Here is a 144,179-nt window from a genome sequence, read left to right as displayed (position 1 = left end):
CAGCTAATGTTTTGTATTTGGAGCTAGATTTTAAGAAATTTGTGTTGTTTGAATGCTACTTGTTTTAAACTTATGTTATTTGTGTTGCTCGTTTTTTACCGTGTGCCTGTTTCTGCATGTTGTTAATGCCTTGGTTTCCTCTCTGTTAAGGACTTAAGGTCTTGATTTTATTCTGGACTAATTTGGGCCGGCTTCTTCTTTGGCCGGTGGCCGGTCTTGATATCTTGACTGTGTCTTAGGTCTTCTAGCTATTTTGGCGATTGCGGCTTTCTTCTTCTTGTGAAATTTCTTCTGGCCACGTATTGGTTGCGACGCTGTAGTCTTTAACTTTCTTCTTGGTGTCTTCTTGTTGTTGATCATGAATCATTTAGTAACGGGTGACTATTGCTTAACCAATGCCAAAAAACCAAATTAGAAAACCGAAACCGAACCGAACCAAACTTCAAAACACCGTACCGAACCGAACTAATTCGGTACGGTGTTCGATTTTCACTTTAAAAAAACTGAAACCGAAATACCGAACCGAACTTTGAAAAAATCGAACCGAACAACCGAACCCTAGTCCCAGCTGTTCGATGACTCTCCATCGGATGATATTAGCCGAGCTACCTGGATCAATCAGCACACGTTTAATTCTAAAATTATTGACAAGGACAGATATTACCAGTGCGTCATTATGCGGCTGGGCGATGCCTTCCATGTCCTCGTCATTGAACGTGATGGGGCCATCGGGGTCATCGTTTCGGATACGCTTTTCCCTGGTTATGAAAATTTTCGTGCGCTTCATAATCGGTCCCATGGGAACTTCAGTTCCTCCCATGATCATGTGTATCACCTGATGGGGCTCTTCCGGCCTATCCTGCTTATTGGAATTCAGGTTTTTAAAATGGGTTTTGGCTCGTTCAATTAGGAATTCTCGAAGATGCCCCAAATTGAACAAACGGGGGACCTCCTCCCTCAGCTGTCGACAATCCTCGATTCGATGGCCGTGAGTATGATGATACTTACAAATAAGACTTTTGTCCCGCTTCTCCGGGTCAGATTGGATTGGCCTCGGATGCCTTGTTTCTTTATTTCGGATAACAGCTGCCGCTAAAGTTGCTACATCGACGCAAAAGTTGTACTCGGATAACCTTGGAGTTTCTCTGTTTCCCGGAGCTCTATCGAAAACATTTCGGTTTACCAAACCACGGTTATTTGGACCTCGATCATTCCTTCGATCGTTTCTCCTATCATTCTTGCCCGATTCGCTGTTACGCCCATTCCCCCTTCGATTGAGCGGGTACGGCTGGTATCTATCATATGACGATCTGGAATCTCAATCCATCACTCTCCTTGAGCGATCACCTCATTTACCGGAATGCCATGACACTAAAACGGCCCTCAGAATCTTATCGTCTTCGACACGATTTTTGGTGATATACGTTATGCACATCGCCGGCGATTGCCGAGTATTCTATCAAGTTTTGTTTTAGTTCCATAAATGTGATCGAGCTCCTCGAGTTGAGCCCCTGGGTGAAAGCCTGAACGGGCCAATCGTCAGTACCTGGAGGTAAGTCCATGTGCTCCATTTGAAATCAAGCCACAAACTCGTGGAAGGTCTCGCCATCTCGTTGCTTGACGTTGAATAAATTCGACTTTTGGGTTTCAACCTTGATAGCCCCGGCATGGGCCTTAACAAAAGCATCAGCGAGCATGGCAAATGAATCAATCGAGTGCTCGGGCAAGTTATGATACCAAATCATAGCTCCCTTCGACAGAGTTTCCCCAAATTTCTTAAGCATCACTAATTCCCTTTCGTCATCGGCGAGGTCGTTGCCCTTGATAGCGCATGTATATGTAGTCACATGCTCATTTGGGTCCGTTGTCCCATTGTACTTCGGGATATCGGGCGTGCGAAATCTCTTGGGGATTTTCATCGGTGCCGCACTTGGCGGAAACGGCATTTGAACAAACTTTTTCGAATCCGGTCCGCTTCCGACATCGGCGGAGCCCGATTTGATCGACCCTCGAGTTGTAGTTTTCCACCTTCTTATCGTTCGCCTCTATCTTCTTTTCACCGGATTCGACCCGTTTGGTCAATTCTTCGAGCATTCTTTTCAATTCGGTACTTTGTCCGGGGTGTCCCTCATTACCCCCGTGAGGGCATGTCTTTCCTCCGTATCACGGTGCCGTTCCGATGGGGCAACATCGGGTGTCTGACCCTGATTTTGCAATTGCACTATCTCTTGCTAGGCTTGCCGGGGGGCCGTAGCCTTGTCCCTAGCTTGGTTTTGGAGTTGTTGCGGCAAAGACGCTCGTTATTCTCGCCGACGGCAGACGTAGCCCACCGACGACTCGACTTGATCAGGATTAACCGGGGGTGCGTTGTTGTTTGGTACGTCCCCGTTGTCATGCTCATGATGGCTTGGTTCCACTTAGAAGTTGACAGAATGGGAATCCGACATTTCCGGTATACCTAAAATCAAACCCTAAAGAACAAGTGTAAAATATCGAGTGTGACGAGAATGTTGTATTGAACCGCCACTACTATCTAAGGCCCCGCGGTGGGCGCCAATTAAACTTAAAACGTAGAACAGTTAAATTTATACGAGATACCAAAGATATGTGGCTAAATTCAATTAAAGATTAAATAGCGAGATATGTCAAGAAAGTGGACAAAGAATCAGATCTAACCAAATGCTAGATACGTATGGCCTCGGGTATAAGCGAGGTCGATACCACTTTGTTACAAGCTCTCACGAGGTACAAATAAAATGAAACTCGAAGCAGAGATGGGAGCGATTTGATAAGATTCTTGTGATTGTTTATGTAAACTATTTCTCTCCTTGCTATCGCCAACCTGTTGAATGATGACCTCCTCTTTATATAGTAGAGGAGTTTCAACCTAGTACAATTCTAAATAAAGCAAGTAAATTTGGTGGCTAACATATTCTTAGATCAACGCCAAAATATCCGGGTGAGGACGGATATTTCGATCTCTGATGTGGCGTCAATCGCCCTCCTTTGTCGCCTTATCCGGCCCGAGCTCGAGACCCGTTCCGGTGAGACGGTCGTATTGTGATCGAGCATAACCATGACGACGGGAAACCGAGCGTGCCTGTGTCTTCGGTTTTACCCGTATACAGATGTTCCAAAAAAATAATATGCCTAGGCGGATACTAGATACCAAATTCTTCTGAACCCGATACTTAACATAGAAGCAATTTTATGTGGAAAAATTAACTAAAATTATAACAAATAGTAATAAATATGAATCCATAATTTTAAATAAATAATGAATTCAATATGAAGAACTTTAAAAATTAAACTCATCAAACTTAAATCCTAAATTCGCCTCCACAATATATATTAATATAAGAGTTGGAGGTTGATGTGGTTAGGAAAAAATACAGGCTTGTGAATTAGGTGGATATTAAAGTTGACTTGGATTTGAAGAAGTAAAGGAAAGGGACCATTTGACACTTATATAGCTTGTTATCACATTGAAGATGTGGTTACATATCCATGTAGACTTGAACCAATATACTAATTCACGGACGACTTTTGTTGGCTATTCATGCATGAATTTCGTGCGTAAAAGGCCAAACTTCTATTTTTGCAGTTTGGTCCTTTCACGCACTAAATTAGTGCGTGAAACCTACTTATGTTTTTTTTTTTTTTTTTTTTTTTTTTTTTTTTTTTTTTTGTGTTAGTTTGGTTCAACTTTTTTTTTTTTGTCCTACAAAAGTCGCAAATTCATATTTTGCAATGTATTTAAAATTTAGCCGCTTTAACTACTGCCTTCTTCAGCTGTACTGCTTCGTTCAAACTTCTACATAGTTAAAAAAGTTTAAAAAACACTATGTATTCACTAACAACACCAACTTATTTCCACAGACAGGTGAAATGCTAGCCAACAATTCTACTTTGTATTTGTATTATGATTTTAAAACTATCTTGGTTCCCCTTGAGGGTGCTTGGATTGACATTTTTAACTTTTTGGAGTGTTTGGCAAGATAGAGAAATGCTTCAAATAAGTTAAAATTGCTTAAAATAAGCCAAAAGCAAAAAGTTGAGGAATCCCAATTTATTGCTTTTCAGCTTAAAAGTACTTAACTTTGACCAAATATATTACCTTTTTATCCCTTATATTTCTTATAACTTCTAATATATCTGCTGGTAGTTCAAAAAATCTTACCCCACCTTCCTTTCTTCTTCTTCTGCTTTTACTTCTCCATCGATTAATACTGAAGCATTCTTCGTTTTGTGTTTTAGTCATTGAAACTACTTGATTGCCTCATTTAACTGGAGAAAACAATCAGCAAGCAGTTACCCTCAACCTTCGGTATTAATAATCCAAAGGGTCAATTTCACTGAAGTCACTGAACTTTTAATATATTACACCGAAATTACAAATAAATTAATTATAATTTGTTATTTCAGCTAATTATTTTTGTTTAGTTAAAAATAACTATAACCCATTTTAAAATTTAAATTGAATTGAGATGTAAATTAAAAAATTTGTATTAATCAATTTAGTTTTTGTGTTAACAGCTTTAAAATCATTTCGGTCGTTAACGAAAAAAGTCTTTATCAAAACAACACTTAAAACATGAAATCATCTTATTTATAAAATTAACTCAAGAACTTAAAGTGTGCTTTTCAATCCTTGGTGCTTAAAAGCTACTTTTTTCAACCAATCCAAATGGGCTCCTTGTCATGCCACTTGAATCTTGTAAAGAAGAAACTAAATTTTATAGTGTAGGAAAATATTCTGAATAGTTGTGGTTTCAAACCGATTGATGGTAACTAAGAATAAAGCAATTCATCAACAATTCACTAGTTCGAATTTTTATTGTATCATGAAGTTCGAACCACAAATTCAAATTCAGGCATGTGTCCTGAAATTTGAAAAGTTGCACTATTATTTATGTACATATACATACCCATTTTGAATACTTACTTGTACTTGTAGATGAGTCTACGTTAGATAGAGTGTTAGTCCAGTTGTATTTCTGATAATGACTAGTAGTACTCATTTTTCAATCCATATTGAATCTTTATTTAAATTTCAGGAAGAGATGTCCAATATCATAAATAAATTTTCTTGTGCTTTAGAAATGCATTTCATTTTCCTATTGCATAAGATTACGATACAATTAACTAGTAGACCATGATGAATGGAAACAAATGATCCTTTGTGCTCTAAACTCGTATTAGTTAGCTGCTGTCAAGAATTCAGATTGCGTTCTTCGACTACTACTGCAATTGGGAGAAGAAGAACAAGAAATTGGAGTACAACCGTGAAGATGAAAAATCGGCATCTAATATAGTGTTTGCTAAACTTTAAATACTTTACAAATGTTGGATGTGTTTTGAGTAACTACTCTAAAAGTGGTTACCAGTACACTCAATCTGATAGATGGAGTGTACTTGGATAAAGTCACATATATGGGCTAAGCCCAATCCATACATACATACCAAAATATTAGGAATATTGGGCCTCTATCTAGTGGGTTACTTAGGAAGGCATTATTACTTGTATTATTTAGAGTGGATAGCCACTTTTGTATCAGAATTTTTTTTTAAAGTTTGGTCACATTTACAAAATTAGATCAAGTTCTAAAATATAAATATTAATTTTGAGTTTGAAACTTTAGAGCAAGCGACCCCCATTTTTTTTTTTTTTTTTTTTAGGGAAAAGGAAGTAGTGAGAACCGAGCTCACACTTATTGCGTGAAAAAATGGCTTCTACTGTGACCACTAGACTATAAGCTTTAGTATCAAATGGTTACTTTTAAACTTCAAACCACACATCTAATTTTAGAAAAAAGGTCTAACTTCTAAATACAAAAAAGGTCTAACTTCTAAATACAAGACCACAAAGTGGCTATTAGAACCTTCATGAACTGGAAAACAAATCCCACCTAATATGCTCTTAAAGGTCTTATTCTTTTTTTTTTTTTTCTTCCTTCTTTTGGTTGAAAGGGAAATTATATTAATAATAACTAGAACATTACATCCATATTATTAAGGTCTTATCATCAAGCTTCTATTTCTGTATACGCGTTTTTGTCTAATAGAATGAAAAAAGAAATTTCTATTCGAAGCATCAAATGAAGAACAGAACAGGACTTCAAAAGCATGCACTTCCACTTTTGGCCACAATTATTATTATCTCTGAGTGAAGATTTGCTTTTATATAGGAATTCTCACCTAAACACAACAAAAAAAAAAAGTAAAAAAGTAAATTATATTGGGATTTTAAAACAAGTTCTCCTATAAACCAAACAGAATACAAGTTGAGCATTTCAAAGCAGTGAAAAAACATGAGTTCCAAAAAGCAGGAGAATAAGAAAGAAGATGAAAATGTTAAAGTTGTTCTAATGATAGACATGCATTGTGTATGCAAGAATTGTTTCAAAAGAATTGCCAAATGCACTCAAAATATGGAAGGTATCAACACATACAATCTTTGAATTTCTTCATCATATAATTTTTTCTTAGTCATCTAATATTTCTACTAGTTGCTTGGTTTATGTAAGACCTGTTTGGACATGAATTAAATTCAAAACAACGTTTGGTTTTATATTGGACTGATTTTCTTTAGACATAATTTTTAAGTTTGAAAAAGTTGGTTTTGATCATTTTTCCAAGTGAATTTATTTTCACTCACAAAACTTCAACTTTTTCTCAACTTAAATTCATGTTCAAACACTACTTCAATTTTCAATACCCTTTTTTATTTTTTATGACCAAAACCTGCTTAATCTTTTTTTTTTTTTTGGTTTGTTTCATTATGAAAAGGTGTAAAGTCAATGAACATAGAGGATTCTGGAACGAAATACAAAGTAACAATGACTGGCAAATTGGATCCAATGAAACTTCAACAAAAGTTCGAGAAGAAATTGGAAAAGAAAGTGGAACTCATTTCTCCAAAACCAAAAGAGAAAAAAGAGAAAGAGATTCCCAAAAAAACAACGCTGGAAATGAATTTGGGATGTGATAAATGCGTCAAGAAAATGCAAAAGATAGTGACCGAAACAAAAGGTAACATTTTTCTTCTTTTACAATTTACAAAGAGCTAAAGGCCCGTTGCATGTGAATTTTTTGTTCAAAATAGTGTTTGGTCAAAAACAAATTCAAAATAGTGTTTAGTTATATCATTGGACAGTTGTTCGGGAAAAAAAAAAATTGAAGATGAACTTCAAGTTTTAAAAGTGATTTTGACCGGTTATTTGAGTGAAATTTGTTTTCCACTCACAAAACTTATAGTACTAACTTTTATCAAGTTAAATACATTTTCAAACACAACTTCAATTTTCAAATACAATTGTTTTAAAGATATCATTTTTATGTCCAAATGCTTATTCTATTTAAAATTTCCCCCTTCCATTTAATCTATTTGATGGGGTTTTCCTAATAGACTTAATTTTTTTTTTCTTATGATATGATAAGGGTTTGAAGGAATATTCATAGACAAGCCAAAGAACTTGGTGATAGTGAGTGGGGTAATTGACACTGAATATTTGGTGGAAAATTTGAAAAAGGAGCTGAAAAAATCTGTCAAGATTATTAAGCAAGAGAAATATGAAGATGATGTGAAGATAATTTGGTGTCCAAATTATTATTATTATTATGGGCCAGAATGTGATCGATTTGTTCGTGAAGAAGCTGAGTATTGCAGAATTATGTGAGATAATTGATGAGTTTAAGAAGGAGAAAAAGAAGAAAAGAACACTGATTAGGTACTTAATTACTATTTTTAATATGCTTTTGTTTATAGAATACTAAAACTTCCATATTCCTTTACTCTCTGTGGAATTTATTACAATTATGTCATAGAAGAATTTGATTATATAACAAGAAATGTAGATTTGGATTTGATTTCTTTTTCAGATCAATGTCTTAGGAGCAGTAATTAATTATCTAACGTTTTCTAGAATAATTTGATTTATGTATTTAATTGTATCTGCTGGTTTTTCCTTCTGATGAAACTATCTTCTATTTCGTGCGGCTAAACAAAATGTTATTTATTTTTATTTGTCTACATGTATCGAAGAAATAATCTGAGACGCATTATTATTGTATTATATTTGAATTAATATACCGGTCTCAATTTAGGTTTTGATCCTTTTAATTTCTTTGTGGAACAAAGATTAATTAAGGGTAAGTCATGATGACGAATATGATTATTGGAATCCAATTGCCTAACGTTCACTTTCACTTAGTAAACTTCACAAGTAAGGGTGTCACTAAGGTTTTTAACCGATATGACTACAGTAGGCAGGAACTTAGGTTCGGGTTAGCACCATATTTTAGTCTTCAAGTTCTAATTGAAAATTAAAAAAAAAAAAAAAAAGGAAAAGAAGCGTTGGGCGTTAATGGACCGTTAGCGGTCCATTTTTAGTAACCAAACATTTTGTTAATTTTTGCCCCCAATTTTTTTTTTTTAACAAGCCCCCACCCCTATATAAACCCTTCTTCATTTTCATTTTAATTCACAATTCAATTCTTCATCTTTCTCTCAAATCTCAATCTCTCAATTATAATTATTTTGCAATAACTAGCCACAAAGTCTTATTATAGTTTCAACTTTCAATTATTAATTTTGCAATTATAATATTGTTGGTGGAGTTGGTGATTTTGCAACAATCAGTAGCTTTGGTGGATTTAATTCTAGCCGCCTTGACTTTGTTGGAAATTAATCGGCAATTTGGTACCTTCGTTCCATCTATCTTTATTTTTCGCAATTTAATTCTAGCAATTTAATTTACGCAATTTAATTTGTTGTAATTTATTTGATTGTGATTTAAATTAATTCTATTTAATAATGTCAAAGAGATTAAGACGTGGTGCCGGTAGTAGTAGTCGTATTGTTAGGGGTGCGCTTAATGAGGAAACATTTGTGGAAGAAACACCTAATGTAGGTATTGATGTTGGTGGAAATAATCCACTTTTAGGTCATGAGGCGATCTCATTTTACCGACACTTTTAATGAAGACTTAAATGATGATGATGAAACACAACCCCTGAAAATCCCATAGGAGATACATGTCCTGCACCACATACACAAGACAAACCGCCTAGAACTCGTAAGCATACAGCTAAAATTTGGAAATTTATGACTAAGAATAGGGAAAGCCAATCGGCTACATGTAACATATGTGGACAAGTATTTAGTTTTAAGCAAGGAGGCTGGTAAGGATGGTGGAACGGGTACACTAAATTCTCATATGAGAACCAAACATATGGATGCTTGGGGAGAGCAAACGGGTTCAAATGTGGGGGGATTCAAATGACGATAGACCCACGAACCGGTAGAAATTTTAAGTATGACAAGAAAAAAGAACGCGTAGAAATAGCTAAAATGGTAGCTTATGATTGTTTGCCATTTTCCTTTCCCTCGGGTTTGGGGTTTGTTACTTACGTTCAACGTTGTTATAATCCGTTATTTGAGGTATTCCTAGAAGTACTTGTAGATATGTTATAGATTTGTTTAAAAATATAGATTTTATTTGCGCCACGTATTTAATTCTTTAAATTGTAATGTTTGTCTTACAAGTATTAACCATTTATTTTTTTGCTATTACATGTCATTGGGTTGATGACAAGCTTTTATGCAAAAAAGAATTATAGCTTTTTTATATGACGAAGGAAAAGGTCGTCACGATGGAAATTTTTTAGCCGATTCAATGTCTACTATTATGAGATTTTTTAACATTTATAGAAAAACACTTTGTATTGCTTTAGATAATGCTTCTAATAATACAAAGGCGGTTGGTCTTTAAAAAAAGAAATAAACCCTCCTCTAAAAATATTTTTCATGTAAGATGTAGTTGTCACATTTTTAAATTTAATTGTTAAAGATGGTCTTGAGCATTTTGATGATTATTCAAAAAGTTAGAAATCTGTTGCGTTTCTTTTTTGTAATGCTAATAGGGGAAGAATTAGAGATTTTAAGAATGCTTGTGTGGAAAATAACCTTAGACCTAGGAAAATTCAAATAGAAGTTGAGACTAGGTGGAACTACACTTACGTTATGCTACAACAAGCATGAGTATAGGATTCAAAAAAAACACAAAAAATATAATACCGTAGTCGGGATTGGTTAAATTTTTATGCATTAGGAAGATGTTAAAGAATGTATTGAACTCTTAGAAAATTTTTATAATGCAACTCTTGCTTTTTCTAGACAATTTTATCCCGGTACGTGCTTAGGAATTTTAGCCTACTTAGCGGAAATAGCTAGAGTTTTACAAGTATAAACATAAACCCGGTTATCAAGCGGCTATTTTTGAAATGACAATCAAATTTAAGAAGTATTTTTTTTCCCATTTTTTATATTGGGTTCCCTTTTAAATCCTTGTTTAAAACTATACTAAAAATTTGGTTAGTCAAATTTATACATTTTTAAAAATTGAAGCGGGAACTCGACCATCTTTCAAGCGACCTCGCTATTGATGATGAGTTTAGAAAAGTTTTTCATTATTCTAGTTTGGAAGAACGTCAAGAACTTCTCAAAGTAGCAAAGGGCTTGTCGGGTTTAAAAGTTTTACATTCACATGCCAACTTCTTCTACGCAAACTTTGATGAATATAACTTTTATTTGATGCACCCACATGTAGATATCAACCAGCTTGGATGAGGTGGACGTCTTAGCATGGTGGAAGAAGTACAAGGCAAGCTATCCGGTACTTTCAAGAATGGCTCGAGATATCCTTACGGTTCAAGTATCAACCGTGGCTTCGGAGAGCGCATTTGCTTGAGAAGACGACAAATTGGAGACCATAGACATTCATTATCCGGCTTTAGCTTGCAAGTACTAGTGTGCATTCGAGATTGGATTAGATCGGAGCGACGCAGCAAAACTCGAAGCGGAGGAAGGCGAAGAGGAAGAAATTGAAGATTTGATAGCTAGTGGACCGGACCAAATGGAAGACTTTGAAGATATTTCCATGACCGAATATGATGTGGGGAAATTAACGAAATGGTTCAAAATTGGTGATTTTATTATTCTACTATTTTTGTACAACTCATGTATTATTTGCAAGTTAAAAAAAAAAATACAACTTGCAAATAAATGTTATCCAAGAATGAATAAAAATATGGCTCATTGAGCTTACTTCTATTTACTTGTGTTCATATTTTTACTTTTATTAAGTTAGGAATATACCTAAAATATACTAAGAATATACTTATAAGTATATTAAGTTATATAGTATACTTAAACATATATAAGTATATATAGTATATACTATATATAAGTATATATAGTATATAAGTAAGTATATATAGTATATATATTAAGTTATACATATATATTTAGTATATATATTAAGTATATATAGTATATATGTATATATAGTATATATATTAAGTTATACCTATATATAAGTATATATAGTATATAGTACATATATATACATATATATAGTATATATATTAAGTTATACACATATTTAGTATATATATTAAGTATATATATAGTATATATGTATATATATTAAGTTATACATATATTTAGTATATATATTAAGTTATACATATATATAGTATATATATTAAGTTATACATATATATAAGTATATGTAAGTTATACATATATATGTATAACTTAATATATATATATAGTATATATATTAAGTTATACATATATTTAGTATATATATTAAGTATATATAGTAAAACACATATTTAGTATATATATTAAGTATATATAGTATATATAGGTATATATATTAAGTTATACATATATTTAGTATATATATTAAGTTATACATATATATAGTATATATATTAAGTTATACATATATATAGTATATATATTAAGTTATACATATATATAAGTATATATAGTATATAAGTATATATATATTAAGTTATACATATATATAAGTATATGTAAGTTATACATATATATGTATAACTTAATATATATATAGTATATATATTAAGTTATACATATATTTAGTATATATATTAAGTATATATAGTATATATAGTATATATGTATATATATTAAGTTATACCTATATATAATTATATATAGTATATAGTATATATATTAAGTTATACATATATATAAGTATATATAGTATATAAGTATATATATATTAAGTTATACATATATATAAGTATATGTAAGTTATACATATATATGTATAACTTAATATATATATAGTATATATATTAAGTTATACATATATTTAGTATATATATTAAGTATATATAGTATATATAGTATATATGTATATATAGTATATATATTAAGTTATACCTATATATAAGTATATATAGTATATAGTACATATATATACATATATATAGTATATATATTAAGTTATACACATATTTAGTATATATATTAAGTATATATATATAGTATATATAGTATATATGTATATATATTAAGTTATACATATATTTAGTATATATATTAAGTTATACATATATATAGTATATATATTAAGTTATACATATATATAAGTATATATAGTATATAAGTATATATACTATATATATTAAGTTATACATATATATAAGTATATGTAAGTTATACATATATATGTATACGAAAAACACTATTACGTAATTTTACTTGGTTCTTTGTAAATTTTAAACTTTAATTATAAAGTTGTATAACATATGTAAATATACCTACAATATACAAATAAATACTATAATATATATATATAATACAAAAAACAAAAAAAATAATATATTTTAAACACTCCAAACCGGACCCGGTTCCGGTTTTGAGTATACCGGTTAAACCGGAACCGGTTAAGCGGTTCCGGTTTTTAAAATCATACACCTTTATTCACAAGTCTTCCACGAATTTTCGCAAATACATGGAGTAACCAACATTTTGAAGTGGAGATTGAACAAGTGAAAATAATATCTATACTTTGAAATAGCATTCGCAATTTATTTGAAATAGTGTATTCAGAGATTTAGATATCATTAAAATAGAAAGCTTAAGGGGCAAGTGCGGATAGCCAATTTTGGAACACCATTTAAGACATGGGGACAGTATCTCAAAATTTATAAGTTTAGCCAATTCGGAACCAATATCAAGCATACACGATTTAAGTTGCAAAAATTTGTGTTTGAAATTTGACAGCAAATTTATGATATTTTAACCTAAGTTTTGGCTCGCCAAGATTAAAGTTTCGACTTTCTTGCCTGAAGTTTAGCGTGCCAAGATGAAATTTTCGATTTTGTTTACCTGAAGTTCGACTTGCCAATTAGGTAAAAGACATAAATTGACCCACTGCATTATTTCGATATCACACTTTAGTAAAATATAAAAAAGTGATATTAATTCCTGCCAATTATGTCTTTTGCCTGCCAATTATTCCAAACTTCAAACATATGTCTGAAGTTTCAAACATATATATTCAACGCCGAATTTTTGAAGTTGACCTACCACTCTTTATCTCTGTAATGTTTTCAAGCTTTTCACGACGCCACTTGATTTAAATTCAATTTTTGTATTTAAAATTCAAAATCACTTATTCAAGCTTGCAAGAATGGTAATATTAATGCTAAACTCCTTAAATGGCTATGGATGCAAAAAAAAAAAAAAAGTAGCTACGCCTTAAATGGAACTGCGCAAATAGGCTACAAGCTGAGAAATTTTGTGGAAGTTGTATAAAATTTATAATCAAATTATGCTTAATAACTATTAAAAATAACAGAAATTACACATTTTTTTAACTTTTCACACAGTGTGTGATACCGCTTTGAAACTTGATTTATTCGTATTAGGCAAGCGTAAGCACTCATTATAAGAGGAAAGCGTTCATTCGAATTTTTTTCAGTGATCAAGAATTGAAGGTCTAAAACCCACACCGTCCTAGACCCACACTCACATACACGGCCACAAGGGCAGTTGCCTCTAACTTGGAAGGCAGTTTCGCGGTACCTGGATGCACACGGTTTGAACTTTTTGGAATCTCGTAAATTAACCTGATGCTCACTTTACCATAGTCCATATAGACTATAGTCACGTATAAAAGAGGAACTTAATGAGCTAGCGTATCACCTTCATAAATTATAATCGTACAGCGAAATATACATAATTAACCACTTTCTTCAATTCTAATTTCGTGATGGAAAAAGAAAAAAGCGATCAAAGTGTTACTGCATACTTTGAAATAGACATGCACTGTGCCTGCAAAGGTTGCAATTTAAGAGTTCGGAAATGCATTCGAGATTTGCAGGACAATTATAAGTCATCCGTGGTACTTTCCGTAGAGCAAAAAGAAACAAAGTTCATAGTAAAATCAGTTGGTAAATTGAATCCACTGAAGCTGAAGAAAAAATTAAAAGGCAAATTAAAGAAGAGAGTTGAACTCATTGCACCTGAAGACGAAGACGAAGACGAAGACGAAGATGAAGATGAAATCGACATAATTGGGAGCAACGAGGTCGAACAGAGTAATGAGATGCAGTTTCGGTACTTTGATTCATTGCCAGTTTATACATATGCATTGGTACATGAAGACCATTATTATGAGCCAAATATCATGCCTGAGTCTGCTAGAGAAGAGAACCCACTGATTGTTTTCTTTTACTGCCTCGGAATTTTACTGGTTCTTTGTATTCTTCTTTAATTAATAAAGCATATACTAAGATCTAGTTTATAAATATTGTAGCTTACTTTCCAATTCCAATATACGTTGGATGTGCTAACAAAATCATACATTATTAGTCGAAAAGACAAGAGAATATATATAATATGTAAGGGTACTTTCAGTGATGTAAGGTCTTTTAGGAAATTCTCAGCGGACATTACCGACGGAATCGATCAAAATTACGTCGAAAACGTTACCGACGAGCCAAATGTTGATTGATTTTTTTACTTGGACATTCGTTGAAAATTTCTATTTTTTTTAAGTAGTGGCTGGGGTTTGGTCCAAAATGGACAATATCACATTTTGTTAAAAGTATCTTCTGCTGACTTAGCCAACAATTGGTATCAGAATCCATAATTTGGCAAGATGGGTTTGTAGATGGCTGAGTGTGATGGCATTGAGCTCGTTTACTATCCTTATCATGCCAAAGGTAGCTTGGAGACGATGTGCACAAGGAGAAGCTAGTTCTTGGTGACCATAAATGTTTGATCATGTGGATGACACAGCGTATCTCAAAAATTGTCTTGTGGATCGTGGTAATGGGCCACGTGGAACTTAGTTCGAGGATGGTCTATAATTAACTAGTAGACCATGATGAATATTAGTAACAAATGATGGTCTATAATTAACTAGTAGACCATGATGAATATTAGTGAAGATGAAAAATCGGCATCTAATATAGTGCTTCCTAAACTTTAAATACCTTGCAAATGTTGGATATGTTTTAAGTACCAACTCTAAAAGTGGTTACTAGTGCACTCAATCTGATAGATGGAATGTACTTGGGTTAAGTCACATATATGGGCTAAGCCCAATCCATACATACATATGTACCAAAATAGGGCAACTTACATAAATAACTACCTTTTAGGAGCAATTAATCATTCATAACTATCTTTTTCATATTTACAATTCGTAGCTATATTAGGCATTTTCGTTGTATTTATTTGAATGTATCTCATATGTATTTGAATATATTCGTCTTGTATCTCATAAACATTCGGATACAATGACAAGTATTTGACTCAAATACTTGTATGAGATACATTCGGATACGAGCCAAAGAATAATGTGGTTGGCTAGGTTCGAATAATGTGGTTGGCTAGGTTCGAACCTGGGCGGGCAGGGGCAGAGCCCAAACCCAATAACCACGCCAACCACGGTCGCTTGATGTATTTTGGTATAGCTATGAATGGTAATTTACAAAATCACTGTAGCTACTAAATATAAATAAATTAAAAGGTTGTTATTATCAATAATTACCTATTAGAGGTAGCTATGCCAAGTAATTATTCCACACAAAAATATTGGGTATACTGGGCCTCTATCTAGTGGGCCTGAACTGAGAAAGGCTATTACTTATATTATTTATGCTAGGTAGCCACTTTTGTAGCAAAATTTTTAGAAGTTGGTCACATTTTCAAAAGGCTATAATTTATACCCCACATTATGTTTTTTTTTATTTTTTTCATTATTGAGTAGGAATGCAGAAAAAACTGCAGATACAAATTCACACCGCTCAACACAAAATTGCAATTTATGGTTTTATTTTGTTTTAATTTTTTTTTTATTGATATAATATTTAATTATTTTTTATTTGAATTATACTTATTATGTTTAATAAATTATACACATTCAGACGTTGAAAAACAAATAATCTCAATCATTCTGTGTTCAGATCTAGAGACGACATCGTAATATTCAGATTCAGACGTCTTAATCTTAATGAAAACAAATGCAGCCTTAGTAAACTTCACAAGTCTTCCACGAATTTTCGCCAATACATGGAGTAACCAACATTTTGAAGTGGTGATTAAACAAGTGAAAACAATATCTATATTGTGAAATAGTATTCGCAATTTATTTGAAATAGTGTATTCAGAGATTTAGAGATCACATTAAAATAGGAGCAGCTTTTTGCAAAACGTTAAGGGGGCAAGTGCGCACAGATAGCCAATTTTGGAACACCATTTAAGACACAGGGACAATATCTCAAAATTTATAAGTTTTGCCAATTCGGAACCAATTTCAAGCATACACGATTTAAGTTGCAAAAATTCGTGTTTGAAATTTGACAGCAAAATATTTTTAACCTAAGTTTTGGCTTGCCAAGACGAAATTTTCGATTTTGTTTACCTGAAGATTGACTTGCCAATTATTCCAAACTTCAAATATATATGTCTGAAGTTACAAACATTTATATTCAACGCAGAATTTTTGAAGTTGACCTACCACTCTTTATCTCTGTAATGTTTTCAAGCTTTTCACGACACCACTTGATTTAAATTCAATTTTCGTATTTGAAATTCAAAATCACTTATTCAAGCTTTGCAAGAACGGTAATATTAATGCTAAACTCCTTAAATGGCTATGGATGCAATAAATTTAAAAAGTAGCTGCGCCTTAAATGGAACTGCGCAAATAGGCTACAAGCTGAGAAATTTTGTGGAAGTATAATATCTACGATCAAATTGTGCTTAATAACTACTCCCTCCAGGTCAAAAAAAAATATGCACTTAGCCATTTTTTTTGGGTCAAAAAAAGTGTCCACTTATTAAATAAAAAAACAATTAATCTTATCTTTCCAGATTTTTTCCTATTTAAGTGTTATGTGATCAAATCTCAATGTCTATTTAATTAGGGATAGTTTAGTCAATTTACATATTTTTTTCTTGGAGTGAGTAGTTTCTTAAGGGGTATCTGAAACGGCTAAGTGGACTTTTTTTTTTTTTTTATCCGAGGGAGTATTAAAAAAAATGAAAATTACACTTTTTTTTAACTTTTACACGGTGTCTGATATTCGCTTTGAGACTTCAGCTTATTCGAATTCGTGCAGCATAAGACCCATTAAAGGAGAAGCGCTCCTTGTCGGGATTTTTTTCAATAATCAAGAATTGATGGTCTAAAACCCACACTATCCTAGACCCACACTCACGTACAACCCGAGTTGTGAGAAAAATACACGGCCACAAGGGCAGTTGCCTCTAACTTGGAAGGCAATTTCTCAGAACCTGGATGCACACGGTTTGAACTTTTTGGAATCTCATGAATTAACCTGAAGCTCACTATAAAATATAGTCATGTATAAAAATTGAACATATTGAGCTAGCCTAAGACCTTCACAACTTAACCAATTTATTCATTTTACATTTCTACTGATCTCGTGTTTCTATTCAAGTGATGGAAGACGAACACGATCAAAGCATGACTGCACACTTTGAAATAGACATGCACTGTGCCTGCAAAGGTTGCAATTTAACAGTTCACAAATGCATTCGAGATTTACAGGACAATAAGTACTCATCTGTGGTACTTTCTGTAGAGCAAAAAGAAACAAAGTTCATTGTAAAATCAGTTGGTAAATTGAATCCACTGAAGCTGAAGAAAAAATTAAAAGAAAAATTAAAGAAGAGAGTTGAACTCATTGCAACAGAAGAGGAAGACGAAGATGAAGATGAAGATGAAATTGGCGGAATTGGGAGTAACGAGGCCGAAAACAGTAATGAGCAGTTTCGATACTTCAATTCATTGCCAGTTTATACATACGCATTGGTACATGAAGACCATTATTATGAGCCAAATATCATGCCTGTCTCTGTTAAAGAAGAGAACCCACTGCTTGTTTTCTTTTACTGCCTCGGAATTTTGCTGGTTCTTTGTATTTTTCTTTAATTAATAAAGCTTGTACTATGATCAGGTTTATAAATAAAGATTGTAGTTTGCTTTCCAATTCCAATATACGTTGGATGTGCGAACATATTCATATATTACTAGTTGAAAAGACGAGAGAACTATATATAATATGCAAGGGTACTTTTAGAGATGTGTTGTCTTTTAGGAAATTCTCAACGGACGTTACCGACGGAATCGAACAAAATTACGTCGAAAATTTACCAACAATCCAAATGTCGATTAAACTTTACTTGGACGTTCATTGAAAATTCCCAATTTTCTAGTAGTGGCGGGGGTTTGGTTCAAACCGGACAATATCATATTATGTCAAAAAGTATCTTCTGCCGACTTAGTCCAACAATTGGCATTAGAATCCATAATTTGGCAAGACGACTATGTAGATGGCTGAGTGTGATGACATTGAGCTCGTTTACTATCCTTATCATGCCAAAGGTAGCTTGGAGACGACGTGCACAAGGAGAAGCTAGTTTTTGGTGACCATAAATGTTCGATCATGTGAGTGACACAACGAATCTCGAAAATTGTCTTGTGGATCGTGGTAATGGGCCACGTGAAACTTAGTTCGAGGATGGGACTCATGGATTGTGGTGATTGGCCACGTAATACTCAGTTTGAGAGGGAGATTATTGGGTCTGCGAATTTACACGATGATTTTAAATGATCCTATTTCAGCAAATCACCCTCGTGAATTGGTCTTTGGGCCTTAAAGTATACTATCCAAAAGTATAAAACGTAGCGTAATTTTATTTGGTCGCCTAAAAGCCCAAAAGGAAATCTATAAGTATAGTAAACGAGAATAGAACCAAATCAAATTGTGAAAAGAAAAAAAAAGTTTCACACAAAATGGAAAAAGGCGGGAAAAATGTTACTGCAATTCTCCAAATAGACATGCATTGTTCTTGTGAAGGTTGCACCAAAAGAGTTCTCAAATGCATTCACAATTTGCATGGTAATCACAAATCTGAAAATTTTATAATTGAAGATTTTTTTATTTTATTTTTACTTTTGTTTTGAGTTAGCAGGCGTTTGGCCATGAAAATCAAATGTCTTTCACTTGATTTGGAATTTTGAAGTTTGAGTTGAAGATGAAGTTTTGTTTGATTATAGTTTTTGCAACAAATATTTGGTTATTTGAATGTACAGAAAGCGAAAAAAATGAAAATAAGGTTTCAGGTGTTCTCTAAATTCCAAATACAACTTCATTTTCATGGCAATTTCCAATAAAGTGAAGAAAAAAAAAAATCTGAAAAAAGTGAAATTCTTATAGCCAAACGATTAGACTTGAAGAATTTTTGCTTCTATTTTGATTTAATTTTGGATTTTCCTTTTTGTGAAATTTCTGGTGAGTAGACTTGAATTCGACGATGAAGGTTGAGGAAAATGGAACGATATACAAGGTAACAATGACCGGGAAATTCGATTCGTCGAAACTAAGGCAAAAAATGGAGAAGAAACTGAATAAGAAGGTGATTCTCATTTCACCTAAGCTGGATAAAGATGATACTGAGATCGAACAGAAGTATAAATGCAATGAGGTAATAATACGCTACACACTATATTGAACTGAAATATCTACTCTGTTCCCGCTTCATTTTAGTCATTTATGCGCAATTTTAGCATAAGATCATAATTATTGATGAAATTGTTGATATTTACGCTACACACTGAACTGAAATATCTACTCTGTTTTCCGACGTTGCACCCTGCGCATTTTAGTCAAATGTGGAAAGCATTTTATCTGTTTCTCCCTGTTAATTGACTCGATTTGGAATTGGATTATTCATAGCTTGTTTAGTTCGTATAATGTAATTAGTATTAATATTATCGATAGATACAGAATTTGTTGCTAATATTTTTTACACTACACACTGAATTGAAATCTCTACTCTGTTTTCTGGCGCACCTTGCCCATTTTATCTGCTCGATATTTTATTATCCATAGGATTTTAGTTCGTACTATCATAATTATTGTTAATATTATTGATATGATACAGAATTTGTTGATATTTACGCTACACACTGAATTGAAATATATACTCTGTTTTCCGGCGAAATTTGCACCCAGCGCATTTTAGTCAAATGCAGAAACCAGTTTATGTGTTTCTCCTTGTTAATTGAAACGATTTGGAATTGGATGATCTATAGCTTGTTTAGTTCGTACTATCATAATTATTGTTAATATTATTATCGATAGATAAAGAAATTTGTTACTAATATTTACAGTACTTTGAATTGAAATGTCTACTCCGTTTTCAGGTGTAATTTTGTACCGTGCGCATTTTAGCCAAATGCAGGCCATTTCTCCATGTTAATAATTGAATCATTCGGAATTTGATTTTCCATAGCTTGTTTTATTACCGATCACTTTTACTTACGCTAAAACTGAATATAAATTTTATCTAGTCTTATCATTTTTATCAATATGGAAAATAATTTATTTTTTATCGGCATTTTAATTTTTACTATCGTAATTGTTAATTTTTCCAAATTCAATACAATTATACACCAATGAATATGAGTATTATAATAAAATATGCAGCTTCCATTTATTATTTCTTAAGCTGTGTTTAAACTTCCAGAAAAGTGATGCATGCAACGAGGAGATCATTATTATAATTAATATTATCGATAGATTCACATTATTAACAAAATTTAACTTGCTAAAAAGATGTGCATCATGTTAAAATGAAATTTTTATTTTGGCCGTAGTGATTTAACATAAATCTTTTATTTTTTTTAAAATTTACGTATTCAAATATCTGTAAAAAGTATTATAATTTAATTAATATTTTAAAATATTTAAAAGATGTATGAAAAAACTAGGGTAAAAAAAAATAAGCTACTTCCACTTTCGAAACTTTAAAAGTGTGATTTTTTTGGACGGATGTCATAATACTTACGCTAAAAACTGAATATAAATATCTAGTCGGTTCCCGGCGCATTTTAGTCGAATATGGAAAGCATTCTATCTATTTATCGGCAAATTGAATTTTACTATCGTAATTGTTAATTTTATCGATGGATTCTAGATTTGTTCATAATTTCTCATTTATTTAATTCCCAAACAGCTTCCACTGATTACTGCTGTGTTTAAACTTCCTTTGAACTGCGATGCATGCAATGAGGAGATCTACAAAATTATCACACGAAACGGAGGTGACATTATTAACAAAATTTAACTTGCTAAACGTGTTTATCATGTATAATCCAGAAATTTAGCTAGCGTTTGGCCATAGATTTTGGATCAGATTTTGAAAAACTTATCTTCAAATATCTGTTTGGCATGAAATTTAATCAGATTTTGAAAAATTACTTTAAAATATTTTCAAGTTTCAAAAACTGGTCTAAAAATTTCACTTCCACTCACGAAACTTCAAAAAAAAAAAAAATCAAGTAATAAGCATGTCCAAACACAACTTCAAACACTAAAAATTTCAAGTTTCAAGTTTCAACTTGAAAATCTATGATCAAACGGTTAGATTCAATTAGAGATTTGATGATCAGTGGCTCTAATACAGGGTGCAGGAATATGAAAATGGACTGGGAAAACAATTTAGTGACAGTAACAGGGACAATTGATGTGAAATCCTTAGCTGAATCACTGAGATATCACTTGAGGAAAGACGTTGAAATCTTGACGGTAAACGACGGTGCTTACTCAACTAGATGCAAATCTGTGACTGCAGATTATTTGTATCACGCTACGGAGGTGTTCAGTGATGAAAATCCAAATGCTTGCTCTATTCTGTGAAAAAATTTGGTAAGTATAAGAAACTAATAATTCTAATAGTATAATTGCATATATTCAAATGATTAATTACCTAGATTAGCAAAATTCATGCACTGTAGTTATGGGGGATTTCATTGATTTTGTTCTGTCAGATTAAAGACATACTTGTTAGTTGTTATTATAGGAGGTGTTTAGTGATGAGAATCCAAATGCTTGCTCTATTCAGTGAACAATTTTGGTAAGTATAAGAAACTAATACTTCTAGTAATATAATTGCAACTATTCAACTGATTAGTTGCCTACATTAGCAAACTTATGCACTGTATATGCTGGTAGTAATGAGGGATTTCGTTGATTTTGGCCTACTTGTTACTATAGAATGTTCAAAATTTTGCTTCCAACTGAATATTAGATGTGTGCAGTTTATTTTGCTCATTGTTAAAAGTTAAATGGTGGAGAAATTCCAGTCTACTTTGTTTTTTGGACTGGTTACGAAGGAAAATAGAACGAAATGATAGATTTTAGTTTGGGCTTGTCCGTGTTGAAAGTTCTTTCACTTCATCTAACTTCACGACAAAGTATATGATTGTAGATTTTCTATTACAAATCGGTCGTATCTCCCAACATAAAGACCAGTGATGAGAATCCAAATGCAGGTTAGTGACTGGAGATTATTTCTATCACGCTATGGAGGTGTTACAGTGATGAAAATCCAAATGCTTGCTCTATTCTGTGAACAATTTTGGTAAGTATAAGAAACTAATACTTCTAGTAGTATAATTGCAAATATTCAAATGATTAATTACCTAGATTAGCAAACTTCATTCACTGTATATGCTAGTAGTAATGAGGGATTTCGATGATTTTGTTCTGTTCGATTAAAAGGCATACTTGTTACTGGATAGAAGATTCCAAACTTGGCTTCTACTATAAAGATTGGTGACTAGTATAGTTGCAAATACTCAAATGATTAATTGCCTAGATTAGCAAAATTTTGCACTGTATATGCTAGTAGTAATGAGGGAATTCGATGAGTTTGTTCTGTCTGATTAGAAGGCATGGTTGTTACCGTATAAAAGGTTCAAAACTTTGCTTCCAACTGTATATTAGATGTGTGATCTATTTTGTTCATCGTTAAAAATTAAACGGTGGAGAAATTTCAATCTGATTTTTGTTTAAAGTTAAAATGGAGGATTTAGATGTTGCAATAACAAACACTTTTCAAGTTTGAGACGGCCAATGATTATCATGAAATCTTTTGTTGCCGCGTAAATCTTGCTTTAGTTACGTTGAAATTCCCCTATTAAACTTAAAAGTCCTCTTATGTGGTTGATTGAAAGAAGCGTAGGAGCATGTTAAGCTAGTTGCAAGTTGCAACCTCCTATATATAAGGGTTTAATTCATGTCAGTTAATTTATAAAAAGGAAATCTAGTCCATGGATACATAGGAGAAGGAAAATGGGATTTCAAGAAATTTTCTGTGATCGAGAAAAAAAGGATCTTTTTCTTTTCCTTTTAATGGTTTGTACTAGAAGGACACAAATGGTGTAAAATAAAAAGTTTAGGAGTTTTATACAATATAGCTGCGTTCCAAAGTAATAGCCAACTTTGGCTAATGATGTAATTATATTTTGTCGAGAGGCCAAATGTGTTACAAGTATAAAGTTTCCCAGACGACCCAAAATAAAAACTGATACTATAATGGGCCGATATTTTTTTAGCATTTTTCCGGATGAACAATATTCTTTGAATAGCCCATTCTCTATCATTGCCAAAACAACAATATGAAGCACGTCTTGTAAAGCACCAGAACCACTGATGTTTGTCTAATTCAATTCATTCAACAAAACAACTTACTTAACCTTTTCGTGTTCTTTTTTGGTGCACAAAGTGATAGGGTATATAGTTAGAATATCCACTAACTAATTCAATTCATTCAACAATACAAAAGCACTAGGTTTTGTGCCAGCAGGAAAGTAAGGAAACGGACGATTCTAAATATGAGCCCGAGTTGCGGATTCCTTACAAAGTACAATAGAATTGGAAATATTATTATTCTGAATTTCATTTGCTTCAGAATAAAGACACAAACAACGAGAATATCAAACATCATTTCCCTTTGTACCAAATAATGAGCTGGTCTCTTTCGTATGCTCATTTAGGAATCGTGAAAAATGCAGAAAATGTGAAGTTTGTAATTTTAAAAATAAAAATAAAATAAATTTACAATACTACAAAAATTATTTACATCATCCGTGTAGATATTAAAATATTACAAGACGGGACAAGACCCGCCCACCCTCTCATTTAGGGGTGGGCAAGGTACGGTATTTGAAACTTCGGTACGGTAATTTCGATTTCGGTTTCTAAAAATTCTATACCATTACCGTACCAAATTAACTCGGTATGGTTCGGTATTTTAAAGTTCGGTTTTATTTTACGATGCAGTAAATCGGTACATAGTTTATCCGACTTCGACATACATATACTCATATAGGAGTATTATGATATTTCACCCTTTTGAAAAACGTCTCAATTATTATGTCTAAACACCTTACACATGTTAAAATATTCAAAAGATTACACAAAAAGACATTTAAATCAAGATAGAGTAGTCAAAGTTCCAACGTTTAAACAATTAATTTTCTAATAATACTAATTTATATATTTGTTAGTATTATAATAATAAAGATATATGAATTGTATATATTATATCTTCGTATGATATTTGATATTTTCTTTATGAATAATTTAATACCGAATACCAAACTTTTTAAAAATGATACTAAATACCGTACTAAATATCATAATACCTGAAATAACGGATAAAAAATTTCGATTTCGATATGGTTATCGATATCTACCATACTTGGTATGCCCACCCCTACTCCCATTGCCATGCATAAATGCATTGAGACGGATTTAAGGATTTATTAGGCAATATATTATAAGTAGTTTATAATCGTGTGCTGGGATTACCATAGGTTAATGATTGGTATTTTAATGGCACTACACAAAATACTGTTTGCTACAACTTAATGGGGTAACTTTTTCAACTCGATGGCAAATGATTCATTGCTTAATCACGCTCTATGGAACTCGGAAGTATTTATTTTCAAAAGCTTTTTTTAAAACATAAACTTTAAGTACTCTCTTTTTGTTCTCAATTACTAAAAGTCTTCTTGAAATTCAACTATTATGATGCGGAAACATACATAAGGATTTATGTAGTGTGCATGTACGTAATAAAAATGGTCTTGCTGCAGTCATGTTAAACGATTAAAGTTTTTCCTAGGATTCCAAATGCTTTTCAAAAAAAATGACACGAAACTCACTTTCTTGTTTAATTCACGTTTTTGATTTATTTGTTTTACTTTGTCCTTCTCCGTCTTTGTTTTCTTATCGTTCTTATTCTAATTGTTATTGGGAATAAACCGGTCGTAAAAATAATATTTACGGTATTTACAGTGGAATAATAATATAAAGATTGTGATATGGTTAATGAACAAGAATAAAAAGAGCGATAATGACACTAAGAATTTTATATGGAAACCTAAAAGGGAAAAAATCACTACCGATATTAAGAGGAGCGATATCACTATAATGATTTTGTTTCATAAGCTGTGAGTAAATACTCCAAAGACCACTACACACTCAAAAGAAATAACTCTCTTTTAGATTTTTTTCACATCACTACAATATCACTCACACTCTATTTTTTCCTTTAATTATTTTTTTATATCTGTGAATGTCCCACTCTTCTTTCTCTCTTTGTTTGGTGTGATTCAAAATGAAGAGTAAAAATCTTCATTCATAGAATAGCTGAACTTGGCCTCCAAGAATGCTACAGGAGGAGTTTTAATTTTGCTCCACATATAACAAACTTGGTGCCCAAGGACAATTTCCAACCAAGTAAAGTTGCGCATGTTTATTTGCTTCACATGGGGCTGACCCCATCACTAATTGCCCTTAAACTCTTCTTAGTAAGAGCTCGTTTGGATATAAAAAAAAATCTTTTTAAAAAGGATCAACAAATTATTTAATACTACATTACAGTCAATGTTTCACTCAACTTGAAAATTACTAGTTTTTTGTATTTTTCGTAAGCAATATTAGTATTATTTCAAGTGAAATGTGTGTCTAGTACATTAATTTTCGAATGTCCTTTTTCAATTTAACTTTAAACACTAGTACTTTTTTTCAAATATATTACCAAATTAAATTCTTGTCCAGAAGCCTACTAATTAACGCCAAGGTATCCGACAGACATCTACATATTAGGAGATAGAAAAACTGATTCATAGAACTCCAAATGATTTTGATGAAAATAATAACGAAACTCCCTTTCTTGTTTTATTCACTTATAAAAATAAAAATTTGGCTTGGTGCTTCTCCTTGTTTGTATCGTTGTAATGATGTAGTATTTAATATTATCTTATGTAAAAGTAGTCCGACAGACTCCTTCCTCCACACTTCCTCATATTAGGCTAACGCCGATTAGTAACTGAGCCAATGATTAATTGGATATCCTTTATCGAAAAGAAAGTTATATTGTTTATGCAGATTAAAATTATTTTTATATGTACTCTGTCAGTGTAAGTATTTTATGCACCCTCAGGTCATCTTTACATTTGTAGCAGATAACATATCTCATTTTCAAGATATTAAACTCTACAATTAATTAAGAATACTTACATGTAAATATCCTTTGAATAAACTAATAGTATAAATAATTATTGAAACAATCGATATATAAAACTTAAACTCTAAATTATATCTTAAATACTCTTAGTAATATTCTTGATTTCTTTACTAACGAGGTTACGCCAATGTATAAAAAGAACATTGTTCACTTTATAGCTAGACAAGGCTTTGCAAAAAATCTACCTTATGCGGCGTCAGTTTGTCTTAGATAACTAAAGTCTCATTTACGAAAAATATTTTTACGATAACTAAAAGTACGTATAAAGAAAGTCTCACGGATAAGGTAGACTTTTCGCGAAGTCTTGCCTTGAGAACTTTTTATTTTATTTTATGATTAAACCGAAGTTCGAACTCAGAACCTCGAGGTATTTTAGGCGAAAGACAAAAACTAAATACCAACAATTTGAGGGACAAAAATTAAACACCATCCCCAAGGAAGACAATCGTGCAAATTGCCCGTTTCCTACCAGTTACCGAAAGCCCAATCGTCCTAAAAGCACAGGCACTTTCTTTTTGGTCTAAATTAACTACTTTATACAACTTCATCCATTTTAATTATAAAATATCCCGATGTTTGATTATACATAGAAAAAAGAATTAAAATTAAGGTCTATTATAAATCTGAATATACTTAAAACAGACTAGAAAAACATGACATACAAATTGGGATATAAGGAGTACTAAATTGATTAAGAGAATGCAAAACTTACCAGACTCAAATTACATGCAGGAAGATAAATTCTTGAGAGATCTCTCGAACTTTAGATTATTTAAAATACATCATCTTAAGTATTTCCTACGTTGCTTATTAGTTGTTACGTTTGGTTTTTTCCACGCTTGTTAAGAAATTATAAATAAAAGATATTGTTAAAATTATTACCTTTGTTTCACTTCAATAAATATGCAATGCATTTAAGAACACAGCTAAGCTAATCTTATTAGTATTTGCACAATCATAATAGCAAACAATAATTATTTTTTTTTCGAATCCAATTTTGCATTTGTTTTGCACCTATTCTCTAGTATCTATTAAATAGTTAAGCTAACCGCATAAAATATGTTATCATTTAAAATTTTACACAGCAGCCTTAACTAGAAAACACATGGGGTTATACGGCTTATTGAAGCGAATGCGCATAATTGTACTCATCTACGTAATGGGCATTTGGAACCCACACAAAAAAATTCCAAAATTTTAACTGAAAATATCTAATAGGAACACTTTGTCATGTGTTCAGGTGCTCAATCGAAATACGCTGTAGTTCAACTGTCTAAATGAAATTTGCTGACATGTTTAAAGGACCCTCAATATATTAAGTCAGATTCAATTATATTATAATTATACAAAAAAAAAAAAAAATAGCTATTCAGATTAAAAAAAAAATGTTAAGTAATTAATATGATATCACAAATTAAATTACATTCATACCATGATATGGAGTATTAAAAATCCTTGTGAAAGCCAAATCCCAATATTACCCCCTTTGAATTTCCTTTCTCCTCCATGCATAAAGTAGTGTTCTCATTCCTTATATTTTCTATAGTGTTCTCAAAATATCATCTCAACTACCCACTATATAAATTCACTATCTCTTTCAGTTTTAACCAAATTTCATTCCTTATATTTTCTATAGTGTTCTCAAAATATCATCACAAATGGGCGAGGTAACTACAACAAAAAATTGTTTACTTCTAAAGTGTTTTGTTTTCCAGTGACTTTTAACCATAGATTTTTGAAGTTAGAAAATTGAAAATTTGAGTTTTTGCATTTTACTTGAAAAAAATTGAATTCACTACCACTTTCAGTTTCCACTGTATTCCCAAATTTCATTTCTAATAGTTTCTAGAGTGTTCTCAAAATATCATCACAAATGGGCGAGGTAAACAAAAAAAAAAGTTTATTCTATCTATAGCGTTTTTGTTAGTTATTTCCTAGAGTATTTTATTTTCCAGTGACTTTTTCATAGATTTTGAAAACTTGAAAATTTGAGTTTTTAAAGCTTTGTTCAGTCATGCATTTTACTTGGAAAAAATTTGAAGTTTCCTGATAGAAAGTGAAATATCTCCTATAAACTACTCTAGTCTGAGTTAGTTTTCTTAGAACTTGAAAATATTTCTAAGATAAATTCTCAAAATTTGATAAAATTTCATGGCCAAACAGATAGCTTGAAAATTTGAATTTTTTAAGTTGGTGTTTGGATTATGCATTTTATTTGGAAAAAAATTACTAAAATTTCTTCCAAAAACTGGCTTATTGAAAATAATTTGAAATAAATGTTTAAAATCTGATCAAACTTCATGGCCAAGCATATATTTGAAAATAAATCTTCACAATCTAATCAAATTTCATTTGCCAAACAGATATTTTAAGATAAAATTTTCAGAATCTGCTCCAAAATCTATAGCTAATTTTGTTAACATTTGCGTTTTTTTTTTTTTTTTTGGGTTATTTGTAGAAGAATAATGAAGGAGAAGTAGTCCAGAAGAAGGAAGGAGGAAATGGCAACTTAACTGTTGTTCTGAAATCTGATTTTAATTGTGAAGGCTGTGTTACTAAAGCTGTTAAAGCAGTTCGAAGTTTTGAAGGTATATTATATTGACATATTCCGTTGGATTATCAACAAAAAATTTAAAATACTGTGTACTAATTAAGTATTGTGTTTCCATTGAAAGTTTTGAAGGTATAGTTTTATGTATTGGTTCAGATAAATTCATTTTTTATTTAAAAAAAAAAAATCAAAAATGAAGATTTTCATGACTATAATGGCATATTGGTTAATATAAATCCTTGTGCTTGATTATCACAAAAAAAAAAAAAAAAAAAAAAAAAAAGAATTGTGTTTGTTACTGTCATTGTTCTTCGAAGTTTTACTAAAATTCATAGGGTATTGGTTAATATAAATACTTTTTTTATAAAAAAAGAAATCAAAAACTAAGAATTTCATGACTTTAATGGTGTATTCAGTTGGATTAAAAAAAAAAAAAAACTAAGAATTGTGTTTGTTATTGTCATTGTTCTTCGAAGTTTTGAAGGTATACTAAAAATCATGTATTGGTTTAGATAAATCCATTTTTTATAAATTAAAAAAAAATGAAGAATTTCATGACTTTAATGGCGTATACTGTTGGATTATTGAAAAAATGGTAATTAAGAATTGTTGTTGTTCTTCGAGGTTTTGAAGGTATACTATAATGGCATATTCTGTTGGATTATAAAAATAATTAAAAAATTTGTTTGTTATTGTTGTTGTTCTTTGAAGTTATGAATATATACTTTAATGGCGTATTCTGTTGGATTATCAATAAATTAATTACACGTTGTGTTTGTTATTGTTGTTGCTCTAGTTTTTGTTAGTGCTCTGTTTCAATGTTTCTGTATTTTGCTATAATTGAAAGAAAAATTGACAGTTGTGAGTATTAATTGCTGCTTGTTCTTTAGAGTTTGGACTTTGGAGAGTCAAATAACTACTGCATTTTTGCTTTTTCAATTTCTCAGAATTGATGTTGACTTGTTTTCTCTCACTATATTTTTTTACTTATTTGTGTATTTTGTGTTTTGAAACTCAAAAAAAAGGTGTGGAGAAAGTTATATCCGTTTGTGCTTTTCAATTTCTCAGAATTGATTGTATGTTGTTACTGTGTATGTTTTCATAATTGATACATTGGATACGTTGTTGTTGATTAAATATTTTTACTTATTTGTGTACTGTTTTCTTAAATTTTAAAAGGTATGGAGAAAGTTATGTGCCTTTGTGCTTTTGCTCACAATTGATTGTATGTTATTGTGTATGTTTTCATAATTGTTGTGTTTACCTTTACTTGAGCCGAGGGTCATTGTGTGGGAATACACTGGATATGTTATTGTTGATTGCATATTTTTACTTATTTAAGTACTGTTTTCTTAAATTTTAAAAGGTGTGGAGAAAGTTATGTATGATGCGGATTCGAAGAAGTTGACAGTAATTGGAAAAGTTGATCCAGAGACTTTAAGGGAGAAAGTTGAACAGAAAACAAACAAGCCTGTTGAACTTGTCTTGCCGATACCGAAAAAGGACAGCAAGGGAAAGGACGGCGGCGGTGGTGGAGGAGAGAAGAAGAAACAGAACAACAAGGAAAATGATTCAAAAAAGGAAAACAAAGGGGAAGACAAAAAGACTAAAGAGAAAGAGGTACTGTAAAATTACTGACTAAGAGCCTCTTTGGATTGAGCTTATTTGAGGTGCTTTTAATTTTATTTTTTTAGTGTTTGGTTAAGATTAAAAAAAAAAAAAAAAAAAAGGGAAAAGGGCCTGATTTACCTCTCTACTTTGGGAAAAGGTTCATATTTACCTCTCGTTATACTATCAGTCCACTTATACCCCTATCATTACAATAGTTGAAATATTTGCCCCTATTTTTAACTCTTGTCTAGCGTGGCCAATGGCTTGGGCCAGGTTTGTCCATTGTGTCCCATTAAAATGCCACATAAGAGGTCATGCCAACAATTTAATTAAATGAGTCTTAAAATTTAAAGACTAAAACGATGCCTTCTTATTCAATATCAAAAGCTAGGGTTTTTTTCCTCTCTTCTATTCTTCTCTCCTCTCTTCTACTGTTTGTGTTTTGAAAAATGTCGGAAAATAGCTTCTCGTAGCAGCTGAAGTGCTATTGTGGTTTGATAGCTAGCTATTTAACTTCAAAAACTCCTTCAAACCCTAGAAGGAAGTTCTTTAAGTGACCTAAGCCAAAGGTTAGTTATTGTTATTATTCATATTTTGATTGGTAAAGTGCATTATTTAGGTGTTAATTTAATTTTAATTTTTTGGACAGATTAATTCTTGTGGTTATTGGAAATGGAAAGATGAAGTATTTTCGGATAATTCATTGACTGAAGTCAGAGAGTTAGTGGCTGCATTGGATGCTATTAAGATTGAAATGGACAATTTGAGGAAAGAAGCAACTAAATTAGAGGCTATAAGCCAGTCTCAAGTGATTAAAGTGTCAACTTTGGAAGACAAAGTAACAAAGATGTGGATGATAATTATGGTTTCATTGGCTTTTTTCATGGGTGTCATTATAGTTCCAAGGATGAAGTGATTGCCCTTACGAGATTAGTATTTATGTTATTGGTGCAACTTGAAAAATGTTTTTGGTGTAACTTCAAAATTACTATCATGAAGTGGTTTTAAATGTCTTTGTTTGGATGTATGTAATGTAATGCCTTCATTTGGATAAATTGTTGTTGTAATTTGTCCAATTGTTGTTGAAACAAAAAGTTACCATGTGCACAATTCAATTAAGTTTGGTTACTTTGCTATCCTGGAAGAATCTCAAATGAATCACTATATGCACAATTCAATTAGTTTTTCTAGCTATATGGTGTTTAACTTATAGTAACACAACAAAACTCTAAATATTAGACAATTGGATTTCAAGAATTACTCAGATTATTCATACGCATAATCCGGTAATAATATTATATCACTGAAATCCTTTTTAAGCAGTCACAAAACACCATCAAAAATATTTTTCTAGCAATTATTATTAGCTAACAGAAAAATGAACGAAAGTGAAATACCTGTTGCTTTCTACGTCAGTCTTCAATACCCTATTTAACCATAGTTGCTTCAATAACAACTATAAGAGGAAAAATAGCACTAACAGCAGAATAAGGAGGCAATGGTGTAAAAGCTAATATACTAGTAACAAGAAAGTAGAAAATAGCTACTCTTCTAAACTGCTCAAATAATGACTTTGGCAAGAATGTTGCAGTTGTATATTTTGTTGTACTAACATAATTTCCATCATATTCTCTAATACCATTCCATCATATTCTCTAAACTATCTGGTTCATTGCAATATATAACTCTAGAAAATGCAGTTTTTTTCAAGAACCATCTTCTGAAAATGTCCAGAAACACCAAAGATTAGAACTTTATGATAAATTACTAACTCCCAAGAACCACCTTCTAAAAATTACTTTATGATCCTGAGATTTACTTTCTCTTAGCTACAGCATGATATTGAGCCTTATAAGAGTCCAAAAAATTTAAAGTTCATAAAACAGTTGTACCATAGTTTGGATACACAAAAACTAGAATCCAAACACCCATTGCAGGAGCTAAAAGAGCATAAGTCAAGCAGAAAGTGCCAATCAAATCCAATTCCACCTAGATAAATTATTTGCCAACATTAACTCATGATTATAAACTACCAAACATCATAACTTAACATTAACTTAACATAAAACTGCCAAAAACTGTCAAATTGCAGTTACATTGACAAAGGGGATGCCACATTATAACCCCAAAAACTCGTACCACCAAAGTGAGAACATGACATCCATTCTGCAAGTTTCAACACCAAACAAACACCTAAATAGTTAAAGCACTGTCACATGCGAATTACATCATATTAAACCCAAAAAAGCTCGTCACAAGTTCACAACTTCAAATCGCTACTTACCATTCCCCTTCCTTGTCTTCAACTTAGCCATTTTCTCAAGCTTGTTTCCGATTCTGTGTTTCCTTGCCATGTCAGCCCCCTTGGTGAGAATGGAAGGTTTGTTGGCGTACTAACGCCACTAGCATCACCAACAAAACCAATAAACCTTGTTCCAGTTGCTTCTCCAATATGCATTTGCCTTAGGAATCTGGTCTTGGCCTCTGAAATACTCACTGGCATTAGAGGTGGATTTGCTTCATCATTTGATGGAAAATCAAAGTCTAATTCAACTATAAAAGCATTGTTGATGGGATGCTGTCTTGCCACTGATGGTGTTGGCATAAATCTGTATTGACTTGTACTACTGCTAGCTTGACTTGGAAGTGGTGTTGCACTACTGCTTGCTTGACTTGTTTAAGTAAGTTGGGGTGCTGTCAATTCAAGCTCTTCCTCAAGTGTGAGCCCTATAGTAGGTGGACTTCTGGCCAGACCTTCATCATCTTCATCAATCAAGGATCTGGTCCTCTTCTTTATCTTCCTTCCACCTTTTGATTGCTTTCCTTTAGCTACCTATCAAATTAGTGAAATTGCATGTTAATAGTTAATAATTAATGAAGTGATGAATTAGCATAATAAAGTTAAGTATCTTACCTTTTGACACCCCCTTGCATTGTGGCCAGGCTCTCCACATGTAGAATAAGTCATCACCCTACCCTTTTTAGATTCAGACCACACTCTTTGTCTATTCACACACTCATTCTTTTTCTCTAATTGTCTTAATTCTTGGCCTTCCAGTCAACTTAACTAACTTTGGAGGCTCTATTGCATGGGCTAGTTCTATCTTTCAAAAAATTTCTCCTCTTACTGGTTGTAACTTATGTGAATAAGTTAGGAGGGCAGCTTCTTTGGAGTACCACCAGTGAATCCGAGTCAAAGGGTTGATCTTCCGGTACAATAGGGCCACTTGCCTATCAACATGAGGGCATGGATCCCGCAAGGTCCCGTATCACACTAAATTGCAAGAGTGCGTCTTTTCACATCGCTTCTATGTTCACCCTATGCCTATCAACACTATGAGCCACCTCATATCCATCATCCCCATTGAAGTAAACAGTACACTTTTGTGCAATCTTCAGAAATTGTGAAACTCTTCTTGGTAAGTACACCATGAACACCACCAAAGGTGTTTCTTCAACACCCCAGCACCCTAATTTTTGCACCAATTAGCCTCTATGTGCCTCACACAATATCTGTGGTGTGCTTCTGGAAGAATATTCAATAGTGCCCCAATTAAGACTTGCATATGAGTTTAAAAAAAAAAAAAAGTCAGATTATAGCATAACATATAAAATACAGTAAAAAATTCATCATTTTTTTCAGTGGAATTTCAGTTAAATCTACATCCTTGAACCAGAATCATTTATTTAAAACATCTAAAGGACTTATGCTTTAATAAAAGTCCCCTGTCAGTGGATAATATATTGAACAGAGAATATGGTTTTAAATGAAGGCCAAAGTGCTCCAAAGGAAAGATGACAACTTGAGAAAAGTATGTTCCTAGCTATATTGAAATATAAAGGGCAACAAACAAAAGCGATGTTGTTGCCATTATATAACTTGGAGAAGTTTCAGTAGCACTTTAATATCAAAGACAAGAAAAAAGACGAATCTTTCAAACACACTAAGGCCAGCCAAGTCGAGTGAAAAGATTCAAAGATTATACATTACGCAAATGAATCATAACTGTCCCATTTTGATATATGACATGCTAATATTATCTTTTCTGTCTGATATTCCTAGATTGAAAAATAAAGGGAAAAAAGAGGTTCCTAAGAAATTATTAAACATTTACAAAACCTGCTGCTTGACCATCCTAATGCATTTCAGATCCCTTCTTTAAGTGTAGTTAACTTTTATTAATAGGATCAGGAACAGGAAAAAACAAAAAAGAAAAATTGCAGCTTCCAGGATCATGTAATAGTGGAAAGAAATGAAAACGAACATTAAGGGCGATCATGAAAAGGAATAGTATCATACTTTATCTAGGGCATATGAAGAGCTGAAAAATGCTCTAAATCTCAACTTACAAAATAATGCCAAGTTACAGAATAAACAATAAACCAATTAACATAACAGACAAAAACAATTTAGATTCAGTACTCAACTGCCAGTAGAGAACTACATATCTCAATCTCAACTTCAAATAGAACAACAACAATAAAATTTGAAAAAAAATTATATATGAGCACCAAGAAGCACAATTTATATATGAGCACCAAGAAACTATTTCCAAGAACTTGTCTTATCCCATGATTTGAAAACAAGAAGCACAATTAATTACTTGTATCAAGGAGATCTTACTAACAGCTATATAATTTCCAAGACCAGTGATGAGAATTCAAATGCGGGTTAGTGACCGGAGATTATTTCTATCACGCTGTGGAGGTGTTACAGTGATGAAAATCCAAATGCTTGCTCTATTCTATGAACAATTTTGGTAAGTATAAGAAACTAATACTTCTAGTAGTATAATTGCAAATATTCAAATGATTAATTACCTAGATTAGCAAACTTCATTCACTGTATATGCTAGTAGTAATGAGGGATTTCGATGATTTTGTTCTGTTCGATTAAAAGGCATACTTGTTACTGCATAGAAGATTCCAGACTTGGCTTCTACTATACAGATTGGTGACTAGTATAATTGCAAAATGATTAATTGCCTAGATTAGCAAAATTTTGCACTGTATATGCTAGTAGTAATGAGGGATTTAGTTGATTTTGTTCTCGCTGATTAGAAGGCATGGTTGTTTACTGTATAAAAGGTTCAAAACTTTGCTTCTAACTGTATATTAGATTTGTGATCTATTTTGTTCATTGTTAAACATTAAACAGTGGAGAAATTTCAATCTAATTTTTTTAAAATTAAAATGAAGGATTTAGATGTTGCAATAACAAACACTTTTAAGTTTATGAGACAGCCAATGATCATCATGAAGTCTTTTGTTGCCGTGTAAATCTTACTTTAGTTACGTTGAAATTCCCCTATTAAACTTGAAAGTCCTCTTATGTGGTTTGTTAGGATCGAGAACCCGGATAATGTGGAATTTAGTCAAATAACGTTATAATGACAATAACAAAGACAATAGTAAGTTGATAACAACGGCAAGCAAAGAAAATAAATGAGGCACAAATTTAACATGGTTCGGTCAGTGTGACCTACGACCACAAGCGAAGAGGAGCAATTTCACTATATCAACAAGAGTACAATAGAGAGTACAAAATTAGAGTAAATACTCTAATTACCCCAAAAAGTATCCCAAGAGAATAACCTCACAAGATCACTCCAAAAAAGGATTCACACAAGTGTTTCCCAACACACAACTCTCTTACAATAATACTCTAAAAGAAGAGAAGAAGACAGAGAAAGAGAAGCTCTTCAAATTGTTTATTCTTTTAGGTGTGTCTTCAACTATGGGAAGCTCTTCTATTTATAGCAAGAAGTACTTGGTCTCCAAGTTTGATGCCATGTAATGTTCTGAACAAATGTATCCACCACACATATTAAAACTTGGTGCCCAAGTTCAATCTTCCACTTGGATTCTTGCTAATAGGCTTATGCCTATATCAAAATGAAGGTCATATTACAAATCTCCACCTTGGCCTAATTTTGAGTGATATAGTAATTTTGCTCCACTATCTCCGCTAAAGCCCATATGGGCTAAATCATCCTTCATAAAAGGCAATCAAGTTCAAGCAGAGCTTGAACTTGCCAACTGGAAGAGGCTTTGTAAACATGTCGGCAGGATTGTCTCTAATGTTGACTTTTTGAACAGAGACCTTTCCTTCAACAATAGTTTCCCGGATGAAGTGAAACTTGATATCTATATGCTTCGTCCTCTCATGATACATCTGATCTTTAGTCAAGTGAATGGCACTTTGACTATCACAGAAAAATGGTAATCCTCCTTGGTATAAGTCGAGTTCACCAAATAGACCCTTCAACCGAAGGCTTCTTTGATTACCTCAACATCGCCATATATTCTTTTTGAGTAGTAGATAAAGCTACTACATGTTGTAATGTAGCTTTCCAACTAATAGCGCAACCACCAATGCAAAATACATAGCCTGTTGTCATACCCTATTTTAACCGGGGTCAAAATAGTTTATAACATCCGGGTAATGCCGGGGTTTATTTAAAGTTAAGAGTCGCCACCTAATTATTTATGGTGAATTAGGGCACCTAAAATTATTAAAGTAATTATCTAAAGTTGATTTTATTTTAAAGTCTACGAAACCAAGTGATTAGGCGCGGGTTCAACTAACCTAGAGGGAAGGTATTAAGCATCCTCTAAGTTCCATTAAAAATGGTTAATCCGTCTGGACTCAATTTTAATTAGGCTAAGTGTGAATATTTTTTAAATGATTGGAAAATAGTTTGTAAATGTTGCTAAGGTCTTAAATAGTAATGTTTTCAAAAATAAGATTTGTAAAAAATAAGATAATTTATCTATGAATAATAACCCCTTTAAAGATGATTTTTAACAAATATGATCTTTAAACTAAAAATGATATTATACGAATATGATGATGTAGAAATGCCCAGACTTATATTCTTAAGTATGATGAAAGGTCATAAGTTCCTTTCTATTTTTTATCACTCTTTATTTATTCAATTTCGGTTAAAAATATGTATAGTTGGATAAATTTTAAAATAATGCTTATAAAGTATACTTGGATTAATACTCATATATATTAATGACGTCTTGAAAATCTTTAAGACAAAGATTTCCACAAGCATGGTTCTTTGGTTCAAAATACGTAATCATACTACTTTGAAAATCCATTGTTCTAAAATAGATAAATATTGTGAGTATTGTAAATAACTTAATATATAATTAAAAAAAAGATGAAATTTATGGAATTAACTCTTGGTTACTTTTAAACTAACTACCCATTATACTAATACTAAGCCACTAATTCTATTAAGGTTCATTATAGCTAAGGAACCCAAAACAAAGTAAAATGTTAGTTGCATAATACAAGTTAAACATACTAAATAAATAAAAGAGGGAGGAAAACATAGTTAAATGGGCTCAACCCATTTACAAAAGCTCATGATTCGTGCGTTGGGCTTCGACCCCAGAGCCTTAATATATTTGTGGATCATACGACTGGGGCTTAGCCATTTTTATTTTCTCGTTTTGGTTTCATGCGTAGTTGTCATGGAAGAGGTCATATTGGGCTTTTGGCCCAACGCCGAATGCAGGAGGAAACGAGTCCCCGCGGACTCGTATGCGATGTTCATGCATAAAAAAGAGGAAAAAGGATTAATAAATAATCAAGGAATAAAGGTCAAACAGACAAAGGGTAAGCTCCAAGTAAATCAATAGATTGTGTATATACCATGTATATTTTGTGTATACCAATAGAAAACAAACCAAATAAACAATAAATGCGATTTACAATGAACATGCCCTATCGTCTATATCTCAAGAAAGGAAATCACAAAGACAATTTATTCGGACAAGCAAACTATATTCTAGAATAATGCTTTATTTGTTCCAAACTCAAACAACTTTGAAAGGTTCGCCACGTGTTGTTGGGTTTGTATTCTATTCCTTTTAAAGTTCGAAGAAATAACCGCCTATAACAAAGAAACTCATTAAGTGCAACAACCAAGATAGCAACCAATTGTTTATGAGGAACTTTGTATTATCTAATGAACTAGAATGTTTAGCAAGCTAATATTTCGCACATCGTATCCAAATAAGGAGAAACTAAGCATTTGAACCTTCGAAACTTTTCATACTATACTAATAATCAATCTCAATAAACGGATGTGGTCGGTTCAAGAAAAGGATCTACGGCAAAAAACAGATCTCAAACTAAAATTGACATTTATCCTTACAAAGATCTTCATTTAAACTCAAAACAAAAATCATTTCATGCCCATGTTATCAAAAGAAACCTATTTTCGATAGAGAAACAGTAACTTTAAAACAAATAAATAACTTCGAAATCATTAGCAAAGATTCAGTCCCTTCAGGATTCCAAAGGTTCAAGTTATTTGAAACGAAGAAACTAGGGCTGGAAAACAGTTCAGTCGAAAACTGGAAGGCATGGATATTCTATTAACGAGCGATAAGACGTCGTGATTACAGAAGGAGTCAAACAATGCATAAACGATAGTTTTTTTTCTTTTTCTGATAAGCTATTTTAATACTCTGATTTGTTCTAATTCAGGCAGCCCAGCAGATAAGCATTGAAATTCACTAATCACATAAATTAGCATGGAGACCAACGCAGAATCTAAACGAGGTAGCTAATTACACTTCTTAAAGCTAAGTCTTCCGAGAAAAAGCGAAAAAATGCATTTCAAGCAAAGGAATGAAAGCAACGACCCTTGATATAACATGGTTTCATAAATACAAATCATCAATATGTCATGTCCTACTTCAACAAACTAAAGATCCGAGAAACAAAATCGATATAGAAAACATGAAAGGCAAACTATTCATCCTATATTTGTGCATACTAATATAAGATAAACCAACCAACAAACCAATCTAAACCAAAGAATTACTCATGCTCATCAACTATCGTTTCGGGTAGAATTCAAGAGATAAAGCAAAACTTTAGATTCAAGCTTCGGCCAAACACTTCAAATTCGAAAAATGAAATAAACTCCAACAAATGCGCCTTGTACTTAATATATATGTTCATGTTCACAAAATCACATTAATCGATACAAAGCGACAAGGACTGCACACAATACGTTTCGTACTATATGTGAATTTGTCTTAGCAAAGAACGAACAACAAAATAGAAATAGAGATAAGGATTTTACCTCTTGTGGGTGCAATGAAACTGGGACGGGGTCACGAATCTACTCTCGTAATGGCAGATTCAAATCCCAGATCGAAACGGACCTGAAAGTTATGTGGCAGACAACGTTCAAGACGCAAGTAAAGTAATTTTTCTCAAATCGTGTAAGACCTTGGGGTAAACTAGGATCCGAAAAATCTCCCCACTTTCTGAGTTTAACGAAGTATATATAGGAAAGGTTAGGGTTTCGCTTTTTTTGAACTCACGATTTTTAGGCGGGATTTTGAAGTCAAAATTTCGTTCCAAAATCAGAACGTTGGGCTTGATTCATGTGATTTGATTCGGTATTACCAAAAATGGACCGATTTTTCTGTTCTTTGAGGATTGCATGCGTCTTGAAACCAAAAATAGGAAAATCTCGCCATTTCAACGACGGGACGACAAGTGGAAAGCGATGGGACAAATTTTGCGTGGAAATGATATGGGCAAAGCTGTTCAACAGCTAAAGGGATTCTGTTTTTTTGCTAGAAATGCTGAGGAGGAAGAAGAAGACAAGTGGTGCGTCTGGGGGGTTGTTCACAAATGGGAAAACAGAGGCTCCATTTCGGATCAGGGTTTTGTCGAGTTTCGCAAAAAGGAAATGGGGAGAGGAGATGAAGAAGACGACAGGAGAGGAGTGAGAGTGGATGATGATGCGGCTGGAAGAGAGAGAGACGAAAAAAGGATGAAGAGGAGGCGTTTGATTAGGTTTAGTTGAATAGGAATAGTGGGCCGGATCGGGTAAAAGAAGTGGGCTAGTCCGTTTGGGCTATTAAATTTACATCTGGGTTTCAAATGTTGATCCGAAAATATGGCCCTTTTCTTCCTTCAATTAATTATTCTTGGGCTTTTAACTTAATAAACTAGTACAATATATACTAGGTGAAGACGATTAATAACTAGTATGTAGAAAATAAAGGATTTAATCAAGTAAAATTAATTTACGAGTACAAATCTTAAAAGTGAAGCGATGACGAATCATTTAAAATTTGTGATAAAGTAACGAAAGTAATGTTAATAGAAAAATAGTGAATGAAAGTAATGATATTAATAGCAGTAAAAATAGTAGCGAAAATAAAATATTTAGATTTAATTAATTTAAAAGCCCAAGGAAATAAATTGGAATAAAGGAGGGACAAAATTGAGTGTTTGAACACGTTAGTGATCTTCTTTATCAAGATCACCCGCATAATACGAGTCTACAAAACTAACCAAAGAGTTAGTATTTCTCCCAAACTCTAAAATGTTTAAAGTACCGCAAGTATCGAGAATCCATTTCCCGGCTGCCAATGTGATTTACCCGGCAAGCTATATACCGACTTACCACACTTACTGACTTGTGAAATGTCCGGACGTGTACACACCATTGCATACATAATACCGCCGATTCGCACTAGAATATGGTACTTATGTCATAGACCTCTCTTCTTCCTCTCCGATCGATTGAGCAAAATAAACTTAAAATGAGCAAGAAGAGGATCTCACTAGTTTAGCATCTTTCATGCCAAACTTCTCCAAGACTTTCTCCAAGTACTTCTTCTCGGTCAGGAATAGCCTGTTGGCTCCTCGATCTCTTTTGATCTCCATGCCAAGGATTTTCTTAGCTGCTACCAAATCTTTCATTTCAAATTCACTTTTCAAATACCGACTTTTCAAATTGTGAATTTTTGTCAAATCCTTAGCGAATGAGCATGTCGTCAACATATAACAATAAGTAAACAAATGAACCATCATTTAACTTCCGGAAGTAAACACAACTATCATACATGCTCCTCGAATAACCATGACCCAACATAAAGGAATCAAACCTCTTGTACCATTGTCTTGGACACTGCTTTAATTCTTACAAGGATTTCTTCAACAAGCAAACATGATCTTGTTTTCCTTCAATCTCAAAAACCTTCAGGTTGATGCATGTATATTTGTTCCTCAAGTTCGCCATGTAAGAAAGCAGTCTTAACATCAAGCTGATCTAACTCTAAATCATACATGGCAACTAAGGCAAGCAAAACACAAATGGAGCTATGTTTAACAACAGGTGAGAAAATATCATTAAAATCAACTCCTTGTACCTGACTATAGCCCTTTGCAACTAATCGTGCCTTATACCGTGCATCTTCAACCCCTAGAATGCCATCCTTTTTCTTGAAGACCTATTTGCAACCAACAATTCTCTTTCCTGATGGCGGCTTTATGAGAGACCAAGTACCATTCTTGTGGAGAGATTCAACTTCTTCATTCATTGCAATCAGCCACTTGGCTGAATCAACACCAGAAACTGCTTCTGAATATTTTGATGGTTCTCCAATTTCTTCAGTTTCCTGCGCAACTGAAAACCTTCCTGATTTTTTAATTTGTCTCCTTGGTCTGTGTGTGGCTATGGAATACTCATTTGGTTCAACTTTTGGAGCTTCGGCTTCGTTCAATCGAGTTTCAACTGTATTTTGTTCCACAGTTGATGAGCTTGGCTCAGAAGGAATACCAAGCTCAACCTCCATCTGCTCATGTATACCTTGCTCTTTATTCTTATTACAAGAACTAGTAGACTCTTTTCTTGGATGTAACATAGAGGATTCATCAAAGGTTACATCTCTGCTAATTATAAATTTTGGTGACTTAGGATCAGGATACCAGAGTCTATATCCTTTCACCCCAGATGCATATCGAAGGAAAATACACTTTTTAGCCCTTGGCTCTAATTTTCCTTCATTTACATGCATATAGGTGGGACAACCAAAAAATTTTAAATTTGAATAATTAGCAGGAGTACCTGACCACATTTCCTCCGGAGTCTTAAAGTTCAAAGGTGCAGAAGGAGCACGGTTGACAATATAACAAGCTGTAGAGATAGCTTCTGCCCAAAAGGCGTTTGTCAACCCGAAGATTTGAAATCAAGCAACGAGCTCTTTCAAAAGAGTTCGTTCATCCTTTCGCAACACCATTTTGCACAGGGTCATCCTCACAATGCAATGTCGAGTAATTCCTTCATTTTTGCAAAATTCGTTGAACTCATCATTACAAAATTCCAAGCCATTATCTGTTCTAAGCCGCTTGACCTATTTTACCTGTTTGCTTCTCAATCAAAACTTTCCATTGTTTGAAAGTTAAGAAAACATCACTTTTATTTTTCAGGAAATAAACCCAAACTTTCCTTGAATAATCATCAATGAAAGTTAGCATATACCTAGCACCACCTTTTGACGGGGTACGAGAAGGACCCCAAAGATATGAATGAATGTAATCCAAAGTACCTTTTGTTCGATGAATTGTTGGAGATTTGAAGCTGACTCTTTTCTGCTACCCGGTATTTTCGGTACTTTGTCCACATAGGAGACCTCTTTGCTGATAATAGAAAGACCTTTCTCACTCATATGCCCCAATTGCATATGCCACAATTTGGTGATGTTGGAATCACGTTGATTTGATGTGGAAACTACAAGCAACAGCACCGTAATAAAGTGGATCCCTATAAAGTGTACAACGTACCAGATCTGCGTGCTTTCATTATCACCAGAGCACCTCGAGAGATTTTCAAAACTCCACCTTCACCTGTGTATTTACACCCAAGAGATTCTAGAATGCCCAATGAGATGAGATTTTTCTTTAAGTCAGGAACATATCTAACATCGGTGAGAGTTCTCACCACGCCATCGTGCATTCTGGTTCGGATTGTACCTTTACCAATAACTTCGCATGGAGCATGTTTTCCATCAAGACAACTCCACCTCCAACAGATTCGTATGTGGTAAACAAATCCCTATTGGGACACATATGATAAGAGCAACCGGAATCTAAAATCCACTCATCGTTAGATTTCAAGCTATTGTTAGTAGCTAAAAATATTGTTCCCTCGATCTCATCTGCAGCTACACTTGCTTCAGCGGTGTTAGTATTTTGGTGTTCATTTTTCTTTTCCTTATGCTTTTCTCTGTTTTTCAACTTATAGCATTCGAAAATAATATGACCTTTCTTATGACAATATTTGCACACAACATGTCTGTATCTAGACTTTGACCTTGATTTAGACCTCTCACTACTTGATTCTTTCTTATCAGATCTACCTCTTACAAACAAGCCTTCCCCAAGGGGTGTACTAGTTTCCCCAGTAATATCTCTATCTATCTGTTCTTTTGATTTTAAGATAGATTTGATATCTCTATAAGAGATATTATCCTTTCCATAAAGCATAGTATCTCTTATATGTTTAAATGACTGGGGAAGGGAAATAAGCAATAACACGGCTTGATCCTCATCTTTAACTTCAAGATCAATATTGCTCAAATCCATAAGAATGGAATCAATTGCATCAAGATGTGAGAGTATAGAAGTACCATCAACCATACGAAATGTGTAAAGTTTTTCTTCAGGTAAAGTCTATTTTCCACTGTCCTCTTCATATACAGGGTTTTTAATTTTTCCCATATGCCTTTGGTTGTGGTTTCTGCAGATACTTCACGTAAAACCTCATTTGAGAGATTTAAAATGATACCTAATTTTGCTTTTTTGTCTATGACGGCAAACTCGGGGTCCGTTATACTTTCTGGTTTCTTCTCCTTTCCTTCCAAAGGCCATATCTAAGCCGTCCTGAATTAGGATAGCTTCCATCTTCAATTGCCACATCCCGAAGTTTGCACTTCGGTCAAATTTTTTAACGTAAGTCTTTGTTACAGTCATCTTTGGCTACTAAAATTAACCCGGTTAGATCCGGCTCTGATACCAATTTGTTAGGATCGAGAACCCGGATAATGCGAAATTTAGCCAAATAACGTTATAATGACAATAACAAAGACAATAGTAAGTTGATAACAACAGCAAGCAAAGAAAATAAATGAGGCACAAATTTAACGTGATTCGGTCAGTGTGACCTACGTCCACGAGCGAAGAGGAGCAATTTCACTATATCAACAAGAGTACAATAGAGAGTACAAAATTAGAGTAAATACTGTAATTACCCCAAAAAGTATCCCAAGAGAATAACCTCACAAGATCACTCCAAAGAAGGGTTCACACAAGTGTTTTCCAACACACAACTCTCTTACAATAATACTCTAAAAGAAGAGAAGAAGACAGAGAAAGAGAAGCTCTTCAAATTGTTTTTTTTTTTTTTTTTGTGTGTGTGTCTTCAACTATGGGAAGCTCTTCTATTTATAGCAAGAAGTACTTGGTCTCCAAGTTTGATGCCATGTAATGTCATGAACAAATGTATCCACCACACATATTAAAACTTGGTGCCCAAGTTCAATCTTCCACTTGGATTCTTGCTAATAGGCTTATGCCTATATCAAAATGAAGGCCATATTACATGGTTGATTGAAAGAAGCGTAGGAGCATGTTAAGCTAGTTGCAAGTTGCAACCTCCTATATATAAGGGTTTAATTCATGTCAGTTAATTTATAAAAAGGAAATCTAGTCCATGGATATATAGGAGAAGGAAAATAGGATTTCAAGAAATTTTTCCGTGATCGAGAAAAAATGGATCTTTTTCTTTTCCTTTTAATGGTTTGTACTAGGAGGACACAAATGGTGTAAAATAAAAAGTTTGGGAGTTTTATACAATATAGCTGCGTTCCAAATTAATAGCCAACTTTGGCTAATGATGTAATTACATTTTATCGAGAGGCCAAATGTGTTAAAAGTATAAAGTTTCCCAGATGACCCAAAATAAAAACTGATACTATAATGGGCTTTCGATATTTTTCAGCATTTTTCCGGATGAACAATATTCTTTGAAAAGCCCATTCTCTATCATTGCCAAAAACAACAATATGAACCACGTCTTGTAAAGCACCAGAACCACTCATGTTTGTCTAATTCAATTCATTCAACAAAACAACTTACTTAACCTTTTCGTGTTCTTTTTTGGTGCACAAAGTGATAGGGTATATAGTTTGAATATCCACTAACTAATTCAATTCATTCAACAATACAAAAGCACTAGGTTTTGTGCCAACAGGAAAGCAAGCAAACGGACGATTCTAAATATGAGCCCGAGTTGGGGATTCCTTACAAAGTACGATAGAATTGGAATATTATTATTCTGAATTTCATTTGCTTCAGAATAAAGACACAAAGAACGAGAATAGCAAACATCATTTCCCTTTGCTACCAAATAATGAGCTGGTCTCTTTCGTATGCTCATTTAGGAATCGTGAAAAAATGCAGAAAAAATGAAGTTTGTAATTTTAAAAATAAAATAAATTTACTATACTATAAAAACATCATCTGTGTAGATATTAAAATCTTACAAGACGGGACAAGACCCTCCCATTGCCATGCATAAATGCATTGAGACCGATTTAAGGATATATTAGGCAATATATTATAAGTAGTTTATAATCGTGTGCTGGGATTACAACTTACCATAGGTTAGTGATTGGTATTTTAATTGCACTACACAAAATACTGTTTGCTACAACTTAAAAGGGTAACTTTTTCAACTCGATGGCAAATGATTCATTGCTTGATCATGCTTATATGGAACTCGCAAGTATTTATTTCAAAAGCTTTTTTTGTTAAACATAAACTTTAAGTACTCTTTTGTAGTTCTCAATTACTATAAAAGTCTTACTTGAAATTCAACTATTGTGATGCGGAAACATATATAAGCATTTATGTAGCGTGCATGTACGTAATAAAAACGGTCTTGGTCTTGCTGCAGTCATATTAACCGACCGATTAAAGTTTTTCCTAGGATTCTAAATGCTTTTCAAATAAAGCTACACGAAACTCACTTTCTTGTTTAATTCACTTTTTTGATTTATTTATTTTACTTTGTCCTTCTCCGTCTTTGTTTTCTTATCGTTCTTGTTCTAATTGTTGTTGGGAATAAACCCACCACAGAAATAATATTCACGGTATTTACAGTGAAATAATAATGTAGCACTGTGATATGATTAATCAACAAGAATAAAAAGAGCGATAATGACACCAAGATTTTTACATGAAAACCCAAAAGGAAAAAAAAACCACGGATTGAGAGGAGCAACTGATATCACTATAACAAGAATTTTACACTTTATAGGTCTGAGTCAATACTCTAAAGATCACTACACACTCAAAAGAAATAACTCTCTTTTAAGATTTTCCCACCTCACTATAATATCGCTCACACTCTCTATTTTTCTTCGCAAATTATTTTTTTATCTGTGAATGTCTCACTCTCTTTCTCTCTTTGTTTGGTGTGATTCAAAATGAAGAGAAAACATGTTCATTCGTAGAAGAGCTGAACTTGGCCTCCAAGACTGCCACAGGAGGAGTTTTAATTTTGCTCCACATAACAAACTTGGTGCCCAAGGACAATTTCCAACCAAGTAAAGTTGCGCATGTTTATTTGCTGCACATGGGGCTGACCCCAGCACTAATTCCCCTTAAACTCTTCTTAGTAAGGGCTCGTTTGGATATACAAATTTTTTCTTTTTAAAAAGGATCAAAAAATTATTTAATAATACATTACAGTCAATGTTCTACTCAACTTAAAAATTATAGTTTTTCGTATTTTTCTTAAGAAATATTAGTATTATTTCAAGTGAAATGTGTGTCTAAGTACATTAATGTTCGAATGTCCTTTTTTAATTTAACTTTAAACACTAGTACCTTTTTCAAATATATTACCAAATTAAATTCATGTCCAGAGGCCTACTAATTAATGCCAATGATAGATAAACTGATTCATAGAACTCCAAATGAATACGAAACTCCCTTTCTTGTTTTAGTCACTTATAAAAAAAAATAAAAAAAAATAAAAAAATTGGCTTGGTGCTTCTCCTTGTTTGTATCCTTGTAATGATATATTTAATATTATCTTATGTAAAAGTAGTCCGACAGACTCCTTCCTCCGCCAACGCAGATTAGTAACTGAGCCGATTATTAATTGGATATCCTTTATCGAAAAGAAAGTTATATTGTTTATGCACATTAAAATTATTTTTATATGTACTCTATCAGTGTAAGTATTTCATATACTATCAGGTCATCTTTACATGTGTAGAAGGTAACATATCTCATTTTTAAGATATTAAATTCTACAATTAATTAAGAATACTTACCTATAGATATCTTTTGAATAAACTAATAGTATAAATAATTATTTAAATGACCGATATATAAAACTTCAACTTTAAATTATATCTTAAATACTCTTAGTAAAATTCTTGATTTCTTTACTAACGAGGCTACGCCAGTGTATAAAAAAACATTGTTCACTTTATTGCTGGCATTCTCTTTCTTGTTCTTTCTCTTTTCCCTTTAATTTCCTTTTCTTTATGAACCATTCGTCAACACACTTGCTATAGAACTAAGTCAACGTATTAAGAAAAAGAATTCATCATTCCTTTTGATAGATAAAGAAATTTGATAGATAAAGAAAGAATAAAGAAGCACCCAAAATCAAAAATAAAACAAAGAACAAAGAAACCTCTTCTATTCTACTCTTGAAAATGTAACAAATTTTTAATTAAAATGTTAAATTTTAAAGGTGGATTTAAGAAACGACTTTAGTCGGCCAATGCTTTACAGCTAACATGGACACAAAAGTACAAAAAGTGATAAACCCAAAAAGGCCCAAAAGGCCAGAAAGGACTTCCACTAATCTGACAGGCCCACACAAACAATAACTTGCTTCCCTTATCAGACCGAAGTTTCCTACCAACCACCCAAAGCCCAAACGTCCTAAAAGCATAGGCACTTTGGTTTTGGTCCAAATTAACTACTTTATACAACTTCATCCATTTTATAATTATAAAATATCCCAATGTTTGATTATACATTAAAAAGAATTAAAATTGAGGTCTATTATAAATCTGAATATACTTAAAACAGACTAAAAAACATGACATACGAATTGGGATGTAAGGAGTGCAAAATTGATTAAGAGAATGCAAAACTTACCAGACTCAAATTACATACATGCAGAAAGATAAATTCTTGAGAGACCTCTCGAACTTTAGATTATTACTAATACATCATCTTAAGTATTCCCTGTGATCCTTGTTATATGTTTTTCTTTTGCAAGCCTTTTAAGAAATTATAAATAAATAAATAATTTAAATTTAATTTATCTCTATCTCTCCTCAATAAATATGCATTGCATTTAAGAGCAAGGTTAGGATAATCTAATTAGTATTTGAACAATCATAATATCAACCAAGAATCATTTGTTTTTCTAATCAAATTTTAAAAAACTTTTGCACGTATTCTCAAGCGTTTATTAGATAGCTAAATTAACCACATAAAATGTGTCATCTTATCTAATTATACACATCAGTCTCAATCAGAAAACGCATGAGGTTATAAGGCTTATTGAAGCGAATGTGACATATTTTAGGTGGTTAACTTATCTACGTAATGAGCATTTGAGAACATATAAAAAAAAATCTAAAATTTGAACCGAAAAGCGTCAAATAGTAACACTTAATCGTGTATTCATATGCTTAATTGGAACACGTTATAGTTCGAGTGTCTAAATGAAATCTGCTGACAAGTTTAAGGCGCTGTCAATATATTAAGTCAAATCCAATTATATTATAATTATACAAAAAATTAATAGCTATTCAGATTAAAAAAAAGTAATTAATATGATACGACCAATTAAATTACATTGATACCATGATATGGAGTATTAAAAATGGCTTAATGCATATGTGCCCCCCAAACTTGCACCTTTTTTCCATTTTGGCACCTCAACTAAGTGTTGTTCCTATTGAACTTCTGAATTCGTCTTTAAGTGTGTCTATCAAATACAATTCGAATTACATTATATTCCATCTTCAATGTAGCAACATGCTAATATATATTCTAATTTAATTACGTCATCTTTTAACTAAGATTAGCAGCAATTGAGAGGGAAAAAAGGAGCATCTCTTAATTAAGCTGGCAGTAAAAAAACAGAACCAACAGAAACCGACACATCTATGAACCTAAAGAATAGCTTATCACATATCTAAAATATTGCTTTACCTTTATTTTCTCAATTTAACTTTTGCTTCTGACGAAAATCAAATTTAAAGGGTTTGATAGACATTCAGGAATTCAATAGGAACAATACTTAGTTAAGGTGTCAAAACAAAAAAACTCGTCCATGCAAAAAGTAGTAGAGAAAAGACATCATTTAACCCCTGAACTTGGCACGAAAACTCGGTTTGGAAACTAAACTTAACCTATTTATTTACCCCCCTTAACAACTTACGTTTTAAATATTTTCCCCCCTCTGGCCCGGACACAGGCGCGTGTTTTAATATTAATTAATTTTTGTTAACGTTTTTTTTTTAATAGAAATCGACGGGGTAACGGTTATAATACCGTTCCCCCTTCTAATCCCAACCCGACCCACCACCCTTTAGAACCCTAAGTTGTTCTTCAACTTCATCTTCATTTTCATCTTCATCTTACATTTTTTTTTTCCTCCATTCATGAAATTCCTCTTGCTCACACCATTGCTCCTTCATATATGTATTCTTCCTCCACGAAATTTCTCCATCAAATTTCTCCTCCAAATTTCCCGTCCATAATCACTCTCTTTCTAATTCGAAAATTTTGTGGGTTCATAAATGTCTCAAGGTAGCCAAATTATGGCACCATTGTAAATCACCTCACTTCATCGACTCGTAGTAATCCGGATGGAAATTCTACAAATGTTCGAGGCCTAAGGGCAATTAACTTGTGGATTTTGGGAATGGGAAGATGAATTGTTCCCTGAGATTCGGTGGAATAATGTTCAAAATTTGACGTTCGTTAGATGCGGTCAAGACCGAAAGGACAAATTGCAAGAAGAATTAATTGCCATTGAGGCTAGACATCTAATTGAAGTTAACAAAATGAAGGAGGAATTAATTGGCTTGAAGAGTAAAAAACGACAATTTGACTTGAAAAAGTTCTAAACTTGGAGGAGAAACTTGCAAATACAAGGATGTTGCTTTTGACTTCGTGGGGAATATTTATTGGCTTTTTGGCGGCTTCGTTAATCAACTGAATTTATGTTGTTGTATGTTGTAATCGCGTAGTAGGTAATGTAAGAACTTTATGCTCTCGTTGTAATGTAAATGTCATGGAAGAACTTTATGCTCTTGTTGAAGAATTTTGTTGTTATGGAAAATATTACCTTGAAAATGATAGCAAAAGTCGAGAAATTTTATAAATTACTTTAAATAGAGAATCGGAGACTTAATCTATCAATACTATCTCCGGATCCTCCTTTACACAAAAAATACTATGCGGTTCTCATCTAAACATGCCTTAAAACACAACACATCTCCTATCCCTAATCATCAATGAAGGCTTTCCGGCCTTGAGCGAGGCGCGTGTATACGCCAACCTTGTATTTCATATTTTACTCATGATCGTCGTAATGAACAACAGCGTCCTTGTCCGTGTTTGGAAGAAATTCCAGTATGTCAGTTGGAAGGATCTGCAAAAAAAACATGTTATTACCAAAAGACGTAAAAGAACAATTGAAAATATATAATACGACAACACTTACGAAATCGTCTTTTTCGACGTACGATTTCGTCAATTCTTTGTCAAAACATGCGGCCATTTCCATGTCATCCATCTTAGATGAAGGTCGCCTTTTAATGTCACTATATGTGTTAAGAGTTATTTGAGTTGAGTGAAAGTGAGATGGAAAGAAGGCTATTTATAGTTGAGTTGAGTTGTAGTGTTAGTGTGATCAAGTAGTTAATGATGTCTCGGATTCATTGGTTTTGACCATCACTCCCAAGTACCAACTACCATCATTTACTAACTCGGATTCAATGTGTTTATAAATCTGTATAATGCATTTACTTGCATCCATTCAATGCGTTTGACTTTGCTCAAAAAACATACACGACGTGTAAACACTACTCAATTGTTCTTGCATTTAGTGTTATACATGTATTGCGGTGACAAGCTTTTCTCTGCATTTAATGTCATACACAACTTTGCAAAATATTCGAGAAAATATCTGAAAAATTGCGATCACAAAGCTTAATATTGCAAGAAACGAATGTCAATACGAGGAAAAATTGCGATCGGCTTTCCTTAATATTGCAACAATAGAATGTCACTACGAAGGGCAAAATTACTGATCCATGACTTCAAAATTGATAAAGTCTAAGTGCATATTTGTTTGACAAATGTACATCATCTACCATAATTGTTTCACAAAAACAACATTAAAATCTCTAGATCCATCAATCTTTATGATCGATACCCGAGACATAAAATCTGGATTTTAAAACTAATTCAACTTCATTTTTCCATTTCATTTCTAGGCAGCTGATGAACTCGTTTGACTTAAAGAGTTCAACTCAGCAACTTTGGCCCTTGTTCTCATTCTCTTTTGTCCACTCATTTGTTGAAGACCTTGTTGTGTTATAACTGAACTACTTTTCCATTTTAGTCCTCCTGGTCTTGGTTTGTGTTGTCCAAGACTACCAGTGACTACTGCTGAATTCATAGGCATGGTTGAAGACTGATTTGCCATTCCAGGTTGCATTAACAAAATAGATCTCCATTAGGCTAAATAGATCTCCATTAGGCTAGATTGTTTATAGTAAATGGTTAATGAGGTTGCAAACTTACATTGACAATTTTGAAACCACTTTGGTCTGGAAGCACTCCCATTCCCACAACTCTTGGCCTTTTAAAGGGTGCCCTCTTCCCGATGCGATGCACTTGCATCGAACACATTTAAGGTGTCAAACACTTAGAATTGTAAAATTGATTAAGTGGTAATTTAACAAGCTAAGTAATACTGTGATGTGAGACTAATTACCCTTCCGGATTGAAATCTTGAACATATTTAAGTAGTTAGACTCAATGTAAGATTGTAATATTTAATCAAGTAGTAAATAACAAGGAAAGTTTTTACATTTGGTAGAACCTCTTGTCTTCCCTTCCTCTACTTGGTCGGGAATTACTTGCATCGTAGAAGAACTAACACTTGACCTTGTTGAACTAGTACTTGTCCCTCTCCCCCTTGCCCTTCCTCTGTCTCTCTGATTGTGGATTTATAGGACAACCCTTCTTATTGTGACCACTTTTCATGGCACGAAGCTCAGCAATCTCAACTCAGCCTCTTTTGATGCCTTCCACCGTCTTGTTTTACTCTCTGCTCCTTTCTTCTACACTTCCTTCGGCCTACACAGCGGCGCTTTTTAATCTCAGGTGGGAGGACAGGAGGATTGGTTGACTTTGGCCACATTGCCATATTAGTAATAGGTTGAATGAATGAGTTGTAGGTTTTGAGGTAAGTGTCCTTAGTGTACTAATGTGCAACATAGTCAATAGGTTCCAATTTTCTGAAATGAAATGCAGATATGGCATGACGACGGGGAATACTGTCGGCATCCAAGTTCTACAAGTGCAAGTATTGTTGCTCGGTTACTATGAATTTATTACCCCGAACTTGAGACCTCAAAGCCATATTCACCATTCCATTCAAAACTTTTTACTTTGATGTGTTCTCTTCGCAATACCTTCAAAGCCGTTGGCCGATGTTTGTTATCCAAGTCTCGGAAAACTCTCTTAGTTGTCCTACCCTTCTCATCATTTTGACTCTAATTTCCTCAAGCATTGTGATATTAGTCTTGTGCCTTGGCTCCAAAATCCAGGAATTAAAACTCTCGGCCATGTTATTGTCAACACTATCACAACAGCTAAGGTATTTAAAGTAGAGCTTGAACCACCTATTTATGTTGTAATACAACAAATATCCATTTATTCCATCACCTAACTTCTCCATATAATCCAAATTTTTTTGCAACTCCTGCTCATATGTGGACTTAACACATTTTTTGGAAAAATTGGCAAGCACATGTCTTGCACACATTCTTTGTTACCGCATTTGGCAACGGATCCTTAAGGCTATATCCGGAACAATAACATATAAAAAAATATTAGGTGACGATCCAAGTTAAAGAGAATGAAAAAATTCGAGAAATCAATAACCAAGAATACATTACCTTTTGCATATACGAAAGAGTTGTCAAATCGGTCCCATCTCCAAGCTCAAGATCATGCCTTAGAATGTTGACAAACCATCTCCAAGTAAAAGTATTCTCAATTTCAACCACGCGCCCGAGCCGGTGGTAGCATCTGTTGTTCCCGTCACTTACAAAACGAAAAATTGTACTTTACTAACATCTTTTAAAAAACACCCATCCAACCCAATTGCTCTCCTACTGTCACGACCCAACCCCGTAGGCCGTGACTCGTGCCCGAGTTGGACACTCATACGTACCCTTACCCCACATAAGCGTAATAGCAAAATAAACATATATAATAATTAAAGGTATTATCGGATGGGCGCACGAAGCGAGTATGACGCACGAAGGCCGATCGGGGCTCCTGAAAGTACACATACAATCCCCCAACATACACGAACTTACAAAACATATACGAACCCACTATACATGTCTACGTACCTCTCTACAGACCGAAAACATAAACATATGACGGGACGGGGCCCCGTCGTACCCCGAATCTGAATGTACATACGTATCGAGAAAAAAAGGTACGTTAAGCTCGAACAAAGGAGCGAGCGCGGGCGATAGATGACCTAGGCGGGCGGATCGCAAAGCGCGTGTACGTACTCGTGGGCATGAAACACGGCCCCCGAAGGAAGGGGGTCGATACGGAAAATGTCGAATATGTAAAGCGAGACGGTAATAAACAAAATCAAAATCGGAACGAATGTGCGGAGAATGAACAAAATGCGTATGTGATCAAAATACATGTCGAGAAATCGTAAATAGTGTATGCGAAAAACATATGCAAAGCGGCCCCGTTAGGGACTCGGCGGTCGTGTGGTCGCCCCCGACGCCGGCGCCACAAGCATAACGGATCATAACATAACGGATGGCCATATCGAACATAATCATAACAAAGCGTACATGGCACAACATACACCACAACCCGTACGTATAATACCTGCCCCCTCACACCGGAGCACGGCGAACAATGCGGAAGTACGCTTGAGAACATATCCCGGCCGGGCTCGGTGTGGGAAACATTGAGGCATCCACGAGTGGAGTAGTGAGAAGCGAATGCAATAAAATACCATATAGGTTTCCGAGAGACTCGATGAAGCATAGCGAATAACCAATCAAGCAATGGAACCGGACGGAATCATATTAAGTGGATATCGGATGTCATAATGAATTACGGAGAAATAACCGTTCTATGATCGTTTCCATATCCCAAAAATAGTTTATAAGACTTAAGGAAATATTTAAAATAATTTTCATTTAGTAGTTAAAATAGTAGTTAAAACGTTTTCTTAAAAAAAGCGCTCAAAACCAATCATGAACATAAAGGGGTAAAATCGGAATTTAAGCGGGTCCACCTCGGGACAACCGAGGCGATGGGCTTGAATCATGTATATTAGGCGTATGGAATCATCTATATAGGTCCTAGGGGCGGTTCATAATTTTTTTTAGGCAAGGTGTGAACATATACCTAAACTTTTCATCAAAACATACTTGGAGGATTCAATTCTATTGAACGAAAAAGGGGCATTTTCAAACGCGGATTCCGAAGAGCAGAACACTTTCCAAGGCGCAAATCCGATCCTAGTACACTTAGATCATGCCAAGAAAGAGATAGGAAAGCTTTACATACCTTTTACGCCTTTAACGTTCTCCAAAACTCAATTCTCTTTTAACGAAACCTATAAATGGTCAAGTTCGCCATAAGTTAACCATAAGGCTTTAGGCATTCATTTTAAACTATTCTTGTCTAACAAAATTCCGGCAGCACCTCCCTATAATTATGACGCCCCGAGAATTCAACTCTGTCAACAACAACCATACAAACATCAATCATCAACTAGAATTGCTTATGAACATAAAGAGTCTTTGTTTTACACAAAGCGGCAACTTTCAAACTAACTTCACATTTCCAAGCCAACATCAATATTTTCATCATCATTAACCATCAAGATTATTCTAACATCATTAGGAGGCATTACATATAATTTATCATATTACTTGCAAAATATGCAAACTTTCCACCGAAACCATAACTCGTCCGAAACTTCCATTCTTCGACGAACATATTCATAACACATGATCATCTCTCAAATTCATCAACCACAATCACAACTAGCATTTAAACCATACATTTCCATAATTACATCACAACTATGTTAACACACATACTTTGCCATAATAACGCATATGCAATTCTAATGCAAACTCGCATCTTAAACCTTTATTTACGCTATAAGGAGCACAACAACGCAACTAACATATTAAACAAAATAAATTTACCATTGATTCATCACCTATACCTCTCACGGCCACATGCAATTTTTTCCAACTTCATTCCATTTTTGTTAGACTTTCATTTCCAATACAAATTCATAACCACAACCATAATACAACATAAAATTTAATATAATCTAACTACATGTATTCGGCCATATGCTCCCATACACCAACTTTACTACCTTCCAAATTTCCATATTTTCTACTCCTTTACATGCAACACAACACACACAAACTTTCATAACATGAAAAGAAAGGATGAATTCTTACCTTACACTTCAGCTTCTTCCAACTTCCTTAAGTTGTCCAAGCAACAAAACCAAGGCTTAATCTTCCAAACCAATTACACCAAGTTGTAAAGGAGGCTTAATTTAGTAGGAAAATAGCAAGAGAACAATTTTAGGAGCAAGATTTTTGAGGATAAAATCCCTATGGTTGAGAACTCTCTCTTTTCTCTTTTTTTTTTTGGTCTTGTTTTCTTGTTCAAAGTTTCTTGAATTTTCTTGAACTCTTGCTCTCTTAATATAATTATTTAGTTGTCACATGGTTGTCACATGACTTAACCATGGGTTGGGCCAAGCCATACATGGCCGGCCACCTGGGCTTGATTTCCATTTAATTTTCAACATTGGCGATGGATCATTTTGAAAATTCGCGGGACTAATTTGCAAGATTCCAATTTGCCCTTAACCTTCCTTAATATCTCCGCAAATATTTCCTTAAACATCACATGGTAGAATCCAATGGATACCTTAATTCCCACCATTCTCTCTTTAGAATTTTAGCATACGCGCAAAATGCGAGGTATAACACCTCTGACCGGCCTTGAATGCCTTAACCCGTGGCATCAAAACAAATATATAAAGAGGGCAATTCCACCTGCAAAAGTTTCTTCCTCTGCCCTAACCACACGTATTAGTCCTTAAAGCTCATCTTGTAATCCAAAATTCTTTTGAACTATGATTTGTTGCAAAACAATGCTTCATTTCCTTGCCACGTAATATACAGTTCCTTCTTACCAAATTTTGAAGCTTAAAAATTCTAATGCCGGGTTCGAAATAATTCTATCCTTGTACAAAATACAAAGAATTTACCAACTTGTTCTTTGTTGTGCCATTGCACTTGTGAACAGGATTATAATTCTTCCAACAAAATCATTTGTTCTAGAATCGTAAGCGGCAAACAATAACCATGGACGAAGCTTTTGTTGGTTCATTGACGTATTTATCCAACTACACATTTCTTAAGTACCTAGTAATTTTCCTAAAATTTTAGCACTTTCAAATGCAAGACAGCTCCCAAACTATTTTTTTACACTTAGGATAAAAAATAACCCTATTTCTATTTCTTTTTGGTCTCGCTCGACTTTTTGGTAGGCTTTTCACCACCCTTCGTCATCTTCATCATCGGATCTCTTTTCAAAGCTAACGAGTTCATTTGAGTCATAAAATGGCTCATCCCCACCCAATTTTCCTCCAAATGTACTCTTACTCCTAGATAAATATTCATCAAATATATCTACACCCCTTTGTACACAAATTTATCCTTCGGATCTCTTCAACTCTTTTCTTTCTTCTTTTTGATTTTAGAGCAACCCATCTTTCCTTAGAACATCAAAAATTCTTCTTCTTCAAATTTCATTGTCGGACTCTCATATTCACTCTCACTTTCTAAGTCGGAATCATCATCGTTTTAGTTAAAAGGCCCACCCAAGGGTTCATCAATTACTTCAATTTTCTGCCCCCAATGTTTGACTATCCTCTTCCCCTACTTTTTCATTTATATCTTTTGGGGTTATCACTGCCCCACAGGGGGTAATAGGTGGAAGAGCGGGGGGGACCCAATAGGTTCCTCAACAAGATGAGTCACAAAAATTACAACAATATCTCCGTTTTTTAATTGAGGTCAATACCGAATGTCATTATCACTTTTAACTTCTACTACAAATCGACATTTAAGTGGTCTAATATATACGAACAAGATGAAACATTATAACCGATTTCTTTAACATAGTAAACAAGCTCAAAATAAGAGAATTTATCAAGATCAACATCAAAATAAGCGTCACACTACCTCCAACATAAATACGAGGGTTTTTCTAAAATTACCTCGTCCTCGAAAGTCACAAACACGTTCATTTTCTTCCACAAAACCTAAAATTGAAAACAAATGAAAAATTACAAGATTCGAGAAAACGAAGTTAAAGATTAATTTTTTGCAAGAAATGAAATCGAAATCTAGACAAACCATAACGAGAACAACAAGAATCGTGTACCTTTGTGGCTAACTAATCTTCAATATCACTCAGAAACGACAAGATTTACGTATATTTTCAGATTTTAACTTTGCAATGATCGGTTTGTGGAGGTTTGGTTGTGTAGTCGAAGGGGAAAAAGTGTCGATTGGAACCGTGGTTGGGTGTTTTGTTTGGGATGGGTCGGTTTAATTGGGGGTGGGTCAGGTTAATTGGGGCTGGGTCGGGTTTTTATATGGGGACGGGTAAAAATAAGTTGGGGAATTAAAAAAGGCCAAAGTCATAGATGGACCCCTGAACTTGTCCTGATTTTCCATCTGAGAAGAAAATGATCTGAAAGATAAAATGTCTGAACCCTCAGTGGCACACGCGTGAAGCTCACTTGCCGACATGAAAAAATAGACCAATGACATGGAGCCATATCATGTTACCTTTTTTTTATTTTAAAATAAGCCATGTCAACAAAAACAATTAATTTTAACAAAAACTTTTTAAAATCTATTTAAATAATTAAAAAAATTGAAAAACCCAACCCATCATTGTGCTCACCTGCTTTTTTTTTTTTATTTTTAATTTTTAATCATTAAAAATTAATTTTAACAAAAACTCTATTTTAAAATCTATTTAAATAATTAAAAAAAAATTGAAAAACCCAACCCATCCTCTCGATGACCACCTCACCGCCGCCAGCTTTCTTTTTAAAATTTTTAATCATTAAAAATTAATTTTAACAAAAACTCTATTTTTAAAATCTATTTAAATAATTAAAAAAATTAAAAAACCAACCCCGTCTGCCATATTCCTTTGATTTTTCTATTTAAATAGCGTTTTGTTAAAATTAATTTTTAATGATTAAAAATTTAAAAAAAAAAGCGTGACGGCGGCGAAGAGTAAGTGGGCTATCGGAGAGGATGGGTTGGGTTTTTCAATTTTTTTAATTATTTAAATAGATTTTAAAACAGAGTTTTTGTTAAAATTAATTTTTAATGATTAAAAATTCAAAAAAAGAAAAAAAATTGGTCTCTCACGCTCTGTTTATAGCATGAGCCCGCGTGTGCAGGGCATAAATGGCACGTTTATCTTATATTCGGGGGTTCGGATTGTTAACGTTTCGGCAACGGGACAAGTTAAATCTATGACTTTTTAAAAAATGACGTGAATCAATTAGGTTGTCTAACACTACCCGGCCCTCAACCGTCCGGGCCACTAGAGGGGAAAATAATTAAAACGTAAGTTGTTAAGGGGGGGTAAATAAATAAAAGTTAAGTTTAGTTTCCAAACTGAATTTTTGTGTCAAGTTCAGGGGTTAAATGATGTCTTTTCTCTTATGTAGTATCATGATGATAACATAACATGCATGTATACTTACAACATCATGACATGTCACACACATTCCCATGACAGCTCACTGTACCACACGGTCCACTCTCCACTTCTCTCGCACATACACATAAGAGTCACAACTGCCCTATACCCACTATATAAATTCACACACTCTCTCTTTCAGTTTTAACCAAATTTCATTCCTTTTAGAGTTTTCTAGAGTGTTCTCAAAATATCATCACAAAATGGGCGAGGTAAGAACAACAAAAAATTGATTATTTCTATAGTGTTTTGTTTTCCAGTGACTTTTAACCATAAATTTTGAAGTTGAAATTTGAAAATTTGAGTTTTTGCATTTTACTTGGAAAAAAAATTGAATTCACTACCACAGTATTCTCAAATTTCATTTTTAATAGTTTCTAGAGTGTTCTCAAAATATCATCACAAATGGGCGAGGTAACCCAAAAAAAAAAAAAAAGTTTATTCTATCTATAGCGTTTTTGTTAGTTATTTCGTACAGTATTTTATTTTCCAGTGACTTTTTCATAGATTTTTAACTGAAAATTTGAGTTTTTAAAGCTCTGTTTGGTCATGCATTTTACTTGGAAAAAATTTGAAGTTTTCTGATAGGAAGTGAAATTTCTCCTATAAACTACTCTAGTCTGAGTTACTTTTCTTACAACTTGAAAATATTTCAAAGATAAATTCTCAAAATCTGATAAAATTTCATGGCCAAATTTTTGGATATGCATTTTATTTGAAAAAAATTACTAAAATTTTGTGAGTGGAATTGAAATTTCTTCCAAAACTGACTCATTGTTTAGAATCTGATCAAATTTCATGGCCAAGCATATATTTGAAGACAAATCTACACAATCTAATCAAATTTCATTTGCCAAACAGATATTTGAAGCTAAATTTTCAAATTCTATAGCTAATTTTGTTAACATTTGCGGTTTTTTTTTTTTTTTTGGTTATTTGTAGAAGAAGAGTAAGAAGAATAATGAAGGAGGAGAGAAGAAAAACAGTGGAGAAGTAGTGCAGAAAAAGGAAGGAGGAAATATATGTTTTGAAGGTATATATGTAGAAGGCTGTGTTACTAAAGTTGTTAAAGCAATTCGAAAGTTTGAAGGTATATTATATTGCCATATTCCGTTTGATTACCAAAAAACAATGATTAAAAATTGTGTTTGTTATTGTTATTATTCATTGAATGTTTTGAAGGTATAGTTTTATGTATTGGTTCAGATAAATTCATTTTTTATTTTTTTTAAAAAAAAATCAAAAATGAAGATTTTCATGACTATGATGGCATATTGATTAATATAAATCCTTGTGTTTGATTATCACAAACAAAAAAAAATGAAAAAAAAAATTAAGAATTGTGTTTGTTATTGTCATTGTTCTTCGAAGTTTTGAAGGTTTACTAAAAGTTATTGGGTATTGGTTAATATAAGTCCTTTTTTTATTAAAAAGAAATAAAAAACTAAGAGTTTCATGACTTTAATGGTGTATTCTGTTGGATTATAAAAATAATTAAAAATTATGTTTGTTATTGTTCTTTAAAGTTATGAATGTATACTTTGATGGCGTATTTTGTTGGATTATCAATAAATTAATTACACATTGTGGTTTGTTATTGTTGTTGCTCTTCTTTTTGTTAGTGCTCTGTTTCAATGTTTCTGTATTTTGCTTTAATTGAAAGAAAAATTGACAGTTGTGAGTATTAATTGCTGCTTGTTCTTCAGAGTCTGAGTCAAAATAATTACTGCATTTTTGCTTTTTTCAATTTCTCAGAATTGATGTTGACTTGTTTTCTCTCACTATATTTTTTAATTATGTGTGTATTTTGTGTTTTGTGAAAAGGTGTGGAGAAAGTTATATTCATTTGTGCTTTTCAATTTATGAGAAATTGAGTGTATATTGTTACTTCCTTTGTTTTCATAATTGATACACTGGATATATTGTTGTTGTTGGTTATATATTTTTACTTATTTGTGTACTGTTTTCTTAAATTTATAAAGGTATGGAGAAAGTTATGTGCCTTTGTGCTTTTCAATTGCTCAGAATTGATTGTATGTTGTTACTGTGTATGTTTTCATAATTTTTGTTGTTGTTGATTGCATATTTTACTAATTTGTGTACTGTTTTCTTAAATTTTAAAAGGTGTGGAGAAAGTTATGTGTGATGCGGATTCGAAGAAGTTGACAGTAATTGGAAAAGTTGATCCAGTGATGTTGAGGGAGAAAGTTGAACAGAAAACACACAAGCATGTTGAACTTGTCTCGCCGATACCGAAAAAGGACGGCAAGGACGGCAAGGGAAAAGACGGTAGTGGTGGCGGTGGTGGTGGTGGTGGAGGAGAAGAGAAGAAGAAACAGAACAACAAGGAAAATGATTCAAAAAAGGAAAACAAAGGAGAAGACAAAAAGACTAAAGAGAAAGAGGTACTGTAAAATTACTGACTAAGAGCCTGTTTGGATTGAGCTTATTTTAGGTGCTTTTAATTTATTTAAAAAGTGCTGCAAAATAGCAAAAATTAGCCACAATCTACTTTCTCTATCAGAATTTATCTTAGAATTTCAAGAGTCAGCCAAATTTTTCTTTGACCAAAATCTCTTTATGTCTTTTAAATACGTTTTAAGTCATTAGTTATTGTGATTTAAACTACTCCCTCCTTCTCAAAGTAAGTGTCACCCTAGTAAAAATTACACTCATTAAGAAATCAATAAATATAATGTATATAATGTGGATATCACTAAACTACCACTATTTTTTTTTAGAATTCACTATTTCTTTGATGCTACGGGCATAATTCGAAACACATGCCAACTATTTCTTTGCATTTATTTTGGGTCGGAGAGAGTAGTTTTTAAACATATACTATAAAAAATTATAAATCAAAAAACTTAAACCTTCTATATCCGAATTTTTAGAAGTTTGAATCTCAAAATTTCAATTGTGTTTAACATAAATTGGGACAAAAGGAAGTACTGACTAACTGTTCTTTCTATGCAGCACTACTCTGTTATTGCGTCCTTTTGCTCGTCGTTTTCATTTCTGTTTCATACTTCCATTGTTATTCTGATTCTCTTTTGTCCTATTTACGCACCTGGCGCATTTTAGCTTTTTCTAGTGTCTCATTCATCTTCAATTGTTCCTTCTTTTCAATTCCCAGTATATTCATTTTTCTGATTCATTTGTCTCCGGAATAAGCGGCACAAATCATGTGCACCAAATTGTTACATGCGTATGTTAGCGGTTTCTTCCTGTATTAGCGCATTTTATTGCCAGTCAGTTAACTGTTCCCCCATTTCACATCACTACTATTCATCATTTGAAATTAAAAATCTCTAAATTTCAATTTTCAAATAATTACGTGCCACTCACGTTTATCAGTTACTAGCGCATGATTAGTCAAACTGACAAGTGATTAATTACTGAATATTCTTAAGGCTTATTATTCATTTAATGTAATTCGTACTTAAGGATTTTAATTGGGAAAATAGCACTCTATTTGGAGAAAATATTTACCCAAAATGGCCCTTTTACCTGCTTTTATGTGTTGGGTCTTGTCTCTTCATGCTGTTTTATCATGATTTCTTTACTCTTGTTATTTCTCATTTTCGCACTACTTTGATTTGTTTGTCGGTATCTGACTTTTTTCCCTTGCTTTCTTTTAGTAAAGTGCTTTTCGGAAGCTTAATCCTACCTTCTGGGTGGGGGAAGGTGACGTATTAACCCTCCCCGTACTCCCACTGTGGGATTCAGTTTAGGTATGTTGTTGTTGTTGTTGTTGTTGGCCCTTTTATACAAGGTATATACATTGTCTATATTAAGTGTATAATGTTGTATAATAGTGTATATCGTGTGTATAAACCGTTCCAAAAAAAAAGTTGGCTATGCGGATGTAAATTAAAAATATGCTTTCATGGATGTAATATTTTATGCTGGATTGTATATTATTAAAATTATCCATGTTTTATTTCTGATTAATTTCACAATTTGTTAACAATTAGTCAAACTGATAAGTGAGTCAATTATTACTGAATATTCTGTGGTTTATTATTCATTTAATTCGTGCTCAAGACATTTTTAATTTCTGACTAATTTCGCAATTTGTTATACAGCCTCCTATTACCACGGCTGTGCTGAAGGTGCATCTTCATTGTCAAGGATGTATCCAGAAGATTCAAAAAATGGTTACCAAATTCAAAGGTTAGATTTGAACTATCTAAAATCCTTACTATATTTTGCTGCAAGTTTTTTTAGTACTCCCTGTGTCACAATTTATATGACATAGTTTGGATTTCGAGAGTCAAACTATTTTATTTGGATCATAAATTCGGACATACAATCTTTAAGTTTTTTTGAAAAAAATAATTTACACATTTAGAATATTTAAAGGTTAACAAATAAATCGCGGTCAAAGATTCCTTGTTTGATATAAATGTGACAGAGGGAGTATAAATATATTTTGTAAATTAAATAATGGAAAATTGACGTCCGGTGGTTGATTGTGCAGGGTACAAGGAGATGAAAATAGACAGGCAAAAGGATTTGGTCACTGTGACAGGGTCAATTGACATGAAGGAGTTGGCTGAGACATTGAAGAAGCATTTGAAGAAGGAAGTTGAAATTGTGCCACAAAAGAAGGAAGGCGGGGATAAGAAAGAGAAAGGCGGTGGTGACGGTGGTGGTGAAACCGGAAAAGGTGGTGGTGGAGGCAAAGGCAAAGGCAAAGGAAAGGGCGGGGAAGGAGGTGGCGAAGGGAAAGGGAAGCTGCAGGATGAGGTAGTAGGCGATGGCGGGTTTGGTGGTGGAGAGATGATAATGCGTGGTAATGTAGGTAATGGGATGCAGATGATGCAGCAACAAGTCCAATTCGGGTATCCATACCCGTATATGTACGGGCCGGTTGGGTCAGTTGGACCTGTTGGACCGGTTTATCCGGGTGACCAGTTTCAAAACCCGTACCCCGTATCAGTTCATGCCCCTCAGCTCTTTAGTGATGAGAATCCAAATGCTTGCAGTGTTATGTGATGATGAGAATGGAAAATAATCAGAACTCTTTTTGCTGGAAGATTAAGATAGCATTAGAGAAATTAAAGCTGAAACTTGTAGATAAAGAGAGGGGATGGTGATAACTATTGCTCTAGTAGTATTAATTCTAATATGTGTAATTAGGTTCTAAATATCGTTCAAATGTTCTAAAATTAGATAATGATTGTTAGTAGCTTTTAAGATGGCCTTTCCACTGCTAGTTGTGGCTTAGTTCTGAACTTGTAGAATTTCTTTTGTTTCAAATTTTGTATGTTAATTTAGTGAACGACTCTCTAAGGTTCAGTTGAAGCCATTTGTCTTGCATTTGAAGTTGATTAACTCTTTTTTGTGGTGTACTAAATTAGGATGAGCAATGTCTGCTAGTAATGGTATCTGTTTCATTTCATTGGTAAAAAGGCAAACTGAACAAACTAGTACTCCAAATACTTTATGACTATGATTAATAATGCAATCGGAAAAGTAAGGAGCTCATGGCTTATTCAGAATATTCTTGTATGATTCGTTTAAGATGATTCGTGTAGGGTTAATGAGATCTTAAGATGTGATTCAATTATTCCACAGAAGGGAGATGACAAAAGTTAAAGTGGTGGATTTATTTGCTACTCCAAAAGGCTACTTATAGATTGCTTTTTTGACTAAGCTTACGAAATTTGTTTATTTCGAAACATACATATTTAAAAAGTAATTTGGGAGACTAGCAATGCTTGGTCAAGTTACAAAAGTGTATTTGGGAAAATAAATTTTCTTAGCTTTTGAAAAACTCCTTTTGCTACTAGTTAAAAATACTTACTTTTTTATATTTTTTTTATTAAAGGTTTACTTTCAAAAAATCAATATGAAAGCTTTAGTAAGTACCTCAATTTTCTAAAATAATAATTTTGACTTCCAAATGCCTGGCCAAACAGATTATTCTTCATTTATCCGTCTTAAAATTAAACTCATTCCTGAGTTCCTATAACTTAATTATATAACCTCAAAGAAACCGGTGAATCCACTTTTTATTCATTCCTTTTTGTGGTTAAAAAAATGCTCATATTGTAATCACTGCTTAATGCTCATAATGACAGGGTATAGGTCTATAAACGGCTGCCGCATTATTTTAGAGAGTGATAAGTAACATAAATGGCTATTTAAGGGGATTCTTTAATGGAGATGCAAACCAAATTGAGAAAATCAAGCATGGGTTTTTGCCACAATGTCTACGGCGCAAAAAAAGTGCAATAATGAAGAGTAAGTGGCCAAGACATGGACTTGGCTCAAACTTCCATAAGGAAAGTTTTGAAGGCAATTGACACTCTGTAAGGTGGAGTCTTATATAGGGCTATATCACTATATGGCACCCACTTCTCTTATATACTTAAATCCGCCCCTACTATTTTCTTGTCGTGTATTAATTCGAATGACTCATAAAGACTACATCTGAATGACGATTTTCTTATATCACCATCAATTATTACTAAGTCATTTAATGATTGAAATCAATCAAAGATACTTAAAAAGTTATGCAGTCACTAACAATTAATTGAAGGTTCCAACCCAATAATTAATACACACTCTGTTTTAATTTATGTGAACCCATTTAACTGGGCATGAAGTTTAAGAAAAAAGAAAAGAGTTTAAACTTTTGGTGTTAAATTAGTCACATATATTTTGTGTAACTATAAATCATTGCATAAGGTTAAATTGTTTTCAAATATAGAAAGAGGGCATTCTTTTTAGCACGGACTAATAAGGAAATAAGTTCGCATAAATTAAACGGAGGGAGTAATAAGGATAAAACTAGTATGGAATGGTATATTATCTTTTAATTTTTGAAACTAAACAAATAAAACTGACATTTATTTTTAATATAGAGAACATGTAAAAATGAGCAGATGGAGTATTAATTTATGAGTTCCTATAAACTTTCATGACCCCAAATATAAGGGTGAGTTCTCTTTTCATTCTTTTCTTCTTTTTTTCTGTGGTAAAATGAACTCTTCTATTGTAATCACTGCTTATAATGACAAAGACATAGGTCTATTAACAGCTTCCGCATTATTTTTTAGAGCATAAAAATGAATGGCTATTTTAGTGGATTCTTTAATTGAGATGCAAACCAAATTCAGTAAGTAATTAAGGGCCTGCTTGTACTGTTCTTTCTCCTTTTTTAAGAAGAAGAGGGGAAAAAAAAAAAAAAACAAATCAAAACTGTGTTTGGGTATACATTCGATAAATTTTTTGGTATTCTTAGTAAAACTGAGTTTCAAGTTTGAAAACAAAATTTTGACCATTTTTCAATGATTTGCCTTTTTTTTAGTATGAAATATTGTGGTGGAGCCAGTATTCATATTAAGGAGTATCAAAAAATATAAATATGTCGCGGCCCAGGTTCAAACACACGACCTTAGAGAATTTCTGCAACCCCTTAATCACTGCACTAAATCTTTAGTTTGTATTAAAGGGGTGTCAACACTGATATACATGCCTATCTATCTATATAATGTAATTTTCCGATAAAGAGATGTAGGGTAACTCCGCCCACCAAACATAACTTTTTAGCTTTTTGTCGAATATTATTCTTTCTTAAAATTTATATACACAAACATCTACTAAGAAAATCAAGCATGGGTGTTTGCCCCATTGCCTACGGCGCAAAAAAAGTGGAATAGTAATAAAGAATGAGAGGCCAAGTAGACAGAAACATAAGGAAAGTTTTGAAGGCAATTGACACTCTGTAAATTACAGCCTATATAGGCTATGGCATTGACACCCACCTTTCTTGTACTTGCAACCTTTTGCTTGTGCCTACTAACCATAAGGCTAAGTGTACCTCTCCATTTTAATAAATGACTCATCACCGTACAGCAGACTCCACTCAAAGTTGTTGTTAATGAATTCAATTGTAATGCTCGTGCATTTACACTTTTGTCTCAATCAATTATCAGCAATATCGGTGTATTTTAGACGAAGAGTAAAAATTAAAGAGTGATAATTTGAGGGGCAAAAATTAAAGACCACCCCTAAAGAAGGGAAATCGTGCAAATTGCCCAATTCAATGCACTCATTAATGTAAGCATTTAAGTTAATTAATCTTTTTCTGGTTGAGCTAATTAGACTTAATTAAAATCATAAATATCGAGATGGCATACAACCAAGCACCTCAAAATAAAATCGTTATATTGAAACAAACTTTATGAATTCAACTCTCGTTATTCATTGTCATCCTGAAAAAAAAGTTTATTAACATCCTCAAAAAAAAATTAAAAATTTCTAAAAACAAACTAAAAATAAAAACAGAAAAGACGAGATATCATACATCATGAAAGTAACAGTCACTAACGTTAATAATTGAGATTTCTGTTTAGTAATTATAACATTGACTGTAAATTAAATGAAATTTGGTCAGCCTTGAATAGGGGCAGGTCGGCAGGAGAATAATTATGTCGGCCTAGGAAAGAATCAAGCTTTTTTATTAATCTTAATTTGGACATTTACGTCCTAATCTACTTTTGGAACGCCTAATATTTCCTTTTTATTGAAAATATTATTTTCTTGAAAAATTGAAAGTTACATTAAGTTTGAGTAAAATTTATTTAATACCTCTAAAAAAAGTTATTCAAGATGTGATTTTGTAACTTTTTTTAATTGATATTAGTTAATACAATCATCAAATACTAGGTAAACACAATCCTATATTTCATACCAAATTTTAAAATCTTAACGTCCGTCTGACACTTTACACCAAAGCAATAGATTCATAAATGTGTTTGTATTTATACTTCTAATACTTAATCATGATTAATTAATTCATATTTTCACTTTATTAAATCAGTAACTATAATAAGTTGAATTAATCTAGTATAAACATTCGATACAGGTAAGCTTTTACCGTCCATGAAACCATGCTCGTGTCAAACTCTTTGTTTCCTACCAGAGTTAATGTGTTGGTGCCAATCTAAAAGGTATATCTAAATGTTGGTGCCAATTTGGAGGAAAGAGAAGAGTTTTGTTGGCATAACTAGAAAAATACTTCTACACTAGCTTAAAGAGTGTAAAGAAGGCAATTCCTCTCGTAATGAAATGACCTGATACGATTGATTGATCTTTGGAACAAATAAATCTTTTGTCATTTTATTCCGCCCTTTTTCCATAAAGAAACACTTGTTCATTTTCTATAGATACAAAGGTCTTGCCTCATACATTTTTTTCATCTATTCGTATGATTTGTTGCGATATTGACGGCCAACAAGTGTGTTGGAATTTAAGTATCTCTATTCCAACAAGTTAATTTCCTTCTATTATGAGAGGAAATAATTCTTTACTCAAATATTGTGAGGGAATTAGATTAATTCTCTAAGTGGTCGTTTGGTGCATGGTTAATTATAAGGTGTTTGATAGGATGTATAAATTTATCTCGGATAAATTTATACCTCCGATAAAACAACTTTTGGTATAAGGTATAAAATAATCCGGGATAAATTTATACAATTTATCACTTGTACCAAAGGGATTATTTTATAAAAAAAAGATGATATAAAATAATCCCACCTTATACCTTCTTATCCGGCTCTAATTTTTTTGTACCATGTTTGATACAAGGTATAAATTTATCCGGATAAATTTATCCCTTTTATAGATAAAAATTTAAAATAATCCCACTATATATCCTTGGGATAAATTATTTTATCCCATCTCCCGGATTATAATCCCAAGAATTAAGGACTTATTTCGATTATAATCCATAATTTTGACCCCTAAAGATATACAATAAATTTTACCATCCAAAATATATTTTATTTATATTTTCTGATTCAAACACAATAGATAATAGTGTCAATTTAATAGGACATCTTTGTTTTTGCCTTTTATTTTGTGTGAAGGTGGTGATGACAACGATGGCAAACGAGAGTTGTTGTGAAGTGTTAAATATTGTTTCATTTTTAATTAAAAGTCTCGAATTTGACTTTTTCTGAGTACAGAATCGCCTTTCTTTAAAAGCATTTTACCTCCCAATATGAGATTTTCCGGCACAAATCTGAATTCAATTTACGAGGACATCGGGTGAAAAATAAAAAATGCTTAATGCATATGCGGCCCCCTAAACTTGCTCCTTTTTTTCATTTTGGCACCTCAACTAAGTATTGTTCCTATTGAACCCCTAAACTTGTCCTCAAATGTGTTTATCAAAACACAATCCGACTTTCATAGTATTTCATCTTCAATGTAGCAACATGCTAATATATATTCTAGTTTAATTATATCTTCTTTTAGTTAAGATTAGCAACAATTGAGAGGAGAAAAAAAGTAACTCTTAATTAAGCTGGTAATGGAAGAGCAGAACCGACACATCCATGACCTAAAGAATAGCTTACCATATGTCTAAAATATTACTCCACCTTCATTTCCCCAATTTAATTTCTGCTTCTAATAAAAATCAGATTTGAGTAGTTTGATAGATATAATTGATAACAATTTCAGGTGTTCAATATGAACAACACTTAGTTGAGATATCAAAATATAAAAAAAAAGGACAAATTTAGGGGGCACATAGGCATTAACCCAATAAAAAAAGATGATGACAATGATGAACCACTACTACTCTGCTAAGCTAAATATCGATGAGCCCATCCATTGTCCCACGTTGTATGTAGTACGATAATAACGTAGTAGTAGTGGCAGCCTAGTAGGAAAGACGTATCCTTCATGATGTGTCACATGACATTATATGATGATGATCATCATACACCTTACAAATATCAATGCCATGCAAAGTTCTCTCTCTCCTTTTCTCAAAACATTAAATAAGTGTTTAGCCATAAGAATTATTTATTTTATTTCGGAATTTTTATTTTTTTTATTTTTCATTCCAAATGGACCATATATAAGTAACTTATGAATACAAGAAATTAAAAACTCAAAAACTTCTGATTTTTTTCAGTACCTATATTTGTCATATTTTTTTTCTGAAAACACAGTTTGGTTTTGAAAAAAAGTGATTTTATTTTTATTTTTATTTTTATGGACAAACGGGGCCTTATAAGTACCTTCCAATATGTACAAAATAAATAAATAAGTACATTCCAAATGGACCATATATAAGTAACTTATGATAAAGCAACAATTCTGATTTTAGTACCTATTTGTCTTTTTTTTTTTTTTTTGAAGAGTTTGGTTTGAGAATTTTTTTTTTCAATTGAATAGGGGATACGTAAATATCATTAGTTAGACTTATTCGAATTTGAACTGGGTCTGTGCACAAATAGGTTCAACCCGAATTTCCAAACCGATTCAAAGCAATTGGGATAATACAATTCGATTTCGATTTACAAATTCAATTGTCAAATATTATGTTTTCTCAGTTTGAAAACGATTGGGTTCATTTATAAACCGAACAGACCGAACAAACCGAATTGGGTATATATCACTAATGACTAATAGTCTAACTCTAATGCACTTAATAGTTAATACTTTATATTTTATACCACATGCCCAAATCCCTGTATTTCCTAGACCTAATATTCTAATACAGAAATGCACTCACTCTCTTTCAGTACTGTCTTCATTCTTGTCTTCTCAAACTCACTCTCTCACGGGCTCCTAAATCCTAATACATGTCTTCTATTCTCAAGTTGTCATGCTATTGTTTGCTATTTATATGCCATTATGCTTGCAAGTTTATGGATTTTTCTTGGTTAATGTCTTGGTTATAAGATTGCAAACTTAGGATCTTATTACTTTTGATTATATTTGCTCTAAAATTGAAACGAAAATAGTTGCTTGATTAAATTTCGAACAAATCGATTTATGTAACCAAATTGAAATAATAAAAAACAAATCAAATTGAACCTAGAATGGATCGAGTATGGTTGAGAATTTTAGAAAGTTGAAATTCAAAATTTCAGCTCGATGATGGCCAAAACCGAATCAAACCGATTTGTGCACAAGCCTAATTTGAACAGTAAAAATTCTCATTGTGAGGTTTTATTAACGCTCCATATCGAAGAAAACTTCATTATGCAGGCGCGTAACTTGAAATTTTGATTAAAAATAAAAGATAAAAGAATTTCATCTCCGTATTCTTCGATGATAAACACGATACTATATAATAAACCGGCAAAATTGAACTTGTGCATTTGCAAACAAAAAGAAAAAAAAAAAAAAACTTTTGCATTTCGAGCACCCCACGGGGTAAGATGCTCAAATAAGAGCTTAATTTGATATTTTCATGTAACTATATTTTGTATATATGGTTACAAATTCATTCCTTTTTTAGTTGGGCGAACTACATTCTTATGATGAGTTGGGTGAATAAAACCAAATGCCATGAATATTCTACCAGCTCAAAATCTTATACTTCACTTGGTTGGTACTTTCCAAGCTAATTATTTAATATAACAAATCTTCATGGAACAACCTCCAAATCCAATCAATCTCTTTTGCAGATGACTAGAAAAAGAAAGTAATGAAGGGGGTGTCCTTTTAGTTCATTTTAAAAAATGTACTCCATTTAAGGTGTGTCAGGTATGAGATAATTGTTTTTCAAAACATATATTCTTAAAAAATAAATAGTGTTCTTACTTATATTTTAGTGTTTGATAAGCAAGAAAATATTATCCCAAAATATCTTATAGTATATAATTTAGACAAATACGATGGGTGAGGAGGTGGGTGTCGATGGTGCGGGATGGAGGATGGGGGCGAGAGTGAGAAAGGAGTGGGGGTAAGAGACAACTAGTGTGGAATGGCACCGATATACTTGTTTTCTTTACTTTCACAATTGAAATCGTTTTTCTAATTTTTCAGAAACTTATTTTTCTAAAAATGGAATATAAAATATCGACCGATCAAATATAAGAAAATTGAAAAATCAAACGCACCCTCAATACTTGGACATTTCAATTCAAAGATGGTATACTTTGATTAGATTCCATAGCCATGTGGAGTATGAATGTGGGGCTTTCTAAGCATTTTTAGACGTGATGATTACTTGAGGCCAGGCCCATGTGTGCTTCTTTATTTTCAAGATTTGGAAGGAAATCATAGTATTTGAATAATGAAGATTTGAAGACAAGCATGAAAAGGCATGAAAAATTATGAGCCTCTCAATTATCCTAAAGTCACCTTTACAAAGTTTGAAAAAGAGAAGAAAAGAAAAAAAAAAAAAATAAAAAAAAGGAAAAGAGGGAAGAAAAGAAAAAGGATAGTAAAGAAAAAGTTTCCCAAAGGCAAAAGCAGGTGATGAGTAAGGTAAAAGCAGGTGATGAGTAAAAATGTGCTAATTATACAATTGTTAAACGAGCCATTCTTTCAAATTCCATACTTTTCGATCCAGTCTTTTTAAAATAACTTTCATAAAATTTTATTTTCATATTTATGGGATTTGAAATTTTATGATAATGGCTATTTTCTACAGTCATTGCTAAATGTTTATTATATTTAAACTCAAAAATTATATTGGTTCGGGTTCCAAATAGGGTGAAAATCATTTACACTCCACAACTTTGTTATAAAAATCGAACTCTCCGCTCAACTTTGAATAATAGACATTCTTCCTCTTATCTTATGTAATGTCTTTTTCACCCCTTGATATTTTAAATCTTCCATTTATGTAATGTCTTTTTAATGAACTTCTTGTGTCATGGTTGATGATGAATCAAATAATTGACAACTTGAGCATTTAAAATGGATGGATAAGGTTTCCAAAAAGATGTAGTAGTAACTGATAGAAGCTGAAAAGACAAAATTGATATCAATTGACTTGAGTAGCATTTTAGTCTTACATGCATGATTTATTGTCCACCTCAATGTTGAAAATGTAGTTTCCCCCACATCTACAACTTTCATTATTGAAAATGTCGTTTCCACCACATTTACAACTTTCGTTATTGAAAATGGGTACTACACAAAAGTTGCTGTAGGGTCTGTGGTGTTACCATTCAATCATGAATCAAATAGCTAGCCATCTAAGAGGACTTAGGATGAGTGAAGTACTTCAAAATAAACGCGTTCCCAGTACCAAAACACAAGGAGAAGTCCACAACTTCTTTTGATTTCTCATTTCTCATTCAGTGTCCCGCACATATTTTAGGGTTCTGAGCTTCCGATTAATCCAAATTCCGATCGTGTAAGACTCATTAAAGGACTCCCTATCAGTTGGTGGCGTATGCAAGTTTTTTGGGTAAAGTGCACAGATACTCAATTTTGACATACACAAAATTTTTTTGCACGTGTATCCACTTCAGGACAACTTCAGACATTAGTTGAAGTTCCATATAGCTGAAGTTTAAATGCATGACATAAGTGCAGTCATTTTTGTCTCACTTCAGTCATATTTGTCTGAATTTCAGCCATATATGACTAAAGTTCAATTATTTTTGCTTGACTTCAGTTATTTTTGCTTGAATTTCACTCATATGTGCATGAACTTCGTATAGAAATGGCTAAAGTCAAACAAATATGACTGAAGTCCAACCATTTTTGCCTGAACTTCAGCCATATGTAACTTCAAACACAATGCCTGATATTTGTGTTTTGTCAAGTTTAACTTTAGATACCACATGTCTGATGTGGATGTATAAAAGGATTTAAAAGGCGGGTACATGTTAAAGGAGGTATCAAAATGCACTGTCCCATGAGATTTTTATGATTGTTTCGTAATTGGTGTCAATATTTGAAGAAATAAGTGATATCATTTCTATATTTATACTTTGTTTAGATGGTTGTTATATATTGTTATCGTATTGTAATGTGTTGTATTGTATCGTATTGTATTGTTTTGATTAACACAACGTTTGGATAGATTGTATCGTTTCTCATCGTGACATCTCATACATCAGCGATTTGAAGGATAAACCTATAAGAAAGGTAAAGTACGGGATAGAGCTACCATAAAAAGGTAGGGTAAATGATAAAATAAAATTTTGAGATAATGAAAATGAAAAGGCTAAGGTAACGACGCGATAACACCAAATCGGTCGTTACATAAAATGAGACTTTTCATCATTACATAACGATAGATTTAACGATACGATACATTAAAATTTAAGAAACAATCAAAACAAACATTATATTTAAACGAACAACACAATACAATAAATAGGTAATAATCATCCAAACAAGCTATTAATTTTGTTTATATCAATGTGTGTGTATGACTGTGTGTATATCTAGTAAAAGTTTCTCGATGAAGCTGTATTCGTTGACATCGTTTGGGGCTAGATATATTAACTTCTGTTATCAGAACTTTTTTTATTCTCAAAACTCGAACTCAAGATCTCTAATTAAACACTTAAAAGTGTTTTCTTAGCAACTAATGTTAATTAATTACTTTCAATATTTAGAGCTAAACGCCATTTATATGATTAATTATTTTCACTGTGAAATAAGTCCAACCAGATGTAAAGCCATTATGATTTAAAAATGTTTTTACAAACAATATTTTCTTTTTTCTGAATGGCCAGGTTTTATTACGCGATTCAACTGCCAAAATAATGATGTTAAGTGTTTATTTTCCTCAAAACTTTCAGTTTCGAATCAAAGTATCAAACTTGTACTTATATAAGCTAAATGACTAAGGGTCACTACTCCACAAAACTCGAATAGAATGTCACAAGTGATTATAAGTCTAAACACAATGAGTAAGCAACCTACATTTTTATTTAGAGTTTATGTTCTATATAGTAACGTCGTAAAAAATATTTATATCATCAAGCAACTTTTCAAGACAAGTCTGATATGTCAATTTGAGAAAATTAATTGATAACCTATTATAACGGTTTAAATTGCAACACTGTAAAAAAATTACATATTCAATTATATAAATTATATACTTTAAGTCATTTTTTTAATATTGTAGCTTGATAATTTCTAGCTTAAGGTTTAACCTTACCTTCTGTATGTAGATTGTGATTTTTAGGCCCGATGGGCTTAGTGCAGGACTGAAGGTGCATTTCTATTTTGCACGATTTTCCTTATTCAAGGTGGTCTTTAATTTTTATCCTTCTGTGTTCTAATTCCGGCTCAGTGAAAAAAAATATTCTGCCTTTTAGTAGCAAATTAGGCCTATTCGGGCAAGGCCTAACTTTTATAGAATTATAGCAAAGTGAAAAAAAAAAAAAAAAAACTGACTTAAGGCAAACTTTTGCCTTAAGGCAGAATTTTTCGAAGCCTTACCTTGCGAATTTTTTTTTTTTTTTTTACTGAACGGGGGTTTGAATCGAAAACCTCGAGATATTTTCAGCTACTTTTTTAAGTGAAAGACAAAAATTAAAGACCAGCAATTTGAAGGAAAAAAAAATTAAAGACCAGCGCCTTTGAAGGACAATGCCTGCAAAAAAAATGTTTCTATATGGGATTTGCTCAACTTTGTGATTCTTTGAGAAATGGGCCTAATCTGAATAAGCCCTTGGGTTGCACAAAGTTTGATTTCACTTTTGAACACCAGCCCCTGTCATTATATGAACAACCGAAAAGGAAAGAAAACGAAATTGAAAAGACAACACTATAGGGATTTTCCAGATTTAGGATTTCAGAACTCTTTCAAATTTTGGCTGAGATTTGCTTCTTTCAGTTGCATCCTCTACTACAAGTCTTTAAATTAACAACAATAAAAAAGCTCTATATGTCACCATGTTTATTTTATACCAGGGGAGAAGGAAGACTTCTCTTAGTTTTTTTTTTTTTTTTTTTTTTAAGGAATGTGCAACATTTTTTTTATAAATTTTCTGGCCAGCAACGTCAGAAAAGACAAGGAACTATAATCATGGATTACATCGGAATAATATTCTTATATTTTTACTGGTTGCAACTCAGTGCAACACAATTTCCATTTACAAAGGCAGGCATATGTAGTAACATGCACATCCATTTTATCAGAGAGGAAATGTATGCTAATACATATGCCGTTAACCTGTGATGACTACATCATTATATAGTTGGTAAAGAAAAGCAGTAAATAAGACACATTATTCACCAGAAATCCCCTAAAGAAGATGAGGTCGAAGAATTGAGGAGTGAAACTCTTCGTCTCTTGCTTGATAACGTACTTCTCGAAGAGAACTCCTCAAATGCATAAAATTTATCAAGCACTGACCTCAAAGCCTGACGAACAGAAGTTACAAGAAGCTGGCACCTTTCAGTATCCTCAATATTCCCTTCATTGCCCTCAGTAACCACGAAAACGCTAACCAATGTAGCCATCTCTGCCCTTAGAGTTTTTAGGGGTAGAGTATCCAGAGCTTGTCCCAGATCAGAAATAACCTCGTGCTTATAGTCACAGCACAAAGATGCCTTAAGTGGCTCCGTCAGATCCCTCAGCTTGTTGTTCAACTTTTACTTCATCGATGTCTGTTGGAACTAGAACACCTTTGGTAGCTTCTGCTGCATTCACTCTCAATTCTTTTATGTGGTCGATGGCTTTGGCAGGTAAAGCGGCCTTGTCCATCTTATTAGTACCAGGTATAAGGTTCCTAAGAGTATCCAAATGACCATTAATTCTTTCTCTCCGCCTCCTTTCAGCTTCACTATGATTCTTCAATGCAATCAATGCTTTTCCTGGATTAATCCCTTTTTGTCCTGGTTTAACCAAAGCCTTAACAAGCTGTCCTCTTTCATTATCCAAAATCAATGATGAAGATGAAGTTGAACCATTTCCCATTATACCTTGAAACCCCATATAGTCCTCATTAAATCCATTAAAAGAATTGAAAAATTCCATCTTTTTTTGGAGCAAAAAAACACCAATTTACACAGCTTTTGTTGTTAAAGAAATAAACCAAGTGGACGGTTTGTTAGTGATGACCAAACAGAGATTCTTGGACTTGGTTTGCTTATTTCCATCACTAAAACAAAGCTAACTTTTTGTTATTGGCAAAGTTTCTGAACAAGAAAATATGTAATAACATAGAGATTTTTCTTGAATTCAAACATTATTGAGAATTTGTGGTAACCCCAAGTCTACTTGTAAGATAAACATCAAGATTTTTAAGGGTCCCTCAAAGAAGTGGAGGTAACCAAGAAATGATAAGACAGTCAAAGGTGTACTGAAGACTCTCTTAGTTGAATATTGATGATTTACTTCCATTTTGTGAGCAAATTCACAAATATACCTCTTCCTGGGATGTTTCGGGTAAAAAAAAAAAAAAATCACAACTAGCTATTTTTCAACTCCTGTAACTGAGAAACAGCCTCTAGAATTTTAACTTATACAAGTAAAACCTTGGGACAATGGGTATTTTTTCACTTACACAGATGAAATGTGGCTAGCCTGCACTATTGCAACGGATCTCATTTTCAAATTCTTGACAGCCTCACATTAACCAGAATCATGTATAAACACTTGATCTATTACACCAAATCTATGCAGGAATTCATCAATCGTATTGATTGCAATAATCATTTACAATATAAAACTGGATACAACAATTTGGTTTAGTTCTGTTAAGCTAGAACTTCAGATAGAGGCTGTGAACAAACTGATCTAAATAGTACAATGAAAAAGAGAAAGATGAGCTATCCTGACTTCAAGTCCATATGTTCCCAACATAAGCCCTGCATAATATGCAATCTTTTCCCAACTTAAGCCGGCATAATATGATGCAAGTTTAGCCTCAAATCTGTTTGAAGCTAACCATTTTGAACACCTGTTAATCTCATTCTTTCCCGTCACGTTACCCAGAGTCACTAGCTTCTGCAACCAGGCTAGACTATCACTCCGTCTTCTTCAGCTCTGGTAGTAAGATCTAAAGTCAGCAAAAGTGCAAAATAAGGTATCTAGTGGAATAAAGCATATAGAAAGTGCAAAATAGAACCTATCGTTTTTTTACTTGCTCGAAGGACACTGGCTTCATAGCGATTTAAGAAATGCAAATTTGTACTATCTAGCTCATCACAAATCTCGCCTTTGATAACAAGCATTTCTTATATTGCCTCTTTAAAGAAGCCGTGTTACGAGAAAATCTCCAACTCTACCATAACAGCAGCATGTATGAGAGCTGAAATATGACTATGCTCGCATGTATGAGAGCTGAAATATGACTATGCTCGCATGTATGAGAGCTGAAATATGACTATGCTCCTCTTGCATCTCACTTAAAACGCTTCAATATAATCAAAGATGTAAAGAGAATGCTTGGAAAAGGATTTAAGACAAAAGATTTATTTTGACGCTACAGCAAAATTCTCCTCCATATAAGAACAGAACATCTATGATCTATCTACTGTACAAATTTATGGCAACTGCAAACTGTGTCCGTACATTGGACTCACTTATGATATACTCCCTCCGTTTCAATTTGTTTGTTAATTTGACTCGGCACAAAATTTTAAAAAATCAAGAATAATTTTGGATTTGTGGTCTTAAACTTAAGATGTGTGTAATGTACCAAAATGCCCTTTGAATCTTGTGGTCTTAAATATGCCATGTAGGATATTAGGTGCAAAGAGTTACTAAATATAGAAAGTGGCATTCTTTTTGAAACAGAATAAAAAGGAAAGTAACACAAACAAATTGTAACAGAGGTAGTAGTTAATAGACCTGAAAAATAATCGTGTAACAAATTTTTGCAAGAGTACTATGTTAACTTTAGAGTAAACTACATATTGAGTATAAATTTTTGTTTACAGAGATGAGATAAAATTCACTTTTTGTACCTTGTGGGTGTGCGAGAGGAGGATCGACGCACTATTCTAGCGGAAGCTAGGATGAGAACTATCATTTTCATTGTCATCCAAAATAAGTTTCACTCCATTGTTCTTAAGTCCATTGACTATAGCCCAAACTTTTGTGCGATTCTTGAAACCTTTCTTCTCGACCTCCTTATTTACGTTGACATGGATCCCGTTTCCTTGTCCCTGATCAAGACCTTCGACTTTGAGACGCATTGCCAACACTTCTCCTACGATCGCTGCAGCCTTGGCGTTGCAAGTTCTACCGCACTCCAATGATTGTTTCATTGAATGTTCGACCGTCGATGATGTGGCAACTATTCGTCCGTTGTTTCTGTCTACCACATTTGCTGTGATGTACTTCAGTGATATGAATAATCTCAACACATACCTTTTCATCAATGTCATATTTCAAAAATCCGATCTGTTAAGAGAGAGATTTATTAGCGATAACATAAATTTAGTATCAATGATCCATAAATAGAAAGCAGGATCTCTAAATCTGTAGCTTCAACTTGAATCACGACGAAAAATCCATATGCTCTATCCAGATCTTTCCAATACCAAGTAAACTTAAATCCTAAATTAAGATTTCTCCCATGATTGGGATTATATCATCAGTTAAACTTTCAGAAAAGAGAAATAACACCAAACGAAAACCAATTACCAGAAGGGTTCCAGGAAAGAGAAGGCAAAAGGCAAAAAAGTGTATTACTATTACATGATCGCAATGATGTTTCCACCCCTGAGACGTATTTCGACCTAAATATCCATGCATATAGACATTAGAGGCTACAAAGATGCTCGCCATCACCACTGAAAGGTCGAGCAAATTCACACAACTTGTAGATTTCATGGGGCAGCAATTTTGAAATACTAATGCAAGCATTAAACCTTGTCCGAAGCCAAAGCTGAAAATCTATTTCCCTGCCTACGACAGCAGGGGATTTTTTTGCCTTCTGGGTCGAGCTCGTCGCACGGGGCTTGTCTAGTGCGGGTTACCTTTCCTGTGTGGTTTGCGAGCTATTGCACAGGGGGCTGGTTTACCACCGTGCGCACCCAAAGGGTAGCGGCTGCGGGTTCCCATGTCATCAAAAAAAGCTGAAAATCTATTTCTCCCTCTACAGTTTCTGTAGCAAGGGTGAAGGGTCTAACAAAAAAAATCTTAATCTATACATAATTTAAGCATCTATCGGCAGGAGCTAAAGCCATGGAACTAATCACCGCTGTCTAAGGAATTCTGTTTTCAGAATGGTCTAAAGAAGAAAACATGATGCATCATTGACATAGGGTAATTCTATAGAACAATACACGTATATCCAGGAATTTGTTCAGGTAAACACCGGTATGGAAATGTCAATAACTTCTTACATTGGAAAAAAAAGGTGACTTTTTTTTTACTACCTAGTACTTCACGAGCATATTACTGGACCAAACCGAAGTCCTTTAAAATCTTTTTTTGCTTCCCATATTCTCAATGGTAATCAGGAAAATAAAACTAAGGTTCCTTGCAATAATGATACTACTAGAAAAAACATAAATTAACGACGGACAAATTCTGTAACTAAACAGCAAAATTCTTTAACTATCTGTTAGCAACGAGTTATTTAATCACACATTAACAACGCAGTTCGTAATATTAGTTTCCTCTCCAAATATCTTAACTCTTTCACATGACACAAAAGTGACACAACATAAAATAATTACATTAGAATCACTACCAAACAATAATAAGAAAAATCACTGTATTTAGATTCACAAATTACAAAATAAAAATAAAAAATTACATTTCCAAATGGGTAATGGTAACCCATGATCAAAAGAGTGTGAATTATTTTGATTCATCTCTACATTAATTTTCAAATGGGTATTAAAAAAATAGAAACCTAGAACTACTTTACTACACAAATCTTTTCATAAAAGACAAAGCTTTAATTTTGTTATCTGAATCAAATGCATTTAAGGTCAATGAGGTTTAAAAAAAAAAAAAGAATTGAATAAAGATTTACCAGTTTAGAATTGTTACCATCCAAAATTGATTCCAAGCTCAAGAAGGAGTTTTTGAGAATTAAAAAGAGGGGAATGAAAAAAAGTTGGAAGCAAAGTATATATAAAGAGAGTGTTTGACGTCAAATGGAGGTCCAGAAAATCTGAACGGATCCTTTGTTCAGTTGATAATAAAGATGAAATGAGCCTCAAATCTATGACGCTTCGTGGACTGTGCTTTTGATTTCTCAGTTTTTGGTTTGGGCTGACCTAATTTTCTCTATCTTTTTGCCCCATTACACTTTTGAAAAAATGCCCAACATGTTTTACAAATTAAAAAATGGAAAAATTGTATTACCTTAGCACTTTTAAATACAAGAAAAGTACTAATAACCCAAGGATGAAAAAAAAAATAAGGAAATTAAAATTGAATCAGGAAACAATACCTTTGAAATAGATAGATCTACGGTGACGGAGAGGTGGTTTTTCCATGACAGTGAGGCGCGTGATATTAGATATATTTTAAGATAGATACATAATATACCGAGGAATCGGAAGCTGACATTGTGTTCATGTAAGCTTTTTATTTCGGTGCGGCAGCGGAAGAAGGTTGAAAATGAGGACGAGGATGAGTAAAAAAGGGAATCAATGAAAAAAAGTTGCGTGGTAAATATATATACGCTTGGAGATGTATGGAAAATATGAAAAACCGAAGAAAACGTTTATAGACTGTTTTTTAATAAAACTATTTTTTATTTAAGTTTATGGTCAGAACGAGATATTGGTCTTTTTAATCTGTTTCAAAAATCAAAAAAGTCCCGAACCTAACCGAATAGCCTTACATGTATGAAATATATTTTATATATTATAAAAAAAATAAATAAAATATATTTTATAAGTTAACGTTTCAAATATAAAAAATTTTGGCCACTAAATTTTGGGCCTTTAGTTGATTGGATTTAGTTTCAAGAGGATACCTCATATACATAGTCATACGGTCATAGATTTAGATGATTTAAGTAGGCATTTTGGTTATAGTTAGCACTAAACAGAAGTTTACCTCCCTCTTGGTCTCCTCTACTATGTTGCTTGATGTACATGTATCAAATTCAAGCTGTGATTTTTGTGGCCTATAAGCTAATGTTTGTTTTGGCTCAATTCAACATTGTTGTCTTTGGCAAGTTATTATTCTCCCTGGTCGATCTGTGAGGATTCACATTGCGATGATGCCATCGTTGTTGTCTTGCTACTTGATATAACACATTTCAGTTTAATTACTTTGTGTAGTTTCTTTAATAGCTTTTACATTAAATATTTCATAAAAAACAAATAGAAGCTTTATTTGATGATGTACTACAAATAGGTTTGTGAAAATCTGTGACGTTACATTTTAATGGTGGTGTATTCTTAGGTGACACTTTAAAACTAAAATAACCGAAAATTAACCGAACCGAACCGAACCGATACCGAAGAAAAATCGAGATGATGGGACGGTCTCAAAAAGTCTAATTTTAGTTATACAAAATAAAATAACCGAAAAATTGGAATGGTATAATTTTTTTTAAAATAACCGACCGAACTGTCCCATTGACACTTCTATATAATATATAGACGGTGATCCTTTCTTCAAGTTGGCAATAAAGTGGAATGAAATCTATGACGTCGAAAATTAGTGGACGGTGCTTGTGATTTGGCAATAAAATCTTTTTCAGTAAATTCCACAAAACAGTAGAAATAGTTCTTAGGCTTTATTTGTGTTGTGAGGAATAAGGATCTCTTGCGATTAGTCCTTAAATCAATAAACTTATTTGAAACAATCTCTCCGCGAGAATTATAATTGAAAGAAATAAGATAGAGATCCTTCAAATCAATAAATTTAATTGAGAATGTCCCTCTGTGAGAATTAGGACGGAAAGAAATAAGATAAAGATTTAAACCTAAGAACTAACTTGAAATAACCTCTCCGTGAGAATTAGGATTAAAAGAAGCAAGTTCAAAGATGTGGAATAATAGATGACTGAAAATTATTATTACATATATATTTTATGCTATTATTATAGTATATTAATTTCCCTCCTTGTTAGAATTACAAATTAATATAACTATAATCATAACACAAAATATACTAAGTAATGATAATGATTAGTGGAATATATCATTCCAACACAAAGTATGACACTTAAATAATATCAAGACGAGGAATAACTAAAATAAGATAATACAACATTACACCAAATTTTTTCAACTATCCCAACAAAAAGAGATTACTCCATTATGGAGTTAGAAAAGAGAAAATATGAATTTAAGAAACTAGAAATATTGAAAGACTTGGAGAAATATTTTCACTACAAGGGAAAGAAAAGAGAAATAGACCAAGATTAACACATTGTCTTGTAAATTGTTGGATGATTTGTAAGCAAAGTAATGCTTTCTATTTATAGGAAAATGTCCCCCTACGAATGCATTCCTTGAAGTAGTGCTCACATCTATGACCTTTATAACTTCTTTCTTGATGGCAAGACTTGACGGGTGTGAGTACGAAAGTGGTGGTCATACCTGTGAATTTTACAACTTCTTTCTTGATGTCAACACTTGACGGGTGTGAGTACGAAAGTGGTGGTCACACCCGTGAATTTTGCAACTTCTTTCTTGATGTCAACACTTGACGGGTGTGAGTACGAAAGTGGTGGTCACACCCGTGAATTTTGCAACTTCTTTCTTGATGTCAACACTTGACGGGTGTGAGTATGAAAGTGGTGGTCACACCCGTGAATTTTGTAACTTCTTTCTTGATGCCAACACTTGACGGGTGTGAGTATGAGAATGGTGGTCATACCCTTGGATTTTAAAATCACTCCCAGTGTTGTCTTTATGTAACTCCCACATTTAAAGCTCCACGGTTGTGACTTATGAATTCGTGGTTGCATTTACTTAATTCTTTGACAATTTGTTTCTTCTTTATTCTTCGGTAGTATTCTTCTTCCTGTAGAATTTGTCAAAAAATATGCTAGAATAAGATATACTAATTCATATTTTATTTAATAAGTTATTTTTTTATCTATGTTATTTTAAAAGCACGAATATAAATGTTGGTTGACCAAAATATCCTTTAAATATTGAACGACTTTTATGCCCTTTAAAATTGAAATACTTTTTAAGGAGACAATTTCATGTTGGATAAAATTGTAAAATTTAGAATTTGCATTGCATACCTGCAAGGATTCATATTGTTCAATTAATCTATTTTCTACTAGGACTCACACAATATCTACGCTTAAAGTATTGTTAGTATCATAGTTTAGGAAAACTTCTATTGTTTATGGGTTAAGTAGTATTGTTTGTCTTCGGAAGACGCACAAGGTTATACAATAATAATTGTAATTGATACTATTAATAAACGCAAAAATTCAATTCTGTACACCCAAAACGTATTTAACTTGAAGAGTATCAATTATTGTGAGGTGTCCGAAGGTTTGGGTTAATTAGAAGACGGGTTGAAGGTATGGCTATTATGATTTCTCATTTTTTTATTTGTATTTTTAGTTCTTAAATTGATTGTTGAAATTTGTTTGTTTCTCTAAGGTTAAAAACTGTTAGCTTGAGAGAAATATTTAATTCGATGGTAGGAGATTTAGGTAAAGATGGACATAGAAGATTAAAGAAGACCTTTTGGGTAGTTGCTAAAGATAGAGATAGAAGACGAAAGAAAATCTAGAAGTTGCTACATAAGACGTTATTTGACTAAAGTTTTGAAGGAAAAATTAAAGTACACGCGGACACTGAGTGAATTAAAAAGATTAAAAAATACCACGTAACTTAATAAAATAAGTCTATACAATTTTTTTAGTAGACTTATTTTTCTAACTAATGCCAAGTGGTAATTTTTTTTTGTGAGTCGGTTCTTATTCATTCATTTAAAAAATGACGGACCGATTTTTTTTCAAAATGTGTACGCTACTAGATATCTTTTTAAACGAATATGATCTCTTGTATCTAAACCAACCGAAAATAATTGTCACGTCGCTTTAAAAAATATGTCTACTAAAAAAGGGTATATTTTTTTAAAGGCAACGTGATATTTTTTTAATTAAAAATAAGCTAAATAATTTTTTATAAAATTCCGTCAACGAAAAAAGTATATTTGCACCGTTTGCGTAACGAAAGAGTATACTGCACCTTTTTTTAACGAGAGATATATCTGCTATAAATCGCAAAATTAAGAGGTATATTTGCACAGTTCTCCTAAAATAAATAAATTTATTCGCGCATAATATTTTTTACAATAATTGAGATTGTCTTGGATTAACGTGCAACTGCACATTTGTAGAGAGTAGTATATAAAATAGCATGAAAAATTTATATCCATCAATACTCCTCCCAAAGTACAAGGAATTGTAAAACTATCTGGGTCTCTAAGCTTTTGTGGTAGCTTATTTTGAATTATAGCACTGCATTTTTCAGTAAGTATTACCACAGAAACTTCTTCCAATTTCCTTTTGCTTGATAAAATTTCTTTTAGAAACTTGGCATATGAAGGCATTTGTAATAAAGCATTAGTGAAAGGAATATTAATGTGAATTTGCTTTAAAATATCCAAAAACTTTGTAAATTGATTATCAAGCATCTCTCTTTTCATTTTTTGTGGAAAAAGAATTGCCTTTGGAAGAGGAGTCATCTTTTCAATATTTTTTTCTTCTTTTTTCTTTTCATTTTCATCTAACTGTTTAGAGGGTGTTTCAACATTTTTACCTTCGTCTACCTTTTGTTCTGGCTGATTCTTTTCATGTCCATTTGTATATGGCTCATCAAGGTTCTTTAGACCTTAAGGCGATGGCCTTAATGTGCTCCTTTGCATTTTTCTCCGTGTTACCTGGTAAGGGACCTTGAATCTTTTCTGATACAAGAGCTGCGAGTTGAATTAACTGAAATTCCAGATTCTTTAAAGCTGAATTTTAACTTTCCATTTTTTCATCAATAGACTTAATGAACTTGTACAAAAGGTCATCAATACTTGGATGAGCTTGTTGAGGCCTTTGCTGATATGGAACTGCTTGTTGGTAAGATCTGAAATTTGATTGCCCATGATTTTGATTCTGGTATCCAGGTGGACCCTGAACTTGTTGCTTTTGAAGGCTTTGAGAGTTTTCAGCACCATTTGGATTGCTCCATTGGAAGCCTGGATGTTTTTGTGCCAATGGACTACCAAAAGTGTATGGCTTGTATCCTATGGCATTTACTTGTTCATCATTCTGAATGGTTGCTCGGCATTCGTGGTTTAGATGGTTTTCTCCACACATGTCACAAGCCTCAAATTGGTTCACCTGTTGTGTGTTTACCTGAAAAGATTCAAACTTGTGTGCCAAGGAAGCAATTTGTTGAGTTAGTGTATTTAAAGCATCTGTCTGATTAATAGTAGCAGTCTTCTTGATGATTACATGGTCAGATGGCCATTGAATGGCATTTTCAGAAATTTCATTCATCATTTCCAATGCTTCTTCTGTAGTTTTTCCCATAATGGAACCTCATGCAGCTGCATCTATTACATTCCTAGAGAAAGGTTTTAACCCGTGATAAAAAAATATACAATTGCATATGTTCAGGGATGTCATGATGTGGACATTTTCTTAGCATTGTTTTTAATCTTTCCCAAGCTTGATAAACCGACTCAGTGTCAGTCTACAAGAAATTAGAAATATCTTGTCTTAGCTTTGTTGTTTTAGCAGGGGAAAATATTTATTTAATTTCTTTGAGTCATCTGGTCCTATGTAGAAATAGACCCCCGAGGAAGACTTTATAACCAAGTCTTGGCATCTCATTTCAAAGAAAAAGGAAATAACCTTAACTTAATTTCTTCAGGAGATACTCCGTTATATTTTGCAGTTTCAACTAGTTTTAAGAAATCTATCAAATGACTATGTATATCTTCACTCAGATCACTAGTGAAAGTACAAGATTGTTGAATTGTTTGAATTAAACCAGTCCTGATTTCAAAATTGTTAGCTGCCACTGGTGGATTTCTCACACTAGATTCATAGTTGAAGTGGTCTGGTCTAGCATAATCTCTTAGGATTCTATTTGCTGGTCTTGGCGCCACTTCATCAAACTGATCTTCTAAAACAAGTGGTGGGATTCCTGGTGGATTATTTTCATTTCCTAATTGCTGCTCCATTCTATCTCGAATTAAGCTTTGAGAAGATGATGTATGTTCTTTCCTGCAAAGTCGTAAAGATCTTTCAATTTCAAGATCATAATTTGCTAACTCTTTTTTAGAAGAGCGGGTCATAAATTATCTGAAATTACAAAAGTAAAGAAAATTAAAATTAGTTCCAAAGTAGTAAAAGTTAATAAACAAAATTACAAAGATAATACAAATGGTTAAACTAGTATGATGATATACCTTTTTTTTTTGGGAATTTATAAACAAATTACTAGTAATTAAGCTAACAATAAAGAAACTTAATTAACTTAAGCAATATTTAGTAACTAACAAAAAAAAAATAATCTTATATAGATAAAAATAGTAAGAAATTTACAATTATATTGAAAGGGAGAGTACTAAAAATAATACTGATAATATAATAATGATATAGGTTGACTATTGATGCAAATGATTAAAAAAAGAAGATATAATGTTATTATTATATGTAAATCGTAGGTACATGTAGTAGTATATAATAATAATAATATGAGAGTACTGAAGAGACTTTTAGTAATAAGTATTATGAAGTAGTACTGAAAAAGGAAGAGAAAAATTATAATACTATTTTAGAAACGTTAGTACTAATAATAGCAATAATTATAGTAGCAGGAAAAAAAACAATAACAATTATAATAATAGGTTCTCAAATTAGTAATAAAATATTTAACCTAAAGTAGATCTGTGCCAATTCCTGGCAACGGAGCCAAAAATTTGACGAGGCTAAAGTTTATAGATTTATATGCTCGGACTCTCTCAAATTCTAATATAGTTTATGATATCGTCCTACGGAGATTGAAAAATATAAACTACAGACTTGTAGTATTTGACTACCATGTGAGAGAATCAAATTGATGAAAAGAGGGTAGTGTCTTATATTTGTAAACTTCTTAAACAAAAGAAAAATAACTTTCGAAAAACTTTTAAGTTAAAAAGAGTTGGGAATCATTGAATTTACTTGATATTGTTATCATAATACAATCTCAATTTCTACACATATTTCACTTAAAGAATAATTGCTTATTACTAATATAGTTATATATTGTTCACTTAAAAATCATCAATTAATAACATTCCTTGATGTTATATATATTAATTGATTGATAGCTGGTGAAGATGAAAACCGAAATAATCTTGCCCGATTTGTGCCGAAGAATAGTAAAAACCTCTTGAAATTATTTTTACCTAAGATCTTTAATATTGCCTACGACAATTCCTTCTTGAGAATTGAAACTGAAGAAAGCAATATTATGCTTTTTTAATGGTAGATAACTAAAAATTACTTTTCCTCTACATATTTGTTCATTAGTTATAATATATTAATTTTGCTTCGTGAGAATTACAAAATTAATAAATAAATAACTAAGAGTAAAGTATATAGAGGTGATAGTAACAATTAATTGAATTCTACCATTCTAGCAAACTAGATATGAATATGAAGCGTTTCGGGACAAGCATGTGTTACAATTGAGATAAGTAATATAATAATATATCAAGCTTCTTCAACTATCCCAACAATAAAAGATTACTCCATGAGGTGGAGTATTCCAATCCCAAAATATACAAGAGAACAAAAAAACTTTTACAATTAAAATTCTAAAACAAGCTAGAATAAAGAGAGAGAGAAACCAAGATGTGTTTCTTCCGGATTGATTGATGATTTCTTGCAAACTTTGTCATCTTATTTATACACATGAAAGTCTAGATGCATATAGGATGAGGTGTTGATGCATCTAAGACGAGGTGGAAATGCATCTTCAAAGTGAATTCTAAATGCATATAGGATGAGGTGTAGATGCATCTAAGATGAGGTGGAAATGCATCCTCAAAGTGAAAGCTAGATGCATCTAGCTTTTAATCTTGTGTCATCTTTCCTTCAATTTATTCTTTCTCTGCTTTTCCTTCTTGTTGTTTTGTTATACGGTCATTCTTCTTCTTGTAAGTTTTATTAGAAATATGTGGAAATTGAATACAATATTCACGTGATTTTGTGAAAATATTATATTTTTAGTTATGAAAATACATGAATAATTTGTACTCATCAAGGGTGTGCAAATGACTAAGTAGACACTCTTTTTGAACGGGAGGAAGTGCCATGTTAGGTAGCTTGTAACGAGGCAAGTTATTCATATGTAAAATCAATATGGTGTTTGGTTTGCGATTCAGAAACTCCTATCACTAATACATGTCTAAGTTATGAGGTAATCTATGCGCTATTTTATGTAGGATAGAAGCTGTAATAACTAAACCATTCATAACTAATCTCTGCATAAAATATTTTATAAATTCCCTTAAAACGAATCCATGCATTATCAATACCTACATACAGGGGAGAATTTAGGCTTAAAAAATGGGTCACGTGAACACACGGTCACCCGATTAAACTCGGTATATTATGTATACAATTCTTAAAATATATCTAATATTAACTGAAGGAACAATGTGATTGAGTGAAAGATTGGTTAAGTGCTAGGTAACTAAACCATGTGGGATCGATAACTAAATGCATCTCTAATTTTTTTTAATTTTATTTACTCTAAAATCAGATACCAAAGGACCAAACAACCCTTAAGAGTGTCTTATTGAGCAATGGGCCAAACGGACTCATTTTTGTCAAAAGTGTAAAGCCCAAAAAGATAGAGAAAATTAGGTCAGCCCAAACCAAAAACTGAGAAATCAAAAGCACCGTCCACTAATTTTCGACGTCATAGATTTCATTTCACTTTATTGCCAACTTGAACAAAGGATCACCGTTCAGATTATCCTTAGGACCTCCATTCAACCGTCAACGTGCAGCCTCTCTTTCCCACACACCTCGTATATATACTTTACTTCCAACTTGTTCTCATTCTCCTCTTTTAAAAAACCCTCGTTCCTCTTTTCTCTACAGCCCTAATCCCACGAAATAAAAATCGAAGTTACATCTGTAGATCTATCGATTTTAATCTGTATTATTTCCCGATTCAATTTCTATTTCAATTTTTCCCTTTTTTTTTTGGTACTAGTCTTGTATTTACTTATTATTCTTAGATCTCTATTATTACCTGTTGTTTGTTTTACCTCTTTTTTATCTTGCTATTGTTGATGCTTGTTTTGTTACTGCCTCCTTTACATTTTTAATCGATCCGAGGGTCTATCGGAAACAATCTCTTTAGGGTTAAGGTTGTACGTACACACTATCCTCCCCTGACCCGGGTTTATTGTTGTTGTTGTTTATTCTATTTTTTTGGGATTAGAAATCGTATTTTTGTGGGTTATTTCGTATTTGCTATTTTGATTGGTTAGATTTAAGATATTTGATGTTGTTTATATTTTTTTTGTTGGTTCAGTATATTGTTGTATCTAGTAGTGCTTCATAAAGTTTGAGTAGATGAAGGTCTTTCGTAAACTAGTTGCTAAAATAAAAAATAAGACCTCACTTGTGGGATTACACTGGGTTTGTTGGTGGTGTTTTTTTTTTTTGGGATTTTGATTCAAAATTGTATATTTTTGATTTGGTAGATGGGGTCAGATGCGGCGAAGAAGAGAGAGGCTCAGAAGAAGGCGGCAGCTGCTGCTAAGAGAGGAGGGAAGGGTGCTGCTGCATCGTCAAAGGCGGCGGTGGCGGCTTCCAAGGCAGCAGCGGAAAGTAACGGGGTTAATAGTTTGAGTAACGGAATAGGGGATCTTAAGATATCTGATCGGAATTGTACGGGTGTTTTGTGTTCGCATCCTCTTTCAAGGGATATTCGGGTCAGTTTTTTGTGTTCGGATCTGATATTTACTGTGTGATTTCTCCATATCTGTTGTTTTGGGTTTGTTATTGTATCTATTGTTGTTGTTAATAGGTGCTTCTGATACTTGTTGGGGTTTTGCTATTTTTGATTGGTTAGATTTTTTAGATATTTGATGGTTTTTTTTTTTTTTTTTGGGGTTAATGGTCAAAAAGACGCTTTAACTATCACTTTTTCGCGGTTTTGCACCTCAAACTATCATCTGTTCCTTTTTTCCTACCTGAAGTGTATCGTCATCTGTGTATTAAAATACACCTCGAGTTTAGCAAATATCGAGGTGTGTTTTAATGTATACCTAAACTTGGGGTTTGTTTTTAATACATAGATGGTGATACTTCTTCAGTTAGGAAAAAAGGAACAACTGATAGTTGGGGTATGAAACTCGCGAAAAAAATGATAGTTCAAGTGTGTTTTTGACCATTAGCTCTTTTTTTTTGGGTTCAGTATCTGGTTTGCTGCTCAAAGTGTTACTACATGTGTCTTTGTTAAACAAATTGCTAAGATTCAGAAAAAATGCTTATTTTGGGTAAATGTTTTTCCAGAAAAATGCCTATTTTGGATAAATGTTTTTGTATATTTTTATATATGACAATAATAGCAACTACATATAAAATCCTAAGTAGTTTGGGTTGGCTATATGAGTCTACAATAATTGTTCTACTCTATTTGGATCCATTTCTATCTGTCTGATCATGTGGAGCTATATATTGTTTTAGCTTGCATATGCATAGGGAATCAAGTGTTATGGTTCTTATCCTTTCATAGTCTCAAATTTTGCATTATATGTGGTTGACTGTTCAAAAAATTTTGTGATTTCCTAGGCTTATATTTTTTTCATTTTTTTTTTGCCATCACTGCATCCTAATGGCGGCTTTCCATGGTCTTGTTGAGTGATATTCCAACATTGTTTTAATCACCATGCTTTAAAAGAAATAGTCATAAAGAAGTTGCATATTGTTGTCAAGAGGCGTACACAGTTGTAGCATGTACTTATTATAAAGTGTAATAAGTCATATCGCTTAGAAGAAGCTGAAGATTAAGATGCAGTACTTTTGCATTCGACCTTTTCATTTGGGAATATCATTGGTTTGTTTTGGTATTCTTTGTGTTACAGATAGAATCTTTAACAGTCACTTTCCACGGACACGATCTCATAGTTGATTCTGAACTGGAGCTCAACTATGGCAGGTAAAACTTGTTATTTTCTTGTATTTCTGTGTACCTCTGCTTGCTTGATGTTCAAGTTCTGACCTCTTATTTTCGCAGACGTTATGGTTTGCTGGGACTGAATGGCTGTGGGAAGTCTACTCTTCTTACTGCTATAGGACTTCGGGAACTTCCCATACCAGAGCACATGGATATTTTTCATCTTTCCCGGGAGATTGAAGCCTCTGATATGTCCTCTCTTGAGGCCGTCATTAATTGTGATGAAGAGAGGTTGCAATTGGAGAGAGAAGTTGAAGCTTTGGTTGCGCAGGTCTGATGCTGTTAACATTAAATTATGCTGGCATTATCCTATTCTCAATTTTATCACTACTGTTGTTTCTTGCCTTTGGTTATTTTATTATTTTTACTGTTGGTACTTGTCTTTCTTCATTATTTTCATCGTAGCTTTGTGGCATTTCTTTCAAAACTGTTCTGAAAAATGATTTTCTTGAGCCCAGGGTCTTATCGGAAACAACCTCTCTACACCACAAAGGTAGGGGTATGGTCTGTTTACACCCACCCTCCCCTGACCCCGCTTGTGGGATTATATTGGTTATGTTGTTGTTTGATCTTGGTTTTCCTTTTGGATAATAGACTAATTTCATCTTTATTGTAGGACGCTGGCGGTGGAGAGCAACTTGAACGGATCTATGAGCGTTTAGAAGCTATGGATGCAGCCACTGCTGAAAAACGTGCTGCTGAGATCTTGTTTGGTCTTGGATTTGATAAGCAAATGCAAGCAAAGAAAACACGTGATTTTTCTGGTGGTTGGAGAATGAGGATTGCTCTTGCGCGTGCCCTATTTATGAATCCAACAATTTTATTACTTGATGAACCCACAAACCATCTTGGTAATCTTCTCTTGCCTTTTTCTAATTCTAGTAGAGTAGATCTTTCACAAATTACTAGGGTTTGCTCGTGCTAGATATATATATGGACGATGTGCAGTCTTACATGTTGATTTATCAGTTATGTAGTGTCCTAAATTGAATATAAATGGCATCCAAAGAGGTTCATGAAGTTTTGGATTTTTCACATAGTGGCACAACCAATCAGAACTAATCTGTTGTTAGTCCAACTTTCACACACATGACGTCCAAGTGTGAACCACATAATCGGGTTATATGTGTGGGAGGGTGATGATTCGTATAATATCTTATATTGGTTATAGAAGGGCATCAAAAGGGGTCTATAAAGATCTCAATACTCTTCAGCTTTTCGTGAGATTTTGGGTTAGACACTCGGTTCTCTCACAGTACACACATAAAGATACCAGTCGACACCTCTATGCATCGTTGCAGTCCGATTTCAGCAGCTCTCCTGACTGTTTTTTATGCTTCCTTAGTGTTAATTTATTAAAAAAATTCATTTTAATTGGAAAGGAAAAGTCTGCTTACTTTTAGACTGATGGAAAGCATTAGTTCATTCACCTCTCTTTTAGGGTTGACATGTGTTATTCTTCCTGAATGCAGATCTAGAGGCCTGTGTGTGGTTAGAAGAATCCTTGAAAAATTTCGAGCGTATTCTGGTTGTGATTTCACACTCGCAGGATTTTCTTAATGGTGTTTGTACCAATATCATCCACATGCAAAACAAGAAGTTGAAGTTCTATACAGGAAACTACGACCAATATGTGCAAACCCGTTCAGAGCTGGAAGAGAACCAGATGAAACAGTACAAGTGGGAGCAGGAGCAGATTGCTGGAATGAAGGAATATATTGCTCGCTTTGGTCACGGTTCAGCTAAACTAGCCCGTCAAGCACAGAGTAAAGAGAAGACATTAGCTAAGATGGAGCGTGGTGGGCTCACTGAGAAGGTCGGTAGAGACAGCGTCCTGGTTTTCCGGTTTACTGATGTTGGCAAACTTCCTCCTCCAGTTCTACAGTTTTCGGAAGTCTCTTTTGGCTACACTCCTGATAACCTCATCTACAAGAACCTTGATTTTGGTGTAGATCTCGACTCGAGGGTAGCACTTGTGGGACCCAATGGAGCTGGAAAGAGTACACTGCTTAAGCTGATGATAGGAGATTTATTTCCCACTGATGGCATGGTTAAGCGGCATAATCACCTAAAAATCGCGCAGTACCACCAGCACTTGGCTGAGAAGCTAGACATGGAAGTGTCAGCTTTGACATACATGATGAGAGAGTATCCTGGGAATGAAGAGGAGAAGATGAGAGCAGCAATTGGGAGGTTTGGCCTCACAGGTAAAGCTCAAGTAATGGCTATGAAGAACTTGTCAGATGGTCAACGTAGTCGGGTGATTTTTGCATGGTTGGCTTATAGGTGCCCTCACATGCTGTTGTTGGATGAGCCAACTAACCATCTCGATATTGAGACGATTGACTCACTTGCAGAGGCGTTGAACGCATGGGATGGTGGGATGGTTCTAGTTAGTCACGATTTTAGGCTCATAAACCAGGTTGCCCATGAGATATGGGTATGTGAAAACCAGGCTGTGACACAGTGGAAGGGTGACATCATGGACTTCAAGAAACATTTGAAGAAAAGGGCCGGATTGGGCGAGTAAATTGGGAGATTGTGTTATATTAGAATGTGATGGTATCACTGTTTCCGCTTGGTTGTTTAGTGCCAAGGGCAATGGTGAAATCAGCACAGCCCATCACGGGCTGAAGGGAAGAAAGTGAAAGTTCTTGATCGCCAGTAAGACCTAGTAATGTTAGCTAAGACCGTGCCTAGAGCCTGGTGCTAGAGAGAGGAAGTGATCGAACCATGGTCACCCACCGTTTGAACTCTGGTTATTGTTCGGGCTTAGTCCACTATTTTTGTTGACTCTCATTACATATTCTCTTAGGTTTCGGAGAGCATACACTGTAGCGTATCCCTTATGTTTATGTCATCATTGTTTCTATTGCTATATTATTGCTATATTGTACTTCAGATTTTGGGATTCTGAAAGCTATTATGGATTCTTTGAACCATTTTGAGGCCAGTGTATCTGTTTCTTTAGTATAATTGTTGAAATTATGTTTGCCCGCTGTGTGCACAAAATGGTCTATACAAATGATTGAATGCAATGTGAATAGTACTGCAATGTGAATAGTACTGCAATGTGAATAGTGGGTCATGTCAAGCTGTGCTGTAAGTAAAATAGGAGGTTGTTACGCCATTGTCTTGCTCATCACACTATGGAGTAAAACTGAGGGAACAATTTCTCTGAGGAAGAAAATAATGAAATATCCTCTTACTCCAGAACTTGTTCTGTGAGGCACGTGCTAAGTCCGTGTCAAGCAAAACTTTCTTTTAACTTCTTTAATACTTTAACTTTCAGTTTGATGACGGAACAAAAAAAAATAAAAAATTTCAGTTTGGTGAGATTATTTACTTCAAATCAGATGTGGAGCCAAAACTTGAAGTTTATGAGTTCTGAATCCTATTTTTTAAAGTTCTTTAGTTCTAAATTAATAATCTAGAACATATTTAGTGAAATTTTAAGACAAATATAGAGTTTGAACTGAAGCGCTACAGAATCCGATCAAACACGTAGCTGACAATTTAACTCCGTCCGCTTCAAATTTATTTTGTGTTTAGAAAATTAGTTTTAACAAGATATTTTAAAGATAACTGATCTTGACTAATGACATTGTCGTTATTTTCAACACCACATGGCTTCATTTAATAATTTTTAAAACTGTCTCAAAATCATTTTAATAAAAATCTTTTTAAATACATATGAGCTCATTAAAGTATAAATATAAAGTAAAAGAAATGCCTACATGTGAGTAAAATAATTTTCTAAAATTGTAAAATTTCATAATACAATTATAAAGTAAAAGAAATGCCTTCATGTAAAAAAACTATTTTTTACATGCAACAAATGAATAAGGAGAAACAAGAGAACAATAAGAAGCAAAAATCTAGCAAAGAAATGACTATTTTTTAGATTAATAGATAAGATCAATAGAAAAAAAGTAACAGGAAAAATTAAGGTCAACAGGAGGGGCTGCTTCTCCCTTAATCAGGGTTCTCGAGTTCAAGCTTGGGTATGGAAAAATCCTTGATAGGGAGCGCTTCTCCCGAATATGCCCTACGCGACTCGAATCTAGATTAATCAGTTCTAATGCGAATACCGGACACCAGATAGAAAATCAAAAAACAGGAAAAATAAGGTAGGATGTCCGACAGTTTTTGAAAAATAGACCATAAGAATAAAAAGTAAATTTGACTTAGAAAATAAGATCAGGATCTAAAAGTAATTAATAGAAAAGTTTGACATTTTATTGGAAATTTTGGTGAGGATTACAAAAGCCCTTGATTGTCCCTTATGTATAAGCAGTAATATTCCACTATGTTAAGAAATTTTGTTCAAAATGACAATACTATAGATGAAAACGAGAGAAATTTATGAGAACTCTGTTCTTTTTTTCAAGTGTGCCATACACGTATATAGGAAATGGTTACAAGATGGTCTTGAACATGACATTAAGCATTGAGATTAGAGAGGTGGTGTGGAAATTACCTAAGTAATTGCTACAATTTCATCTAAGATTTATGGACATTTACAAATAATAATCAAATTTACAACACACTATATATATTTACAAGGAAAAATCTGAATAAAATATGGAAACAAATCAGTAAAATACAATGCTGGAACATGAGATACACCTAGCACTAGTTATAATGTTTGGGCCCTCAGTTTCTTATCTTTATATTGGGCCTTTGACTCCTATTTCATCTTGGGCCTTCGTGGTATGCGTAGGATGGTTAACAAATATGGCCCCCCCCCCCCCCCCAAAAAAAAAAAAAAAAAAAGAAAAAAAGGAAGAAGAAGATATTAGGTGCTTTTTCTCAGTTAGCTAAGTCTCGGTGGACAGACTAAAGTGATACTTGTGCTGACAAGAGGCAATAAATAACAAGTAGCTAGAATTGTTGAGGTAAGTGTAAGTTGGCCGGAACGCCACCATCGCAAAAAAGTAATAAAAAACAATGGAAGTTCTTTTCTCTCTTTGTTCCCATCTGGTTCATACGCAAGTAAAATTCCCCTTGCTTGAATGATACTTAACTATTACTCCCTCCGTCCCAAAATAAGCATCAATTTAGCTTAAAAATTTTGTCCAAAAATAAAAGTCACTTTAGGAATTCAAGATTAAAGTTGCACGTATGTCATTAACATTAAACAAGTAATCATCTTTAATATTGCTCAATTCTAAAAAAAGTCTAATAAATAAAGGTAACTTAATAAATTATACATTGTATTTAGGGATAAGGCACTATTACCCCCCCAAACTATACCCTAAGTTCCTACGACACACCTTTCCTTTCCCCGGCCTATTACCTCCCTAAACTATTTTTTTCCTTAATTCTTTACACCTTTAACGCCGACGTGGACCGGTGCGTGCGAACACGTATGTTAAGCGCGTAAGGAGTAAAAGAGAGGTTATAACGAATGGAGCCGACCACATGTCACTCCCAAAGTCCATTTGAAGACTACTTCGTCAAAACACACTTAATTTCATCAACTCCATTACAAATTTTCACCCATTTGCAAGAGCTAATTTTGGTGGCAAATTTTTCCATTTTCGATCGGTAAGTTAATTATCGTGTAAATTCTTAATCTTTTCTCCCTCTCATGTCGAATTTCAAGTTTAGGGTTTGAAATTTCTTCCCCCAATTCTGTATGAAATGTTAGGGTTAGGAATGGCGAATAGCTTGTTGAATAAGTTGTGTATGGATGAAGAAGATGCGATGCTCAATGTCGAAGTGCGATGCAAACATGGCATTTTCTTTGAAAATGCGGACCTTAGTCTTAAATCCCGGAAGGAGATTTTGGTCTTGTCTCTCACTATGGGGTTTGTGTTCATTCTAATTTGGTTGATTAATTTTAGTGTTAGTGTTAATTTGAATTGTATTCTTTAAATTTCGGCCACCAATTGCAAGTTTTCAAATGGAGAGATAAGCAAAGTGTTGATGAAAGATCAAAGTTTATTATTCCAAGATTGGTGAACAAAATCAAAGAGTTAGAAGAAAATTACGAGCGTGTTAGGTTGCATTTGGGTGAACTTGAAAGTTTTAAGATGCGAGTTTGATAATCTCAACATGAATTCACTTGAACTTGAAGATTCAAAAGAGGATGAAATTCGATTGGATGAGCTTGAAAGTCTTACCCTTCAATATGATAATCTCAACATCAATTTGGTTGAGCTTGAAGATTCAAAAGAGATAGGTGATTTGAATGAGGTTGAAGTTTCAAAAGAGGAGACGAATGATTTGGATGAGCTTGGAGATTCAAAGAGAAGAGTAATTTGAAAGAGAATGATATGAATGAAAAAAGAATAGCAACTCGTGTAGGTTTAATAGAAAATATGGTTTTGTGTATTTGTTGTGTATCTTAGGGTTTAATCCAAATGGGCAACTTGAAGAAAAATCAAATGAAGTTGCCATAGTACTAATAGAACCTACGTTTTGGTTGTCGTAATGGAACTTTAATGATCTCGGATAGGCTAAAGTTAGATTTGTTTTGTTGTAAGTACATTTTTTGGTATTATAATGAAGCATGACTTGTTTGCTTTATCCTACTTTTCTTGTTGGTATTATTTGAGTAAATTTTGGCAATTTTCAATTTTGGCAATTTTCTTTTGTTATTGATTGAGTCAATTATGGCGAGAATAAGATCACATATAACAACCATTTTGTTTCAAAATGTTGAAGGCGGGGGAGTGTATGCCGGATCCAAATGACTTTGGAAAAGCTAAAGTTAGGATCAGAAAACTAAAAAAATCGAGAGACATAGTTTAGTTATGCCTTGTGGGGCGAATTTTAGTTAAGGCACAACAAAATTATGCCCCGTTCTTTTTTCAAGGCATAGATTTTGCCTTATAAGGCAAAGTTTAAGTTATGCTGTAAGGAAAAAGTTCCTTATGGGTATACTTTTAGTTATGTACGTAAGGGCATACTTTTTAATTAAAAGCATAACTAAAAGTTTACCTTGAAAAGTAAAAAAAATAATAATATATATATATATAAGGCAAAGTTGACTTTAGTTAAACGTAGAGCCCCCTCGAGGACTTTTAGTTAAACATAACTAAAGTACGCACCCAGTTTTGTTTCAAAATGGACCAACTTTTGTTCAAAATGGACCAGATTTTGAGTCATAATGCACAGTTTTGAGCCAAAAAGCTGCACAGTTTTTGTTTGAAATGGACATTTTGAGTCATAATGCACCATATTTTGAGTCAAAGGACATTTTTTAGCATAGATTTTGCTTAATATAGATTTTTGCCTTATAAGGCAAAAGTTTAAGTTATACCCTTAAGGAACTCCGCCTATATACTTTTAGTTATGTCTTTGGGGCATACTTTTTGTTAAGGCATAACTAAAAGTTTACCTTGAAAAGTAAAAAAAAAAATAATATATATATATAAGGCAAAAATCAGTTAAACATACAAAAATGCTGGATTGTTACATGAGTTAAACATAACTAAAAGTGCCTTTTGTTTCAAAATGAACCAAATTTTGTTTCAAAATGGACCAGATTTTTAGTCATAATGCAGATTTTGAGCCAAAAATGCACCGATTTTTGTTTCAAAATGGACGATTTTTAGTCATAATGCACGGTTTTGAGTCAAAAGCTTTTTATAAAAAGCGCACGGTTTTGAGCCAAAGCTGCACCAGGTTTTGAGCCAAAGCGCACTAGATTTTGACCCCCAAAACTGCACCATTTTTTGACCCAAAGCGCACCATTTTTTGACACAAAGCGCATTTGAGCCCAATGCCGATTTTGAGAGCCCAAAACTAACGCGATTTGAACCACTGCTGGTTTTAACATCAACTTTTAGTCAAAATCACGGTCTATCAAAATGCGAACAAAGCGTGACAAACATCGACTTCAATCATCAAACATCGATACATAGAACTTCGCATTCAAGACCACGTAAAGCTAGCCAATTCAACATTGCATATAAATACTAAAATTGATGCCCATTTCTTACAAAAATATAGTTTCAAAAATATAAAAAATGGTACATCTGAATACCTTTTACCAACATGAACAAAACAATTTGACATTAACAAAATACGGTACTTCTAAATTAACAAAATCAACATTTGATATAACATTATAGCTTGGCGAGGTCTCTTGCAATGAAGGACTTTGACTTCATTGTTTGAACCATTAGCCTGAATCTCTTAAAGCCTTCTAGTTGTGATTGATTTAGTTCCTTTCCATTCGATCCAACTTGTTGGTTTGAAACCAATGCATTGATTACATCATTGAGATCTTATTATCTTTCTTATCCGGTAGAAATTCTACGACTTGGTAGTCCGAGCTACAAAGAAGATTTAATAAGTTGAATTTATTATAAGAGAAACGTATATATAATGTAATGTATAAGTAAACACCTGCCGTTGTTTGTTTCCATCATCTTTCTTAAACACCCATGTTGTTTGTTTCCATCCATCCATTTGTTAGCGTTAAATTGATGGAAAGTTGAGTTGTCAATGTTATCTCGATATCTTCAATTGGAGAGATGTTGCTTTTCGATATCTCATATTATCATTACCCATGACATATTTTGGTTCGTCATCATCTCAAACTAAGTCCACAACGTGATACAATCTAAGAGTTATGAATGTAAACCCCTTGCAAAGATAAATAACAACAAACTAAGTAATCAAAAATTTTGAAAATTCTATTTTCGATTCTCAAGCTTCATCCTTAAAAACCCTAAATTAACAAAACCCCGATTAAATGTAGTAAAGAACTAACCTTTGGACTAAATGCAAACTTAGCCTTCCAATGACCTTGAATTTACAAATTGTAACAGAAGAAATCACAACAATTCTTGTTTTGAAGCGAAATTGACCCTTTTGGAATGAAGAACTTAAGATGCTAGATGCTTTTTTCCACTCTTTATAAAATGCTTGAATTTTAAGATTTTGGGATATAATCTTCAATGATCAAAGAAGGTTTTTTATCAATTGATTTTTTGGTTCGGGTGAAATTTTTGATCGGGTAATATTTGGGGAAAAGTAAATACGATTTAACCAAGGTTAATAAATTAAAAGGGGAAAGAAAGGTGACTTGGGGGCCCAGGCGCGTGATATGTAATGAATATAATTGGGATAGTGTACAATAAGCCTCCGTCGGCGTTAAAGGTGCAAAGAATTAAGGAAAAAAATAGTTTAGGGGGTAATAGGACTTGTGTCGCCCAAATTAGGGTATAGTTTGGGGAGGTAATAGTGCCTTATCCCTTGTATTTATTATTTTTCTTAATGAATGTAAAAAGAGCTAAAACGACTATTCTTTAAGGACAAAAGAACTAAATGACAAGTGAGTACTTGCAAGTTAGAACATGACAAGCATGTGACAAAATCAAGGCACTTCCTATTTGATAGACAAGTGACCTATCTAATCACAAGTAAAACGGGGACCAAAAACTATAGAAAGTAAACATAAGTGGATCCCAAACCAATACGGTGTTTGTATCTCCAACATTTTTAATAGGCTAGATTTTAATTTTCAATCGAATACTAAATGAAAGCAACTCAACAGTCTTTCTTTAATGTTATGCGCCTAATCTAATTCATGAAATGCGATTTTACCCGTCACATGCACATTTCGCTTTTATCACTTGATTAGGGGTGTCAATAGCCCTCTCCATTTAAATTCATCCCAATGTAAGGTTCAAAGTTTAGCTATTAATGTTATGTATTATAAATTTTGCTTTACAAAATATATTTTCTATATATATATATATATATATATATATATATTCTGTTCGGTTAAGTATTTTTCCGATATTTTTATAAAATAAAAACATACCCTAATTATTTTGTACGGTTATAAATTTATATTGAAATCTTTGATTTTATTAAAAAAATACGATTCTGTCAGTTCAATCGATTTTTGAAAAACCATTGACACCCCTAAGTCGGAATGACAGTAGTGGTGCAAGTGGGAAAAAAATCAAAATTGTACTAATTGGTACACTACTAAAAAAATAACTATTTTCCCACTGAAAAATGTTCAGTGGCTACTTTCACTGAATGTCGGTGGGAAAAATCTACATAGTAGTGTTTTCACACCGAAAAATTAGGAAGTTTCACAACATTTCAATGGAAACCTGTTTCCCACTATGCGTTTTCCCAGTGAGCTAGTTCGGTGGGAATGAAGTGAGAAAACCATATTTTATATTTGCAACTGAATGTCGGTGGGAAAAACCTCTTTCTAGTAGTGGTAGTAATGCAATTGTAGCTATTTGAAAAGAATATTCAACAGATTAATTAAAGATAAAACTATTATTAGTGGGACAAAATTTTACATGTTAGAATATGATAAGCGTCCACTTAGCTTTATTATTTTGGTTCAAAATAAAATTCCACTTACATAATCAAGAAGGAATTAATCGTTTTCTTTCAGATTTACCCCTATTTAGGTAAGTGAATTTTTATGTACGTAATAAAAAAACAATATTAATTATGTAGCATTTAATTACGGGTGGTTTAGTTAAAATAACTATATTTTTTAGGAGAATATTTTCTTAAGGGTGTACTAAAGTCTAAGTGAACACTATCAATCTTTACAGTTTAATAATCTCATATTTGTGAAAGTCTTTTACACAATAAATATTGGTGAAATTTTCATTGCTCCTTTTTTCTGTCCAATATAATTATTTGCAATTACTTTTTAACTAAACTGATTATGTAAATATTAATCTAGTTTATGAAGCTCGTAAGATGTTTTTTTCATGGTACATGACAAGATGCATGCCATTTCAAGTATTCTCATTCCAATATCTCTTATTTAAATACCAGAAAAGAGAAGCCACATTGCATAAAAATTTGATTAAACAGATAACATGTGTGTCGGTTATGTTTTCAGCCATTCACAAAACTTAAATAAATATTACTAAAACGCTTGTCTTTTGTATGCTCATTTAAGTTACATATATGGTGAAGCATAAATATACCAACAAATAGCTACACCATGACCATGATCAACTCTTCAATCCAGTGCCTAGAATATATCAGATGCAATATTCCATACGACCTGGTTTTTTTCATCATTTGGAATTCGAAATTCGTTGATCTAACTATTTTTTTAGTTTAATCAACTGTCATTTAAAATTTACTGATCCGATTAATTTGAATTTGCACAGCAGTTCGTTTAAGGATAAGCACTCCTCCCCAAGATTTCTCCATTGGGGAAGTGCACAAATAGCCGGATTTAGAACCCTTATTTAATGAATAGCTGAGGTTTATAAATTTCTAAAGTTTAGTCACCTCATAATTGAATACAGACTTACGGAATTGAAGCTGAAAATCACAAGTATGAAGTTTCAAACTTCGAACTTTAAGTTGGAATTGCCAAAGCCTAACTTTAGGTCTGAAGTTTGAATGGCAATTCGAACTTCTGACATTTAAACTCGATGTTAAAGACTGCGAGTGACGGATTCGGGATTTTCGGCTTGGGGTATTTGGAAAAATAATTGAACCTAAATATATCTTTGTAATATATGTTCGGGGTGTTAAAAGTTAATATATGTACGTAAGCATATAAAATTTCTACACTAAATATCTGTTGTAATTTTTTGTCGGGGTGTTGGGTAGAACACACTGCGGCTCTTACATCCGCCGCTAGGCTTAACAATCTCCAACTTCAAATCCGAAGAGCTAAAGTTTGAAAACTTCAAACCAAAAAGTTTAAAGTTGGGAATTGTCAACTGCATGTGCTCACTGCGTATTTCATAATTGATTAACGTGAGGCGGGGGTGGGGGCCGGGGGAAGAAACACTTTTATTAAGCACTTTGAAAAAACTTGCTAGGCTTTGGAATAGTACAATTAATAGATAGCATAATTAGTAGTTTTTCCATTTTTAGGGCTTGTATCCGACCCAATCAAATGCATTTATATAATTTAGAGAGTTCTTACTCTCTTTCTCCTTCTCTTGTACTCCAATGTCAATTTTCCACCACGCAATTACGCAGAAAACAAGAGTAAATAAAATAAATAAAAAAGTAAAAGTAGGATGAAGTAACTCACTCAAGTCAGTAACTAATTTTATTACTGATTATTTAAGAACTTTCCAATTATAAGAAATTAAATTTTCCTTATATACTCTAGTAAAACAACATAAAGAAATGTACATGTAATGCATGCAACAACTCAACCATGTTCAGGACCTTGGAAGAAGAACAATCAAGAAATAGAAGCTACCATTCTAAGGGAGGATCTATTATCCCTCTCTCCAGCTCCTCGTCTAACAGTCAAGAACAAACAATAGAGCGATTCGACAAGAACGATTAGGTCATATTGTATTGATCTTTTTAACAATGTTTACAGACATTGCACTACGTTTCTTCTCAATTCTTCGCTGCAATCATTTCGCCCAATCCACACCTTCGGCGAAAAATTGCAATATATATACCCTACCAGCTACAATACTCAAGTTTTAGAATATCTAATTTAGGATGATAAGATGAGAAAACCAATTAACGCTGTCCCTTAACTTGAATAGAGACTCAATAAGATAAGTTAATCCAAGTTTCATGGGAGTGAAGAAGCAAACTTAAGCTAATTAAATTTTCTTAGCTTGTTTTTTTCTTTGCTCCATTATTTTAACAACTTTTCACCATACTTGAACTCCAATTAACACCATTATCATCAAATCTTGATTGATCCATATTATTCCCTTCAAGCCATTGTTCATGAGCCAAAATTCCCTCAAATTCACTTGGCCTGCATGGCACTGTAAGTGCACCATCATGATCAAAACCATACTCCTCAGCAGCTTGTTCCAAGAGCTTCAAGAATGAAGGGTGTGTTAAGCATTTCAATGGCACCACAAATCTCTTCAATTCATCCTCATCCACAGCAATCACAGCAAAATGCCCTTCCTTAACGTCCTCTGGCACGCTATGCGAGGAGTCGTTTTGATCTGGTTGGTTATGCTGATGCTTATTGTTATCGAATTCGGCTGCCAATCTCCTCACCATTGAAAGACTCCTTTGTAACTTCTCCACCACAATTTTCAAATTCACTATCTTGTTCATCTTTTTCTTCCCATTGGTTCTTGCCATTTTGATAAAACAATGTCTTATTTTCTTTTGATTTTTTGACTCTAGGGGTTTTGTTTTCTTGGTCTTTTTTGTAGGGTTTTCTAACTTGGTGTGCTTCTTTTAAGTATGTTACACCCAGCTTATATAGTGCGCGAGCAAGAAGGCATAGTTCAAAAATAGCACCCAAGGTGTGACTTTACGTTAATGAAGTGTGCTGAGAATAAAGGTGGATCCGGGATTTAAAGTTTATGGATTCTTACAATAATTTCAAATTAATATACAATTAAAATTATATATATACACACACGGTTTAGGTAAAAGCTATTGGGTTCACATAAACTTATGTTTTTGGATGAAATTTGTCTCTTGTTGAGAATGTAAGATACCGTATTGAATCTCGATAGGCGTAAAAAACGTTAGGTGATTCTTTTCTCATATGTCTAAGCTTTGGTGTACAAAACTATCCGATATTTCTGCTGGTAAGAAATATTAGAGACCCCGTAAAATTAGTTAAAATTCGCATAAATTGACTCGGACACCACGATTATAAAAGAAAGGAATAGCTAGTGATAAGGTCGAAAAGAAGGCATAGTTGGGCCGACTTTGGCGTAAATATGGGGAGACCAAAGCATGTGAATGAATTTTCATTTCACCCATGAAACGTCCCTTTTAAGCCAGTCAATTGGAACTATATGTAGGTCCTATAAAATATACTTCCAATTATATATTGAAACTAATTTTTCGACTTCCTTGTTTAGCCTTTTTCCACTTCACTACGAAATCTTTTTTTCTTACTTAATTGGTTCTTTCTTTTAATTAATCACTATTAATGGCACTTAGCGGAAACGTACTTTAACAAGGGTATCATCCGACAACATTTCGCAGAAACTTCCTATATATGTGTGATTAACATTTTTGAAAAATAAATGATTTTAAGAAAAGCCTCATATTAATTTGGATCACGAACGTAAAGCCTTAAGAGCGAACAATTGCAGACTCAAATCCACTTAATTAGTACAAGTTATAACTGAATTGTGACAATAGGCTGACACTGCTTATATGAGATATTCTTGCATACGCCACTGACTATCGGACATTTTGAAATAGAAGCCATGCTTAATACAACTTTATTATAAGCCTGTGATCAATGAAAGTACACGAAGCTAATCAGGTCTTGCCCTAGCTACATGAAATAACAATGATTAAGAACCTAATACTACAGATTAATATTGTGGCTTACTCGTTTAGGTAAACACGCTAGAAGGATTCATGCTAATTTAGGTACTAAAATTCTTATTTGTCCAGATACACGATTAATTAAATAGTTTGGAATAATCAAAGCTGAGAGCTCAAAATCTTTTTTGTGTGTTAGAGATATTGCAGAGAAGACATTAAGCGCATGCATTTGGGTACAAGGGGTGGACTAGAAATAGCTAGCTTTTGCCTAGTGAGACACCATTTAGTTCATGAAACCACTTTATCCTAATTAGGGATACAATCTCACATGGACACAACTACTATTTGAGGAATTAAACAATATGTTTCTCTCCTTTTTTTCCTTTGGAAAAGAAATTCCAAATGTGTTTGAAAATTCTTAAAATTTACTTATAGGCGGAATATATCGATAACCTCTTCAATATTCAAACTGCAGCGTATTGATTGACGTACGAACGCGTAATGAATAAAGTGTTCTGATTAACAATTCAACTCAAATTTTTTAAAGGCTGCCGCGCATGTTCTCAAGCGCTAACTATATAGATAAGTTAACCACATATAATATGCAACCTTCTTTAATTATACATATCTCAGCCTCAATTGGAATAGGCCTTAGGTTTTACAGCTTATTGAGGCTAATGTATATAATCAAATGAAATGACATGTATTAAGTTGTTAACTTATCTACGTAATATACGTTTGAAAACAGCGTCTGTTTTTTCAATTTGAGCCAAAAGTATCTAATAGGTCTTGCTCATTGTGTTCGTATCTTCAATGAGGAGTATAGTTTAAATGTCTGAATGAAATTTACTGACAAATTTAAAAGATTATCGATGTATTCTACCTTAAATCTTAATTATACCTCATACTTTTCCAAATGTAATGTAATGATATCAGAACTTAGGACTTAGAGCTTACAAGGCCATCGACCAATAAGTTCCTAGAAATGTCTCAACTAGCTAGCATGTGCTAAACATTCTTAAATATAATATTGGATGATCATCGCAATTATAAAGTTAATTTTATTTGTTTTATTTAAAAGAATTAGTCATGTTTAACTTATTATTCTACAGAATAATTCCCACATGAAAAGCACTAGAAGATGACATAAATGGTCCCTTAAGTTTGAGAGTAGGTCTAATATCATCCGATAAATATACCTGTACACATATTAAATCCTTTAAAATTATCATAATTAAGTACTTTGATCTCTTGTTAACACTGTTAGTTCAAATTAACGGACAATTACCTAATAAAATTCTATGCAAATTTTGCTGATGTTGTGACATTAATAACAATCATGACAATTTATATTATGAGATTATGACACAAAGTGGGAATAACTTAATTTTGGAAGAAAGTTAATATGGTCTGTTTTGAAGTCAAATTTAAATTTGAAATGTCAATTGCTGATGATCGACAACAGAGTATACGCTACTATTAGATATTTTTTGTCATTCTATTCATGACAGTAGCTTCGCATGATTTATAGCGTCAAATATGCCAAGTAATTACTTAAGTCAAAACGAAATAGTATCTATGTTATTACTGGATTATTTTCTTAGTACTATCAATCGCACTGCAACTGCACATGTGCAAATTAGCCCCAAGTAATAGTAAATTGGTGAGCGTGAAATCTCACATGCACGCAAACTGTTCTATATATATGTTTATATAGATGCCTATATACTTTGGCACTTGTTTCTATCCATTTGTGTTTCCCCTCAAATTACTAATTTACATAGAATTGTACAAAGTATTTTCCCAGGTGATTGTCCTTTTATTATTTATTTTTGGTGTTAATTAATAGGGACCAAAGATGCGTAGTAGTTCTGATAAATTTAAAGGATTTAATATGTACAAAAGTTATATTTATAGGACAAATTTAGACTTACTCTCAAACTTAAGAGACCTTTTTTTTTCTTTCTATTTTATCAATTATCCATCTCAATGAGATGGACTTGTGTTATAATCCAAATTAGATTACAAAACAAAGGAGAGAAAATTCCCTGAACCTACTAAGAATTGGAACAGGCTCTATTCGTCTTAGACAGTAGGATTTCCGTGTAAGCTCAGAAAAACTGGTGAAATGTGAGAAGGAAACATCTAACTCTCCTATACGAAAGCATATACAATCAAGGAACATCAAAGTTGTATTGCCTATGCATGTCCCTAGCTATCCAAAAAGAACGATCATTTGCGTATGCTAATCCTAAAAGAGGTTAGATGCATTCTGTCCAGGTTTATACTTCCACTGATATCTTTAGGCAGGTCTTGATATCTGAAAAAGTGAATTGTACCATTGCACTGTAAACCCCAGTTAGCTAGCTTGTCACTTGTCAGCAACACAATTGCCCTCCGTGAAATAATATTGAATCCTCCAAACTTCGAGTTTTTTGAGATGCAAATAGTGTCGCATCTTTATGTCATTTCTAATGTTTTTCATGTACGAATTATTTTTTGTGATGATGAGTAAATGATGAGTGAATTTGTTGGTATAAAACGATAAAATGACTGTCTTGAGTCATTTATATAACTTGAAAAACCATCTAAGGAAGTAAATGATGTATGAATTTATTGGTATAAAACGATAAAATGACTTTCTTGGGTCATTTATATAACTTGAATGACCAGAACTAGTAACTCGACGGTAGGAGGCTAGGAGCTACAGAAATGATACATCTACAGAGCACCAGTAGAGAACACAAATAAATGCAGAGTTTTGAGTATTAATATTCACCAATAGAAAATGAGACAAGACTAGTCAGAAGGCTGACCATACAGGGTGAACAAACTGAAAATTTTCGCAATGGTAAAATCAGAAACTTTATTAAAATTAACCTTTACCCATATATATGCGGTGAGATAAATTAAATGAACCAATCCATAATTAATTAATCAGATATTTTGTGTTTGAGATTTAAGAACAAAACAATTCTTGATAATACTATTTTTTCTTTTAATGAACTTATGCAACACATATCCAAATTATTAGTCAGGCTAATAAATATCGAACGTAATAATATTGCCGACTTAAAAACACAGTGGGTTATAGCGTGTGCGTGTCGATGCATGAGAACATTGGGGAATTGTAGATGAACAATGTTTGGAGTTCAGAGATAATTTGGCACACACAAAACATTGTACGAAACAAAAAAATTACAGTATCACACAAGCATATATTATATCATCTGATGTAACCACAACTGCCCCCACTAATATGGAAATTACAATTCTTTATTATGTACGGCCAAATTATGATAAGGCCTTGCCTGCCATATATATTTTTTTCCGTTTTATTTCATGTAAATTTATTTGATCGGAAATTTTTTAATAAAACCAGAATTCTTTTGAATCTTGTCATTTTAAACATGCATGTCACAACATTTGTGTCGTTATAAAACTTTTGAAATTTGTTATCTTAAATATGTCACAATGCTTGTTTGGTTATACTAATATATAAGCGGATCTAGAATTTCTTTAATGGATTCAACCTTTAGAGTTTAGACATTTACTGCTAAGTTTATTATAGTTTAACAATTATAGGTTCAAAATGAAATATTCCATTTATAATATAATATTATTGATCATATATACACTCTGTCTTATTAAGAAAACTAGGTTCAATTTAACTTGCGGTTTACACATTACATCCTCTTCTGTCTATAATAGATTTCTCATCAAATATAAACTTCCGGGTTCCTAGAAGTTCAAATCAAATTATTGTTAAATTAAAAAAATATTTTAAACGGACTAAAAAAAAAAAAATTACTTTAAATTTGAAAGGGAAGAAGTATCAAATTTGCATAGTGTAGCTATGATCCCTGACTTGCTTTCAGTTCTACAACCTTAATCTTATCAAACTTCCTGCATGTTTGTATTTTTACATAGATGTTTGTCGTGGATGTTGGATATTTTATGATATTTGAGTTTATTTAATTATCACTTTCTTAAAAAAGAGAATACTGAGTCATGGTTTGAAGTACGAAAGTTGAATCTTTTAATTTTTTTTTTTAATCTCAACTTGGATATTGATTTCCAATCTTTTAAAATAAAATCTAATTAAATAGTGAGTCATGGATGTTGGATATTTTATGATATTTAGAGTTTATTTAATTATTACTTTCTTAAAAAAAAAAAAATACTGAGTCATGGTTCGAAGTATGAAAGTCGAATCTTTTAAATTTTGTTCCAACTCGGATATTGATTTCCAATCTTTTAAAATAAACTCAAATTAAATAGTGAGTCATGGATGTTGGATATTTTATGATATTTTGAGTTATTTAATTATTACATTTTGTTGTTTAAAAAGGAATAATGAATCATGATTTGAAGTACGAAAGTCGAATATTTGAATTTTTGTTCTCAACTAGGATATTGATTTCCAATCTCTTAAAATAAAACTTAATTAAATTGTACTTCGACAAATACGAGAATGATTGTCTTATATGAAACCTGAAATATTACGATTCTATTTTCTTTTATTATTATTTTTTATAGTTATTTTTATTTTTAAATTATAAGGACTGAAATTATCTTTTCAGTACTCGAAACTGTAAAATAAATTAGTCGCTATCTCAGTCCACTACAAACTTGTCTGGTCTTTATAACTTCCGTCTTTTCTTTTTTATTTTCAATGTTTTGAAAAGTAACCTATATTATATTAAATATAAAATATTATATGATCTCCTAATAGTACAACAGAAGGGCTGGCTTAACAATATTAGGAGCGTAAAGCCAAACTTTAAATATTATATAATCCCCAAACTTAACAATATTTGGGGCCTAAAGCCAAACTTAAAAAAAGAAAAAGAAAAAAAGAGATCGTCATATATATTTTTATTTGAAGTCAAAACCTTCTCTATTTTTTTAGATGTGAAGTCATTAATTACTGTTTTCTAATAGATCTGTTCTAACAATTTCTTTTCAATTGATAATATACATAATCTAGATTAATTAGTTCTTCAAATTTTCTCTTTTTTCTCTTTCTGCATAACTGGATTCATATTTTCTAATTGATATATTTAATAATAACTAAAACAAGAATAATAAAATCAAGCTCAAAAACTAAAATAAATTCTAATTTATACATACATACATATATATATATATATATATATATATATATATATATATATATATATATATATATATATATATATATAATAAAACGTTAGAATAATAAAATCTAGCTCAAAAATTGATAAGTTGATATAATGATATCGAAATAGTATTGCGTTGCTTCAATATAATAATTGCTTGTTGATGCTTGAAAATTAGAAAAATACACCAAAAGCCCAATCTTGATCTTTTGTAAGCAGACGCAATAAGTTTCACCATCATTTGAGAGTTGGGAGACTTCAGGATATTGAAAATAAGAATAGTGATAGGGTGAACGAATCAGGTAACTATAAGAATAATAATGTGGGTCCATGTTAGTTGTATCACATAAGGAATAATATTACAATTACCTAATTAGTGCAACGGTCACATATTAAAAGGTAAAAAGTTATTTACTTTCTTCCCAAAAATTACTTTAGAAATTTAACCCGGAACAAGTCAAACAACACACACTATTTTTTCTTTGAAAAATAATATATAGCATAAATTTAGAAAAAGTGAAGCCCTCAAAAAGTTTGGCCCCAAGCGCTTGCTTTGGTTGCCCTATGGTTCAGCCGGCAGTGAACAGAAGTCAGATTTTCTAAATTTTATTGCCGACATTGATATAGGATAGTTTAATTGGCTAGATATTATATTGTGCAAAATCTTCAATGACCATAAAATGAACTTTCAACTACTTCTATCCCAAAATGATGTGCTTATTCTATCTATCGATGATAACAACTTGACTAATTCTCAAAATCAAATTGTATTTTGGATTAAATCCATTTTCTAGGTGAAAATTAGTTTGGATGATAAGTTTTTAGACTATTTGTAAATATTTAGTTACTGTTTCAAATGTAGATATATTCACTTTTTAAGGCAGAATAAAATTTGGACGAAAATTATAGCTGAAACACATAAAATGTAGGAAATAAACCAACAGTAGGAAACCTAAGTTGTTTAGGATTTAGTTTATTTAATTCATGTCTAGTTAGGATTTATTTATCAAATCCATATTGGAATAGGTTTTCTAGTCCTAGTATTTTAGTTTCTAGTATTATAAATAGGGATGCTATGTTACATATTTTTATTGTAGTGAGATTCAAGAGTTTTGAGTTATTAAGTAAAGTCTCCTACCTTCTCTCTCTAGTTTGATAAATTTCTTTTATATAGCCATTGTTGAGTCTTCTGCTTATGCTTATATTTTTCCTTTGCGTATTTTTATTTCCTTCATAAAATCTCTAGCTCATAGTGTTCGAATTTGAAGATTTGACAAGTGTAACTCCAACAGGGGATTGAAAAAAAACTCCTGAAATTTAAAGCTTGTCAAATTTCAAGTTGATTCATGAAGTTTGTCCCTTTATCAGTTACTAAAAATATCAAAACTAAATTGGTTCCTAATGTCATCCGCCCTCTGATGAACCTGTCACAGTTGTCTGAAGACCAACATCATAAGTACCGGTTAATTGTTAAAGTTATAATTAAGTAAATAAGAATATAGACTTTTCGATGAAACGGTTAAACAGGGGCGGAGCCAGCTTATATCCAGGGATTCATCCGAACCCCCTCGGCGAAAAATTACAGTGTATTTTCAAACTTAAAATTATTTTATTTTGTATATATAATAGGTGTTGAACCTCCTGACTTCTTCTTATATTTACCTTTTAGAATTTTTGAACCCCCTGGATGAAAATCCTGGCTCCGCCACTGCGGTTAAATACTTAAACATTTTCTTAAACGGGCTATTGAGAATAACTTTCATTCACAGCATAAACATAAATTAGTGCGACATACCAAAAAAATTAAATATTAGTGTGAAATATATGCTCTTGAAAATAAGGAATGTAAGGGGATATATGTTAACACCCTAGCTCAAGGAAAGGTGGATCTAGAAGGTACAAAATAGCTTGACTCGAATCTAATAATTTTTGTCCAAACTCGTACGTATTAAATTCACTAAATATCTATAAAATATTAACTATATACATTTAGTTATTATTGTATATTAATTTAAAGTCGTCTTCTTAGAAATCAATAAACCTCAAAATCATGATTCGCTATGAGCTCAATGGAGTGAACCTTAAGTGGTTGAACATATGAAGTAATGGTGCAATATTCAATACAATCTTCATCCTCAAGGCTCTGAATATAAATAAATTCGACTATTTATTGGAACAAACTTAAGTTGATCACCTTGATGAGTTACATGAATTAGTAACATCGAAAATTGTAAAATTACTATGTCGTTCTCGCTTATAAATTAGCTTAGTAACTTTTTGTGTAGCATTTTAACTATGAACCTTATGCTTATTTTCTACGATATTTCTCGTTGCTTGGTCCTTGATGAGTTAAGCAAATCGGAGTGATAAAAAGGTTTGATGAGATGGATAGGGTCCCTCCATCTTTAATTAATGTTTCGGGTTCGAGTCTTGGACCTGAAAATAACATGTTAAGGACCACTTTCTCCTTAATGCGCCTTACGTGGTGCGAATCCGAATTAGTCACGGTCTCAATACGGGTACCGGACACTAGACGTGAAATCAAAAAAAAAATAAAAAAAAATCAGATCGTAGTGTCTCTTTACTATTGTATTTCAGCAAGGAGAGACTCAACTAATTGAAAATTTTCAATTGTCTTAATATTTCTTTCATTTAGTAATATAATCATAGCTGAGCCCAATTAACATTTGATATTCCAAGTTTTGATTAAGTAGTGTCAAATAAAATAGAATAAAACGATTATCTTCTACTACGACACCCGTGCTGTCTCTTGGCCACCTTGCCAGATGACTTATCTATTCAAGATTTCAAAGAAAACAAAAAACAAAAAGCTCCCATCAAGAAAAAAATACTTTAACACTTTTGACTTTTTCAAATATCCTAACTATACACATGTATTAATTCTGGTGAAAGAACTACTCCTCCGATTTTATTTATATGTCTTAATTTAATTGGATACAAAAAGCTTAAAAATAAGATAAACATTTGAATCTTGTGAAATTAAATTCAATAAGCGTTACTTAACAAAATATCTTTTGAATCTTGTAATCTTAAATATATCATATGATATATTTATTAAAAATTATTAATAATAGAAAGTGACATTTTATTTAGACAAACTTAAAAACACATGAATTAAAACATGCGGGATATTTGATTATTGCAAACAAAACTTATGTTTATTTTTCTTTTAATTGAAATTCTACTTTTCAGGATGACTTGTCTAGTCTAAAGGGACCCATTAGCTTATATATTTGAGCACATGAGCTAGTTGTCTTCTATTCAATTTAGTCATGCAATATATACTACGTCGAGGATAAGAACTGTAAAGATGACTAAACAATAACATGTGGCCAAAAAGTGCAAAAAAGATCAATGAGTCATATGATTGATGCTGAAGGTGTTCTATCTCTCTTATCACTTTATGTTCCCAAGATATTTTTTATGCAAATATAATATTTAGTATATTATAAACGTAAATGAGCAAAACAAAATAAATAATTGAAAAGGAGGTCCACAGTACATGAGAAGTAGCATTCTGTAGTCTGTTTTGAGGGTAACAATATAACATGGTTTGACACATAAATATAAGTAAGGCCCACTCCTAAGAGTTTTCATTTTCTCCAATTTGGTGTTGGGGGTCTGTCACAGCTATTTGAATGAAAAGTTAAATAATTTTCTAACCTGAGAGGAATTGAGTTGTTAACATCTTTTAGGCTGAGACTGTTTTTATATACATGTCTTTTCAAAATAAAGCATTAGGCCAATTTGCAATATTTAATATTATCTTGTTTCTTCTCTTTCCCTTTTATTTCTGACAATGTTGTTTTTGTTTCTTGGTGCAAGTTGGGAGGCCTACTAGAAGAAAAAAAGAAGAATTAGTTACAAAATTAGTTGATAATGTGTCGCTAAAGCTTATAGCTAACATCGTTTTTTTGATAATCCATTGCTGAATCGGATTAGCTACATTATTTTGTTGTTTAGCGACCAACCACTTACGTCGCTAATTCCTTTTTTTTTTTTTTTTTTTTCTTTTCTTCATTTTGCAGTGGCTGCTTATGGTCATCACATGTTTGTGAAAGAATTTGAGCATCCAACTCAAAATTTTAAAGCAATTGGTGTAGTACTCGTGACCATTTAAATCCCTTTGAAAATCCTTACATGATCGACGAGGGAGAAGTATATCATTCTCTAATAATATTCTACTCATTGGGTAAAGGTCCTACATTGTCGCACTTTGTGTGGAAGTGGATGAGGGCTAGCTTACTCCTCTCTTCTCCACTTGTTAGAATATTCTTTAGTTATCCCGTTGTTTCTTATTTTTAGTAGTATTATTGAGTTATTGCGTAGTTTCTAATTCTTCGATGTGTATTACTATATGTTGTTGCATTTTTTTGCATCTTGCTATTTTGTTATCTTATTTTATTTTGAACCGAGAATCTATTGAAAACAATCTCTTCACCTCATAAAAATAGGGGTAAAGTCTGAGTATATCGATCATATCCTCCCCAGACACCACTTATGAGATTACATATGTTGTTGTAGGATAAAGGCCCTACATATAATGTAACATACATCAACAAAGGACATTTGAGTCTTGAATGTTTGAAGGTAAATCGAATAGCTTTTTTCATGAGACACAATATCTCATCGACTATATTGAATACGAATTTTCAAAGGAATTTAAATGGTCACGAGATGTTTTTCTCTAATTGTAAATTTGTAATATCCTACTTACCGTAGAGGTGGGGCATTTCTGAATTTTTTTCGGTCATTATTTTTTTAAAACCCTACCAATAACAACAAAGGACAATTGAGTCTTAATGCTCGAAGGAAAATCGAATAGTTTTTTTCACGAGACACATTGATCGATCTTGTAATGATTTTCAACGGAAATTTAAATGGTCACGATATATCATTATATAATAATGTTCTACTCATTGGAGTGGTGGGGCAGTTATTTGTGAACTTTTTGGGTCGTCATTTTTTTAAAGGGTACGGGTAAAGACTCTACAATTCATATATGTAGCTTTTTTATGAGACAAGACTATTCAGAGACTATATTTAATAAATATAAGAAAGGATCAACAAATAATGATGATGTATAAGTCAGTTTATGCACATTTCGATTAGTTGCTAATTTCTATTAATATAGGTACGCGGGAAAGTCATGTCCACTAATTGGGCTACGGCAAATGAGAAAAATTAGTTTGACCTTTTTTTTATTATTTTTGAAATTTGAATCCTAGTCTCTTATTATAATTTTATTCACTTTTTTTTGCCGCTGAATCACATTCTTGAATGCATAAAGTTAATTTTTATTGACATGACACAACAAAATAATCGCGCAAAGAGAGCCAAGTGTCATTTACGCCTTTTAGATCATCGGTTATCCTTGTTAAAATTTATTTCATTCGTCTATTCTTGTCTTCAGCGTGAAAAATAGTTAAGAAAATAGTTTTGTGTACTTTATCTTGGTTTCCCACTTAGTATTTGGTATTTATTTTTGTTACACCTCAAAAATTATCACGTCATTTGCGTTGTAAGTAAACTAACGTAAGCCCGGAGAAGTCATGGAGCCCTTATAAGGTTAAGGAATAAATTTAACAAGTGTTAAGTAAGTATTTAAATGTTCCGGGATCAAGCGAATTGAAAGAATTAAGTTTGTCAAAACTTTGGGAAGACTTGGCAGAATTTCGACAGGAAATTTTGGTCCAACTTCAAAGAGGCATATGTCCTAGAATATGAGGAGTTACGGAATCCATAACCTATGTAAATTAAAGTTCAGCGAGTCTTCTTTCCAATGCAACTGATAGATCGCATTTTTGTGAAGTAAGGAAGAAAGTACGGCCCGTACAAAAATGTACGTCTTGTACATTTTGGGCGTATTTTGCCAAAATTTTCAGAAAGTTGAAATTTCTATCTTCAAAGTACGGGATGAACAGTATCACGTGCTTTGAAGTACGGGATGAACAGTAACCCGTACTTTGCCCGAAATTTCCAGAAATTTGAGTCGGTGGAATTTTTTTTCCAAGTCTATAAATAGATGTTTCCACGACTTGGGCCTCATTTTCACCCAAAAACAAGTCCCTAATGTTTCTCTAAGCTTCCCTTAACATCCATACACTCTCTAAATCATTCCAAATCAAGTCAAGAGAAGATCAAACCTTGAAAATCTAAATCAAGAGAAGATCAAACCTTAAATCAAGAGAAAATCTAAGTAAATTTATGGAAGTTGGATGTTTTTGCTTTCAATTGGAGTTGTGGAGATTAAGTATTGGAGCAAGTGGTGTGAGTTGAAATTCTTCAAATACAAGGTATGTTCTTCATCTCATCTCTTGTGTTAAGTTGATGTGAAGGTTTAGCAAGTCTTAAAAAGTGAAAAGAGTTATGGGAAAAAGTTCAAATATGAATTTGATGATATTTTGAGTGTAAATTAACTTGAGCTATAATTGTTAGCATATTATGGGTATAATCTTATTATGAGGGGTAATAATGATGTTGAGAAAGTGTTGTATAAAAGAGTACAAGGGGTTGTATTGAATTTGTTGTTATGGATTGCTTATGAAAAGAAGTTTTGGGATGGAATTGAGTATAATTTGAATATAATCTTTTGATTATGGAATTGTTGATATTGTGATTTGGCTTAAGTCATAGATAGACTCCCAAACTTGTCCATATTTTCCACTTGGACCCCTCAACTGAGCGGCGTACCATATGAACCCTTCAAGACAACCTTTATTGTGCCATATAGACACCTGTCACTGTGCGTGTTGCCCACTTTTTTTAAGGAGCGTGAGAAGCATTTAAAATGCTATTGATGTGGGTCCCAAATAACAAGTGTCAACAGAAAAAGGAAAAAAAAAACATTTTTTTCTCTCTCCCCTTCATCTTCTCCAAAACCGGTTACTCCACCAACAACACCATTTCTCCTCCACCTCTCACCATTTCTCCTTCACCTCAAGTGAGAGCATAAGCATTGAATGTAAAGTGTCAACAAGCTTTGTTTTCTCTTCTTTTCCCATGTATTAGCTTTCAATATAAAGTAATATGAAAAGAGTTAGTGCTCAAATAAATATACTGCCGGAAAAAATGGAGATGGTCGGAAAATTTTTAAGGATTCATATTTGAATTTTCCCCGTCTCTCTCTTTCCAGCCTTGGAACATGCTTTGTTTTCTCTTCTTCCAATATACTAGCTTTCAATATACCGTAATATGAAAAAATATTTATTTGCTCGAAGAAATATATTGCCCAAAAAAAATGGAGATGACCAGCAATTTTTTAAGGATCCAAGTCTCTCTTTTCAACGGAAAAAGACGACCTCAGATGGAGAAAGAATAAAAGGGATTATGAAGGGTGAAAGAAGAAAGGGAAGAGGGGAGGATCTGGGAAGAGAATGGATAGTGGCTTTGGGGAAGAGGAAAAGATGGTGGACAGTAATGGTGGATTCGGAGGGAGAAAGGAGAAATAGGGAGGGTTGGGTGGGCGGGGGTGGGGTACAAGAAACAATGAGTTTTTTTTTTTTTTTTTTCCAGTCCTAATGAAGAGGAAGAATGGCGGAGGAGAAGGAGGGTGGGGAGGGGGGGGGGTGCTTTTTTGGGAAGAGAGAGAAACAATGTTTTAATTTATTTTTTTTTATATAAAAAAGTCCTTTTTTATTTGTTTAAATTAAAATCCACGTGTCACGATTTTATTTGTTAGTTTGGCGTGTGAATTGCACGCTCTTTTTGTATTTGGCTGCATATTAATTTTGTGTCCAAGTGGCACAATAAAGGTTGTCTTAAAGGGTTCATATGGTACCCCGCTCAGTTGAGGGGTCCAAGTGAAAAATATAGACTAGTTTGGAGGTCTATCTATGACTTAAGCCTTGTGATTTTGGGAGTTGTTTTTGAGTTGGAGGAAATAGAAGATATAAGGGGAAATGCTGCTCAATTTTTGTTAGCTCATTTATTAAATTAGTTTGACCATATGAGCGTTTCAATGACTTACCTTTAGTGCGAATTATCTTGAATGTAGATTTACACGCTTGGAAGGATGAGCGTTGAGTAGTTAAGGAGATGATAAGATATTTAAGGCCCACCCTTTCTTTCAAAAGGCATGGTTCCTATGTTATGATCCCATATATGCTACCCATGTTACCCTTACTCCTAGAAATGCTAGAGGTCCTTAATTCTCAAGGCTCTTATGATGACTCCACATTTAGTGGTACCAAAGCTTAAAGTTTTAGATGTTCTCATGGTATGATTGAGTCTACCATATGATTCTTGATTTCATTCATTACAATTGGCCTCATCTTATGCTATTGTTTCTTTAAAATAAGATAGAATGATGATGATTTTGATGATGATGTCAATTCTAGAAATGCCAAAGTTTAACGTTCTTAATGTTCTCATGATACTATTGATCTTATCACATGATTACTTTATTATTGATCTCACCTTATGATAGTTGTTCCTTCAAGGTGAGGTATAGCGATGGTGATGATTCCATAATGACACATCGGAGGTTACCGACCTTATGTCACTCCGATAGAGTTGTAGCTTTTAATTGAGCTCTCTTGCATGCTTTATATAGATGTATGTATTTTAATAACACCTTGCCTACATGCCCGGGCAGACATCACTACGGTGGGCGGCTGATGGATAATGATAATAACACCATGCCTACTTGGCCGGGCAGACACCAATAGTGGGCGGCGTGAGATGATTACCCCGGACACGGGAGGCCCGAATGCGGGCTAATAATGATAACACTGTACCTATATGGTCGCGCTTTTATTTTTTTATATATATATATATATATATATATATATATAATGTTGTTTCAAAGGTAAAAGCTAAGCATGCATGACTTCCGCCTTAAGAGGCATTCAGATGTACAAGTCATCTCTCTTATCTCATGTTACTTTCCATATCTTTATATTATGTTGTTACTCATACCTTGCATACTCAGTACATTATTCGTACTGACGTCCTTTTACTTGTGGACGCTGCGTTCATGCCCGCAGGTAGACAAGGAGATGACTCGGACTCATAGGCTGTTTTCTCAGCGTTGTACAAGAGCACTCCACTTGTTCCGGAGCTGCAGATCATGTGGTATGGTTCCTTATGTACAGATGGGTATGGCTGGATCCTGTCCCATCCTTATTATGTTGTGTATTCCATGTAGAGGCTCGTAGATAAATGTGCACAGTTAAATGTCTTTTGACCTCCTTAGTTCATATTGTGTTATATCATTTTGATAGCCTTGTCGACTTGTATACATGGGCCCAATTTGATGATGTATATATGTGTATAGCTCTTTCGGGCTTGTGTCCCTTACAGATTATGAGATCTATTAGCTAGCACAATGGCCCACTCAAGCATGGATATGAGATGCATGTGTGTTTTGTGGTGTCGGTAGGTTAGCTCCGGGAGCCCGTCATGGCCCTCCGGTTGAGTCGTGACAATTTTGTAGCTCAACTAATCCAGATTAACACTAGAAAGTCCCACTCTATCTTACCTTCCAAATTCATTGCAAATTAAACAATCTAAATTTTTGTCTTGTTTAATATTTTACCAACTCAGTTCCTTGGAAAAGGTAATATTTGTTTGGAGTTATAAGTTACCTAATACCTGCGGCAGGATAAACACTATTTAGGAAACGGAAAAGCAAATATATCCCTGTACTATCGAAAAAGGGCCAAATATACCTCTCGTTATACTTTGGGTCCAAATATACCCCTACCGTTATACTTTGGGCACAAATATACCCCTCCACCATTAAAGTTGACCAATGTGGACATTCAATCCTAACTGCATTGACATTTGATGAGGTGGATGCCACATGGCATGCCACCTCAACATCCCTAACCCATTTTACTTTTTTTTTTTTTTTTTTTACCATTAAAGTTGACCAATGTGGATATTCAATCTTAACAGCATTGATATTTGATAAGGTGGATGCCAAATGGCATGCCACCTCAACATTCCTAACCCATTTTACTCCTAACCTCTATTTGTTTTTCCACCTCCCCTCAAGCACCATATTAAAAATGGGGATAGCCAGCCTAGATTACATTTCTACAGACATGAACTTCAACATTTCATTTCCCAATTAAATTATTTGTAGAAACAAATCAAAACTTCGACTATAAGTTAAAAATGAAACTATAATAAGAAAATTTTAACTTCGCAGAGAAAACAAAAATTAGAACAAATTGAAAACGTAGAACAGTAACTATCATAGAAAATGGGTAACCTGAAACGACAAGACTATGAGAAGACCAACTGCAATACCAACAATTTTTTGAACCGGTACCACGTCGACCGAATGTTCCTCTTCCCCAAGAATACACATCCCCAATGCTACCATTTGCAAATTACAACACAATTTTCAGATAATATTCCTATATCATCAATGCGCGGATCAAACTAGTTAAGAGAATTTTCTTTTTTTTAACATGGTGGTGGTCCGGTGGAGGAGAAGGAAATTTTAGAGGTGGAAGAACAAATAGATGTTAGGGATGTTGAGGTGGCATGACACATGACATCCACCTCATCAAATGTCAATGCCATGTAGGATTGAATGTCCACATTGGTCAACTTTAACGGTAGAGGGGTATATGTGCCCAAAGTATAACGGTAGAGGTATATTTGAACCCAAAGTATAATGAGGGGTATATTTGGCCCTTTTCCGATAGTACAGGGGTATATTTGACTCTTTTCCATTTAGGAAATCGATCACTTCACGTGTGAATTTTGAAACATTTCAAATGGTGTTTGGCTGAAAAATATTAATTTCCCAATTTCTTTTCAATAAATGATAAATACAATAAGGTCTTTTTGCCACACTATTTTGGCCACAATGACCAGCCAAATGGGGTAAATTCATATGACTATTTAGGTCAAATTTAATAATTTATGCTTACTTAATATCATTTCTATCTTTTCTTCTCAAAGTTTATCTTAATTTAAAATTGTACAATATAAGTTATAGTGGTTTTTTATCTAAGTGTGGCCAAATTTGGGTCAAATTGGTGTGGCAATTTAGCAACTCTCTGATAAATATATCTAAGTTCAAATTATGCAGGGGGACAATTTAATGATGAGAAACACAAAGGAGTTGATTGCTGGAGAATGCTGACTACTTCTTTAAAATTAATTAAGGTCGTCATCTGAATTTATGTTATATGTCCGAAATTTTCTTCTAGACTTTTAAGAGTATTAGATTTTTATTTTGACTTTTAGTACTACAAATATCTTATGGAGTACCTGTAATTTGACTATTCTATTTGTTGGTGAAGATATATAAACCCAGGCTATCACTAAAAAGTAGAGGAAACTTGATGACTAATTTATTGATATCACGATTAGTAATTTAAATGTAAGATTTAGGATTAGGAAGTTTTTTAGCGAAGTTTCTCTCTTGGATTTCTTGTTCTTTCTCAAGTACTTGATTACCTGTAACAATTAAGAGACGGATCTAGAATTTTAAATAAATGAGCATGAAATATCATTGTACCCGCTAATCATTAATAACTGATACAAACTTATACTATTGAATTTGTATGTGTATTAATATTAATTCACATACAAACGTAAATATATGTATATATAATTGTGTGTGTGTTTATTTAAATATTTTCATTAAATGTAAATCGAGCCAAAATAACATAGATGAGTTATAGCTCCATTTTGCCCCTCGTGCCGGGGACGGAGCGACATAAGTTTTTTTTTTTTTTAAGGATTCAAGAGAAGATTATAGCGCCGAGACGAGCTGTTTAATGTTTATCATTACGATATGTGTCAATTGGAAGTCCAATAACGATGTATGCAGTTAAGGCATCCTAACAGACCGGTAGACTTGAACCTTGTTCCTACATGACCTAATCAATACGATCATACACTTGTCATCTATTTTCATTGTTCAAATCTTTAACAACACAAAGAAATTATTGTTCAAACTCTTTGACACCATTAAAACAACCAAGAGCTCAACTTTCCTTTTTATCCATACAAGGGCGGTGGCAGATTCAACTGAGTTCGCGGATTCAACAAAACTTACTGAATTGAGGTCAGCTCAACATATGTGAAAAATAAGTTTAGATAAAATTAGAATTTCACAGCGTCTAAATTATGAGTCTACCACTTAAAAATGTAAGCATTAGGGAGCTTTTCATTTTAACTATTATATGGACCCTTAGGGCTCGTTTGGTTGGACACAACTTATCCCGGGATTAGTTATTCCACCCTCAAGGTGAGATAAAAAAACACTCTAATCCCGGGATTAGTTATCCTGAGTTTTTTTTTCCAACCAAACGATAAGGCGGTATTAATTTTTATCCCAGGACTATTTTTCTCTATCCATCATACCAAACGAGCCCTTAGTGTAAGTTGATTAACTAGCAAATAAGACCAAATGTGCTATGTGTACTAAGCATTGTACTGAGAAAAAAACATAGCAGTAATTAACCCTTGCTGCCATCTGGTAGATCACAAGAGATGTCGCTTTACTGGAAACAGTATCAGAGAAACTGACTTTTCAAATATGTACTATTAATTAATTTTGTGTCCTTGTTGCCAGTTCATTTTTGGCCCAAACAATTGAATCATCCAATAATAGGAGTGCACAGCACTAAAGTTAGAGTTTATGTTGTTCGTTACTTTGTTTGATTTAAGTCGACACTTATTTCTTATTTCCAGCTAGATTTTGGGAACAGAATGGCAGAAGTCATTGCACGTCAAATAACATAAACAAATGTTAGTTTCAAAAGATAAATGTCAAAAAAAAAAAAAAAAAGTTTTCCCTAAATAGTAATTGTCTTGTGAGCTGAATGAATGGGGTGCGCTTAATTTAAACAAGTGATGATATGTTACAGAGTTGTCTTATCGGGAATGACAAATGTATCTCTCAATACTTAATTGGATTGTTGTGAGCAGAACGAGTGAGACGCGCTTAATTTAGACAAAACAATATGTTACCGAATTCTCTTATTGGAAATGACAAATATACCTCTCAATTCTTAAAGTTTCATATCTAATGCGAGTTTTGAAGAATTGCGTTAAAAATGGACACCACAATTGATGTTTTCTTAACCTATTTGTCTTAGGTTATTTTGCCTTATTTTTTTATTATTTAGCTGTAATCAAGGTTAGCGTTTGTTTAGCATATTATGAAATTACTTTTCATGACTAACTATTATCTAAGTAAACTGATTGCTTTATTGAATTGGAAACAAAATAATGATCCAAAATGCAACAATAAAATCTCAAACTAGCTATAACTTTAAATAATTTAGATATAACTTAAAATAGCTGAGCAGAAAGCCAGAAACTGACCACCCCGTGATTTTTTTCACTTTCACGTCCACTCCCATACACTTGAAGAAAACGCTTCATTAAAAACCGAACGAACAAAGGATGCTCGAGTCATGAGCCATTGCTCGTTTCAATCAGTGACGCAGCTACATAACCCGAGGGTAAAGTGCGTTTTGTTGCAAAGTTATACTGTGTATATAAGTCAAAAGCTATATATATTAACCACCGGAATACAGTAATAGACAACAAGATAACCTTGACGAAATCTATTTCTCCTGTATCCTGTATATTTTAAGTGACTACTCTATTTTTCTATATCGAACTATGGCAGGAGAGTTCGAGTCACCAAGGGAGCAAAAGGGAACGCTCCTGGGGAGAGGGGTATAATATGGCAGGAGCTGTAACCATGTAACCCAAAACATAACAGCTAAAGTAAATCTGAAATGGATTAAAGTGTTCCCTTCCTTGTTACCTATAATCTACAAGTCTATCAACTCAATTGAAGTGCTATATACAAAAGAAAAACTCAAAACATAACAGCTAAAGTAAATCTGAAATGGATTAAAGTGTTCCCTTCCTTGTTACCTATATTCTACAAGTCTATCAACTCAATTGAAGTGCTATATACAAAAGAATATGTGCTCCAAAAGGATTTTGTGGAAAGATCAGCATTCATCAGAAAAGGTGATAGGTGTTCATAGACACAGGATGCTGTAGAACACTAGAAGTATGAAGGCATTATCGAATTGGGCTGTATAGGCCTCCAACAGACCAGTAATTGTCACAGCCACAAGAAGTGACGTACCAGTTCTGCAACGTTGCATCAACAGCACCAAAATCAATCAGAAAACATTGTCAAGCGCTGTCTTAACTCTATTTACTTTTTGGCCCTAGTTTCATGTTGTTCAAATGTTTGATTGATTCGAGGATTTGGTTCCAAACTAATCCGGATCGCTAGCTAGCGAAAATAAAACAAGAGGGATTTCAAGAGATACTGCATCAGTTAAAATAATAGTCAAAGTATGCAATTTGTATGGAAGTAAAAGCATATGATTTCATTCCACATGTTCACATGTAGTAGTCGCTAATGGGTCCATTTTTAAATATTGTGGATCCAGGATGATAAGACTTTTGCGCATGTGGGCGGGCTGGGAAGCAGGAAGTGGAAATGTGTGTTCGTTTCTGGTGTCAGAGAGAGAGAGAGAGAGAGACCTGATCCGAGATGTATCCAGTTGTTGCTAGAAGTGGAAGTAGAAATGACCATGCGGCCAGGACAGAAGTTATGATGCCGAAGCCCGGCTGCCTTCAATTGTTTTCTGACTTTCGCTACCAAATAGAACTCACACATTAAGAGAATGAGAGAGAAAAGAACCAAACACCAAAGATTTTGACAACGAAAAAAGAGGATGAGGACATACTGCTGGTTTTGCTCTAGCGAAGTACTCCATACTTATGGCCAAACAATGATGCCTGTAAACAAGTTAAAATTAGAACTTCTGAAAATTGGAACTAAAATGAACCAGAAGCAGCAAGTTCAGTCACTGCCAAGAAAACCACCAGCATTCCAGTCTGGTATATAACAGTTCCTTTCCCCTCTCCCCGAGAAAAGAGCATGTTTAGCACACTCCCTTTCCCTCTCCCCAAGCAAAGAACATGTTTAGCTAGACCAAGTAAAATCCATAACTTTTACACAAGTCTAGTCATTAGAGAAAGTTGAACTTCAATTGGTCTTAAAGAAGGCTAATCAAAGAAGTAAGCAATTTAGGTTGCAGGCCTATAGGAGGAACAACAGGAAATCCCTCTACCGTGAGACAAAGGAGTTTTATGATATGTTGAAGAAAAGGGAAGTTTGTGACACCTCTCCAGAAAAATAAAGAGAAATACTTCAGTAAGTCATCATCAAGTGACAAAGCTGCCTTTCCAGAGTCTGTACCTCTAGAACTTATCAAACTTTCAGCATGAAACTTTCAATAATCTATTCGTTCAGTTCTTGATGTACCTACATATGCATGTATGACTAAAGCTAATTGATATTCATTGTACAAATAGCGAAAACTTTAGGCTGTTGCATCACCCTAATGCCACCAACAGTAAGCAGAATAGTAGAACATCTAGGAGACATCCTTTATTGTATAACTCAAGAATGGTCTACAAGGTACAGAGCATTATAAAAGCCCTATGAACGGAAGAATTTGTCCACAATAAAAGTATAGTATGTCCATATCGATGAAAAAAACATTGACCTCTTAGAGCATCCACATTTTTCTTGATACATGGTTTAACTTAACAATGTAACAACCACTTATACCCAGTGTAAGTGGGTATAAGGGTAATCCCACAAGTACGGAATAGAAACACTTACGATTAAAAAAATACCTAAATGCACCAAGTTGGTTTCATGACTTTGTAAAAGGACTTCACAGTTTGATGGCACCTTGGTACAACATTTAATTTGCTGACCTAAATAGATAATGAGAGTCAATCACTAATTGTGCATTCAAATTTCATGGTTCAAATAAGCATCAACTTAATTCAACCTTACTATTGTATCTCCAATTCCAAGGCTCAAGATCCCAGCAAAAGGAGCTAGTGGTCGGTCATTGAAACCAGAAGAATACCGGATAGGAAGTGCACATCCCAATAACAGCGAAAAATGAATAAAAGATGAAAAGCAAGCAATTGGTACCACTTAACAAAGTCATCTCTCAAGAATAATTTGATGCAATTGAGTCATATCACGCCTGACAATAAGAAGATCAGAGTCACGATGATCAGTAAAAACATTCATGAAATGGTGCATAAGCTGTCCCAAAGGCCAAATTCTCCATATCTGCCATAAAGGCATGCTAAAATTTCTGAAGCAATGCAATATATTGTAAATATCTACTTGAGTAGTTCAAATATGACCAAACTCACATGAAATTCATCAAGAACTTCTGCTTAAAGGAGCAGAAAATTAAAAGCATGTCCTTTTCACATAGTAATTCAAATTTTCTACAATTTAACAGGTAAAGGTAGATTAAGTTCTTTCAAACTTTGGGACATTACAGGTTAATGTTCAATGAGTCAAGAACTAAGTTAGGTTTATAAAGTGTTAGTATAACAGTTCATCGCACTTGGCGTCATTTTAGACAAGTGTGTGTGCCGTGCATTGCACATGAACAATAATTTGATAGTACCTATTTTAAAGTGATTCATAAAAGAACTATATGGGATAAAGTCTTGGTTTTACCTAAATACAGTTGCGGTGTTTATAGCGATAACAATGATACAATATCTGAAACAACATTTTCTAAATGCAAATAAGATTTACTAGTCACTCTATGAGGTTGTGGACTCTTGACATACCTTTTAATAAGTTCCAAAGCACCAAGAGAATTATGATGCATTAGTCATGCTTTGCTTATCTCAAATCAATCTCCACATTTGTAAAGTAAATTCCTGAATAATGTTCTCTTTAACTGGATATTATGCTTTGCGAAGGTTTACAAGGATTTATGCCACACTTTTTGATTAAAGTTTTGCTCCAATCGGGTTTATTTTAAAAAATGGCTTACTTTGTGTTACCCTAAACGTTCCCCTAATAAATACTAAACAATTCACTTTCCCAACTTCTTAAGTAGAGGTTTTAACAGCATAAAGAGAATGAATTTTTTTTTTCTTTTCTTTTTTTTTTTTCTTTTATTTTTTGCTGCGGGGAATATAGGTGCACAAAGAGAATGATGTTTAAAGGTGCATCGAAAAACATGAGGACATTATAAAGAGTGTAGTGAACTAAGAAAGCCAATCATCGCATCCGACTTTCACATATTCGACACATCCATGTTGCACCAAACATTATGCCAAATATTGAATTTGGGAATGAGTTTGGAAGGTACTGTAGCCCTTTAATGTCTTGAGCACAACCTCTCGAGTCAAAAATGCTATGACAAGTACACTTACAGCCTATTGTTACTGGATTCAGGTTAGCCACCATTTCCTAGGAGTAAATGCCACCAAAATTATTGCAATTTAAAAAAGAAATTACAAGTGAACAGGTCGCCTAATCCCAACCATGTACCTTTCACCACGACTATTCTTGCCAGGAGTAATTACAGAATTTTCGATATATCCACCAGAACAGAAGCAACAGTAGCCCTTCCACTCTATGTGCATCGGCAGAGACAAGCAGCTATGGAATGAAAAAGGGGCCCTTACAGGCAGAAGATTAATTAGACGTGAAAAACTAAAAAACTATTTTCTAATGCCCTCTCTCATCTACATGGCATAGGGCAGCTTTTGCTTTCCTTTTGTGGATGTTTAGAAAGAAAAAAAAAAAAAAACTTCTTTTCTCCTTTCTTTTAATTGAATGAAATTCCATAATAGACATCCTTTTATACATCCCACTACAACAGGCATGATATATTGAAGTATTCGGTAGGAATATAAAAGAAGGCAGAACATAAGATCCAGGTGAAGTAAGAACTTACCCGTATAACTTCTAACACCAAGAAAACTGCCAATGCAGACCCACAGGCCAGATCAAGAAACTTAGGCCGGAACAAGATAGAAAGTTAAACATAACTTCAATACAAAAGAAAGTACTCTCATTCAACTTTGTGCAAGTGAAAGCCCAAGAGACCAAAGGAAGAGAGAACACTTGTCACCAAAGAAATTTAGTTTACATCTCAAATTACGTGAAACATAAGAGCCGGAAGAAACATCGAAACAGCCATCAAATGGTAATATTTCCGAAGAAGAATCCTTTTAATCTTACTGCTTTTTTGAAATGCTGTAAAACCAGATAACTGAGACATATATAATAGCCTACCAGTAGATACAAAGCGACAGCCTTCTTAGGGGTTCTGAAAGAAACAAAATCCATTACCCTGGCAACAAATAGAGTTCAAATGAAAAAAATTGGATATGTACTGAATATAAAAAGGACACAAAAATCTTACTCTATGCTTGGAAAGTACGTTTGGCAAAACATGATCTCAAAATCTTTTTACTCTGCCTTTGTAGTCCACCAATTCAACAAATGGCAACACTGCAGTGAGTTCTGTGTCAACCTCTCCGGAGCTAACCCAACTCAATATTTAGGGCTAAGGGTTGAACCCACCTCAACTGCCAAATCGGGCTTGAGGTCAAGCTAAAATACCCTTCCTGGCAGTTAAATGACATACTCAAGCTGGAGCGTGATGTTAGATATATTCCAGCTAAACCATTTTGGTTAGACTTAAGACTAAATGACCTCCATCAGGGTCTATTTTTCTATTGGGACAGCACATCCTTATATCACATAACACCCCTGTTGCACTTCTCCATTTCCACCATCCGGTTTTAATTCTATGAGTAACATCTCCTCTATTACTCATGGACAACCACTTTGTTTTACAACCCCAATAAGAAGGTAGCAATTACCATCATTTTTCTTCAATCATGGTGTCATGCTAACTCAAAAATCAACCGATATTTGCTACCTCCAAGACAACATCAGTATAACATAAATCTTTTTTTTATAAGGAAATCAGTACAAGATAACTCTACCCACCTAGAAGTAGGCAAACTAGAAGAACTTACCTAATATTGCCTCTATTAGGACTAAATATCGATTTGTAAGCTTGGTATTTCAATTCTTCAGCTGCTAGGCTACCACCGTAGAGACCAATCACCATCAATTCTACACAGGCTCAGGAAAGAAGATCCCATCGAAAGCAAATAAACTGCCTGTTCAATACACTAAAAGTCTGGTCAGCTCTGCTATTCTAACTTATGCGTATGGAAAAAGTGTCCAGAATTCTTCAAGACACTGATCACCGATGGGACTATTTATCAAACAAATTAATACAGGCACAAAGAAATGAGGGTCATGAAAGCTAGGGTAATATATCGTCATAAACTATACAATAAAAGGCATGTCAAAGCTCTAATATTTTGCTAACCAACTACCAAAATCTGTGAAGTGAGCAATGATGATAAGCTATATCCCTAACATACATCAAGAAAATAAAAGAGAAAGAAGAGAAAATCCTACTTATTTGAAGAGAAAAATTCACTGTTTATATGTCATACTAACAGCTGTCTATATTAAAGAACAAAAATTAGCCCTCGGTAAATAACGTAGCATAGCTTCTTCAACATGTCGACAGGAACCGACTATGTGAACGCATCAGACAAACCAAACAAGAACATAACGTCATGCCAACATCTTGGAGTAGTTCCCCATTTCAAGTTTGCGTTTCTCCTTTAATGGTACTGTGTTGGTATATCCTTCAGAGCCCTCTGCCCATAGGGCCAAATGGCCTCAACTGCCCAAAAAAAGTAGAATAAATTAGAGCCTTCACAGGGGAGGCTACATTATCCTTCAAGCTTAAGTTGATCTAATGAAAAGTATAGCAGCGTACTCTTCCAGCATCAAAGTAAATCAGCCCTACCAACCACTAAACCTTTCTCATTCACATAATGATGCATGATACAGCATAATACGTTCATAATCTGATAGAAAGTATGGGGAAGGATTAACATAGATAAGCGTGCCTCTGAAAATTTTGAAGAAACTCCATCCACAATGGAATGGCCATAACTAAGACACAAGCAAGAGATGCATAGAACAAAAAGGATCTCTTCATATGATCTTTTGACCAGTTTCTTGATGACCTCTAGTTGGTAAATCACTCCCACAGTAGGACATATTTAAGCAACAGAGGGAAAAGAAGAAGCCAATAATCACTCCCTGGAAACATAATACGAAGTTTCTGCTTAAGATACAGTTGGATTTAGAAACCTTCTCCCTCTATCAAGGAAATGATACCAAAACCTAATAAAGTTAAAAAACTTCCAGTGTACCTGAATAATAATACTGATCTCACTTCTTTGTATTCCATATGGTAAAGAGACTATCTTAGATGCTGAAGAGCCCATGAGTCGGTACACAGAAATATTTCTAGTAATGTAAACTATATCAACCTGCCACAAAGAAGTAAAAATGTAAGAATGACCTTAGCAGTACAAGCAAACATGTCTCCAAAGTAGATAACAAGGCCAGCAGAAACCAGAAGTGCTTCTCCTAAGAAGAGAGATAAGAATGTAAACTATTGCACAGAGGACGAAGACAGTTTGTCAAATAAACATTATATGCAAGCAAGTAGCATCTAGAATATAATCTCGTGCAGCTAAGGCAAAAAAAAATCAAGTAGCTTGTGTGTGAAAAATTAAAGTTAATTTTTTGGAAGAATAAATATCATAGATATTTAGAATAATTTCTAAAAAGTTATATTGTAATATCTTTGATATATATACTTAGGAAATGTCTAGAAATTCTAGACACTTAGATATTTGTAGTTCGAGGTAGAATTATCTAGATCCTTTTGTATCTAGAATAATATCACGATAGTCTAGAATAGTGGTAGGAGATAAGAGTAACTAGATTTTTCTTATGGATGTATCTAGAATAATATCTAGAAGCATCCCTAGACAAATATAAATAAGGGTGACATTAGGCATTTGTAAAAAAACCATAAAAACCCAATACAAGCCAATTCAAGAGAGTCTTCTTCCATTACAAAGTTCTCCTTTCCAAAGCTTCCTCTTCTTTAGTTGAATCTTCCGATCTTAATTAACGATCTTGGGCTAGCAGAAGGTTTCCCCGATTTACTTTTCTTCTGCTATATTTCTCTACAGGCCGGTCATCATTGCACACTAGCTGTTCCTTTGGTGTTCTCACTCTCACTGCCATTTTGCTTGGTCAATAAGGAGATCAAAAAAATGTTAACCAAAGGGAAAAGATAAAGCCATGCTGAGGTTCTGCTGTCTGAAATAACAAGAAAGTTAAACATGTGAACTGTAACACGTTCTAATGGTGCAACTTAATGCCCAACAAAGAACTAAATAACATTTTGAACCTAAAATGACATCTTTAGATGGTCGATAGAGTAAGTGTTAATTTGTACTATCTGATTCTGATCAGATGGGATCAATCAGATCAGAAGTTAGGAAAGTTTCAGAATTTTAGGTTTTTTTTTTTTTTGAGAAGGTAACATGTTGTATGTATTAAACACAAAACAGTACATGGGTTGTACTGAAACCATATTTACAAGTGAGCAAAAGAGAGTAAAAGCAGTCTACAGTTCTAACAGGAACCTAATGAGTCTAGGATATAGTATCCTCTGGGTAGATCTGGTTACAACAAAAAGAAAAAAGCTTAATACAGTTAAGTTTGATCTCCTGCATTGTTCTGCTGTTGTTCTCAAAGCATCTAGAGTTCCTTTCTTTCCAAATCACCCACCAAATGCAAGCGAGGGAACATCCTCCATCCGTTTATGTCATCTGCTCCCGGCTCCGCCTCCCAACTAAAGAGAGCTTCGGAATCTTTCTAGGCATTGTCCGTGCTATTCCTCCGAGATTAATGAAGATCTTCCATAACCGATCGATTATCACCGCACCGCAAAAAATAGGTGACCAACTATCTCTCTCTTTTCACAAAGAAAGCATCTTGAGCACATAGTCCAGTTTCTCTTCTTCTTTAAATTTTCATGTGAGTACAGCTTCCTTTGCCAGTAACCATGAGAAGCATGCAACCTTGTATGGTATCTTGGTCTTCCAAATATGTTTCCAGGGCAAGTTGGTGACTTGAGGTGTTTGTTGGTTTATCATTTTATAGGCTGCATTAACACTGAATTTTCCACTGCTATGTCCCTGCCATCTCAGTGTGTCATCTCCGTTTTGAGTTCCTGTGAAGTTATCCAGTTGTTTGTAGAATCAACCATTCTATTTATCTCCCAATCATTCAGGTCTCTTCTGAGTATCAATTCCCAACCTTGAGGTGATCACATTTCAGCTATAGATCTCTGCTAGTGATGAGCTAAAGCATATATGTCGGAGAATAGATCCTTCAAAGCTCCATTCCCCAGCCAATTATCATTCCAAAAGGATGTCCTGTTACCATTTAGCACTCTGATTGAAACATTAGAATAACCCCTTAATTCTGGACTATCTACAATCAAGGGATGATTTTCCTTTTTTATTGATTTAGTATCTCCTATAGATTGTATATTCTTTGAATGAATAGAACATCCTATTCCGATGCCAAAACTTTCAATAAGAGTCCCGAACAAGTATTGAATTCAATTGTTTGTGATAAGCGGAGAGACCATATGAACTAAATCTTTGTGCATGAAGCTGGACAGTGTAGTAATTGCAATGCTGAAGGCAATGACGTATTTAATAAGTAAAATCACAATATAGAGCAACATGACCAACCAATTGAAGCACATGCTGGAAAAGAATGTAGAGCATTCAGAATCAGTTTTGCTGCTGCGAATCCATGACAGAGTAGCCATACTATGATTAGTGTTTTATACCATCCTACAAGAGAAGTCACGGGGAAATTGTTAAACAATGTTCATCTACAAACTTTGTCAGTTGAGCTATGAATCAAATAAGTGAACATCTGAAAAGCAGATAGACAAAGATACCACTATGAGTCTTCACACAGAAAGACAGGCAACAAACTCCAAGATACATGGCTAAAGCTTAAGCTACAACAAGAAATGATGCCCTGCACTAGCACACCGAAAGAACTTGCAGATGTCACCCAATATAGCAGTTTAAGCTTTTCAAGCTCTGATAAAAGTCAAAACCAAATAAAGTCAGTCATACAGGTGACTTAATTTAGAATTCAATCTAAATCCAGTATACAATATCACAAAAGAATCTTGGTCGATGCAGTAAGAAGTGGCTGCTCAGTGCAGTAAAGTGTTTGCTTTTATACAGACTGCTACATTTTATCAAAAAGCTCTGGATGATATATGATCTCTTCATTCTGTTAAGTGAAATAAAAAGAAAAGAACTAATTCTCCCAAATCTTGAGCATGAGATAAAAGAAATACATTTTCTCTTTTAATCATTTTACTTTATTTTCGTGAAGAAATGTAACAAATTGATTGTAATTCAAATAAATTTCTCCCAAATTGATTGTGAAAAATTGGCCGTCTCAGACACTACATACAGTCGCATACACTTTCCTTATGAATATACCAATCAGATGTAGCATTTTGACATTAAAAGTAAATGTGCAAATCCGACTCAAACCACTAAAAACAATTTACTCCACACGTAACCATATTACCTACAGTTCCAACTTCATTTAACGATGTAGCCCTTGATATGTTAATCAACTCTGACCCCGTAAGCCCTGGCAATATTAGACTCTACATATAGTTGAATACATTTTCCTTATGAATCTACCTATCTGATGTAACACTTGGACATTAAAAGTAAATCTGTAGATCCTACTCGAAGTACTAAAAAGCTCAATTTATTCAACACTTAAACTATATTACCGATAATTCCAACTTCATTTAATGACGTTGCTATGCTATCTTTAACTATACTGCTCTTAATATCTGAATCAACTTTGACACCATAAGTCCAGACAGTCTCAGACACTACATACAGTTATATACACTTCCCCTATCAATCAGATGTAGCATTTTGACATTATAAGTAAATGTACAGATCCTACTCGAACCACTAAAAGCTCAATTTGTTCAACAATCAACCTTATTACCTACAATTCCAACTTCATTTGATGGTGCAACTATTGATACTGAATCAACTTTGACACCAAAAGTGGGGGCAGTCAGACACTACATACAGTCCATCATATACACTGTCCTTATGAATCTACCAATTGGATGTAGCATTTGGACGTTAAAAGTAAATGTCTAGATCCTACTCAAACACTAAAAAGCTCAATTTGCTCAACAACTAACAATATTACCTACAATTCCAACTTCATTTAACTATGTTGCTCTTGCTATTTGAATCAGCTTTAACACCATAAGCTCGGGGCAGTAACAAATATCCCCGATGAAGTTTCAGGTCTAAGAAACAACACAACAAACAATCATAACAGCCTAAATTCAAATACTATCTACCAATAAATAAAACCTGGTTATCCAAGTATGTAACTTAGTGATCAATGAAGATTGAAGTGAGTTCAGAAATATGAAGTTTCATGTTCAAATCCCAGCGGAAGCAAAAAAAAATAAAAAATTACACGGTGTGTAAGGGGATTAAAAAAAAAGTTTTTTATGCCAAGAGAATTTAACAACTTATATATATATATATATATATGTGTGTGTGTGTGTGTGTGTGTGTGTGTGTGTGTGTGTAAGAAAATTCATTTTCCCCCCTATTTACATATATAGTATATAATTTTCCAACGAAACCTCTTGCTAGTGATCAATGTAGTGATTTGATATAGTGAGATTTCAGGTTCAAATCCTAGCGGAAGCACAAACACTAGGCAATTTATTCCCATCTTTCTAAGCTTTAATGAACAAAATTAGACGGTATGTGTGCTGGTGAGAGTTAGCAAGAACACATCGAATTAATGATGCGCTAGCAAGTTGGCCCCCTATGTCCTAACTAACACCCAATTTTCCAACAACTGAAATGTGTTTTGTCAGTTCGAATTCAAGAAATCCATAATAGCCTGACGTGATGTAGAACAATTGTGGTAGACAAGTAATCAGGTATCCTGCTAAGGGGAAAGTGGGTGGGGAATTTTGGCACGCCCACCAGGTATTTTCTGTGTACCGTTAAAATTGGTAAATAGAGACCTATGGATATGTGAATTCACTTTAAAAAATTCAACCATTTTTAAGAGCCTGATTGGATTGACTTATTTCAGGTGCATTTAAGCACTTTTGTAGTACTTGTATAAAACAAAAAATCACTTTTTCTTAAGCCAAAATACCAAAAATAAGTCAAAGCCATAAGTTAAAATTCCTAACTTATGGTTTTTGGCTTATAAGGCAAAAGCCATAAGCCCATCCAAACCGCGCTCCAAATCAACTTTACCGGAGGATCTTAGTAGGTTGAATACTGAAGTTTCACTTTGTTAGTGAGGATTCAATTCTCCAACTTCAAATTCCCTCTCTATTTTCCCTTCCCCGACCGTTATGTAATTTAAAAAATCAATTTTACTTATACTAATTTTTACCCATATTAATTTTTAAATCATATCAAAATATTAATCTAACACTTATTTTTAACCTTAGTTTTCAATTATGGCAATCAATAGTATCTCTTTGAATGCTTAGCGAATCTTTTGGTAAAAATTACAAATTTGGGAGGGGAAGATAAAATCTTATCTTGAAACCTATGATTTACAAGAAGTTGTAATGAAAAATAAACCTATATAACGACTTTCGATAAATCCTATTCATGCTCGAATGAAAGCTCAGTTAGAAGAGAGATCAAAAAAAATATGTATCTAAAATGGTAATTCAAAATTCGGTTGCAGATTAACTCTTTTCTAAAGTTATCACATGCGAGATGATTGTTTACCCGAAAAAATGGTTCAGTTGAATTTGTGTTCGAGGTCAAGGACACGTGGATCAAAATGACCAGTAAATCGTATAATATGCAAGTAACTTGAATGCAAACGGAATAAAGTAAAGCAATGTTAAGATTAGCCTGATCCTTGATTGAGCCCGGTGCTAGTTCCTCCGGCCAAGCTTGTGATTATACACTTAGTAAAACAGTAAAGAACTTAAGAAATGAAGCAATTGCGTATAAGTGGTGTGCATTCTTCTTGAATTTCGTGTGTTACAATGGGAATGTCAATCTCTATTTATACTAAGAGCTAGGGGTACAAATTCTATGAATCATGCCCCCTTAATTACCAATATTAATGTTGCAATAAAAGGTAATAAAGCCTAATAAAGGTTGGAGGAAACTTGAGGTCTTCTGTAACGTTTTTGTAACGGTCACATCTTAAATGACGTTTGACCGGTGACTTGGCATGCTTCTCCGGGCCTCTTGTACTTTCTGCCTCTGTAAGCGGGTTACCAAATTACTTATCCGGAGTTTCGTATGATTTCCCAGAGCCCCTCGCCTACTGACTCGAATCTGACTTATCACCATCGCCATGTGTCGTCTTTTAATACGTCTACTTGGTGTCTACAAATTTTGCCCTATACAATGATAAAGGAAGACAAGAAAAAGCTCAAAAGAGTATCAAAGGAGTGAACAACGCATTCAAATCAAGTCGTGAATTTGCAAAAATATTTTGAATCTCTTAGAATAGAGTCCAAGAGGATAAGATCATTATTGAGTATTCTGACAAGGTTTTCTAATTGTCCATAGATCATGTTTTGGAAGAGTCTAAAGATCTCTTTACCATCTACCTTGCATTATTTATAAGTGTTCTTCAATCATAAGAGCAAAATAAAGTTTTTAACAAGATAAAGTTAATAGATATATTTTTATGCAAAACACCAAAAAGAAAAAGTTGATTATTTTCTATATAAATACTACAAAAAGAAAACACACACATATAAGAATTTTATTGGTAAAGATCTAATATATCTACCCCATAAACGTCTCTAGGTAAGATGTGCGTACACTCCGCCTTCTTCATGTTGGAAATCTTCAGGAAAATACTTGATCACGAATGTTGTAGAGAATTCTCGAAAGCTTGAGGCATGTCAATTAAGACAATAGCCTTAAGGATATTTCACCCGATATGAGTATATCCCCCAAGATTCAACAAGCTCTTTTAGTACAAAACTAGGAGCCAGAATCTAACAAAGATTAAAGAAGAAAACCCAACACACTAAAAATATGGTAGGAATATTTTGTCTTCATATATCTTTGTCACACAAAAAGAAGACAAAGAAATATATTTGTGGTTATACGAACATGTGGCTGAAGATTATCTCATTTTTTTACTACCTCTTCAAAATGAACTCAAGGCGATTATATAGGTAATCAATTGAACAGAGGATAACATTATGTATTATAATATAATAAGGATTTTAATGGCTATTCAATTGAGTGTTAAAAAGCCATTAATCCAAATAGTCAAATGGACTAGTAAATGACTATTATAACGTTAGAATTCAATTAGGAATGATGGCCAATTGATGGCCATTTATGGAGTAGGATTAATTGTCTTACAAAAGTAATTTCAGCAATGATATTTCTTTTTGAGATAAAAAATATTTTTACAACAATCCCCCACTATTTCAAAAAAAATAATAAAGAATAGAATAAAATGAGAAGTTTTGTTGTGTTTTCACATATGAGCATAATGAGTCGAATTTGGTGTCTCGTAGAATATGAACCAGACCTAGATAAAACAAGATTAAACTTACAGAATAATTGGTGAAGTTTAGAACTTCTATGAACCAAGAATTCTTTTGTAAGCTTAGGGTCTTGTTCTATCATATTATACTCGCACAATCTTTGTCGTTATCACGGTTTTGCTAGCCCAAGATCGTTAATTAAGATCGGAAGATTCAACTAAAGAAGAGGAAGCTTTGGAAAGGAGAACTTTGTAATGGAAGAAGACTCTCTTGAATTGGCTTGTATTGGGTTTTTATGATTTTATTACAAATGCCTAATGTCACCCCTATTTATACTTGTCTAGGGATGCTTCTAGATATTATTCTAGATACATCCATAAGAAAAATCTAGTTACTCTTATCTCCTACCACTATTCTAGACTATCATGATATTATTCTAGATACAAAAGGATCTAGATAATTCTACCCTCAACTACAAATATCTAAGTGTCTAGAATTTCTAGACATTTCCTAAGTATATATATCAAAGATATTACAATATAACTTTCTAGAAACTCTTCTAAATATCTATGATATTTATTCTTCCAAAAAATTAACTTTAATTTTTCACACTCCCCTTTAAAGTAATTTTTTGGAAGCTATCCTGAACTTGTCGTGGAAGAACTCAGACGAAGCTTTTGAGCGTGCCATGGTGAAGATCTCAACACTTTTTCCTTATTCAAATGATGATGATTTTCCGCTAATAATTGGGCCTCCAAAGAAACATGAATACGTCTTGATAAATTTTTCATCTCTCATTACGCCGTACTTGACAATATCTCTTTTTGGCCTTTGCGAACCACGTGAATCATCTTCATGCTTTGAGTTTCACATTCTTGAGTTTCCGTCCCCCTTTCTCTTAGCTCCTTGACAATTGTGTTATTTGGAGAAACACTCGAGTCGGTGACGATCCGACCATTAATTTCCTGCGAAGACTTAGCACTACCGTAGATCCACCACTGCATTCCTTTTTCAACTCCCTCAATGAACTCGTTTGTCGGCTTCCGTAGCATCCGAGAACTACATTATCATCTCTCTATATGAAATTGAGCCTTCAAGGTCAACCTCTTCATTTATTTGACCGTCAGCTTCTCCATCTGCTTTCAGTATTTGATTTGAGCTAGTGATTGACTTTGATATGGCAGATGATTGACCAGAGACTTCAACTTCCGCTACAACTCCCTCAATGCTTTCTACAGATGGTCACCATTGTCATATATAGTTTCGAAACTTCATGCTCGGGATCTACTTCAACATCCTCCACGTCCGGGACTTTTTATTACCAATTTCGGATCTAGTTTCGTTGATTTCCTCGATGGCAGCTACCACGTCACCAGTCTGAACGTCTTTAGAATCTTTTTGCTTTCAACTTTTTTTATTCAAACATTAAAGACACACGTGGAATTTTACGTAGGGAAGGAAAAGGTTATTTCGAAGTCGGAGTGAATTTCGAATGTTTTACTAGTTACAACTCGAGAGCCTTATATAGACCTCAAAAGTAATTGACATCTCTTGATGATTACAAGTGGGACGGCTATTTTTAAAGATGCTTCATTTTGCTTTTGAAAAGTTGACTCTGCTACTTTTGTAAAATTTTGTTCGGCACTTCTCTTTTTAAAGTTACGGCTACTTTTGAAAAGGTGTCGGCTATCTCGCTTTTACCTCTTACTTTTTTTAAAGTGGTAAATACCTTTTAACTTAATTCTTGATAATGGAGATATGCTTGGGCCATTCCTTGTGGGTCCATCATGTCGCCATTATCTTCTCAATACGAAGATGCCGTATCCGTAGTTCTTGGACATCCGCCGGGGTCGGTATCATCAATATTACTCAGAGCTTGGGAGCTTTTTAATTCGCTTTTCGGATTCTTAATTTTAATTTTTAAATTCTTAGATTCCGTGTCCATCCTTTGATTTTAATGGTTTTGACTAAATACTTAATCTCGTTATTTCAAAATTGTCGAAAGACCAAATGATGATATAAGAAATCCTTTTTCTTATGTAATAACGATATAACTTAATATGATGTAGTAAGTGGAAATCTCTTGTTCTTTTTGGAACCTTTCGTAATGAATTTGAAAACTTTTGGGCATTGTTAGCTCATTGCCCTAAATCTTACCCACCAAAATGAACCACCTTGAATTATTGATTTGGACATTTGTTCTCTATATTTTATGAACCATGTATGGAAATGGGTCGAACATACAAAAAGTTGTACCATGCCCATTCATAATCATAGTAGTTATAGGTTTGTGGCCTATGTTGCTTTCGACAATACGATCGGGGTATGTAGGTGATCAACTTTCCAATCAAAATGGTCATAACCTTGTTTATGGTGACCTTGGAGTATATGAAATACCATCTTGGTCGTATTTGTTATTCATCGTATGTTCAATCGTTATTGATCATGTATCTTCAGGATGAATTCACAATATCTCATAGTCTTCGATAGATCGTTGGTTTCAATGTAGTCGAAATTAGTATAGCAAGGTACGAGTAGATCCTCAACCTTCCGGTTTTACATAATGTTTGTCTAATGCTATCACGGGGAGGCATCGTTTGTTAATGATCTTGAACTCTTCAGAGTTGCCCGTTTTTCTTCCTTCTTTGAGGGAGTGATCAATCGCCCGAGCAAAGACTCGATCTTCATTTCGTAACAATCGGGTTTGGATTTTTCACTTACCCGTTGTTAGCCGGTAAAAGGTTGCATCCTTTGAAATGGTGATGATAGTTCCGTTTGGGGAATAGAACCGAGAAATGGTTAATTTTTTATTTTGGATTGGAAATGTGGGCCTCACGGGCCTAGTTAACTCGGGAATTCGGCTAAAGAAGGTCGAATGCCTCGTTATCACGGGGCTTTTTATCGGTTTTTTACGGAAAGGGGGAGGTTGGGGCTCGGCCTCATGGTTACCCCGTAAAAATTCCCTTGTAAGAAAATCGAGTAAAGAGTTTAAATCACCTTTTATAAATTGAATTTCAAAATCAAAACTTGATAGTAAAGCTTGCCATCGGCAAAAATTTATTTAGAAACAAGATTTTTAACATCTTTTGTAAAATCTCTTTTTCGATTTACGCAATTAACTCTCAATAAAAATTCTTATTTATCAAGTCATCTTGAAATTTTGTAATACATAGTACTATAGATAAAATCTCTTTGCAAAGGTTATAATTCTTTTGTGCGGGATTCCGGATCCATTTTGATGTGAATGATTTTGTGATGTTTTAATTAATTGTTGCACCAAATTGTGATGTTTTAATTAATTGTTCTCGCAAAATGATTTCATTTACTCTCTTTTATTAAATGCAGATCCTTCATGTAACCTTTTTAATTCTTAGACTTTACTTATCATGCGGGTCCGTTCGGGTAGATTCTTAGATGTTTTCATTACGGGTTATGTATTTGTTGAGGATTATGCTCTCAGTATGGGAAGATGATTCAGATATTGTTATCTATGACTAATATGTTGAGATTTATTAAACTTTTTTTTCTATTTAGTTATCGATTGGCTAATGAAGTTAATTATGATGCATCCTATGGGTTCGCTCTATCTCGGGGGTAGTTGGATGATGGTCCCGCCACCGCCGCTCCGTTTCAATTTATTTGGAGAGTCCACGAGGTGGTTCTTTGATCACGTTTTTCTTATATTTTTTCTAAATTATTTGGATTATAAATTATCATGACTTATAGTACTTTTTATGTACTTTATAAATATATAAATTTTATTTTTACCAACTTGAAAAATCTATGTTAAAATTTACAATCAAAGTTATAAAGTTTGACCCTCGTAATCCGAAAAGGTTCACATGCATTGAAATGGAGGGAGTAATAGTTATGGGTTCAAATGAACCCGTAACTTTTAGCCTAGACCTAGATTTTCTATGTAAAATAGATTTCATTTTTGTAAATATTGAACTATGAACCCATAACTCAAATAAGATGATGGGTTTAGTAATTAAAACTTGAGTACTGAACCCATAAAATTATAATCCTGAATCCGCCTTTAATCACTGCCCCTTAGAATTTTAAGTCATAACCACTATAGTTATCTATATAAATATATAAAGGGAAAACAACTTCAAATGCCCACAGAAATTAAAATAATTATCCGTATACTTGATAGCTACCCATTCGGCAATCATTATTACCCGAGTACCCAACTGACAAAAGAAGCTAAAGCATGCCTTTCCCTTCATTCTACTGACACCTGGTAGTGCACTTGCACTTATTTCATTATTAATTGTTCAAAAAATGTACGTAGTTAGTTTGACTAACGTTATGCATTTATGTTAACTTACGAATTTGTCTTCATTTGAAATGGGAGAAATTTTCCAAATAGTATTTATATGTTTTTTTTTGAACTAGTACTATATGAATAATCGTTAGATGGCATAATTTTTACTTGAGATGGTATCGAGCCAAGTATGAGTGGCTAAGTTTTCATACTATCTTAGGGTTCGATCAGAAATCATCATAATCCGATTGCCATGTTCTTATACTTGTTAAGTCGATTCTTGTTCATCTTCCTTAGAGCTTAGTAACTTTATTTTCTAAAGTCCAACATTGTTAAACCCTTTGAGTCTTAGTGTGAGGTCGTAGATTAATTTTCGCCAAGCGGGGTTGGCAAGGCCGAATAGACCGTTGTCGCTCAAAGGCTAAGTGCCGCTAGGAGCCAAGGTTAGGTGTTCCCGTCCCC

At 33.4% G+C, this 144,179-nt stretch overlaps 6 protein-coding genes, 1 non-coding gene and 2 pseudogenes across 9 annotated transcripts; 4 read left to right on the top strand and 5 right to left on the bottom strand.

Annotated features, from left to right (window-relative positions):
- Positions 1–558: 558 nt before the first annotated feature.
- Positions 559–1,946, bottom strand: LOC132062261 (uncharacterized). Its single transcript, XM_059454864.1, has 3 exons — positions 1,591–1,946; positions 665–1,295; positions 559–609 (listed from the first exon to the last, which is right to left on the bottom strand). The coding sequence occupies exons 1-3, from the start codon at positions 1,944–1,946 to the stop codon at positions 559–561; spliced, it is 1,038 nt and encodes a 345-aa protein (XP_059310847.1).
- A 4,228-nt stretch (positions 1,947–6,174) lies between these two features.
- On the top strand, positions 6,175–7,944 carry LOC132062906 (heavy metal-associated isoprenylated plant protein 3-like). Its single transcript, XM_059455378.1, has 3 exons — positions 6,175–6,438; positions 6,790–7,032; positions 7,441–7,944. The coding sequence occupies exons 1-3, from the start codon at positions 6,312–6,314 to the stop codon at positions 7,677–7,679; spliced, it is 609 nt and encodes a 202-aa protein (XP_059311361.1). The 5' UTR covers positions 6,175–6,311; the 3' UTR covers positions 7,680–7,944.
- Positions 7,945–29,200: 21,256 nt separating this feature from the next.
- On the top strand, positions 29,201–65,214 carry LOC132065347 (heavy metal-associated isoprenylated plant protein 3-like). Of its 3 annotated transcripts, none has more exons than XM_059458687.1 (4): positions 29,201–29,337; positions 62,029–62,309; positions 63,993–64,080; positions 64,388–65,214. In XM_059458687.1, the coding sequence occupies exons 2-4, from the start codon at positions 62,043–62,045 to the stop codon at positions 64,903–64,905; spliced, it is 873 nt and encodes a 290-aa protein (XP_059314670.1). In that variant the 5' UTR covers positions 29,201–29,337; positions 62,029–62,042; the 3' UTR covers positions 64,906–65,214. The 3 variants fall into 3 exon arrangements, with proteins under 3 accessions (XP_059314670.1, XP_059314671.1, XP_059314672.1); XM_059458688.1 differs by lacking the exon at positions 29,201–29,337 and adding an exon at positions 60,938–60,994; XM_059458689.1 differs by lacking the exon at positions 29,201–29,337 and adding an exon at positions 61,236–61,283.
- Positions 65,215–76,517: 11,303 nt separating this feature from the next.
- LOC132065345 (transcription factor bHLH30-like) lies at positions 76,518–78,634 on the bottom strand (annotated as a pseudogene).
- Positions 78,635–79,567: 933 nt separating this feature from the next.
- LOC132065346 (uncharacterized) lies at positions 79,568–80,511 on the bottom strand. Its single transcript, XM_059458686.1, has 2 exons — positions 80,240–80,511; positions 79,568–79,996 (listed from the first exon to the last, which is right to left on the bottom strand). Exon 2 carries the CDS (start codon positions 79,978–79,980, stop codon positions 79,594–79,596), a length of 387 nt encoding a protein of 128 aa, XP_059314669.1. The 5' UTR covers positions 79,981–79,996; positions 80,240–80,511; the 3' UTR covers positions 79,568–79,593.
- Positions 80,512–87,160: 6,649 nt separating this feature from the next.
- LOC132065859 (small nucleolar RNA R71) lies at positions 87,161–87,267 on the top strand. Its single transcript, XR_009416828.1, has one exon. It is a non-coding gene; the product is annotated as a small nucleolar RNA R71 (small nucleolar RNA).
- Positions 87,268–90,556: 3,289 nt separating this feature from the next.
- On the top strand, positions 90,557–95,686 carry LOC132065344 (ABC transporter F family member 1). The gene is made up of 6 exons (XM_059458685.1): positions 90,557–90,699; positions 91,254–91,486; positions 92,642–92,715; positions 92,794–93,004; positions 93,350–93,584; positions 94,206–95,686. The coding sequence occupies exons 2-6, from the start codon at positions 91,256–91,258 to the stop codon at positions 95,261–95,263; spliced, it is 1,809 nt and encodes a 602-aa protein (XP_059314668.1). The 5' UTR covers positions 90,557–90,699; positions 91,254–91,255; the 3' UTR covers positions 95,264–95,686.
- A 9,047-nt stretch (positions 95,687–104,733) lies between these two features.
- Positions 104,734–105,904, bottom strand: LOC132062904 (protein SMALL AUXIN UP-REGULATED RNA 51-like). The gene has a single exon (XM_059455377.1). It carries the CDS (start codon positions 105,772–105,774, stop codon positions 105,313–105,315), a length of 462 nt encoding a protein of 153 aa, XP_059311360.1. The 5' UTR covers positions 105,775–105,904; the 3' UTR covers positions 104,734–105,312.
- A 19,867-nt stretch (positions 105,905–125,771) lies between these two features.
- On the bottom strand, positions 125,772–140,499 carry LOC132062260 (dolichol kinase EVAN-like; annotated as a pseudogene).
- Between the last annotated feature and the right edge of the window lie 3,680 nt (positions 140,500–144,179).

This window comes from Lycium ferocissimum, chromosome 7 (genome assembly GCF_029784015.1).
Source record: "Lycium ferocissimum isolate CSIRO_LF1 chromosome 7, AGI_CSIRO_Lferr_CH_V1, whole genome shotgun sequence".
Taxonomy (NCBI): domain Eukaryota; kingdom Viridiplantae; phylum Streptophyta; class Magnoliopsida; order Solanales; family Solanaceae; genus Lycium; species Lycium ferocissimum.
The sequence above is the reverse complement of the archived record's forward strand: the minus strand, read 5'-3'. Positions and strand labels throughout refer to the sequence as shown.

Coding starts and splice junctions, on each gene's coding strand:
- LOC132062261 (XM_059454864.1), bottom strand. CDS start 1,946: ATGCCGTTTCCGCCAAGTGCGGCACCGATGAAAATCCCCAAGAGATTT. Junction 1,296..1,590: donor GATGGCGAGACCTTCCACGA/GTTTGTGGCTTG, acceptor GTCATATGATAG/ATACCAGCCGTACCCGCTCA. Junction 610..664: donor AGCCGCATAATGACGCACTG/GTAATATCTGTC, acceptor TGATTGATCCAG/GTAGCTCGGCTAATATCATC.
- LOC132062906 (XM_059455378.1), top strand. CDS start 6,312: ATGAGTTCCAAAAAGCAGGAGAATAAGAAAGAAGATGAAAATGTTAAA. Junction 6,439..6,789: donor ATGCACTCAAAATATGGAAG/GTATCAACACAT, acceptor CATTATGAAAAG/GTGTAAAGTCAATGAACATA. Junction 7,033..7,440: donor GATAGTGACCGAAACAAAAG/GTAACATTTTTC, acceptor TGATATGATAAG/GGTTTGAAGGAATATTCATA.
- LOC132065347 (XM_059458687.1), top strand. CDS start 62,043: ATGTGTGATGCGGATTCGAAGAAGTTGACAGTAATTGGAAAAGTTGAT. Junction 62,310..63,992: donor AAAAGACTAAAGAGAAAGAG/GTACTGTAAAAT, acceptor TTTGTTATACAG/CCTCCTATTACCACGGCTGT. Junction 64,081..64,387: donor AATGGTTACCAAATTCAAAG/GTTAGATTTGAA, acceptor TTGATTGTGCAG/GGTACAAGGAGATGAAAATA.
- LOC132065346 (XM_059458686.1), bottom strand. CDS start 79,980: ATGACATTGATGAAAAGGTATGTGTTGAGATTATTCATATCACTGAAG.
- LOC132065344 (XM_059458685.1), top strand. CDS start 91,256: ATGGGGTCAGATGCGGCGAAGAAGAGAGAGGCTCAGAAGAAGGCGGCA. Junction 92,716..92,793: donor CTGGAGCTCAACTATGGCAG/GTAAAACTTGTT, acceptor TTATTTTCGCAG/ACGTTATGGTTTGCTGGGAC. Junction 93,585..94,205: donor TGAACCCACAAACCATCTTG/GTAATCTTCTCT, acceptor TCCTGAATGCAG/ATCTAGAGGCCTGTGTGTGG.
- LOC132062904 (XM_059455377.1), bottom strand. CDS start 105,774: ATGGCAAGAACCAATGGGAAGAAAAAGATGAACAAGATAGTGAATTTG.